At 44.2% G+C, this 119,081-nt stretch overlaps 1 protein-coding gene and 1 long non-coding RNA gene across 2 annotated transcripts; one reads left to right on the top strand and one right to left on the bottom strand.

Moving 5' to 3' along the window:
- Positions 1–74,976: 74,976 nt before the first annotated feature.
- LOC149749411 (uncharacterized) lies at positions 74,977–79,123 on the bottom strand. The gene is made up of 2 exons (XR_016393118.1): positions 78,339–79,123; positions 74,977–75,417 (listed from the first exon to the last, which is right to left on the bottom strand). It is a non-coding gene; the product is annotated as an uncharacterized LOC149749411 (long non-coding RNA).
- Positions 78,983–96,451, top strand: SIAH2 (siah E3 ubiquitin protein ligase 2). Its single transcript, XM_022582753.3, has 2 exons — positions 78,983–79,958; positions 94,883–96,451. Exons 1-2 carry the CDS (start codon positions 79,545–79,547, stop codon positions 95,438–95,440), a joined length of 972 nt encoding a protein of 323 aa, XP_022438461.1. The 5' UTR covers positions 78,983–79,544; the 3' UTR covers positions 95,441–96,451.
- Positions 96,452–119,081: the final 22,630 nt, after the last annotated feature.

Consider the following 119,081-nt stretch of genomic DNA (forward strand, 5'->3'; position numbering starts at 1 on the left):
AGTCTGATTCCTAGACAAAATAAAATTAGCTACAAAAATAAAATGTCTTCTCATGTCACTGTTCAAGGGGGAAAACAATTCTTTTTAGAATATGATCTTTCCCTGTCCTGTTGAATGCTTACACTTTTTCTGTAGAAATACACAGAGCAAGACACATATTCTGTCTAAAAGAAGCACATGGGGACCATCTAGACCTTTTTCCTACCCACCCCACTAGTCCACCGACTCATAGAATTAGGGCTTTGTAGTCATAAGCCAAAGGTTCGTTTGCAAAGAACAACTTGTCTGCACCCGCTGTCCAAATTAATTTGTTAAGTGCATTTTCTTTTGGCTCAAAGAATAATGTTTCAGCTTGAGAAGCATATAGAAAATGAAACTTCAAGGTGAATAATAAATCATGTCAAAAGAAAAAGGCAATATGGCTTGGATGGCTGACTACAGTATCCTTATCATTGATGCTTTCATTCGGGATTTTAAATATGTTGGACAAGTGAGTGGATCCCTACAGACCCTCAGCATACTTCTTAGTCTTAGCAATATTGTGCTTTTCCTGAGGTGCGAGCCTGTTTCTGTTTCACGGACACTGACTTATTTCTAACCAAATCTCCCTTTTGGTGTGGACTGCTGGAAAGCTTAGAGCCTAATGAGAACCACGGCAAGTGCATCGGTCAGAAACCTCCCAGCCACAAGTAAGAGATCTCACTAAAATTGTCTCACACAGCAAGGACATTCCTTTCTAACAAAATGGTCCAGATAGGGGCCCATGACTCTCTTAGATCAACCACGGTTCATCCTCCAGGACTGAGCACAGGATACGCGATATCAGAACATAATCAGGGCTCTGTAGAAGGAAGAAGGGCAGGACAACCTGTTGTGCAGACAACCAGCAGTGTTGCCTTGCAGTATATTAGTCCTTACGAAAGGCATTTTTTAATTGACCTCATTTCTGAATCTATTTTCTATCCTACCCTATTTTTCTTTTGAATTCTTAATTGATTTATAATGTATGTTACTTCGCTGTATTTTATGTGCTGTTATACTATCTTCAGTTATTCCTGGAACAAATGTATTAATAAGTAAAATAATAGAGGAAAGATTAAGAACATGTTTTATATACAGTTGTATAATAATTTTGACATAGAAAGGCATTAATCACTTTGTATGTCAATATCCAGTGAAAATGAGTGTTTATTTCATCTTAGGAACATGGCACCCAATAATGTTTGATTCTTTTTGTAACGTGGAAACATGTTATTGAAAAGTAGCTAGAAATTTCCTAGGACTGGCAGTTCACCTTTGAACTTTCTGTGTTTTGAGATAAATGACTTTAATTGTCCTGTCACCTTCTAAAACATAAAGCAGGAAAAAGCTATTTGCGTGAAGATAGAGATAATAATTTTTCTGAACAGTTACCTAAACTGAATGTGTTTTTAGTGAGACCATGCCCCTGAGGAGACGGCAAATACTTTTGGTATGTCCCTCAAAATCATTGTCTGTTCTTAGCGAAGACGCACGTATCATTTTTGTCAAGGGTATGCTCACCAATGTCACAAGACCGGGCGGGACCAGGCGGGCCTGAGTTTCCCTGGCCAGGTTTGGCATCTGCAGGTTATGTTCAACCTTCCATCACACCTGGACCTGATTTTATTTACAAGTTCGTAAAACAAACTATGGATATACACTGTGGACTGTTGTAATTGCCTCGTCAGGGCCTCAGAGACACAGCAGTTCACTCATTCATTCAGGGAGCTTTTTATTTATTTATTTATTTTTTGCAGTACGCGGGCCTCTCACTGTCGCGGCCTCTCCTGTTGCGGAGCACAGGCTCCGGACGCGCAGGCTCAGCGGCCATGGCTCACGGGCCCAGCCGCTCCGCGGCATGTGGGATCTTCCCGGACCGGGTCACAAACCCGCGTCCCCTGCATCGGCAGGCGGACTCCCAACCACTGCGCCACCAGGGAAGCCCACAGGGAGCTTTTTAAACATCACCTATGTGCAGGCACTTGGCTGCGTGCTGGAGATACAGTGAGCAAACTCAGCCGTGGGCCCTCTTCCCTCTGGAGCTCTTTTGAAGCAAAGGCTTTCATCAAGAAACCACTTTAGTGAATATAAACTTGGAAACTGAGATAAGTGTTCAGAGGGAAGGTATTTCTGATGTGTAATAGCTTATAATAAAGGCTGGAAGTTCAGGAAAAGGCACCTCTGAGGAACAGAGGGCTAAGCTGAGGTAGGAAGGCTGAGTGGAGATAAGCATGGGAGGGGCAGAGCGACGAGCAGGTGCCAATCCCTGCAGTGGACACGCTTGAGGAACAGAGAAGCAGCGGGTCTGCCATGCAGAGCACGGTGTGGAGCGTGGCTGAGAAGCAGCTGGAGGGGCAGGGAAGGACCCACCACAAGGCACTGTAGACTAGGAGGCATGGGTTTGGAAGGTTTGCAGTGGCCTGAGAAGATGTGCATTTTGAGAAAATGCCTCAGTGTGGAGAATGGATTAGAGAGCCCACAGTGGACACGGAGACTAGTTAGAAGGCTACAGCAGGGGCCTAGACAAGAAATGACCAGAGCAGAGTGGTGGCAATAAAGGTAGGCCAAAGTGAGCCACTCAGGAGAAACTACGTGGTGGGTAAAGCAGATAAGGCCAAGAGATCGATTGCTGGAGCGGGAGGGGGGGATGATGAGGGTGAAGCAAGTATCAGGAATAGCTTCTAAGCTTCTGGTTTGAAAGTTGGATGGAAGTTTGTGTCTTCATTGAATTTAAAAACACTAAAAGAACAGCCGTTTTGGAGGGGAGGAAATCCCAAGTTCAGTCTTGGATGTGAAACATTCACATGCAGGGGCAGAACAGTGGGTTAGAAATAACGATCTGGACCTCAGAGGAGAGGTTTGAACAACATAAATACATTTGGGAGGTACCATGAGGTGGTGAGGAACATGGTGGTCGGGAATAAATTTGCCTGAGGAGAATATGATGTAAGAAGAGAACTGGGCCTGAATCTGAGCCCCGAGGAGTTCCATTGTTAGTGGTCAGGCAAGTTCTGGTGAGCCTGGAAAAGAGACAGAGAAGGAGCAGACAGAGATATAGGAGGTGGCCCTCAGATGACATCTGAATAAAAGGTATTTTCAGTTAGTGACTCTTTATGTCAAAACTCAACCAGAGAGAATGGACTTCGAATAAATACAGCCTGTCAGTTTCAGGATAGCCGGAAATTAATTCTGTTGAATGTATTCATATCCCCTCTTTTTCCAAGAAGGACCTGGGGTGGCTGATAACTGGTAAACTTTCTGGAGAACTTGGTGTTGTCTTTTGGTTTTTTTTCCTCCAGTTATTAAACCCAATTTTTAAAACTTCTCACTGCTGTCCACAAGGTGGTGCTATGAGAGTGACTTTTTCAATCTCATCAAAAATAATTAAATGTGGTCAATTCAATCACACACACAAAAATAAGCAAATAATTATAAAATTGATGCGACGGATATTTAATTTTTGTGATACTTAGAACTGGTGTCACTAAGCATGGCGGGTAGTACTGCTCTCCTTGGAGTCTTTCTCTCTCTTCAGCTCCAATGGCGGTGAGGGGGGAGGGGTGTGGAGGGGGTGCAGCAAGAACTATAAATGTTAGCTCTAAAATACTTCCATCTGCATTGCCGCCTTCCTGGTGCAGACACCACTGGACTATTAAAATAGCTGCCCGGGGTTTCCATGGTGGCGCAGTGGTTGAGAGTCCGCCTGCCGATGCAGGGGACACGGGTTTGTGACCCGGTCCGGGAAGATCCCACATGCCGCGGAGCGGCTGGGCCCGTGAGCCATGGCCGCTGAGCCTGCGCGCCCGGAGCCCGTGCTCCGCAACAGGAGAGGCCACAACAGTGAGAGGCCCGCGTACCGGAAGAAAAAAAAAAATAGCTGCCCAGGTACTCCTCTCCCTTTCTCTCTTGTCCTCTTCTGTTTTCAACACAACAGTTATCTTTTAAAACTTTGAATCTGATCATATTATGTAGTAGAGTCATGTTTATGGACTTTGGACAAAATGCCGACATCTTAACATGATCTCCAAGAGCCTGTGGGATTTAACTTCTGATTCATCTCGTGCCCCTCTCTTGCTAATCACCATGCTCCACCCAAGCCAAACTCACCCCCACCTCAGGGGCTTGGCACACATCCCCCTCCCTCTGCCAACAAGGATGCTCAGCCCTATCTCACTCTTCAGATCTCTGCTTAAAAACCACTTCCTCAGATGGACCTTCTCCGACACTATCCCCCATCTAATAGCTCTCCCTGGTTTGTCTCTCTTAGCACCTTCTTCTCCTTTATACACTCACTGTGGTGGTTAATAATTACATACTTATTTGTATGCTTATGTGTTGAATGCCTAACTACCCACTAGCCCGGTGGTTCTCAAACTTTTTGGTCTCAGGACCCCTTTATGCTCTGAAAATTATCAATGATCCCGAAAACCTTTTGTTTATCAGGGTTATTCTGTTAATATTTATCCTGTTAGAAATTAAAGCTGAAAATTTGTTTAAATATTTATTCATTCATTTAAAATAACAATAATAAACCTATTACATGTTAGCCTATCTTATGAAAAACAACTATATTTTCCAAAGGAAGCAGTGGCATTACTTTACATTTCCGTAAGTCTCTTTCATGGCCAGCTTAACATGAGATGGCTATATATTCTCATATCTGCCTCTTATTTCAATCTGTTGTGATACACTTTTAGGCTGAAATACATGAAGAAAATCTGGCCTCACATAGATATTTAGCTGGAAAACAAAGGAGAAATGAAATAGCTTTGTGGCTATTCTTCTTTGATACTACACCAGAACTCTACAAGTAGTCATTTCTGAAAGGTTAGTTGCAATGCAGAAAGTGAAACCGTATCAACGAGCTTTTCAAACTCTGTTATATTAAAATTCATTGGTGTACCTTGCACTTTCAACGCATCTTTCCCATGCACTAGTCATTTGGAAAATATTGCTTTGTTGAATTATGTAGATCATTAAATGTTGTCGTATTTTATAATGCCATAGCAAAAACTTGTATGAGTTACTAATGAGCTATTGCTACATGAAACAACATGGATGGAGCTCATAAACATAATGTTGAAGGAAAGAAGCCAGACAGGAAATGCTACGTGCTACACAGCTCCATTTATATATAGTTCAAAAATAGACAGAACTGGGGCTTCCCTGGTGGCACAGTGGTTGAGAGTCTGCCTGCCAGTGCAGGGGACACGGGTTCGGGCCCTGGTCCGGGAAGATCCCACATGCTATGGAGCAACTAAGCTTCGTCACAACTACTGAGCCTGTGCTCTAGAGCCCGCGAATCAAACGTACTGCCGCCTGCACGCCTGGAGCCCGTGCTCCGCAGCAGGAGAGGCCACCACAATGAGAGGCCCATGCACAGCAGCCAAGAGTGGCCCCCGCTCGCCGCAGATGCAGAAGGCCTGTGCACAGCAACGAAGACCCAACACAGCCAAAAATGAAACAAATAAAAAATTAATTAATTAATTAAAAAAATAAATAGGCAGATCTGCGGTGATAAAGGTCAGGAGAGCGATGAGCTGTGGAAGTAGTGACTAGCGGGGGTACAAGAGCGTTGTGGGGTGCTAGTAATGTTACATTTCCAAGTCTGAGCACTGGCGACACAGCTGTGTTCACTTGCAAAAATTAATCAGAATTATACATTTAAATGTATGCTCTTTTCTATATGCATATTATAATTAATAAAAAGATTTTTCTGAACTAGGACGTTTGAGGATAGACATATAGATCAATGGAAGGGAATTATGAGTCCAGAAATAAGCCCTAAATTTCACAGTCAGTTGATTTTTGACCAAGAGGACAAAACAATTAAATGGGAGAAAGAATAGTCTTTTCAATAAATGGTGGTGGGGTAACTAGATATTCACATGCAACAGATGAAGTTGGACCCTTATCTCACACAATACACAAAATTTAACTCAAAGTGGGTCATAGATTTAAATGTAAAAGTTGAAACTATAGGAGTCTTAGAAGAAAACATAGGAATAAATCTGAGATTTTGTATTAGGCAAAGGTATCTTAGATACAATACCAAAAGCACAAGCAGTAGAAGAAAAGATTGATAAGCTGAACCTCTCAAAATTAGAGACACTTGTTCTTCAAAGAACACCATCAAGAAAAGACAACCACAGACTGGGAGAAAATATTTGAGAATCATGCATCTGATAAGAGACTTGTACCCAGAACATGTAAAGAACGTGTATAACTCAATAATAATTCAGTTTTAAATGTGCAAGTGATTTGAATAGAGATTTCTCCAAAGAAGATCTGCAAATGGCTAAATAAACACACAAAAAGATCTTCAACATCATTATCCATTAGGGAAATGCAAATTGACACCCTAAGAAATATTACTTCACACCCACTAGGATGGCTGTAATCAAAAAGACAAGTGTTGGTAAGGATGCTGATTGCTTCATTTGCTGGTGGAAATGTAGAATGGTACAGCCACTTTGGAAACCAGTTTGGTAGTTCCTCAAAATGTTAAGCATGAAGTTACCACATTAGCCAGCAATTCACTCCTAGATATGTACCCCAGAAAACAAAAGCCTATGTCCACACAAAAACTTTCATGCAAATGTTTATATCAGCATTATATTATAAATGACTATTTATAATAGTCAAAAAGTAGAAACAACCCAAAGGTCCATCAACTGATCAATAAACTACATATTGTATATCCATACCATGGAATATTATTCAGCCATAAAAAGGAATGGCCTACATAGATGACCACATCACAGTTGACTATAACATAGATGAACTTCAAAAAATTATGCGAAGCGAAAGAAGTTAGTCACAAAAGACCACATACTATATGATTCCATTTATATAAAATGACCAGAAAAGACAAATCTATAGAGGCAGAAAGTAGATTAGTGGTTGCCTCAGGCTGGGAGGAGAGGGTAGGCAGGGAGGATGGGTGGAGAGTGACTGCTAAAGGGTACAAGGTTTCTTTTCTGGATGATGAAAATGTTCTAAAATTACATCATAGAATTGAATACACACTCTGTACATACACTAAAGAACATGTAAACAGATGAACTTTATGGAATGTAAATTATATCTCAATAATGCTGTTTGTAAAAAATTGCTATTTATAAGGGGTACTAACACCATTTGTTTGAAAGGGGCCATAGTAAAATAATAAGGATCTGATAGATTTGCAAAGACAAGAAGTCTTTGCCTCTGACAAATGTGTCTTGAGAGGCATGACTGTTTATGGTGGAGGGAGAGCCATGGCCGCTAAGCCTGCGCGTCCAGAGCCTGTGCTCCGCAACAGGAGAGGCCACAACAGTGAGAGGCCCACGTACCGCAAAAACAAGAAAAAAAGAAGCTGGTACTTTGGCCTATTTCACACACTGAAATCAGACCCTCCCCTACTTAAGCCCCTTCACCTCTAATTAGCTTTTGTTTTGCATGAGATTGTAACCCCACGAGGAGGGGGGCAGCAATGCAAATGGCCCCTTCCTCTCCCAGAAGCCCCAGCTTCCCTGCACGCTTTCCCCTTTCTCCCCTGGGTGCCTGAATGGCTGACCACCATCCACGAGAGATGTGCTGCGGGGAACACACAGGTTACCCCTCGGCAGCAGCCCAAGAAGCCACAATGTGCAAGAATTAATCAGACTTGACCAGGCAGAAAGACAGGGCAGCCCTGACGGGCAGAACCAAAGTAGAAGGTGAGCAACCTGCTTGATTGCTACTTAAAAGTAAGACAGATTCACTAACTGAGCAATTTAAAGCCACCGGGGAGGAAAGAGCTGTGCAAATGAGCTGGCTAAGTGAGCTCAACTGTCACCATAGAAAGTAAAATAGCCCCTGGCTGATGGGCAGTTCACAGGACAGTCTCACAGCACAATCAGTACCAGGTCTCGGGGGAGGTGAGGGCAAGCGTGCCCACTATGAGTCCTTTCCGAACGTTGGGTCCAGCTCCGAGTAACATCAGATACACTCCAGAGCCTGAATTTCCAGGGTAATCAAAAGGCAGAAAGTTGTTCCATGCACAGAGCTGTAATCACTGCTTAAAGCCGTTTGTAGCTGCCCCAGCTATTAGCGTGTAAAATGAAAAACCAATTTGGAGTCTTTTCCATAGAATGAGATTTCCCAGTTCAAAAAAGGAACAGTACACCATAGAAAATACTTTGCTCCTTGGAATGATCTAGGTCACTTTGCCCTGCATACTCAGGTTGCAGCTGCTAGCGTAATGGAAAGGATGAAATCATCGTCCAAGAATTTAAGAGATCCAGCTATGTAAGGTATGACGGATCTCCTTGCTCTGCCCCTCAAAGTGCTACCCCTTCCCGGGAACAACCGAAGAAATGTGTGTGAACAGCTGCCATTCCAACATACAGGCCATACCCAGGCTAGGTTTTTTCCTACTTTCTTTCCATATACATATATACACACACACTTTTTCAGATTCTTTTCCATTATAGGTTATTATAAGACGTTGAATACAGTTCCTGTGCTATACCGTAGGTCCTTGTTGTTTATCTATTTTATACATAATAGTGTGTGTATGTTAATCCCAAATTCCTAATTTACCTCTCCCACCCCCTGCTAACGCTAACCATAAATTTGTTTTGCATTTCTGTATCAATAAGTCTTAAAGCCATCTAGTCCCTTCTATTCTTCTCAGTACCTCCTTCTCACCCATTGCCTTGTAAGTCATTTATTGATCTGAGAGATACTTTTTTTTTTTTTTTTTTTTTGCGGTACGCAGGCCTCTCACTGTTGTGGCCTCTCCCGTTGCGGAGCACAGGCTCCGGACGCGCAGGCTCAGCGGCCATGGCTCACGGGCCCAGCCGCTCCACGGCATGTGGGATCTTCCCGGACGGGGGCACGAACCCGTGTCCCCTGCATCGGCAGGCGGACTCTCAACCACTGCGCCACCAGGGAAGCCCTGAGAGATACATTTAATCAGTCATTTGATGTTGATTAAAAGGTATCATTTGGTGATCTAATCAAGACAGGTACCTTTACTGATGAAAAGAATAGGGAGTGAAGCAGGGCTGATGTTGATGAGTGTGAGAGAAAGAGAAAGGAAGGAAGGAAGGGAGGGAGGAAGGAAGGAAGGGAGGGAGGGAGGGAGGGTGGGAGGGAGGGAGGGAAGGTGGGAGAGAAGGAGGGAGGGAGGGAGGGAGGGAGGGAGGGAGGGAGGGGGGAGGGAGGGAGGGAAGGTGGGAGAGAAGGAGGGAGGGAGGGAAGGGGGAGAGAGGGAGGGAGGGAGGGAGGGAAGGAGGGAAGGTGGGAGAGAGGGAGGAAGAACCTCCAGAGGTCTCAAGACAGACTGGTATGGGACAAGCTGCCCAGAGAGCTAAACTGAGAAGAAAAAGAACAGTACAGCCCAGTAATTGTGCACATGTTTTATGGAAAAGACATAACAGATACCTGTTTAGTCAGAAAAGCTGACTTCTTGTAATTAGTCTGCCTTGATATTTTGCACCAGAAGAAAATAGCATTCCCTTCCTGAGCTCCAATTTTCTCATTTTTAAATAACTACAACCCACAATCTGTTTCCAGAATTATTAGGATGACAGCAGTTACATTAACTACTTTAGGCTCCTTCAGACAATAGTGAAACAATCATCAAGGAAAGAAAAAAAATGCTTCACGCTTTAGTGGGACTTTAATAGCGAAGAACTTCACTTACGTTTTTAAACACAATGTGTCCGTGTACTTTAAAGACATGGTATTGAAGGCTATAGATAATGTTTCCTAACACTGACTTAGGTCCACATTCTGCCAATTGCTATTACCAAATTTTAAAAGTGACCATTTCATTCATGCAAATGCCTTGACATAAATTGGATGTTTTTAGAGCAACAGTGAACATGCCGAGCTGCCTATGAAATGATAGTAGCATTGTGGTATCAGGCAAATAATGACCCAAAATTAAGTTTGTTATTAAGTTACAACAAGGGTCACCTTGTGTGTGCAATTTACAACTGTAGGAAACGGCTTTTCCCTTAAACTCCACAGAATGGAATTTAACGCAAGACGGCAGGAAGGCTGAGAGGTGTAAAGCGGCCACTGTCCACATGGATTGGGTCTTTCCGCCAACACTCTTGCACCTGAACATTCTGTCAGCCCATACATCTCACCTCCACCCGAGTCTCACACCATGGGAACCTCTCCCTTCCTTCCAGCATCCAGGAACAAGGAAGCACCCGCTGCAACCTTCCAATTAGGTCAAATCCCAAGAGCCCTCTGCTACAACAGAGGAGGTTCACACTTAATCAGAAGTCTCACACTCCCACCGGCTACCATCCATGCTTCTTTAATCTCTGCTTTAAATCCCTACTTGAAGATAGCTTCAGAATCTAGTATTGTATTGGAAATGCTGTTTACATAGCAAGAGAGAGAATCACAAAGAAAGCACGTGACCAATTTCCAGCCTAACTCACCTGTCACTATATTTTTAGCTCGTAATCAAAAGGATATGAAATAGATGGCATTTAAATTGTGTTAGGTTTGCAATATGCTTTCCCGTGTATCAGATGCTATTGTAAACTTCACAACGACCTTGAAGTTGGACTTAGTAACCTGTTTTCCAGGCGAGGAAGTAGATTCAGAGAAGGTAAGCACGCTGCCCAATGTGCCAGGACCAGTAGCTGCTGGTTTCCTCCAGGACTCCTTCCCCCACCCCTCCCTCTGCTCGCAAGGCTCACTGGGTAAGCGGGGGGGCACAGGGGAGGGGGGCCAGCCCATCTTTTCCCAGGGCCCTTGGACCAGGGTCCCTGGTACTGCTCTCAAATCATTGAGTCTGAGTCTCGAGGGTTGATAGAAAGGGAGACATCAAAGCTGAATGCTGTTCTGCCACCTCCCTGACCTCACACAGTGCCCTTCCAGAGTCCACAGCAGGTTAACCAACGTTTGGAATCTTTCTGAAAGGTGCCAACAAGACTCCTGTTTCCTCCAGCAAAAAGTGAATTCTGCCCCAGCATGCCATTGGTCCTTGTTGCCAGCACTGATTCATTCATTCATTCATTCATTGTCTGCCTCTCCTCGCTAGGATGTTAGCTCCATGAGGACAGGAATTTTGTCTGTTTTGTCCACTGATAAATCTCAGCACTGAAAAACAATGCCTGGCACACCATAAGCTCTGAATAAAAATATGTTGAATCAATACACAGATCTTATAAGGTTTTCCTATTTTAACTAAATCACATCTTACCACAATGTATGTTTAAGGCCATGGACAAAATCCCCAGAAAACAAGGGAAACGTGGTGGAGGGAGCTGCCCCAGAAGGGGGTGCTCTCTGCACTAGGGGCCCTACTAAGTTATGGGCAGGGGGAGGTGCTTCGACTGATGGGCACAGTTTTTTAAACCTGATAATTAAACAAAATAATCAACCTCCTCTAAGATATTTGATAAGTACAAAAAAACAACTGGATACCAGAAGCCTTATTTCAATGTTAAAAGAATATATTGTTTGGTATGATCTCAGTTTTTAGGTATATAATGTGGTATACTTTAGTTACTTATGCACTTACTTAGAAAACGCTTCTAAGCAGTTCTCTGTAGGCAAAGATGAAAGATGCACTCAGAGCAGATCTCTGTCCTGCCCAGTCACGTGACGCAGCGGTGTCCTGCAGCTGGCTGGACTCCCAGGGCAGAGTGTGCCAACGGTGTGCATCAACACCCAACTCCAAGTCCTGTGGCATCACCTGGATAGGTTGAAATTGGTAGGAATATTTCCGTCACAAAAATTGGCAAACGAAAACTCAGGGCTTTTTATCTTTTCAGAGATCTGCCGGTTAAACACTGACCAATATACCATTGTTTGAGGAGTCCTGTTAATTATACAAGTGTAGGTGGTGGCCACCCATGACCCTGGAGAGAAGGGTGTGATTGGTCTCTACCTTCCATGGAGCTTAGCAAAAGCTCCCCTCCCCCTAGTAGGGAGGACTGGAGAATTGTGGGGATGGGTAGATCTATGAGCATACAGTGCCCAGGCTCCTTCTGGATAAGAAGGTACTATAATGCCCCACCCCTGCTTACTGAAATTCAAGTTAGGGAAACTTGTTAGGAGAATCATGGTGTGATTCTAAGCAAGATCCAGTACTATCAGCAAAGGGCAATGACGCCATGACACAAAATTACCCTGAGGAAAAGGGGGTCGTTTTAATTTTTATTGAAATATAGTTGATTTACAATGCTGTATTCATTTCAGGTATACGGCAAAGTGATTCAGTCATATATATATATATATATATATATATATATACATATACATATATCAATATATATACTTTTTTAGATTCTTTTCTATTATAAATTACAAGATATTGAGTAAAATTCCCTGTGCTACACAGTAGGTCTTTGATATTTATCTATTTTACATATAGTAGTGTATATATTTTAATCCCAAACTCCTAATTTATCCCTCCCCCCTACCTTTCCCCTTTGGTAACCATGTTTGCTTTCTATGTCTGTGGGTCTGTTTCTGTTTTGTAAATAAGCTCATTTGTATCAATTTTGTAGATCCCACGTATAAGCGATATTATATGATACTTGGCTTTGTCTGACTTGCTTTACTTAGTATGATAATCTCTAGGTTCATTCATGTTGCTACAAATGGCATTATTTCATTCTTTTTTATGGCTGAGTATTCCATTGTGTATATATACCATAACTTCTTCATCCATTCCTTTGTCCATGGACACTTAGGGTGCTTCCATGTCTTGGCTCCTGTACATAGTGCTGCTATGAATACTGGGGGGAGTTTAGAGTTGGTCCAGACTCAACACAAAGGCCTTGGGATGGGCTGCTTCCCAGCTGTGCCATTCCTCAGCTGTTTCATGCTTTGGGACTCCATGACTCTGACCTTGAAGGTAACATGTGAAGTACCTCTGTAATGCTTCACAGAGTACCAAGGTCATCTGTCCAATAGCACAGAATCGGTCTTCAAGAGCAATTCTATGGTGCAATGAGTGGGAGAGGAATGATCACGTTTTCTGGGGGTACTCACACCTGGCATCTGGAAAGAGGACTAAGCTACTCTATCACAAGTAAGCTCCTGGAGTTTTTCAACAAATAAGCATGGGGAGTGGGGCATCCTATAGAACAGAATTCCAGGGAGAGATTCTGGGCTTCTTGTTAACAAGGTAGCATGGAGGCTCAAGCAATCACGTGATGAGCAGAGAACATTTTATATGTACATATACAAGAAAATATATTCAGATAGTAAGAATGATTATCAGGAGATGATGGAATTGTGGATGATTCTCTTTACACTTTATTTTTTACGATTCTATAAGAAAAGTAAATCATAAGCCCATGTGTTTTGCTGTTGTATCAAAAACATTCAAGTTCTTCCCAATGGCAGGAAGATGCCTCCGCACCCAGAGGTTCGCCCCTGTAGGGCTAATAAGGGAACCACCTGTATCGTACCCTCCAGTTCAGACCTTTCCAGGATCCACCCCACTCCAGGCACAGGGGAGAATGGCAGTGTGGGGGCCCTGCTGGGGCCGACTGGGGGGTTCGCGAAGGTGATGGGCTGTCACCAGCCTCACCAGGACAGGGAAGAGAAGCACAATCACAGTCAAGACCCAGAGGCTCCTGGATGCAGACGACACCATGAAGATCACCTACCACAGCTGCTCCCTGGCATTGTATTCAGTGAGAGGGACTGTGGCTGACCTTTGATCTTTTTTCTCAAATTTCTTTAATGTCATATTCTCACAATTAAACAAATAAAAGGCAAAAACAAGACTGGTCAACGGGTGAAACTTTATAAGATTTCCTCTGGGTTTTATGTAAAGTAGGAACTCTAAGGACCTACTGTGTGTTTGTGTGTGTGTGTGTATATACACATATATAGAGACATATGACTGAATCACTTTGCTGTACACCTGAAACTAACACAACATTGTATATCAACAATACTTCGATAAAAAATAAAAATTAAAGCGACTTTTTAAAAAGTAGGGACTCCACAGTTGAGATGAGACTCTAGTGCCTTGCTGAGTCTCTGTGGGAGATTTTTTTGTGGGTATGGGGTTGGGGAGAGGGACTTTCATCCTAACATTAGTTTGACTCTGGAGAAATCTGTCTCCACTCCTGAAGGCCGTGAGGGACGCTGATGCTGGCAGGCCCACCTCCCTGCCTTCCCCCCTCCCCGACCCCATGCCAATGACAGCTCCTCTGTGAGAGACAGAGGCCAGGGTAGGAACCACTCAACCGTAGTCTTTAATAACCCTGTCTCCCCATGCTAACATGGGATCAATGAGATCTAAATTGAAATGTGTGGTTGAATGACTTTCTGAAAATGTCCTGTGCCTCTGAGTCTTTGCAGAAGTTACGCTCTCTTTCAGGGCAAGTTGGGGTGGGTACTCATGTGGATGGCTATTGTGCACCTTACCCCTTTCACAGAGATAGCACAGAGGAGAATGGCTTCATGCTGCTGATGGAATGGGAAATGGGATTTGAAGAAACAGGGTGTTCTCCAGCAAGCAGAGTCTGAGAGGTGAAGGCTTCCGTGCTTCTCCTTTATTTAGGGGTGGAAATTCCACGAAGCACGAGCGAGGGACACGGGGAGGGAGACAGGGAAGGAGGAGTACCACGCGAGGGTGAGATGCATGGAGGGCACTAGAAGCTTGACCTCCTGCCACTCCTCTCAGAAAGCTTTTTTTTTTTTTTTTTTTGCCACGCCCTGCAGCATGTGGGATCTTAGTTCCCCGACCAGGGATCGAACCTGTGACCCCTGCATTGGAAGCGCAGAGTCTTAACCACTGGACCGCCCGGGAAATCCTGAGAAGCCATTTAAAATGTGCCTCAGGACTGTCCAGCTGGGTGAGAAAGGGGAAAAAATGTATCTAGCAGCTCTCCTCTCAGGTTGAAGTTTTATTCCAGGGGGTGTTTTCTGCCCTGCATTTCCGGTTGTGTATGTATGGGGGTTTCATAACTTCCCATGCATCGGCATCAACAGGGAGGCCCCAGAACAGAAGGCAGGAAGTCTGAGGGGCAAGCATGAAGCTGGGGGTGGGACAGGCATAGCTGGTCACCACTGCAGCCCGTGGACCTGGAGACATGGGTTGGTCATCAGCTGGCTTAACTCTTACACATGCGTCAAATATCAGATCGGATGCTTCTCTTCCAGGAAACCTTCCCCGACAGGCCACTCCTCCATGGTTCCACTAAATTGATTCATTAATCCTATGTTCACTGACAAATGATTCCAGCCAGAAAACTGTTAAAGGCTTTAGACTCTATAAAATAAATTACTATTTAGTAAACTAAAAATTCAAACACTCCACCTGCTGTTTGAGCTTAACATGCCCAAGATAGACTCTCCGGTGGTTTTTAAATTCTTGTTCACTGTGGCAGAAATTGATAGTTATCCCCAAATATTCATTACCCTCCTTCTACAGTAATACAGTTACACTAATTGTTTTTATCTGGGCAGATGGCCTCCCAGAATACATTTCCCAGGCTCCCTTGCAGCGAGATGCAGCCAAGTAACTCAGTTCCAGCCAATGGTATGTGAGCGGAAGTCAGGAGTGCAAATACCAAGTTGGGTCCTTAAAGGGAAAGAGTGAGGGCTTCGTCATTCCCTTCACCCTTCCCACTTGTTTGAATGTGGGTGGACACTGTGGAGATGGTCCATCTAGGCCCACATGGACGACAGCAGCACCTTCAGGACAGTGAATCAAAAAGATAGGAAAGTGGGACCCTTCACCCTAGAGCTGCTACCCCCGCCCTGGACCCTCATATCCAGACTGTTTGGTGAGAAAAAGGTACACGTCACGCATTCATTGCCTAAAAGAAAAAACTGTATTGACTGTCTTACTAGGACTTACTTAGGACTTCCTAAGTTCTGGGAACTCAGAGTAGGACTGTGGAGATCAAAGATGTCATTCTTACCTAAAAGAAGCTGTTGGCCTAGTGACAAGGGAGACTATAAAAAATATCACACACACACACACACAAGTGTGACAAGGGCTATGACAATTAAGTACAGGTGCTGGGAGAGTGCATGTGAGAGGGCTTCCTGAAGGAGGTGACGTCCATATGATTTCTAAACAAGGAAAGGAATCCATGAGGAAGAAAAACAAAAAGAACAGCATGAACAAAGACAGTGAGGCGGGAGAGCATGGTGCCTTCAGGTTAGAAGGCGGTGGAGCCCAGCAGTGACGGGAATGGGCTCAGTGGTCAAACTGCTCAGATTCAAATCCTGCTTTAGCACTTATTAACTACTGGACCTCAGGTGAGTCACTTAACCTCTGTGTGCCTGCCTTGTAGAGTTGCCATCAGGTAACCCATGTAAAAATCCTTAGCACAGTGTTTGACTTGTAGTACAGAACAGGCTCGGTAAATATTAGATTAAAAAAAAGAAAAAAGTAGGTCGGACTGGCACCCAGAGAGCAGAGTGAAGAGTTATCAGAGAAGGGGCTAAAGGGATAGCCCGTGACCAGATCATCAAAGAGTGTGGGTATCATCCGGAAGCCTAAGGGATTTTAAGCAGGAAGTTCACGTGGTCAGAAAGATTTCTGCCTTCCAAGAGCTCAGTTTGATGGCAGAGGGGCACAGAGGTCACCAGGGGTCAGTCCTCCTTTCTAAATGAATCTTGGCTTTGCACAAAGAAAAGCATTTACTCCACACATCGCACCCCCTAGGCAAATATTTTTTGTGAACTGTAGACTGAGAAAATGGGTGGACCAAATACAGATGACCACCCTGGTAATGACAATTCAGCACGCCTTCTGGCAGAGCCTCACTGCCTTGTCCCTGTCTCAGAGGAAGACTTTTATTGCTTTTTACCACTATTATTTGATAACAAACTAAATTTCCACTTCCTGTCTTGCTAAGAAAAATTTCCATGGTCAGATGACCAAGCATATCATTTTCCACCTGAATGGGGTTGTCATTACAGGGGGCTCCCTTGCAATCAGCGATAAATTCACTGAAGCTTTTCTCAAGGTGGAACCTGACTTACTTTCTTAGTCTGATTCTTCCATGCAAGCATATCCAAAAAATACTCCGAAGTTGGCCCGGCTGTTTACATCCCTCAGACGACCCAAGTGTATTCGCGCTCTGAACAGCGCTCTGGGAGCAGTGCGCTCTGGTGGCAGTTTTCTCTGAAATTTCTCCACCTGGTATTGGATGGCCCATCTCCTGTCATGTAATGAATTTCCTCCCTGCAGAAACGGTGAGTGCCAACAAAATAGTGATTCTTTTCCTTAAGTAAAGAATGCCAAATAAGGTCTGCACAGCTTCCTATAAAATATCTGCATATCTGCACTAAGGGGGAATAAATAGTATATGCAAATCCTTGCTGGAAGCTGGGAAGAGAGCTTTCTTTCCCAAATAAAATCAAATCACTCTGAAGCAAGATTTAATGGGATTTTTCCATGAGTATGAGTGTAAGCAAATTCACCGAAATCCTGAAAGCTTCCCAGGAAAGACAATAAAAAGCACTGGAGGGCTTCCCTGATGGCACAGTGGTTAAGAGTCCGCCTGCCGATGCAGGGGACACGGGTTCGTGCCCCGGTCCGGGAAGATCCCACATGCCGCGGAGCAGCTGGGCCCGTGAGCCATGGCCGCTGAGCCTGTGCGTCCGGAGCCTGTGTTCCGCAACAGGAGAGGCGGCAATAGTGAGAGGCCCGCGTACCACAAAAAAAAAAAAAAAAAAAAGCACTGGAAATACCACCTCCATTTTCTGGAAGGGTAACCAGTTAAGTCTGCAGAGCCTCAGCTACAAAGGCATAGGTGACCCCTTGGTCTTTGGATTATCCCTTTTATAAATAATGGTGATCAGACACTGAAGCAGGAGAAAATTTCATGAAACACACCAAGAGACACACTGGGAATTCTCTGCCTCTGTAAAGGGTACATTCACCCATCATAGGCTCACTTCTGATCTCCCAGTCCCCTCCTACCTGGAAGTCTCACTTTTCAGATGGGACTTCACTGTGCAGTCTCTGAATTACTGGAGACTGGGTCTTCTCTCCTCATTAGCAGGGGCAATCTCCTGTTGTGTCATATGCATGGTTAATGTCCCATTATGCCTTCTCCATTACTTAGCCCTAATTACTCCAAATTAGTGTTTTCCCATGGCACACCAAGGAGGGAGGAGCAAAACCTCTCCTCATTCTTTGAATGTCTCATCTATTCCTCACCCTCAAAACATTCCAGAGACAGGTGGCAGAGCTCCCCAGGAGCTAACTGCCTCTGACAAAACAGAGTGTTGGTAGAATGACCTTTCAGAGGTGGGGAAAAATGAAAATGAGACAAATTCCATTGATCCCAACATCCCTTTGTCATGCGCATACCAAACTTTTCAATGATTTCTATATTTGAAAAGCAGAAATTGTTCATTCACAGATCAGGGGAAGCTCCAAGACTATTGTTTTAGTTCTTCAATGTCAGCTACTAGAACAGGAAAATGCCCAGAATATTCATGTGTAGATTCATCCCATCTCCAAGTTATCTCTGAGGAATTCATGATTTATTATATGCTGCCACTGTATTGAAATTAATTATGTACATGTATTGTTTCTTCTACTAGATTGGAAAGTCTGGGAGGGCAGAGATAACATCTATTGCCTCTTTACTTTGGGGAACAGGCTGGAAAATATAATCATGCCTATATGAGTTCACACACACACACACACACACACTGTATACCCTACAGCCCAGCACAGTGCCTTTCCTAGTACACTCTTTAATAATTTTTTAACAAATTGTTTAAAGACTTAATGACAAAAACAAGATGTAAAACTGTTAATACAGGTCATTCTTAATATTGTCAAATAGAGCTACATAGACATCTATGCATGAAAAGTAGATAATTAGAAAATGTTAATACTTATTCTGAACGGTAGAATTTTTTGTCTTCATTCAAAAACTTTCCAAGATTTTTTTATGATGAACAGGTATAATTTTTATAATCAGGAAAATGCTATTCTAAAAATATTTCTGTAGCAAGCACTGTATATCTAAATTGTTAAAAGGACCCGTGTATAATTTTCAAGATGCTGAAAGCAACTGATTTTGCAGTGAGGGAGTAAGAGTTTAAAGGAGAAAAGGGAGGATACGATGAAGATTACTTTACAGTCTGCATTTCCCTGAGACCCCAAGATCTGCTGCCCTCTGAACATGACTGAGTAGATGATATAAGACCCCCCCCACTTCTACAATCAACACAAAGCCACCGAAACGCCAAAATGAAGATGATTTGGGGTTCCTACCCTTGAGGCCTAAAGCCCTGATACTGGGAAGACGATGGAACCGGGAGAATGTTAGGGATGGGCACCCAGCACCTGGGTCTCCACTAGCACAGATGCCACCTCTGCACAAGTTACAGAAAACTCACCAGAAGATGAGGTACCTGAAGGCCCTTCCTTGCCAGGCTGCAAGCTTGGCGAGCCTGGGGCTGGACTTCCTCCCTACTCTTGCACTCTGGCTCCTTTGTACAGGGCACGAGCTGCCACCCTGCACTGAGACCTGGCCAGAGAAGCAGGACATCAGGGGATGCTGAGGACCCACGCCAAGCTGTAGATGAGCAGTCTTCACACGAGAGCCTGCACCTCTGCAGATAAACAAAGACCTTCCCAGAGAAACTAGAGCAGGGATTATTTTAAGGTACCGGATTTCTAGACCCTATGCTTCCTTAGGTACTCTGTTCAAACTGATCCACCTAGGAGAGGGGGCTGCATCACAATAGTCCCCTCCCACACTAGCCCTCACCTATTCCAAATCTTATGGTTGCATTGCCACAGGGTATAAAAACCTCTCCCTTTGTTAATTAATCAATCAGGAACCCATAACTCCTCCTGCCTTTCTCTGTCTTATACACCTCTAAGGTTAAAGGCGGAGCTCAAACTTTAAGCGGGCCAGCTGGTGTTGGGGTGCACGAAATGCAGAACGGTGAAAGCCAATGGATTAGGGATTCTGTCAAATAGAACTATAATTGTGAAATGCAACTGAGTAGTTTGGCTTGTGTTGGGATGTTGTGAATTAAAATACAGAGTCAAGGGCTTCCCTGGTGGCGCAGTGGTTGAGAGTCCGCCTGCCGATGCAGGGGACACGGGTTCGTGCCCCGGTCCGGGAAGATCCCACATGCCGCAGAGCGGCTGGGCCCGTGAGCCATGGCCGCTGAGCCTGCGCGTCTGGAGCCTGTGTTCCGCAACGGGAGAGGCCACAACAGTGAGACGCCCGCATACCGCAAAAAGAAAAAAAAGAAAAAAAAAAAAACTAAAATTGGAACTACCATATGACCCAGTAATCCCACTACTGGGCATATACCCTGAGAAAACCATAATTCAAAAAGAGACATGTACCACAGTGTTCATGGCAGCACTGTTTACAATAGCCAGGACATGGAAACAACCTAAATGTCCACTGACAGATGAATGGATAAAGATGATGTGGCACATATATATAATGGAATATTACTCAGCCATAAAGAGGAATGAAACTGAGTTATTTGTAGTGAGGTGGATGGACCTAGAGTCTGTCATACAGAGTGAAGTAAGTCAGAAAGAGAAAAACAAATACCATATGCTAATGCATATAGATGGAATCTAAAAATTATGTTAATGTTGAACCTAGTGGCAGGGCAGGAATAAAGACAGACATAGAAAACGACTTGAGGACACAGAACCAATAGGATAGATGTAGATACAGATATATAGACAGCTATACATATAGATCAAAGGAGATTTATTATAGGAATTGCCCATGCAGTTATGGAGGCTGAGAAATCAGTCCCACAACTGCCATCAGGCAACTGGAGAGCCAGGAAATCCGGTGGTATAATCTAGCCTGAGTCCAAAGGCCTGAGAATCAAGGGCTAATTGTGTAAATCCTAATCTAAGTCCAAAAACCTGAGAACCAGAAGTACCAACTTACCAGGGCAGGAGAACATGAATGTCTCAGCTCAGGCAAAGAGAGAGTGAATTCGCCCTTCTGCCACCTTTGTGTTTTATTCAGGCCCTCAGTGGATTGGATGATGCCCACGCGCACGGGGGAGGGCAGGCTGCTTTACTCAGTTCACCTGTTCGAATGCTGGTCTCTTCCAGAAGCCACAGGCTTCCCACTCCCCACCCCCGGGGAAATAATATTTTCCCAGCTATCTGGGCATCCCTTAGGTGAGCTAAATTGACACATAAACTTAATTATCACAGTAAGGGCTTGCCTTCCTGACTGATGATGGACAGGGGGTCAAGAAGAGAAGATGGTTGTAGAGTCGGGTAGAGCAAGAACAAGCTGGAACCCACAAAGGCAGACCAAAACCTATGTCAGCTCTTGTTGCCTCTGACCTTAATGGTGTCCTGCAAAAGCCAGGGCCTTTCTTCACGTAGCTGAACACACATCCCCGCCCAGGAGTCAGAAAAGCTAAAGTAGACCCAGCTGCCGCCTCTTGCCAATGAGCTGAACCACAGCTCAATCAAAATCCCACTAATCCCTTCCCCAAGAGGAGACGCCAAGTCCCTTTTTTTGTTCTTAGGTGCTGTCCATTCTTCTAGCTGACTCACATGCCCCTTTTGCTATCCTGTAACTTACATACTGAGATATAAAGTTAAATACTATTGACACATTTTAAAATGTGATAAAAGGATAATAAGGGAAGAAAAACAAAACTATATGGCTGATATATATCAAAATAAGAAAGAGGGCTTCCCTGGTGGCGCAGTGGTTGAGAGTCCGCCTGCCGATGCAGGGGACACGGGTTCAGTGCCCCGGTCCGTAAAGATCCCACATGCCGCAGAGCGGCTGGGCCCGTGAGCCATGGCCGCTGAGCCTGCGCATCCGGAGCCTGTGCTCCGCAACGGGAGGGGCCGCAACAGTGAGAGGCCTGCGTACCGAAAAAAAAAAAGAAAAGAAAGAAAGAAATACCCTGTTAGATTTTTTCAACTGAGCATGAGTTTTTAGTTCTTACCTTTACTGTTGCCCCCAGCAAACACCTCAGCTAATTGTGGTTCCTTGCCCAGGTGGGGTGGATAAATCAATTCTACCAGGTCCACGTGATCTAAACAACAACGTCACTGCTTTCATAATCTACTTTACAAGTTAATTCTCAGGGGTTGTTATAATAGCCCTTAAAATATACAGAGTTCAAAGAATTAAATGTCATTGCTGGAGCAAGAGTCCTTCCATGCCCAACTTCCTATATACATGAATAAATGTCCTCATTTCTCATATCAATAAAAATAAAAATGGGAAAGTATTTGGGAAAATGGGAAAGGTTTCGGTCTGCCTTTATGGGTTCCAGCTTGTTCTTGCTCTCCCCGACTCTTGTCTCCTTCTAGAAATAAACAGTATTCATCCAGATACATGAATTAGTTAAAAAAATAATTTTATGAAGTTTATTTCTAACACAAGCTTACTTTTTCTTTGGCACATGTTTATCAAAATGTATCATACATTCGGGGCTTCCCTGGTGGCGCAGTGGTTGAGAGTCCGCCTGCCGATGCAAGGGACACGGGTTCGTGCCCCGGTCCGGGAAGATCCCACATGCCGCGGAGCGGCTGGGCCCGTGAGCCATGGCCGCTGAGCCTGTGTGTCCGGAGCCCTGTGCTCCGCAACGAGAGAGGCCACAACAGTGAGAGGCCCGCGTACCGGAAAAAAAAAAAAAAAAAAGTATCATACGTTTATGTTATTCTGATCAACTCTACACAAAAAAATAACTATGACAACCCAAGCTAAATGTTTTTAACATTTGGAGCCTTGAGGTAACAGGAAATAATTACAAACCTTTTTATACATACACATACTTGTTGCAGAAAATACAATAGCATGATCAATAAAAGACTTTCAAGCATACAAGTATATTATGTTAGAATAAAATTCTGTAGGAAGTGAAATGGAAATGCAAGTTCAAGGAGAAAAAGTAAAGAAATAAAATGTTCTACTTTAAATATCACAGAAGAGCTTTTACAAGAAAGAAAAGCTTGTTCATGTGTTTTTAAAATAGGAATAGCTGGCACCCAATCATTGTATTTAGATTCCATTGGATATATTTAAAGGATTGATACATCAGTTTTAATTTAAAATGTTAATAATTACTACATGCCAGAAATTAAATCCTTTGCTATTATAAAAATCTGTAATGAAAAATTTTAGATGTCAACTTCGAAGTGTTCAATGGGTACATAATTTCTTTAAAAAGTTTGCTTGGGGGCTTCCCTGGTGGTGCAGTGGTTGAGAATCTGCCTGCTAATGCAGGGGACACGGGTTCGAGCCCTGGTCTGGGAGGATCCCACATGCCGCGGAGCAGCTAGGCCCGTGAGCCACAACTACTGAGCCTGCGCGTCTGGAGCCCGTGCTCCACAACAAGAGAGGCCGCGATAGTGAGAGGCTCGCGCACCGCGATGAAGAGTGGCCCCCACTCGCCGCAACTAGAGAAAGCCCTCGCACAGAAACGAAGACCCAACACAGCCAAAATAAATTAATTAATTAATAAACTCCTACCCCCAACATCTTTAAAAAAAAAAAAAGTTTTCTTGGGTGTATCTAAGCAAAAAATAACAATATCAGCTAGCACTTTCTGAGCCGCTACTATTTACCAGGCACTATAGTAAGCTTTCTCATAATTTAACAGTCTGGTGACAACCATGTGAGGTAGGTTTTATTACCCTCATTTTGAGGAAGAGGAAGCCAGGGTGTGAGAGGTCTCATGTCATCTGTAGTTTGCTTTCAAATATTTCAACATAAACAGTGTGCTCTAAATATATGTATTAGTTAATTTGGGCTACACCCTTGTGACAGTCATGCCCTAATCAGGAATATACACTCCAGGGGTGGTGTGCTGGCCTTTAATCAAAAGGCCCCACTCCAGAGGGAGCTGCTATAAGCTCCTCAGGTATTTTTATCTCTCACCAGCACTTGAAGTTTTTTCCATTAGCCTAATGGATATTAAACATGACTTTCCATTGGTAAGGTTAACAGCTTGTTCAACATATATAGATGAATAACATAATTTAAAGAACCCACTGGCATCAGTGGTACATAAGAAACTTAACCCTTATCAATGACCCCCCAAGGCTGATCAACCCTTGTAAAAGGTCTGGTGTGCACCTGCTGATTCCAGAGGATTGTTGACTCCAAAAAAACAGCCCACAGAATCCTGCCACTAAAATATAGCTGCATTATGGTTTTCTCAGGGTATATGCCCAGTAGTGGGATTGCTGGGTCATACGGTAATTCTACTTTTAGTTTTTTAAGGAACTTCCGTATTGTTCTCCATAGTGGCTGTATTAATTTACATTCCCATCAACAGTGCAAGAGGGTTCCCTTTTCTCCACACTTTCTCCAGCCTTTATTGTTTGGAGATTTTTTTTGATGATGTCCATTCTGACCGGTATGACAGATGAATGGATAAAGAAGATGTGGCACATATATACAATGGAATATTACTCAGCCATAAAAAGAAATTGAGTTATTTGTAGTGATGTGGATGGACCTAGAGTCTGTCATACAAAGTGAAGTAAGTCAGAAAGAGAAAAGCAAATACTGTATGCTAACACATATATATGGAATCCAAAAACAAAAGATGGTTCTGAAGAACCCAGGGGCAGGACAGGAATAAAGATGCAGGCGTAGAGAATGGACTTGAGGACATGGGGAGGGGGAAGTGTAAGCTGGGACGAAGTTTGAGTGGCATGGACATATATACACTACCAAATGTAAAATAGATAGATAGTAGGAAGCAGCCGCATAGCACAGGGAGATCAGCCCGGTGTTTTGTGACCACCTAGAGGGGTGGGATAGGGAGGGTGGGAGGGAGACGCAAGAGGGAGGAGATATGGGGATATATGGATGCGTATAGCTGATTCAATTTGTTATAAAGCAGAAACTAACACACCATTGTAAAGCAATTATACTCCAATAAACATGTTTATATATATGTATATTATATATATATTATATATATAGCTGCATTTCCCTCAGAGGTGACTTTTATGCAAGAAGAACTATGGGGAATCAATAGCTGGGACTCCATCAAGCTTACTAACAGGGACTATGCATGTTTCGTACCTACTTGCTAGTAAATGTCTGTGTGTAGCAGAAGTCAGCCTGAGACCTCTTTTCCTTGAAACTCAAGGGTGGGTTTGCAGCAGTTCACATAACGTGACCCCACCACCCCAGATACTGAAGAGTGCCCAAAATCCACCAAGAAAAGGTTGTGCTTTGCCTATCTGGACTAGGTATGTTGGATTAAAAGGTTCAGAAACCTGCTCAAGGTCACACATCTGGAAATGATAAACTAGGATTAGAACGTGGGATTGTCTGCCCTGCTACCCGCCTTGTTCCACTGCCTCCCATGGAACGGTTGCAGGAATGGAATATTGCAGAATGGTGGTATTGCAGGTGGGTGATAGGTAATCTTCAAATGCCTCCTTCCAGGCAAGTTTGAGGCTCAGTTGTGGGTCACTCCAGAAAAACAACCATTTAAGAAGTTTACCTGAGGACTTCTAAATTGAAAATCCTTTCCTCTAACTCATCTAGAAGTGGGCCTCCACGCTATTCAACTACACAGATAACCACACATAACTATGGCAAGTGTGGCCCCAGAGGGAAAACGCTCATTTTTGGGGTGTTGCAAGTGGCACTTAAGCAAAGATAGCTGCTGTGACTTAGTCTTTTTAAGATTCTTCCTTCTCTCCTTGGAGTCCCAGCCCTGATATGAAGAAATATAACTGGTTTATTGAAGAGCCTACCCTTGCTAGTAACACAAACATGAAATAACTGTTGTTTTTCTTCACTGAACCCCAACTGTCAAATGTTGACTCTTCTTTCCCTACTGGCTAGCATGACATCTCGGGCAGATCTAGCTTTCTGGTTATCAAAAGTTATTAAGGGCTTCCCTGGTGGCGCAGTGGTTGAGAGTCCGCCTGCCGATGCAGGGGACACGGGTTCGTGTCCCGGTCCGGGAAGTTCCCACATGCCACGGAGCGGCTGGGCCCGTGAGCCATGGCCGCTGAGCCTGCGTGTCCGGAGCCTGTGCTCCACAACGGGAGAGGCCACAACAGTGAGAGGCCTGTGTACCGCAAAAAAAAAAAAAAAAAGTTATTAAAAAGCCCATGCAGTTTATACCTCCCCATCTTATGTTTGATGCAACATTTTCTCTTCCAAATAACCAACCAGACTGTGACTGCAGGGCCTGATGTGGGGAGAGGTGGTGGTCTGCTTTCTCTCCTGCTCCCACATCGAGTTGGGAGATCTGGCTCCAAGCCCACTTCATCCAATCTTAATCCCTCACTTCCTGCACCTAGCAGTCCTACCCAGAGCTACTTTCTCCCAGGATCCCCGTCGCCAAGTGAAGGCCACTCTCTGGATGCCCTGGGTACTCTCACATCCTTATCTAACTGGCCAGTGACATCTGCCCCATGGCCATGCCCCCTCAATTCCACAACCCTCTCCAATTCGCTTTTGCCCTACTCAGGTAAGCGGAGGGCAGTTCAACAAGCCCAGTGCCAAAGGTGATTCCGATCAAGGAACTATGACTGTGATTGGCTGAATAATGGCCTCCCAAGATGTCCATGTTCTAACCCATGGAACCAGTGAATATGTTATCTTATATGGTAGGTAATTCTCTCTGACTTTGCAGATGTAGTTCAATGAAGGATCTTGAGATAGTGAGATTAGCCTGGATTATCCAGGTAGCTCCAAGATAATCACATGGGTCTTAATGGGAGGGAAGAAGGTCAAAGTTAGCAGAAGGCCATGTGATGATAGAACCAGAGCGAGAGAACGAGCATGTCAGCACCTTGACTTTAGCTCACGGAGACTGATTTGACTTCCAAAGCTGTAAAATCATAAACTTGCATTGTTTTAAGCTACTAAATTTGTAGTAATGTTATAATGGTAATAGAAAACTAAAACAGTGGCCACCCACCCTTCCTGCAGGTTACTTTACAAGTAACCCCTGGGGACCCCTTCGCTTGAGTTTAAGTTTGCATAGAAATAACCACAACACCCTCCCATAAATTGACGGCTCACAACTCCAACACTTCACTTTCTCCCCTGGCTCCGCACCTCTCACCCTCACTCCTACCCCCTGCCAGCTGTCTTTGGCTTATACATAGGAGCACGGGGGCGATGGCTGAGGTGGGCCGCTGATTGGCCCCAATTTTTAGAGGCTCCTTGAAACCTTTCTCTGTAGAATCCTCTGTTTTCGCCTTTGTCTCTGGCCATCAATTCCCAGGCCAAGGAAAAGTCTCACTCAGTATCTTGTTCCCTTGGGGGTCTGGTCCTGAAGCAGTAGAGGCCACAGCACTTTTCTCTGAGGAATCGGATGTTCTGCAGGGTTAGATCCCAATTCCCTCACTCTGCATCTGGTGCCCTTTTCAGGAATTCAGGACTCTTCATTATGAGAAAGAATTAAAATGCCTGTTAACAGTGCACCATGTTAACTCATTCCTTGTAATCAGGTTCTAAGGGTGAACAATAAGGCCTGGTTTCCTTTTGTGCTTCCGGTACTTTGCTTCACCTCACGTCCAGCCCACTGCAATTAAATCTATCAGTTAGAACAAAGGTCACCCAAAGCTATGCAATGTGTGTGCCTGGTGAAATTCATTCTACCGCTAAAGTGGTTTCCTAGGGCTTCCCCCTCACCCTCTGCCCTTTACTGACCAGCGTATCACTTAGGATGTATTTGACCTCGAATAATAAAAAAAAAACAAACTGTCAAACAGTAGCATCCATCAATAGGGAACTAGTGGGACTTCCCTGGTGGTCCAGTGATTAAGACTTCGCCTTCCAATACAGGTGGTGTGGGTTTGATCCCTGGTTGGGAAGCTAAGATCCCACATGCCGTGCAGCCAAAAACCAAAACATAAAACAGAAGCAATACTGTGACAAATTCAATGAAGATTTTAAAAATGGTCCACATCAAAAAAAAAAAAAGAAAAAATAGGAAACTGGTTAAATAAATTGAGGTACATCCACTGCTGTGATCTAAATGTGTCCCCCCTCAAATTCATATGTTGAAATCCTAATGCCCAGTTGCTTGCCAAACTATGCAAGGGACACTGTTTGAGAAGGTAAGACTGGAGCCTTTGCCGCGGGATTTGATTGTGCCTTTCGGTTGGAAGCACTTAGCACAGGCTGCCTCAGCTGGCACGATTCACAGGCTTCTCTCCGCAGGAGGGATCGTGCACATTAAATCCTCACGCTGCAGGTCAACAAAAATAAAAGCCTTTCCTGCAGGTAATGTGTTTGCCAACCCCGGTTCCTGGACACCAGAAGCCTCAGCTCATGGCTACAGCAGTGGGGGAGAAACCCCTGGGAGTTTTATTGAGGGAAGCCTGCAGTGCAGCTCGCCCAGGGTAGGGCTGATCTCAACATTCTCAAAACTTCTGTGTACAGAAATGGAAGGAAATAAAGGAGACTATATTATAATCTTGGAAGAGAGAAGGCCTTCAAAAAAAAAAAAAAAACCACAAACTTCTGTATGCACAGAAATTGTACTACCCCAGGTCCTATCCTAAGAGTCTAAGGGAGTCCCCAGAAGTGTGGCTGTGAAAATAGTGCCAGCATCCAGCCAGTAGGAACTGAAAGTAGAAAGAGTTTGCTACGCTGACACCTTGTTTTCAGATCTGCTTCTTTAGAACTAACCCTCAAAGCAATCGTCTAGATTTCATGTGGGGCCATTTTTTCCAAAGAAAACTTGATATGGTTGTATTTCTCTTCTTCGAAACTTGGGTGGCAAAGTTGGGTTCTACGGGCAGGATCTTTAGAGACTTATGCATATGTTCTGTACTAAGTAATAACTTACATGTGTTTAATACTATGTTGTACTGCTATTTATTGAACACTTACTGAGTTCTTTGCACTCAGTCTTATTTAATCTTCATAACAACCATAAAAGTACTTCAGTCCCCAAAGCAAAGAGGAAAAAGATGAGGTTTGAAGGGTGTAAGTCATTGCCCAAGACCACTCAGCCATGGTAAGTATTTCATCAAATCTAAGATGTCACTACTGGGGCTTCCCTGGTGGCGAAATGGTTAAGAATCCCCCTGCCAATGCAGGGGACACGGATCCGAGCCCTGGTCTGGGAAGATCCCACATGCCGCAGAGCAACAAAGCCCATGCGCCACAACTACTGAGCCTGTGCTCTAGAGCCCACGAGCCACAACTACCGAAGTCTGCACGCCTAGAGCCCATGCTCTGCAATGAAGAGTAGCCCCCACTCGCCACAACTAAAAGAAAGCCCGCACGCAGCAACGAGGACCCAACACAGCCAAAAATAAATAAATAAATAAACACATTTATTTAAAAAAAAAAGATGTCACTATTTTAAATACCATTAAGGAAGAAAAAAATGTTGCCAATTAAACTATGATGCACCATCCGTTGCAAGGCTTTTCCCAAGTCAGAGATGTTAAATGTGATAAGACATGGGTCTAGATCCTGCATGCAACAGTGAGTAGAGGACCATTCTGCAGCGCTCCTGCTTACAGGGCATTTTCACAGTTGTTATTGAACTTCTTCCTCAGAACAATCCTGAAAAAAGCAGGAATAATAATCCCCATTTTCAGATGAGGAAATAGGTTCAGAGTAGGTAAGCAATTTGCCCAAAGTCACACAGATTGCTGTTATAACACAGAATTCCTGGCTCCTATCTTAGTATTTCCTCTGCTATATCTCGCAGCCTCCACTCACCTCAAGAAATGCCTGAGCTATTGGTTATTTATCAGTGGAATTGTCTGAACAAGGATGGAGGAAGATGAGGAGAAGATTCTTATTATTAGAACCCTGGCCACATTATCTTGCTGACAACTTTGGCTGTGAGTGAAATGCTGCCATTTATCCAATTTAATTCGTGCAACACTTACTGAGTGTATGTTATGAGCCAGCAGACACTGTGCCAGGCAGGAGATCGGGGCCACTTTAATTCATGAATTTTACTATGAAAACTTTCAGGCAAATAGAAAAATTGAAAGAATAAGACAGTGAACCCTGATATACTATCCATCTACATTGCACAAGTATTAACCTTTTGCCATTTGTTCTCTCCATATATATTTTTTGTAAACTAAGTGAGCATAAATTGCAGACATCATGATACTTCAGCTTAAATATTTCAACATGTATCTTTTAAGAACAAAGATGTTTTTGTACCTACCCATAATACCGTCATACTTGTGACCATCAGTTTTATGTGTCAATTTGGCTATGCTACAGTCTCCAGTTACTCAGTCAAACACTAATATGGGTGCTACTGTGAAGACAGTTTGCGGTTATGATTAAAATCCATAGTCAGGGGAGTTCCCTGGTGGCCTAGCGGTTAGGATTCCAGGTTTTCATTGCCGAGGCCCGGGCTCAATCCCTGGTCAGGAAAGTGAGATCCCACAAGCCTTGTGGCACAGCCAACAACAGCAATAACAACAACAACAACAACAACAAAGATTTAGTAAAATCCAAAGTCAGTATTTACAATAGCCAAGATATGAAAACAGCCTAAATGCCTATGGACAGATAAATGGATAAGGAAGATGTGGTGGATATATATACAATGGAATACTATACAGCCGTAAAAAAGAATGAAATAATGCCATTTGCAGCAACATGGATGGACCTAGAGATTATCACACTAAGTGACGTAAATCAGACAGAGAAAGAAAAGCATCATATGGTATCACGTATATGTGGAATCTAAAATATGACACAAATGAACTTATCTATCAAACAGAAGCAGACTCACAGACATAGAGAACAGACTTGTGGTTGTCAAAGGGGAGAGGGGTCAGGGAAGGGTGTCTTGGGTGTTTGGGGTTAGCAGATGAAAACTATTATATATAGAATGGATAAAAACAAGGTCCTACTGTATAGTACAGGGAACTATAATCAATATCCTGTAATAAACCATAATGGAAAAGAATATATATATATATATATGTATAACTGAATCACTTTGCTGTACAGCAGAAACTAACATAACATTGTAAATCAACTATTCTTCAATAAAATAAATTTTAAAAAATAATATAATAAAAAAATCCACAGTCTATTGATTTTTCTTTTATTTTGCATCCTGCTTTGTTTATTTAACTTTTATCATAAACATTTGTCCAAATTGCTACATGATCTTCATAGCTATATATATATATATATATATATTTTTTTTTTTTTTTTTTTTTTTGCGGTACGCGGACCTCTCACTGCTGTGGCCTCTCCCACTGCGGAGCACAGGCTCCGGACGCACAGGCTCAGCGGCCATGGCTCACGAGCCCAGCCGCTCTGTGGCATGTGGGATCTTCCTGGACCGGGGCACGAACCCGTGTCCCCTGCATCTACAGGCGAACCCTCAACCACTGCGCCACCACGGAAGCCCCATAGCTATCTTTTTTTTTTAACATCTTTATTAGAGTATAATTGCTTTACAATGGTGTGTTAGTTTCTGCTTTATAACACAGTGAATCAGTTATACATACACATATGTCCCCATATTTCTTCCCTCTTGCATCTCCCTCCCTCCCACCCTCACTATCCCACCCCTCTAGGTGGTCACAAAGCACCGAGCTGATCTCCGTGTGCTATGTGGCTGCTTGCCACTAGCTATCTATTTTACGCTTTATAGTGTATATATGTCCATGCAACTCTCTCACTTTGTCCCAGCTTACCCTTCCCTGTCCCCGTATCCTCAAGTCCATTCTCTAGTACATTTGTATCTTTATTCCCGTCTTGCCCTTAGGTTCTTCTGATGATTTTTTTTTCTTTTTTTAGATTCCATATACGTGTGTTAGCATATTTTTTTTTCTCTTTCTGACTTACTTCACTCTGTATGACAGTCTCTAGGTCCATCCACCTCACTACAAATAACTCAGTTTCGTTCCTTTTGATGGCTGAGTAATACTCCATTGTATATATGTGCCACATCTTCTTTATCCATTCATCTGTTGATGGACACTTAGGTGGCTTCCATGTCCTGGCTATTGTAAACAGAGATGCAATGCACATTTTGGTACATGACTCTTTTTGAATTATGGTTTTCTCAGGTTATATGCCCAGTAGTGGGATTGCTGGGTCGTATGGTAGTTCTATTTTTAGTTTTTTAAGGAATCTCCATACTGTTCTCCATAGTGGCTGTATCAACTTACATTCCCACCAACAGTGCAAGAGGGTTCCCTTTTCTCCACACCCTCTCCAGCATTTATTGTTTCTAGATTTTTTGATGATGGCCATTCTGACTGGTGTGAGATGATATCTCATTGTAGTTTTGATTTGCATTTCTCTAATGATTAATGATGTTGAGCATTCTTTCATGTGTTTGTTGGCAACTGTATATCTTCTTTGGAGAAATGTCTATTTAGGTCTTCTGCCCATTTTTGGTTTGGGTTATTTTTTTGATATTGAGCTGCATGAATTGCTTGTATGTTTTGGAGATTAATCCTTTGTCAGTTGCTTCATTTGCAAATATTTTCTCCCATGCTGAGGGTTGTCTTTTCATCTTGTTTATGGTTTCCTTTGCTGTGCAAAAGCTTTGAAGTTTCATTAGGTCCCATTTGTTTATTTTTGTTTTTAATTCCGTTTCTCTAGGAGGTGGGTCAAAAAGGATCTTGCTGTGATTTATGTCATAGAGTGTTCTGCCTACGTTTTCCTCTAAGAGTTTTATGGTGTCTGGACTTACATTTAGGTCTTTAATCCATTTGGAGTTTATTTTTGTGTATGATGTTAGGGAGTGTTGTCATTTCATTCTTTTACATGTAGCTGTCCAGTTTTCCCAGCACCATTTATTGAAGAGGCTGTCTTTTCTCCACTGTATATTCTTGCCTCCTTTATCAAAGATAAGGTGACCATATGTGCATAGGTTTATCTCTGGGTTTTCTATCCTGTTCCATTGATCTATATTTCTGTTTTTGTGCCAGTACCATACTGTCTTGATTACTGTAGCTTTGTAGTATAGTCTGAAGTCAGGGAGTCTGATTCCTCCAGCTCCGCTTTTCGTTCTCAAGATTGCTTTGGCTATTCAGGGTCTTTTGTGTTTCCATACAAATTGTGAAATTTTTTGTTCTAGTTCTGTGAAAAATGCCAGTGGTAGTTTGATAGGGATTGCATTGAATCTGTAGATTGCTTTGGGTAGTAGAGTCATTTTCACAATGTTGATTCCTCCAATCCAAGAACATGGTATATCTCTCCATCTATTTCTTTCAACTTTAATTTCTTTCATCTCTCCATCTATTTGTTTCAACTTTAATTTCTTTCATCAGTGTCTTATAATTTTCTGCATACAGATCTTTTGTCTCCTTAGGTAGGTTTAGTCCTAGATATTTTATTCTTTTTGTTGCAATGGTAAATGGGAGTGTTTTTTTAATTTCACTTTCAGATTTTTCATCATTAGTGTATAGGAATGCAAGAGATTTCTGTGCATTAATTTTGTATCCTGCTACTTTACCAAGTTCATTGATTAACTCTAGGAGCTTTCTGGTAGCGTCGTTAGTATTCTCTATATATAGTATCATGTCATCTGCAAACAGTGACAGCTTTACTTCTTCTCTTCCAATTTGGATTCCTTTTATTTCCTTTTCTTCTCTGATTGCTGTGGCTAAAACTTCCAAAACTATGTTGAATAATAGTGGTGAGAGTGGGTAACCTTGTCTTGTTCCTGATCTTAGTGGAAACGGTTTCAGTTTTTCACCATTGAGGACAATGTTGGCTGTGGGTTTGTCATATACAGCCTTTATTATGTTGAGGAAGGTTCCTTCTAAGCCTACTTTCTGGAGGGTTTTTATCATAAATCGGCGTTGAATTTTGTCGAAAGATTTCTCTGCATCTATTAGGATGATTATATGGTTTTTCTCCTTCAATTTGTTAATACTTTTTTGATATTGAGCTGCATGAGTTGCCTGTATGTTTTGATTCATTTGCGTATATTGAAGAATCCTTGCATTCCTGGGATAAACCCCAATTGATCATAGTGTATGATCCTTTTAATGTGCTGTCAGATTCTGTTTGCTAGTATTTTGCTGAGGATTTTTGCATCTATGTTCATCAGTGATATTGGCCTGTAGTCTTCTTTCTTTGTGACATCTTTGTCTGGTTTTGGTATCAGAGTGATGGTGGCCTCGTAAAATGAGTTTGGGAGTGTTCCTCCCTCTGCTATATTTTGGAAGAGTTTGAGAAGGATAGGTATTAGCTCTTCTCTAAATGTTTGATAGAATTTGCCTGGTCCTGGGTTTTTGTTGGAAGATTTTTTTATCAGTTTCAATTTCAGTGCTTGTGACTGGTCTGTTCATATTTTATACTTCTTCCTGGTTCAGTCTTGGAAGGTTGTGCATTTCTAAGAAATTGTCCCTTTCTTCCAGGTGGTCCATTTTATTGGCATATAGTTGCTTGTAGTAATCTCTCATGATCCTTTGTATTTCTGCAGTGTCAGTTGTTACTTCTCCTTTTTCATTTTTAATTCTATTGATTTGAGTCTTCTTCCTTTTTTTCTTGATAAATCTGGCTAATGTTTTATCAATTTTGTTTAGCTTCTCAAAGAACCAGCTTTTAGTTTTATTGATCTTTGCTATTGTCTCCTTCATTTCTTTTACATTTATTTCTGATCTGATCTTTATGATTTCTTTCCTTCTGCTAACTTTTGGGGGGGGGGTTTGTTCTTCTTTCTCTAATTGCTTTAGGTGTAAGTTTAGGTTGTTTATTTGAGATGTTTCTTGTTTCTTAAGGTAGGTTTGTATAGCTATAAACTTCCCTCTTAGAACTGTTTTTGCTGCATCCCATAAGTTTTGGGTCATTGTGTTTTCATTGTCATTTGTTTCTAGGTATTTTTTGATTTCCTCTTTGATTTCTTCAGTGATCTCTTGGTTATTAAGTAGTGTGTTGTTTAGCTTCCATGTGTTCGTATTTCTTACAGATTTTTTCCTGTAATTGATATCTTGTCTCATGGTGTTGTGGTCAGAAAAGATACTTGATACAATTTCAATTTTCTTAAATTTACCAAGGCTTGATTTGTGACTCAAGATATGATCTCTCCTGGAGAATGTTCCATGAGCACTTGAGAAGAATGTGTATTCTGTTGTTTTTGGATGGAATGTCCTATAAATATCAATTAAGTCCATCTTGTTTAATGTATCATTTAAAGCTTGTGTTTCCTTGTTTATTTTCATTTTGGATGATCTGTCCATTGGTGAAAGTGGGGTGTTAAAGTCCCCTACTATGATTGTGTTACTGTCGATTTCCCCTTTTATGGCTGTTAGTATTTGCCTTATGTATTGAGGTGCTCCTATGTTGGGTGCATAAATATTTACAACTGTTATATCTTCTTCTTGGATTGATCCCTTGATCATTATGTAGTGTCCTTCTTTGTCTCTTGTAATAGTCTTTGTTTTAAAGTCTATTTTGTCTGATATGAGAATTGCTACTCCAGCTTTCTTTTGATGTCCATTTTCATGGAGTATCTTTTTCCATCCCCTCACTTTCTGTCTGTATGTGTCCCTAGGTCTCAAGTGTGTTTCCTGTAGACAGCATATATATGGGTCTTGTCTTTGTATCCATTCAGCCAGTCTAAGTCTTTTGGTGGGAGCATTTAATCCATTTACATTTAAGGTAATGTTCAATATGTATGTTCCTATTACCATTTTCTTAATTGTTTTGGGTTTGCTATTGTAGATCTTTTCTTTCTCTTGTGTTTCCTGCCTAGAGAAGTTCCTTTAGCATTTGTTGTACAGCTGGTTTGTTGGTGCTGAATTCTCGTAGCTTTTGCTTGTCTGTAAAGCTTTTAATTTCTCCGTCAAATCTGAATGAGAAGATCCTTGTTGGGTAGAGTAATCTTGGTTGTAGGTTTTTCTCCTTCATCACTTTAAATATGTCCTGCCACTCCCTTCTGGCTTGCAGAGTTTCTGCTGAAAGATCAGCTGTTAACCTTATGGGGATTCCCTTGTGTGTTATTTGTTGTTTTTCCCTTGCTGCTTTTAATATGCTTTCTTTGTATTTAATTTTTGATAGTTTGATTAATATGTGTCTTGGCGTATTTCTCCTTGGATTTATCCTGTATGGGACTCTCTGTGCTTCCTGGACTTGATTATTTCCTTTCCCATATTAGGGAAGTTTTCAACTATAATCTCTTCAAATATTTTCTCAATCTCTTTCTTTTTCTCTTCTTCTTCTGGGACCCCTATAATTCGAATGTTGGTGTGTTTAATGTTGTGCCAGAGGTCTCTGAGACTGCCCTCAATTCTTTTCATTCTTTTTTCTTTATTCTGCTCTGCAGTAGTTATTTCCACTATTTTATCTTCCAGGTCAATTATCCATTCTTCTGCCTCAGTTATTCTGCTCTTGATCCCTTCTAGAGTATTTTTAATTTCATTTACTGTGTTGTTCATCACTGTTTGTTTGCTCCTTAGTTCTTCTAGGTCCTTGTTAAACCTTTCTTGTATTTTCTCCATTCTATTTCCAAGATTTTGGATCATCTTTACTATCATTACTCTGAATTCTTTTTCAGGTAGACTGCCTATTTCCTCTTCATTTGTTAGGCCTTGCTCCTTCATCTGCTGTGTGTTTGTCTTCTCATTTTGCTTAACTTACTGTGTTTGGGGTCTCCTTTTTGCAGGCTGCAGGTTCGTAGTTTCCGTTGTTTTTGGTGTCTGTCCCCTGCAGGTTCGTAGTTTCCGTTGTTTTTGGTGTCTGGCTAAGGTTGGTTCAGTGGGTTGTGGAGGCTTCCTGGTGGAGGGGACTAGTGCCTGTGTTTTGGTGCATGAGGCTGGATCTTGTCTTTCTGGTGGGCAGGTCCACGTCTAGTGGTGGGTTTTGGGGTGTCTGTGGCCTTATTGTGATTTTAGGCAGCCTCTCTGCTAATGGGTGGGGTTGTGTTCCTGTCTTGCTAGTTGTTTGGCATGGGGTGTCCTGCACTGTAGCTTGCTGGTCGTTGAGTGGAGCTGGGTGTTGGTGTTGAGATGGAGATCTCTGGGAGATTTTCGCCGTTTGATATTACGTGGAGCTGGGAGGTCTCTTGTGGACCAGTGTCCTGAAATTGGCTCTCCCACCTCAGAGGCACAGCAGTGATTTCTGGCTGCAGCACCAAGAGCCTGTCTTCCACACGGCTCAGAATAAAAGGGAGAAATAAAAGAAAGAAAGAAGAAGATAAAATAAAATAAAGTTATTAAAATAAAAAATAAATATTAAGAAAAAAGTTTTTAAGTAAAAAAAAACCAGACAGACAGAACTCTAGGACAAATGGTAAAAGCAAAGCTATACAGACAAAATCACACTAAGAAGCATACACACTCACAAAAAAAGGAAAAGGGGGAAAAATCATAAATCTTGCTCCCAAAGTCCACCTCCTCAATTTGGGATGATTCGTTGTCTATTCAGGTATTCCACAGATGCAGGGTACATCGAGTTTATTGTGGAGATTTAATCCGCTGCTTCTGAGGCTGCTGGGAGAGATTTCCCTTTCTCTTCTTTGTTCTCACAGCTCCCGGGGCTCGGCTTTGGATTTGGCCCCGCCTCTGCGTGTAGGTCGCCAGAGGGCGTCTGTTCTTCGCTCAGACAGGACGGGGTTAAAGGAGCCGCTGATTCGGGGGCTCTGGCTCACTCAGGCCGCGGGGTGGGAGGGGCACGGAGTGCGGGGCGAGCCTGCGGCGGCAGAGGCCAGCAGGACGTTGCACCAGCCTGAGGCGCGCCGTGCGTTCTCCCAGGGAAGTTGTCCCTGGATCCCGGGACCCTGGCAGTGGCGGGCTGCACAGGCTCCCCGGAAGGGGGGTGTGGATAGTGACCTGTGCTCGCACACAGGCTTCTTGGTGGCGGCAGCAGCAGCCTTAACGTCTCATGCCCGTCTCTGGGGTCCGCGCCGATAGCCGCAGCTCGCACCCGTCTCTGGAGCTCCTTTAAGCGGAGCTCTTAATCCCCTCTCGTCGCGCACCAGGAAACAAAGAGGCAAGGAAAAGTCTCTTGCCTCTTTGGCAGCTCCAGACTTTTCCCCAGACTCCCTCCCGGCTAGCTGTGGCGCACTAACCCCCTGCAGGCTGTGTTCACGCCGCCAACCCCAGTCCTCTCCCTGCGCTCCGACCGAAGCCCGAGCCTCAGCTCCCAGCCCCGCCTGCCCCGGCAGGTGAGCAGACAGGCCTCTCGGCTGGTGAGTGCTGGTAGCACTGATCCTCTGTGCGGGAATCTCTCCGCTTTGCCCTCCGCAGCCCTGTGGCTGCGCTCTCCTCCGCTGCTCCGAAGCTTCCCCACTCCGCCACCCGCAGCCTCCACCCGCGAAGGGGCTTCCTAGTGTGTGGAAACCTTTCCTCCTTCACGGCTCCCTCCCACTGGTGCAGGTCCCGTCCCTATTCTTTTGTCTCTTTATTTTTTTTCTTTTGCCCTACCCAGGTACGTGGGGAGTTTCTTGCCTTTTGGGAGGTCTGAGGTCTTCTGCCAGCGTTCAGTAGGTTTTCTGTAGGAGCTGTTCCACGTGTAGGTGTATTTCTGATGTATCTGGGGGGAGGAAGGTGATCTCCACATCTTACTCTTCCGCCATCTTGAAGCTCCTCACATAGTCTATTTATTTTAAGGAAGGGAGATCATCCTTCCTTAAGGATGGGCTCGATTCAATCAGTTGAAAGGCCTTACACACAGAGCTAAGGCTTCCTGGAAGAAGATATTCCACCTGTAGACATCAGTCTTACCTGTGTCCAAGAGTGACAGCCTGCCCTATAATTTCAGACCTGTGGGCTTAGTCTGTTTAGGCTGTTGTAACAAAAATACCATAGACTGGCTGGCTTAAACAACAGACATTTATTTCTCGCAGTTCTGGAGACTGGGAAGTCCAAGATCAAGGTACCAGTAGACTTGATGTCTGGTGAAGCTCGCTTCCTGGTTCATAGATGGCCATCTTCTTGCTGTGTCTTCGCATGTCCAAAGGGGCAAGAGGGGTCTCTGGGGTCTCTTTTATAAGGGCTCTAATCCCATTCATGAGTGCTTTACTATCATGACCTAATCACCTCCCAAAGGCCCCACCTCCAAAATCCATCATCACCTTGGGGGTTTCAACATATGAATTTTGGAGAGACACCCATATTCGGTTGAGAGCACTTGCTTAGCTAGCCTCCACCATCACAGAAGCCAATTCTGTGTAATAAATGCCTTAATATGTATCTCCAACCCTTCCGTCTCTCTAATTAACCCTAAGTGACACATAAACTAGGAAAATTAACATTATGCCCATAGTCTCATTCTTTATTAACGATTCTTAACCTGAGGTCACAGGATGTGTTTCAATAATCAGGGAAGAGCCTGAAACTGCAGGCAGCATTCAGAATGTTCATACATTTTGTGAACTTTCCTGGGGAGAGTCTAGCTTTCATCAAATCCTCAAAAAGTGCATTATACTCAAAATGACCAAAGTCGCTGCATTACACACATCTTTCTAGCTCCATTAAATCTCATAGCAGTGACAACAGAAGGAATGGAGGCCCACTGGCTTTAAATAAGACTCAAGTGAATCCCTATTTTGAGAGAAATCTGATTGTGATGGGCGACAGCCAGCAACCCAGTGGTGGTTCCAGAGTTTCATTCTCTTTAGTTGACGGTGGCTCAAGGTATTTACAGTACGTTTCAAACCTCTTAAAGACAAGGACGAAGGGAGTGCCTGCAAGTTTCATTGGTAGTGGCTCCAAGCACAGAACAATTGAAATTTCGCCATCCTAGTAGAGGCAAGTATGGAGACAAAGAAGCACGTAAGGTTTTGCATATCGTTTTGATCACATCCTTTTTTAAATAAATATTTGGCTTAAAAAGCTGAATAATAAGCTAGTCCTTTGGCCAACATTCCTTCTTGCCAAGATTAAAAAGTAGAAGATAACAAAAAAGAAAAAAATGTTATCAATGGTGGGAAAGAGGGGAGCAGATGTTGACTCACCAAGTTGGAAGGAGGTGCCGAGGAATGTCAGTCAAGATTACAGAGAGCAGAAAACCCTTTTTAAAGGCTTTTCAGCCAAAGTAGCGCATTCTCACGGAAGGACTTTTTCCCCCTATTTTTAGTTTTGTTAAGTCTCTATAAGAGACCAGCCTCTCACACACAGGCATGTCTCTTATTTACACAGTCTAACATGCAAGCAGCCCATCCCCTTCTTGTCATGCTTTGGGTAGTCACTGCCCATGACAAGGCAGAAAAGTCAGGGCAGGATCACCCCATGGAAATGTGCCCCTCTCTGAGCAGGGAGGGGGTAAGCGTCTCTCCCTCTGTTGGCTCCTTTACCCACAGGCTAAACCAGGTGCAGGCCCTGGGCCAATGCATGTTTGAGGAAACAGCCTACAGCTCCTTGTGCTCTGCCCCGTGGAATCTGGCCTTGGTCACAGGGCCATAAAGCTAATGTCTGATATTGCTGGAATGTGCCCTGGGCCCAGGTGTAACCTCCCCACTGCTTCTTTGCCCCAGGGAGCTGGCCAGTTCCATGGCGCCAACTTCTTCCTTTTGTTTCCTTACTTATGACTTGAATTCCCACCTGGGACTGCAACTCTCTCTCACATACCAAAGTTAATCTCACATAAACGGAATGCAGGGTGCTTGATCTGAGAAGGAAATTCTATTCCAGACTGATATGCATTTATACCAATCTTCATTATTGGGGTTAGGGAGGAATTAGTGAGTTACCTGAATTCTTAGATCAAAGTTCAAAAGGGCTCAGTGGAGAAAATGTTAAGACTGCCAATGGGAATTCCAAGATTCTTCAGGGTCAAGATGCCTTAGTGCCACTGCTTCCTGCTTGCCAATGAGTAAGCCAAGAGTTGAAACTTAACAATTAAAAAATAGAAGTAAAGAGAAATTTAAAAGATAGTTAAAATCATAAAAATGGAGAAAAAAAACTATATTTAATGGAGGGGGAAAACAAAAATAAAAGCAGGGCTTCCCTGGTGACACAGTGGTTAAGAATCCACCTGCCACGCAGTGGTTAAGAATCCACCTGCCAAGGCAGGGGACACGGGTTCGAGCCCTGGTCTGGAAAGATCCCACATGCCGCGGAGCAACTAAGCCCGTGTGCCACAACTACTGAAGCCCACATGCCTAGAGCCCATGCTCCGCAACAAGAGAAGCCACCGCAGTGAGAAGCCCACGCACCACAATGAAGAGTAACCCCCTCTCGCCGCAACTAGAGAAAGACCACGTGCAGCAACAAAGATGCAACTCAGCCAAAAATAAATAAATAAACAAATTTATTTTAAAAAAAAAGAATCCACCTGCCAGTGCAGGGGACACGGGTTCGAGCCCTGGTCCAGGAAGATCTCACATGCCGCAGAGCAACTAAGCCCGTGTGCCACAATTACAGAGCCTGCGCTTCAGAGCCTGCGGTCCAGAGCCCGCGAGCCACAATTCCTGAAGCCCGGGCACTTACAGCCCGTGCTCCGCAACCAGAGAAGCCACGCACCACAACGAAGAGTAGCCCCCGCTCACAGCAACTAGAGAAAGCCCACGCACAGCAACAAAGACCCAACACAGCCAAAAATAAAATAAAATAATAATAAGATTTTTTTAAATAAATAAAAGCAATAAGACAAAATGAGATTAATACATATAAGGTAGAAAAAATGTCAAAGTGAACTAAAAGAAAGTCACATGAAAAAAGAAAAGTGTAGGAGAGGAAAAATGAAACTTTTTTCCTCCATCTTCCTAGGTTTTATGGGTAAGGCCTGCAAGTAAGTCTGACAAAAGACTGACTAACGAGAAAAACAAGAAGTTTATGAACACATGCATGCTGCATACACATGTGAGTATTCAGTGATAAGTAACTCAAAACAGTGGTTAGAACTTGGGCTTACATAACACCTTAGCAAAAGAACAATGTATTTTTAGAGAAATGACAAGATAAAGGAATAAGACTTAGAGTTTCTAGGGCAGCAAATTACGGGAGGGTAAATGTATGGGGGAACTAATGGTAGGTAAGGACTAGTTAGTAAGGTTTGTTATGTAGATTCCTCTGGTGCCGTCTCTGGGCTGTTAACTGAGTAGAGTTGTCTCCAGTGATAGTAATTAACTTCTGCCCTTCATGGTAGAGAAAGGAGAGGGGAGCCCTTTACAAATTACATCCTGCTTTTGGCAAATAGGGGGAGGGCAGAGAGCTTTTCTTATACCTGCTTCTTCTCAATCGCCTTCAGCTCAAAATAACCCTATGCCAATGTGGCATATTTGGGGGTAGCCTAGTCTGGTACCCTTCAGAAGCAGTCATGACTATTGAGACACAGATAGAATAAGAGGGCTCAAATACGTAAAAGAGAACACCATAAAATAAACTGTAACCTGAATAAAATCGGGCCTCCGAGTTCTGACATTAGGGTTGAACAGTATGGACTTGCATCCAGAAGAAACCCAAGTTTGCCTGTGGATGGAATAAGAAGAAAGTGGAAGGCATTGCAGAAGGTCTTGCGAGGAGGCAAGATAAGGGGAGTTACAGTGCACAGGACAGCAGGACTAGTCTCTAAAAGCCTTCTTCGGACGCATTGCGTTGCCAAAGAACCCACCTCTGAGCAGTTGTCCGGAATCTCATTACCGCCCTCCACGTGGTCGCCACAACACCAAGCTGCTGTCCTGTTTCCTCCTTCCCTGAGGTCCACTGCCCGTGCACTGCCTTTGTCCAAAAGCCATGCAGCTTGATAACTGACCACCCTTCCCCTGGGATCTGCCACAATGTCTCCTGTTCTGCTCATTTTTCTGGAAAGGAGCAATACTCTTCCAATCTGGAATTCTAGTGAATTATATTCCCTTTATAAAATATAAATGATACTACAAAAATGTAAAGTATTTAAGAGGCTAGGAGTAGGGAAATTGTCCCTAGGGACTATTTTAAACTAAAATGACAGAGCAGCAGAGGTTCAAGGTTTAACCCTAACCGTCTAAGTCCCGGTACCTCGGCCTGGCTACCTACAGACTGTGCCAAAGGCAGGTTTAGAGAAATACGGAGATAGACAAGGGAGGGAGGCCTGAGAGTTGTAATCGGTTGCCATCGCAATAGGAACTGACAAGGTGAAGCAACTACTTAAAAAGAAAAAAAAGACGATGTCTAGTTATGCCTGGGTCCATCCTCTGCACCAGCTCCAATCGGCCAGACGTGGCTGCCCGGAGTGTGGTGTTGAACATGGTGAGGCCACATGTGACTCAGCAAGAAGGAGGGCCAGGATCAGCGAGTAATACCAGCAGGGAGTGCAGGGCTGGGGAGAGGTGCTGGGCACTCAGTGCACTGCTGGCCCTGGGCCTGGGAGCCAGTTCTCGGGAGGAAAGCTGTGTCTCACCGCATACAATCGGCTTCAGAAAGCCATAAACCGAAAGGCCTGCCGAGAGCCAGGCAGGTACCAGGAAAGAAAAGAGTAGGCAGGAGGGGCCTGTGTGTGGCTAGCAGAATATTTTTGGAGGCAAGTAATAGAGAAAGAAAGCCAACTCAGCCTGCTTGAGCAATGTGGAACTGTAGGAGACTATAGTTCATGAGTACATTTAGGTGAATAATATTTCACCTAACAAGACTTTGAGAGTCAGGGTAAGCCAAATGTGCTACGATGAAGATTCTAGCCTGACCTTTCGTCATCCCTCAGCTCCTCCCTCTTCTATGTGGATGCCCATCACCGCCACCTTATCCCCCCTGCTTTAGGAACCCAGGCTTAGCCCATCAGTAGCCGGCACTCCTGGGGCTGGTCCAGGGGTGGGCCTGTGATCCAATTGGTCTAATCAGACTACAGGGAATATCTTATTTCATGCTTGAGGCAGAGGCTTCTTTTTTTACCCATGGATGTGAACAAGAAAGTTTTTTGGCCAGTCACTGCTGATCACCATCTTGCTACCATGGGGGAATGTCATTTCCTCCACACAGAGGAGGAAAAAGTTGAGAGAAGAGTGGGAAACAGAGACAGAACCTGCAACTATAGCACATCTGGTTTACCGTGACTCTCAAGTCCAATGTGGGTCTCGCTGGGTTAAAATCAGAATGTTGGCAGGGCTGCGTTCCTTCTGGAGGCTCTAGAGGAGAATGGTTTTACTGATATTTACTTTTCCAGCTTCTGGAAGCCTCCTGCCTTCCTTGGCTTATAGCCGCCTCCTCCATCTTCAAAGCCAGCAATGTTGCATCTCTCTGACCATTTTCCATGGTCCCACCTTCTGACTATAGCCAGGAAAGGGCATCTGCTTTTAAAGACCCATGTCATTATATTAGGCCCACCTCCGTAATAAATAATCTCCCCATCTCAAAAGCCTTAACTGAATCATAGCTGCAAAGTCCCTTTTGCCATGCAAGAAAATATAGTCACAAATCCCAGGGGTTAGATAATTTCTTCGGGCCCAGATTCACACTTTGTGGCTGCATATTTCCAAACTGTACGTAGAGATCAAGAATGTTAGGGGGAAAAAAAAGGATTTCCCAGGAAAAAAAGAAAAAAAATGAGTGAATACAGCAATATGTTCTACTTGACGAGTAACAATCTCTCTCTGGATTAAATGATGAACTATTGAAAAGGGTCCACAGGCTAACTTTAACCAAAAGAAAGCTGAGCAAAACCCAAATTAAACTGCATAGGTTCCATGAAGTCTTTGGAGAGCTTACAGTATGAAAGGGAGGTCACAGGTGAGATTATATTTCTTATAACCCCCAAGGACACAATCACTTTTATGTCGAGCTGGAAATGAAATAAAATGCTGGCTTCTGAAAAATTGTCAGATCAAGGAGAACATCTTGACTGGACAATGAGAATATATATAACTCTTCAGTCACCCCCTCAATCCTTTGAACCCTGGGGATTGTCATTCAATAGCTAACCCAGTCATGGAAATTAACTTATCCAGTCAAAAGGAAAGTGTCTGCCTGAGGATGAACAGCAGAGGATCTAGCTGCAATTAAAAGTGCTAGCTCCTTCTCAGCTCAGCTGCTCCATAGAGAAGGAGGGGAGGGGCGAAAACATCAAATAAAAGGAGCAGTAAGGAGTTTTGCCACTTAATAGCAACGTGTACAAGGGATTGAACACAGGGAACCTAGGCTCAGCAGACCTGCATCATAGCCCCTGCTTGGCCATCAACCAGTCGTGAAGACTTTGGTCAATGGCCTTAACTCTTTAGGGGCCTTGTTTCCTCATCCGATTTTTTTTATTCTAAAATTATGTGTAGGCATCCTATTTTTTTTTTTTTTTTTTGCGGTACGCGGGCCTCTCACTGTCGTGGCCTCTCCCGTTGCGGAGCACAGGCTCCGGACGCGCAGGCTCAGCGGCCATGGCTCACGGGCCCAGCCGCTCCGCGGAATGTGGGATCTTCCCAGACCGGGGCACGAACCCGTGTCCCCTGCATCGGCAGGCGGACTCTCAACCACTGCGCCACCCGGGAAGCCGTCGGCATCCTATTTTTTAAATTCATTAAAGAAAAAAATCATAATACTCCCACTCCATACAAGTATACACACCCCTCCTCTTATCCCACTCCCCAAAGGTCGAAAGCCTAGTGGGTACCCTCCCATAACTTTCATCATGCTTGTGTACAAACATTTATTCCTAATAGAGAGTCTGAATTTTTTGTTCTTATAAAAAGTGAATTATACTATGTTTAAGACTCCACAATTTCCTTTTTTCTCATTTACCATAGATATCCTCCAGAACAATTCATACAAATCTAATTCATTCATTTACACTCACTTGAATTGAAATTATGAATACACCAAATTATATTTATGCCAAAATATATCCTATTGAGGGACATTCAGGAGGTGTCTCAATTATGCTTTGTTTTGCCACTAAAAGGTGTGCAACAAACATCCTTGATTAGTTATTACATTCCCCCACTTTCATATCTGAAGACTACATTCTCCAAAATGAGATGTGAGGCAGTAATATGTATTTCATATTTTAATAGATATTATTACACTATATTCCCAAAGATAGTAACAATTTACAATCTTAGCTACAAGATATGAGGAGGCCTGGTTTTCCCTCCCCACCAGCACTGTAAATTATTAGCCTTTTTTCATTTTGCCACTTGATGAGGAAAAAATGACATTTCACATTATTTAATTTGCATTTCTGAATGCTGGTAAGGTGAGTCACCTCACTCTTTAGTAAACTTTATTTAGTAGATCAGACTTTTATTCTGGACAGACAATATGCTCCTGGGGAAAATGGAGGAGTTGGACTAAATCTCTAGCAAAATAATGTGGAATAACCATTTTAGACAGAAACCAATCAGTGCCTGAAACTAGTCCAAGGTTTGGCCATTGTGCAAAAGACCTTGACCACATTTGAAGGAAGACTCTCAAAAAGCTTGCAGAGACGTCTAAATTGCAAACAACACGACCACAGAGGCAGGAGAGATGACTGCCAAGTTCAACATAAACTTGTTTTTGACTCCTAAGCACTGCCAGACCTGGAACAGAGGCAAAGCTGATCTTGACTGCCTGAAGTACTCGACTGAGAAGCGTTCTGAAGCCATCAGGGCTCAGGAGAAAAGGGAGACTGAGTAGCCACGTGTGCTACAGGTACCACTGGCACAAGGATCTAGAAGGACCATATCCCAGGTGGGGAATCCTGATCCTGCCCCGCAGTGGGAAGAGGGTGGGATTGGCCCCTGCGGCTCAGAGGTGGCCGGACCCCTTTGATCTGGGTGGGAGGAAGGACAGCACCCCCATCACCAGCTCCCTCATCCCTCCTCCTCACAGAGGCTGCAGGGCTCAGTGTGGTCCTACTCCTTCCCCACCAGCCCTCCCCTTCCTTGATCCTTTCTCATTTTATCCAGAAGTCACCTGAATAAATGCGTTGAGGGTAGTGGAGAGGACACTGAGATTTTCTGCACCCTAAGTCCACCAGGAATGGCCAGACAGTGCAGGTAAGGGGGAAATTAAACGATATTCGAAAATCTGCAAAGAAGAGAAATTGTAGGCAAGATGACAGACGTCCAATCTATGGTTCTCTTCAGAGAATTAGCTTTCAAACCAGAAAAACAACAACCACCTCTTATTGCTAAAGCTTAGAATACCTGTATTTCAGCTGCATCCAGGATGGTGTACATCCCTCTCTCTAGCCTCTCCTCCCCGGGCTCCCCACTCCTTTCTCCCTAGAACTGCGCCACCCTTATCAGGACACTGCCTGACCCCTAGTGGCCACACCGCCTTCAGCTGCACCAGCTGAGCTGCCTTTATCTGCTAGCTTGTCAAAATTCTAATTTGCTGACAGGTAAGCGGCATTTCCTTTGAAAAACTGATGTTTGTAAATCGCCACAGTAATGGGTCTCCGACTTTAAGACGGTCTTCAAAACAAGTAAATTTCAGAGAAAGTACCAGAGAGGCCTAAACACCAAAGAACACAAGCAATCCTTTGTCGTGTAACAGCGCTACTTGGCATTTCTCCTGAATCGATTTTCTCTGTGACCGTAAACTCAGGTTCCAGAGCCCTGAGGTCTGTCTTTTTAAAAAGGAGTAAAGAATTGCACTGAGTGGAAGGAAGTGTCCACGGGTCCACACAGCCATTGGAACCCACCCCGCTCAAGGCTTGGTGAAATAGGAAAGCCTGGAAACCAGAATATTTTCAGACCTGTGAAACGTTTGTGTCTTGGGGCTGAACTACCTAAATTAGTTCTGAACAGTAGGGAAAAGCAATGGGAGTTTGTGGGGCTGTGAAATATTTTAGTTTCTAGTCTTATTTCATGAAGCATTCAGCAAGGGGTGGAAAGCAACTGAAAACTGAAGCAAATGGTTTTGACTGAACCACAACGAGGTCTAGTCCAGAGCCTACCTCCAAACCTCACCCTGCTCTGGTCAGATCTGACTTAGGATCAGCCGGGCTGAGCCTCCAGAAGGACAGTCTCAGAAGCCACAGCTGAGGAAATCTAGGGTCGGCAGGGTTTCACAGTCCACACACATACAAGTGCGCGCGCGCACAGACAGACAGACAGACACACACACACACACACACAAAACTGGCCTCCAGTCCCAGATGGCTCTCAAAAGTAGAGTGACCCCATTTTAAAAAGGGCAAGAGATCTGAACAGACATTGGACCAAAGACAACATTTGGAGGTCAAATAAGTATACGAAAAGATGCTCAGTACCATTTATCATTAGGGAATTGCAACACAATAAATAAAGTAGTATTGGACTATAGCCCCAAGTATAAAATAAATATCCATGAGTCCACACTGATATAAATAAGTGGTGGAATAAATAAATTGGAAAGTACAGACAAATCTCCCATGATGGAGAATTCCAAATAATTTATGTAAATGCCCCCTGATTAAGGAGACAGAGCACAACAACATCCCACTTCTTAAGTGTGGGCTGTACATAGGGAATTCCTTCCAAAGAGCACAGTGTGAAAAGGGAGAGAAAGGACGTGTGACATTACAGTGGAGAAACCTGACCAACCTCCCTAGAACAGATGGCAAAGTCTGGCATCCTCAGTGATAGGTCGCGTTGATAGTACACACCCTTGATAGGATGTGATGAGAATGACACTTTAACCCCTGTGATCTTCCTCCCCCAAACCCATACGCCTGGTCTAATCACGAGAAGAACAAATCCTAGCTGAAGGACAGTCTACAGAATACCTGATCAGTACTACCCAAATCTGTCAAAGTCATCGAAAACAAGGGAAGTGTGAGAGAATGTCATGTCCGAGGGGAGCCTAGTGAGGTGTGACAGCTAATTGTAATGTGGTCCCCTGGACGGAACCCTGGAACAGAAAAAGGACATTAGATAGAAATGAAGGAAATTTGAATAAAACATGGACTTTAATGAATAATAATAATGCATTAATATTGGTCCATTAATTGAGACAAATCTTTCAAACTAATATATTGATAGTAGGGGAAACTGGGTTTAGGGTATATGGAAACTCTCTGTTCTATCTTTGCGATTTTTCTTTAAATTCAAAACTATTCTATAACTAAAATGTTTATTCAAAAAAAAAAGTAGATGAGCAACTCATCTTGGTTTGGCCAGGACTTTCCTGGTTTTGGTACTGAAAGTATGGCATCTTTGGAAACCCCTCAGTAAGGGCAAAACAAGAGGGTTGGTCACCCTATGATACTCCAGCCCACTCCACAATATAAATTCCTGGAAGGCACTAAGAAAGCATTAGCAAACTACCCTAGCTTTCCCTTCCTGAGGTTTTGGTTATTTGTTGCCTAAATTCTTTTAGCACTGAAATGCTTGTGACTTCTCATAACTGACCTAAAACCCAGCAAGGCACAAACAGTAAGGATTTTACTTCAGTGGAAATGTCCATGGTGAGAAAAGAAAACATTCTCAGACATAATCAAGTTCACACCTCAACGTTTCCCATGCTCAACGTCTGTGGCTTGACATATCATGAGTAATTCATAGAAACACAGTTATGGCAGCTCTGATGGCTTCTTACAGTATGAGACACAATTTCAGCGATGAATCACCTATACGGGCAAAACAAGTCGTCTCTGTTATCTGACATCCTATGAGAAACTGAAGTACAGTATGGTCAGAGCTGGCTTGGGGACAGTTCAGCTGGAAAACCGTCCAGGACACATCTATAGTGCTAAATATCATGAAGACGCTAAAATGCCACTGGAAATATAACAAGGTGGAAAAGATGGAATTTTCCAGAACTCCTTTTAGGGAGGTCACCGTCCATGGGGTGGAAGAAATACAAATACTACTCAGCTCTAAATCTTTCCTAGATACATAGAAACAAAGGAAAGTCACCCCACTGATGGTGGTGTGAGGGCATGTCTCATGAATGCTAGTTGGACTTACACACATGGATTTAGGAACTACCTTTCAAACCTAAACCACTGTAAATAAAGAAGCATCTGCCATGAGATAAGCCACGAGGTTGGAAAGGTGTGGAGCTCCCCCACTCCCTCCCACCCTCAAAATCCACCCCTGATCCCCCATCCCCAGCCAGGCACCAAACTCCAGAGGTGAGCCAGTGAATTGCATCCTCAAGAAGCGTGGGTCCAGTTACCCTGAGGCCTTCAGTTGCACTGAGATGCCTGTGCAGGTTTGGGACTCTGCCCTTCCTGCACACAGAACTCAACCCTTCCTCCAAAAAAACCTGGAATAAATTTCAAACACGTGTAGGTTTGAAGAGGAAACAAATTATTAGCCTGCCAAGGCCTCCGCTAGTCGGATCCAGGGCAGGGAGGGCACCGTATTGAGGGCATAGGGCCCAGGCTTTAAGGATTCTAGGTTTAAATCCTGTCCGGGGCTCTTACAAATTATGGAACTTTGAGCAGAATCTTGACCTCTGGAACCCTGGATTTCTCATCCGTAAAATAAGGATAATTTTATGCATTCGATTATTTTCAATAGTGTTTGTGAAACACCTGCAATCGTCTGGCTCACCGTGGGGTCTGCATTCCCATTCCCTCCACAGCCTGCGTTACTCAGGGAGAGTGTCCCTACACTCCTCTGCTCTGTGACAGGGTGTCCTCCACCTGCATGCCCCTGCTCTCCGCAGATGGCCTCTCCTTCTCTCACAGAGAAAGGAAGTAGCCAGAGAGAGGCAGCTCCCTCGGCCCCAGGTATCCGCACCCGGTCTTCGCCTTCCTTCCTCCTGGACGAGGCCCATCTCTTGACCACTGCAGTGGAGTCCTCAACTCTGACCTGGGAGACTGGGCTCTACTGATTATTCCCTCCCACTTTCTAATAGACCCCTTTCTAATTGGCCCTTAGGCTTGCTCAAGTATCTCATGATTTTTGGTTTTTTTTTTTTTTTTAAAAAAAAGGATTCTTCATTGACTCCACTCCAGGTTCTGCTTGGGAATATCAGTCTTCCCACCAAGCCAAACTCCTTATAAGGCATGTCTAGCTCACCGTCTTCTACTCCTCAACCCCCAGAGTCTGCCGTCCTCCCATCACTCCCCTAGAGGGGTCTAGGTACCCCCCTCTCTTCTCTACCCACACACTGTGGGCTACCCCATCCTCTTGGAGCTTCAATTAGTTCAAATGCTGAGGACTTCAAAGCTCTGACTCTAGGCCCTCTCTGCAGACCTTTATATCCAGCTATGGGTATCTCCATTTAAAGAGGATTCACTGGAAGGGGAGATAAATTATGAACTTGCCTAAGGCATTGTATTAGTCTGTTCAGGGTGGCATAACAAAATACCACAGACTCGATGGCTTGAACAATGGAAATTTATTTCTCATAGTTCTGGAGGCTGGAAGTCCAAGATCAAGGTGTCGGTGGGTTTGGCTTCTTCTGAGGCCTCTCTCTTTGGCTGGCAGATGGTCACCTGCCACTGTGTCCTCACATGGTCTCTCCTGTGTACACACCCCAGGTGTCTCTCTGTGTGTCCAGATTTCCTCTTCTTGTAAGAACACCAGTCAGATTGGATCAGGCCACCCTACAGCCTCGTTTTAACTTAATTACTGCTTTAAAGGCCCTGTCTTCAAATACAGTAACACTCTCAGGTACTAGAGGGTTAGGGCTTCAACATATGAATTTGAGGAGAATGCAATTCAGCCCCACAGGAATGTACTTGGTATGTCAACTTAAGTTGCATGAGTGAGTCCAAAAGTCACTTCAGAATCAACATGTCCACCACTGTCTCCATCTTTACCCCTCAGACCTCATGCTCTGAGCTACGGGCTCTTCCCAGGACATGGTACCCATTTGGCTCACCACCTCCCCTGGTCAACCCATCACAAGCACACCTCTGCAATCTGCTCACTTCTTTCAATCCCCTTAGCAAAAAACCTGGTCCAAGCCACCACCCTCTCTCATCTGGGCTATCACAAGGATCTCCTAATTGGTCTCTCACCCACTGGTCTGGCTCATCCACAACCCATTCTCCAAGTGGCAGTAAGAATGAACCTTCTCAAATGCGATTCTGATCACGTTAAAACCTTACTTAAACAGATCCCCACTGCCCTCAGAATGAAGTCCGCATTCTTCAGTATGGTCCACAAGGACCTATCTGATCTCAGTCCCTGCTTACTTCCCTCACTCTGAATTTCTTTCAGTTCTTCAAATGCACTACTCTTTTTTGCATGTATTCTTTACTCCTTCTGGGACACCCTCCATGTTTTCTGTAGCAAGCTCTTACTTGTTCATCAGTTTTTAGATTAAACATCACTTCCTCCAGAAAGTCCTCCCTGATCTCCCCCACCAAGGGGGTTGGGTACCTCCCTTTGCACTGCACTGCATGGTTACTTAGCTGTCTCCTCTACTAGACATCATAAGAATAGGAAATATGTCTGTGTTGCTCTTCTCCCAATGCCTAGCACCGTGTCTAAAATACAATAGATACTCAATAAATGTTGAGTGAAAAATATTAGTGAATGCAAGCATAGAATATGGCAAGAGTAAAGGACACAGTGAGAGAAGACCTGGGTCCTTGTCTCAGCTCTGCCATTAACCAGCTACATCACAGTGTCTGTAGGCCAAATTTGATTGGGCTAGAAGCTCATCTCTCAATGTCTCTCTTCATGCTAAACCACTATAATTCTTCATCTCTGATCCCAGGTAGAATAGACTGTGTTGCGTATCCAAGAAAGAGACCTTCTGCCTGCTATTGATTCAGACAGAATGCCAATAGCTTGATGGAAGTATAAGAGGCCCAGGAAAGGCCAGCAGAAGACAGAAGTAATAAAAAAGACTGTTCCCTGACACTGAAAGTCTTCTGAATCAAGATGATTATATAAATCATTCTTGACAACAACCCAAAGAGAAAACAGACACTGAATGCAATGACTTTTGCCCTCCCCTCCCCATCATGTTTCTCTCTCTTCCTCTGTCACCCTCCCTACACAAACTCAGAGATTCTCATTCTTAATAAGATGTGTGTGTATGGTGGGGGGCTGGAAGCTCTTCAATTAAGATGATTATGGATCAAGTTCCCAAACATCCTCTTAGCTTGAGGAGATTGTTGTCTATTTCCAACAAGGAAAACACAATTTGTTTTAAGTTATAAAGGCTCCTTCCTGGTTTGCAAGAACTAGGATGGGGGGAGGCTGGTGAAAAAATTTAATTAAGAAGCCACATCTGGAAGATTTTTAGTCAGTCATGGAAAATAGTGGGTGCATGTGCTACAGACCTGAAGACAACCTGGCAGCCTGCCTCTCTCTTGTTTTGTTTCTCCTCTTCTATTTGATTTAGAAGAAGCAATTCCTTCTCCTGTATGCTTGGTGCCAGCAATACCAAACAATAAATGTGACTAGGGCAGGAATACATGTTCATAACAGAAGAAAACTTCAGAGGTCTGCCAGTACATTTGCCTTATAGTGAAAACAGGTCTAGCTACAGAGTTGCAAAATTTATGTAGAAATAAAATGAACCCAACATGGAGGAATTCCACTCAACACGAGTGCTGTGATGCAATTTGCCAAAGTGCTGTGGAGACAAAGGTGAATAAAATAGAGCCTTGTCCTTGAGGAGGTCAGTCTATCACCAGGGTCCTCAACCTTGGTTGTCCACTGAAATCACTAAGGAGCTTTAAAAAACACTGATGCACTGTTGGTGGGAACGTAAAATGGTGCAACAATTGTGGAAAAGCATATGGTGGTTCCTCAAAAAATAAAAAATAGAATTACCATGATCCAGCAATTTCATTTCTGGATATATACCTAAAAGAATTGAAAGCAGGGTCACCCATGTTCATAGTAGCATTATTCACAAAGCCAAAAGGTGAAAGTAAACCAAGTGTCCATCAACAATGAATGGATAAACAAAATGTGGTGTAAAAATACAAGGGGATATTATTTGGTCTGAAAAAGGAAGGAAATTTTGACACATGGTATAACAAGGGTGAACTTTGAGGACATTATCCTAAGTCAAATAAGCTAGTCACAAAAAAGACAAACACTATAACTCTAATTATATAAGGTACATAAAGTAGCCAAATTCATAAAGAAAGAAAGTAGACCGATGGTTGCCAGGGGCTGGGGGCAGGAGGTAATAGGGAGTTATTGTTTAACTGGTACAGAATTTCGATTTTACAAGATGAAAAGTTCTGTGCATGGAACTTCCCTGGCAGTTCAGTGGTTAAGACTCCTAGCTTCCACTGCAGGGGGCACGGGTTCCATCCTTGGTTGGGGAACTAAGATCCAGGATGCCGCTAGGCGTGGCCGAGAGAAAAAATTGTCTAAAAAAAAAAAAAAGAAAGGGACAAAAAGAAAAGTTCTGTGGATGGGTAGTGGCGATGGTAGCACAGCAATGTCAATGTATTTTATGCCACTGAACGTTAGACTTAAAAATGGCTAAGAGGATGAAGTTTACATTACTGGTATTTTACCACAATTTTAAAATAATTAGTTAATTAATTGATTTAAAAAAACACACACACACACTGATGCCAGGGTCCCACCACCAGAGAGCCTGATTTAACTGGTCTGGAGTACAGCCTGGACATGGGGATTTTTAAAACCTCCCAGGAGATTCTAATGTGCAGCCTCATTTGAGAAGCACTGCTGTGGACCATAAAAACCACTGTTCTACAGAGAAAGAGCTAAACCTGGTGTTAGAATACCTGGGTTCTTCATCAATTGAAGCCACATGAGTGCTTGAAACTTTGCTGAACCTCAGTTTACCTCTTTATGTGTAAATTTACATGATAACCCACCCCATGGTGGTGTTGTGAGGATTCATTTCAGTTAGACTAGGTGAAGAGATTTTATACTTTAACAATCATAAGACATAACTAAATAAAAGAAAAATAAGCACAGAGATAATTTGCTTTTCTCCCTGACATCTAAATGCCTTTATTCAACCCCCAAAGTGAAATGGATCTCTCCTTCCCTCCTTCAAAAGTCCCAAAGAAACTTGTTAGCATCTTTATTGTAGTACCAACCCTGCATCCAAGTGACCTAGGTATATGTCTGCTACCCCACAGATCTTGGTTCCATAAAGGCAGGCCATGACTGATGCATGGCCACAGGCCTCACCGTGCCCAGCACATAGCAGGCATTCAATAAATATTTGCTAAATTGGGTTGAACTGCATTATTTAACATCATGTAAACCTGAGGCATTCAGTGCATTTCAAGCAGTATGTCCCTGTCACCAGCAGATTCATTACTCCAGGGACAAGCTTTACTTCCATAAATAATAAGATACATATGCACAGAGCAGGAGTGGTGGCCCGAAAAACAAAGAGATGTTGTGATACATACATGGGATCACAATCCAAACAAGGGTTCTACTATCCCTGACACCCAAGCCACCCAACCATAGTCTTCTACTTTGGTACAAATATTGGTGCTATTATTATAAACTTGAAGGGTCAGCCAATATGAGCCTAAGATGATAACACATTTTTATAAAATGTAAAGGTATTTTTCCTTGAGTCCTTAGGAGATATTAAAGCAGTGAGCTGGGTCAACGCTCCCAACACACAAGACGATCCACTGCTGAAATATAAGGAGAAAGAAACAAAAGTTACTGCCCCTACCTATTATTTAGTCATCCCTCTCTTAATCAGGGTATTGGTTCAAAAATATAAGTCGCGGGCTTCCCTGGTGGTGCAGTGGTTGAGAGTCCGCCTGCCGATGCAGGGGACACGGGTTCGTGCCCCGGTGCGGGAAGATCCCACATTCCGCGGAGCGGCTGGGCCCGTAAGACATGGCCGCTGAGTCTGCGCGTCCGGAGCCTGTGCTCCGCAATGGGAGGGGCCACAGCAGTGAAGGCCCGAGTACCGCAAATATATATACATATATATAAGTCGCTCAGAAAGGGCTAATTTGGACATATAATATACAAAGGTGTTATGTAATCTCATTTGGCCCTCCATAAACTCTAACTGGGAAAACTAATTTGGGAAGAGATGGGGGAAAAGAAAATTACTATTTTTTGCACATTTGTTATATGCTAGGCCCTTTATTTTCTCATTATATTCTCACAACAACTCTATCAGATAGTAATGTGTTCAGCTGCAAATAACAGAAACACTGATCTAAAGTGACTTAAGCAAATAGGATTTATTTTTCTCACATATAAAAGTTTGGAGATAGGAACTACTGTCACTGGCTCTAGGACTCTCTTGGCCTTTCCTTTATGTCTATTTCCTCTTGGCCACAAAATGGGAGCTCTAGCTCCAGACGTCACAGCCATGTTCAAGGTGAGAAGGGGGAGGGGCCATGCCCACTGCATTTGTTCCTCTTTCTCCTTTTTTAATCTAGAAAGCAAATGCACTCCCACTGACTTCTCCTCATGTCTGTCTTAGGCTGGGTTCTCTAAAATTCTTGTGCAAGTGACGTATTGAGGGAGTGTTTTCAGAGAAGCTCTTAAGGGAGTAAAGAGAGCAGGCAAAGACGTGGGTTCAGCTGAAATCTCACCTCAGCCTGATCCCACCACAGAGCCATCTCATATTGAGGCTAGGGGTTCTGGCTTTCAAATCCCCGTGTTAGTCAGCCATTAGCTGCAGGCTGCCAAGGGTGTACGGTATAATCTCCTAGTCATTTCCAAGCAAGGACGCTTCCTGTTGCTGAAGGCAATTCACAGCAGGGGGGAACGGGTACATTGTCCCAGTAAAGGAGAGCTGAACAGGCCACCAAAGCATCTTCTACAATCTTATGGTCTAAAACTAGGTCACATGGCTGCCTCTGAGTACAATGGATATTTGGAAAGTAAATATCTGGTTTTTCAGCCTCTACTGTGAGATATGAATGACTCAGTTGGCCAATCAACAACGTCTTCGAAAACACCTCCTGACATAGGACCCTCACTTGTTAAAGAGAGAAATCTTTTTTCCTATTCCTGATATTTCCTTCCATGTGACATGAATTCCTCTAAAACAGTTATCTCAAACTTTTTGGCCTCAGGACCCCTTTAAATTCTTAAAAATTATTGAGGATTTTAAAAAGCTTTTATTAATCTAGGTTATGTCTATGGTTATTTACCACATTAGAATTTAAAACTGATAAAATTTTAAATATTTATGGGAATTCCCTGGTGGTCCAGTGGTTAGGACTCGGTGCTTTCCCTGCCAGGGGCCCGGGTTCTCGGGAAACTAAGATCCTGCAAGGCATGTGGCACGGCCAAAAAGAAAAAGAAAAATTTTAAATCTTTATGTATTAATTCATTTTTAAACAATAATAAATCCATTATTATCATAAATAACATTATCAAAAATAATTATATTTTCCAGAAAAAAATTTTTAATTAAGACTATAATTGTTACATATTTTTACGACCTTAGTGTCTGGCTTAATGGAAGACAGCTGAATTCTCACAGCAGCTTCTACACTGAGTTTGTTTTGCAATATGTTTTATTTGAAGTACATCAAGAAAATCCAGCCTCACAAGGATTTAGAATTGGAAAAGGGAAGAGTAGTTTAATATGTTCAGATAATTATGGATATTCTGCTTTGATACTACACCAAAACTCAGTAAGTGGTAGTTTCTCAAATGTTAATTGCAACGCGGACTATAAAACTAAATCAATGAACTTTACAAACCCTGATAAACTAAAATTCTCTGACCTACCTTGCAGTTTGAATGGATTTTTGTAACACTATGCATTGAATATTTTTAAAGTTTCGTTTCACTGAGTCAAACTGATCTTCCAGATGCTGCCTCACTTCATTATACGGTATCCAAAACCACATTAATATCGTCACCAATAACAAAAGTCTTTATTTTTTTTAATTTTATTTATTTTTTTATACAGCAGGTTCTTATTAGTCATCCATTTTATACACATCAGTGTATACATGTCAATCCCAAACTCCCAATTCATCACACCACCACCCCAGCCCTCTGCCACTTTCCCCGCTTGGTGTCCATACATTTGTTCTCTACATCTGTGCCTCAACTTCTGCCCTGCTAACCGGTTCATCTGTACCATTTTTCTAGGTTCCACATATATGCGTTAACATACGATATTTTTTTTCCTCTTTCTGACTGACTTTACTCTGTATGACAGTCTCTAGACCCATCCACGTCTCAACAAATGACCCAATTTCATTCCTTTTTAGGGCTGAGTAATATTCCATTGTATATATGTACCCCATCTTCTTTATCCATTTGTCTGTCGATGGGCATTTAGGTTGCTTCCATGACCTGGCTATTGTAAATAGTGCTGCAGTGAACATTGGGGTGCATGTGCCTTTTTGAATTATGGTTTTCTCTGGGTATATACCCAGTAGTGGGATTGCTGGGTCATATGGTAATTCTATTTTTAGTTTTTTATGGAACCTCCATACTGTTCTCCATAGTGGCTGTATCAATTTACATTCCCACCAACAGGACAAGAGTGTTCCCTTTTCTCCACACCCTCTCCAGCATTTGTTGTTTGTAGATTTTCTGATGATGCCCATTCTAACTGGTGTGATGTGATACCTCATTGTAGTTTTGATTAGCATTTCTCTAATAATTAGTGATGTTGAGCAGCTTTTCATGTGCTTCTTGGCCATCTGTATGTCTTCATTGGAGAAATGTCTATTTAGGTCTTCTGCCCATTTTTGGATTGGGTTGTTCATTTTTTTAATATTGAGCTGCATGAGCTGCTTGTAAATTTTGGAGATTAATCCTTCGTCCGTTGATTCGTTTGCAAATATTTTCTCTGATTCTGAGGGTTGTCTTTTTGTCTTGTTTGTAGTTTCCTTTGCTTTGCAAAGGCTTTTAAGTTTCATTAGGTCCCATTTGTTTATTTTTGTTTTTTTTTCCATTACCCTAGGAGGTGGATCAAAAAAGATCTTGCTGTGATTTATGTCAAACAGTGTTCTTCCTATGTTTTCCTCTAAGAGTTTTATAGTGTCCAGTCTTATATTTAGGTCTCTAATCCATTTTGAGTTTATTTTTGTGTATGGTGTTAGGGAGTGTTCTAATTTCATTCTTTTACATGTAGCTGTCCAGTTTTCCCAGCACCACTTATTGAAGAGACTGTCTTTTCTCCATTGTATATCCTTGCCTCCTCTGTCATAGATTAGTTGACCATAGGTGTGTGGGTTTATCTCTGGGCTTTCTATCCTGTTCCATTGATCTATATTTCTGTTTTTGTGCCAGTACCATATTGTCTTGATTACTGTACCTTTGTAGTATACTCTGAAGTCAGGGAGTCTGATTCCTACAGCTCCGTTTTTTTCCCCCAGGACTGCTTTGGCTATTCAGGGTCTTTTGTGTCTCCATACAAATTTTAAGATTTTATTTTCTAGTTCTGTAAAAAATGCCATGGGTAATTTGATAGGAATTGCATTGAATCTGTAGATTGCTTTGGGTAGTATAGTCATTTTCACAATATTGATTCTTCCAATCCAAGAACATGGTACATCTCTCCATCTGTTGGTATCATCTTTAATTTCTTTCATCAGTGTCTTATAGTTTTCTGCATACAGGTCTTTTGTCTCCTTAGGTAGGTTTATTCCTAGGTATTTTATTCTTTTTGTTGCAATGATAAATGGGAGTGTTTCCTTAATTTCTCTTTCAGATTTTTCATCGTTAGTGTATAGGAATGCAAGAGATTTCTGTGCATTAATTTTGTATCCTGCAACTTTACCAAATTCATTGATTAGCTGTAGTAGTTTTCCGGTGGCATCTTTAGGATTCTCTATGTATAGTATCATGTCATCTGAAAACAGTGACAGTTTTACTTCTTTTCCAATTCGTATTCCTTTTATTTCTTTTTCTTCTCTGATTGCCGTGGCTAGGACTTCCAAAACTATGCTGAATAACAGTGGCGAGAGTGGACAACCTTGTCTTGTTCCTGATCTTAGTGGAAATGCTTTCAGTTTTTCACCACTGAGAATGATGTTTGCTGTGGGTTTGTCGTATATGGCCTTTATTATGTTGAGGTAGTTTCCCTCTATGCCCACTTTCTGGAGAGTTTTTATCATAAATGGGTGTTGAATTTTGTCAAAAGCTTTTTCTGCACCTATTGAGATGATTGTATGGTTTTTATTCTTCAGTTTGTTAATATGGTGTATCACATTGATTAATTTGCATATATTGAAGAATTCTTGCATCCCTGGGATGAATTCCACTTGACCATGGTGTATGATCCTTTTAATGTGTTGCTGGATTCTGTTTGCTAGTATTTTGTTGAGGATTTTTGTATCTATGTTCATCAGTGATATGGGTCTGTAATTTTCTTTTTTTGTAGTATCTTTGTCTGGTTTTGGTATCAGGGTGATGGTGGCCTCATAGAATGAGTTTGGGAGTGTTCCTTCCTCTGCAATATTTTGGAAGAGTTTGAGAAGGATGGGTGTTAGCTCTTCTCTAAATGTTTGTTAGAATTCACCTTGAAGCCATCTGGTCCTGGACTTTTGTTTGTTGGAAGATTTTTAATCACAGTTTCAATTTCATTACTTGGGATTGGTCTGTTCATATTTTCTGTTTCTTCCTGGTCCAGTCTCGGAAGGTTATACCTTTCTAACAATTTGTCCACTTCTTCCAGGTTGTTCATTTTATTGGCATAGAGTTGCTTGTAGTAGTCTCTTAGGATGCTTTGTATTTCTACAGTGTCTGTTGTAACTTCTCCTTTTTCATTTCTAATTTTATTGATTTGAGTCCTCTCCGTCTTTTTCTTGATGAGTCTGGCTAATCGTTTATCAATTTTGTTTATCGTCTCAAAGAACCAGCTTTTAGTTTTATTGATCTTTGCTACTGTTTTCTTTGTTTCTATTTCATTTATTTCTGCTCTGATCTTTATGATTTCTTTCCTTCTGCTAACTTTCGGTTTTGTTTATTCCTCTTTCTCTAGTTCCTTAAGGTGTAAGGTTAGATTGTTTATTTGAGATTTTTCTTGTTTCTTGAGGTAGGCTTGTATAGCTATAAACTTCCCTCTTAGAACTGTTTTTGCTGCATCTCGTAGGTAGAAAAGTCTTTAAGTATTAGAAAGCTGTAAAGCCTATGGTGGCAGATACAAGTTTCCTAAAATTCTAATTTTTGCTTGTAAACACAGTTTTATCATTAGCAACAAATGCTGTCAGTTACCTTGAAGTGACTGTCACTTCATAAGAGAAAATGTTTGCCAAATGCCCAAGTCTGAATAATCATAGTTTGTCAGTAATGAGTGGCAAGTAAAATGATGTTCTGGAGGGAAAATCTAGTTCAGCTCACAACTCAAACAATAACACAAATGCTTTTCCTCTAGACAACCATTGTGTTCCTGGATGCGGCAAAAGTACACTCAACCATCAGTGTGGTTGATGAACTATGTTGATGAACTATGTTCATCAAAGTCATTCTTAAATGAAACCCTTTGGGTTTTTTTCTTCTTTTTTCCTGGGTGTGTGGCAGGAAAGAACATAATGACTACTAGGACATAAAGAACATAATGACTACTAGTTTGGTGTCTCTGCCCTGATTCATGCTAAGGCACAAGCAGCTTCACCCACCTTTGTGTTTGCACCATCAGTGCAAATGCCAACACAGTGAAAAAGGCAAATAACATCTTAGCGCTGTGATGAAAATACATCTGATCTTGCTGAACCCTGAGAGGGTCTTGGGGACCCCTAGTGTTCTGAGGACTGTACTTTAAGAACCTCTGCACTAGAAAGCAATGCCAGATTCACCTTGGCTTCCTGTCTGCCAACTGGCTTCCAGAGAGAAAGAGGAGGCTGAACTCTGCATCCCCAGACCCTTCTCAATCTCAACAATCAGAACTCATTTTTCCTCCCCTCCAGGGCAGTGAATTAGAGTTCCTGCCATTACTGAAAATCCTCTCAGTTAATTACCATTTACAAAATCTTGCTCAAAGCTTTTAATCACTCAGTTTACCTCTTAAGGTAACAAGCTGCTTACAGCAGAGTCCCTGAACCAAGAGGGGGCATCTGACCCAATCTTAGACAGTTCGATGCTCTTTCCTGGGAATTTGACACAGGTCTGCTTGAATCCCATCCCCTAAACAGTAGGTATCTGTCTTAGTCTTTTAACCAATAGGTCTGGGGAAGTAGTCCCTCCTGGAACAAAGGGAAGATGGCTTCTTGGCATTGTGCCCTCATCTTTTGGAATCAGCATCAGAACTTGATTTTGACTATGCAACCCCATGGCAGGCAGTCACTGTGAGACTGCCAATCAAAGTGCACTTCCTCCCAGGCATGAGTGAGAGACCCATTAGAAAACCAAACATTCTTCCCTTGAATCCAAACCTTGAGCTGAGTGACTCTGAGGCTGAAGATGAATGATCATTCACCCTAAAAGCTGTCCCAAAGAGTCTGGTAGCTCTTGCTCCCTGTTTCCTAGCTCTATCAAAGGTCACAGTCCACGCATCTTTATTCCTGTTCTCTAAGCTAACCCATAGCCTCCCCAAAAAAAACGCTTTTGCTAAATCAGCCAAAGTCTGTTTCTGTTGCTTGCACCAAATGACTCTAACTGATTCAGCCCCAAAGACAAATTGCAAACTCTGCCCTAGGAAGCACAAACTACTTACAACTCCCCAAACCACAATTTTCCAGGCTTGGTAATGTTAATATCCACCAGGCGCCCATTATATTTCATTGAGGCCCAGGAGCTGGGACTTGTGCATATTTTCACGACCACTGCATTCATTTCCATACCACCTAATGTCAAGCCACACTGGGAAGTCTTTCCACAGCCATTTCCTGGGGAAGCCATGATATTTCCCAAACCCCTGAAACAGAACCTTTTAATTATTATTTGATAGAGGAAACACTATTTGCTGAATTTTTTGTACCATGCTTTTAGCACAGAATATGCTAGGGAAATGAGCATTTATGCTTTGGTGCCATGGCTGAAACTGAAGCCATATAAAACCACGAGGTTGAACGTACTATTATCCTGATCGCACTGTCCAGTCTCTGGACAGGTGATGATGTCTCTATTGATTCTCCACAGTCAGTGTTATCAAGCTTCTTATCACTGAACAGTTTGATGCAGAAGGGACTGGAAATATGGCAGTCAGAGTCACTATGTGACATTCAGGGTCAGGTGAATATCCTATATGCTGGGCTCACAAACTGAGATGGCTAAGGGATCAGGCATGTACCAAAACTGAAAATAGCAGGTGGGGACAAGGGCCAACTGAAGAACTCATGCCTCGTTGCAAGGGAGGAGGCTGACATTCCACTCCAGACAGTTGGAGTCTTCCCTACAAAGAGATTTGTGAACTTTGTAACCACAGGCAAGTCTAGTTTCTTCACTGCATCTCACTTTTCACATCATGAAGTGGGGATGGAAATAGGGTCGCTTTGAAGTTCCAATGAGATAGGAATATTGAAACGTACTTGTAAAACTTTGAAAAGGATGGGTTAGTATAATCTGTCTAGTATTGTGTTTAATGGCAAAGTTTACATGCTCTCAATGTCATTATTTAGTAATGCAGAGATGAAAGTTGCCATGGGATTCTGCTCTTTAAACAGAAGACACTCTGACTTTGATGCAACAAAGAATTAAGAAAGTAAAAAGTATTAGCAGTTCCACACGCAGGCACAGAGACAGAGGGCAAAGTCTTCAACATACTGACATCAGGATTAAAATAATGGCCCAATGGCAATGCCTGTCTTTTAGGTGTATCATAGTATCTGCTTGCAGTTTCGCTAAGTAATCTATTATTATTATTTCATTCAAATGCTATACTACTGGCTAGAGTTACAATGAATTGATGGGCTTCCCTGGTGGTGCAGCGGTTAAGAATCTGCCTGCCAATACAGGGGACACAGGTTTGAGCCTGGCCCGGGAAGATCTCATATGCCGCGGAGCAACTAAGCCCGTGCACCACAACTACTGAGCCTGTGCTCTAGAGCCTGCAAGCCACAACTACTGAGCCCACATGCCACAACTACTGAAGCCTGCGTGACTAGAGCCCATGCTCCGCAACAAGAGAAGCCACGACAATGAGAAGCTGTGAACCGCAACAAAGAGTAGCCCCCGCCTGCCACAACCAGAGAAAGCCCACACGCAGCAACGAAGACCCAACACAGCCAAAAATTAATTAATTAATTAATTTTAAAAAAAACAATGAATTGACAACCTGAATTGACATGATCACGCCAGATCATGGTGAGCAAAGAAGAGAAGACTGAAGTTCCTCTGGGCAAACTACTCTGTTTATGCTCAGTCTTGAGAGTAAGCAGAATGGTGGAGGGCATGCTGAAACCCAGGAGAAAAAAAATCACACACAAAGAATTTGTTCAAATATTTGTGTCTTAAAACTTCTCCTCACAAGAAAAAAAAAATCTATAACTACGTGTGGTAATAGATGTTAACTAGGGTTACTGCGGTGATCAGTTCACAAAACATACAAATACCAAATCGTTAGGTTGTATACCTAAAACTAATACGATGCTATATATTAATTATATATTAATTTTTTTAAAAAGGATTTGTGGGCTGGATTGGACCTATGAGCACCCAGTTTATATCCATTGACCTAAAGGGTGTCTGAAACGAACAAACACAATTATCTCTTTAATTGAATTAATGCCAGGTGTATTTGCATTCCTTGTCAAATACCTTCTCTCATTCAACGTTCACAATAACCCTACTAAAGAGGTAAAGAATTCCTCATCTGTACTTATCAGAAAAATAAGATTCGTATATCTTAAATACCTACCCCATGTTACATAGCCAACAAGTGATTTTGCTGAACTTTTTTCCCGAGTGTGTCTAAAACCCTTATTTTTACCAGGAAAAACCAATGGCTTAAATGTCCACATTGCACAGGTGGATGTTTTGTTCAGCCTAGGAAGCTTTAAAAATGTTGAATTCATTACAAACACTCAACAATCAAGAAGTGTCACATAAAAATCTGGATTTCCGGCTTTAGGGAAAGACAAAATATTGCGCCTTTGGCAACTCTGGACATGCTGGAACATCTGGCAACCTTGGATGGACAGCTGCCATTGGCACTGCCCACAGGGGCTGGTTGGTAGCCTTACCCCTTTGATGGGGCCAGGTCTGCCCCTTTGTATCCCACTGACTCATATCACCTGGGTACATCTGCTGACTTTAGTTGCCTGGCCTTTTGTGGACACTGCAGTTTGTCCCATCCCCCCCTTCTGTTCAGCATGTGTTTTCATCCCAGACAAAGGGAAGCAGCTACATCCTCCATTACCCTCCCTGGGCAGGAAGTCTGGGAATTGCGATGAAGCCCACTCCATCCAATGAAGTACAGCTAATTTGCCTGTGGGCTTCATTTGAATTACCTGCCTATGGCAATGTTTAGGATTTGAATGCTTTAATCAAGGTATTTTCATATGAAATCAGTATGCTCTTCCCTTTTCTTACTGACCAGAAAGGAATGTGCATCTTTGTTTAGACTTTAGTTGTGTAAATAGCCATTTTACTCCAAGTGGCACTAGAGAAGGTACAGAGCTTAACTGGTGGGACACATGACTGTTTTGAGTTGAAGCGGGCATGCAGATCTGCATGAAAACACTTGTCAACTTCAAGCAAGCAAAACCAGCACTCTGCTTCCTCACCAAGCACAAATTCTAAAAGCTAACAAAGTCACCTTAAATGATATCTAATATCCCAAGTCTGAGTTGTAGAGTACCAAGAATCATTTTGACCTACACAGGTCAATGGGCTTATTATAGGTTAAAAAAAAAAGAAAAGAAAAGAAAAGGAAAGAAAGAAAAGAAAGGAAGAAAAAATACACACATACGTGTATACACACACACACACGCACACACTGTCAAATGAAACAATTCACTAGTAACTGGTTTTGCCTTACTTCCCCAAAAAGTCTTCCTTGACTAACTCAATCTCACCTTTATACAATTTCCCCGAGCAGTCGTGTATTCAGTCTACATTATATTATTTTATATTTATTGAATTATTAGTTCTTGGAACTGAATTGTCTAATTTAAGTGCCAAAGGGAACTTAAAGGATCATTTAATCCAGGCCTTTCATTTTATAGATGAAGAGAACTGAAACCCAGCAAATTTAAATCATTCGCTCAAGGTCACAAATATTGCTGATCAAGGGCACACCTGACCAAGTTCCATGGTCTTTATACTCCAAGGTGCACTCATTTATTATGCACCCTCCCAAGCGCCTTCTGAAAATGGTGTGGCCAGGTTATGATGTCTGTAATTTACCTTAAACACTTCAGCTCAGACTGTGTTTGCTAGTCTCCATGTACACTCTAAGGACAGTTGGTTGCCCTAATCAAGAATTCACAGCTGCCATTTAATCAAAATGCCACACACCAAAGAGGAGTATCACAAGGCTTCAGGTACCTTCAATCAACACCAGAGACGTTGCTGATTTTAATAAATGTTATTAATAGTCTTTCACTGGTGAAATTAGTGACTCGTTTAGTAACATAATGGATACTATAAATGAACTGACATTGGTAAAATCGTTGCTGCTCAAGAGAAAATGTTTTAGAGACACTCCTCACCTTTTCACAAGCAAGGTCAACCCCTCACCTTTGCCCATAAGGATGGCGCTCAGAGCTAGAATAAGAAATGGTCCTACGTCCAGCCCTGATTTCAGAGGATTCTGGTTGGCTGCTACCACTATAAGCTTAACTGAATCCTGCCTCTAGCTGGGGCATCTGTCTCAGATGAATCCTTCAAACAAGATGTGGCTAGAGGCCCAAGAAAGAAGAGAACTGAGACTTCCTGAGATTATAGAACACGTTGTGTGAACTGTTTCTCCTTATTGATACATGTTTTTAAAATAAATGTCCATATGTGCACAGAATCAGGCTAAAGGCTCACTTTGAATATAAACAAGTTATAGTGAGATTGTCAAGAAGCATCCACTGTTACTGAACTCTAAGACTGGTGGCTACCGATACCCACCAGAAAGACTTTGATAGTTGTGAATGACTATTATGAGTTGAACTGTTTCCTATGTTGAAGTCCTAACCCTCAGTATCTCAGAATGTGACCTTATTTGGAGACAGGATCTTCACAAAGGTAATCAAGTTAAAATGAAGTCATTAGGATGGGCTCTCATCCAGTATAACTGGTGTCCTTATAAAAAGGGGAGATTTGGAGGTAGATGCACACAACAGAAAGAACCCACGTGGAATGAAGGCAAAGATCAGGGTAATGTGTCTAAAAGTAAACAACACACAGATGGCCATCAAGCCTCCAGAAGCTAGGGGCGAGGAATGGAACAGATCTGTCTCATAGCCCTCAGAAGGAGCCAACCCTGCCAGTACCTTGGTCTTGGACTTCTACCCTCCAGAACTGCAAGACAATGAGACTGTTATTTAAGCCACCCAGAGTCTGGTCATTTTTTACAGTGGTGCCAACAAACTAACACAATGAGCAGATAGGCTTAGGTCTATCTGTAAAAAGGTTTCAAAAATTGGTTGGACTGATAAAAAGTCCAGTGTCACAAGGGTTACCAATAGCTACTAACTGTGTAATTCCCAAAACATCTAATTGCGTTAAGTTGTACCCCTGCTTAAAAATCTAGTGAACAACCTTAGTAATGATAGAAATGATAATGGAAGGATGAGGTTGACACTACCTAGACCCACTGTTGATGCTCTCTAGCCAAAGTCTATTGGAAACACACCTGCATTCAAAGAAAGTTGTGTTTACTGCCTCATTGTAACAAGGGAGAACACACACCAAAGGGAGCCATGGAGGTCTTAAGAAAAGGGTGTCAGAAAGGACAGATAGGATTTGGACTTGATAATGATTTGGGAGGTAGTTCAAGGAAACAGGGCTTTGCTCTTAATTGGATGCTGTCAGGAACAGGGTGATTCTATTATTGGGTATTTTAAATAATTCTCATATAAAAGGCAAAGGAACAAAGTGAAGCTAAAACTGTAACTGGTAAGGAAGCAGCAGCCACTCATATTAGCCCATAGGGAAGGGAGTTTTGTGGTTTGGACAATGCTCTTCTTGTTATATGGGCTCACACAGGATTAAGGAGTCCTCGTATTTTTCTCTCGTTCCGTTACTGTCACAGAGTGATCCTGCATATGCTTGTGTTCTGTAAAATTGTTGATGCTCAACAAAACACCCAAGTTTTAGCCATGAATGCCAGGCCCACTCCTGTCAGGACCTGTTTCTCTCTTTCTCACCACTGATCAATCTTAACATCATTAAAAGTAGGATAGCTGGATAATATGTATCTCCAGGTGTGATGCAAGAAGAAGTATGCCACATCACCTCAGAAGTACTCTTGTCAAATTAAGCCTCTAGACCAGCACTGCCCAATGGAAAGAAAATACAAGCAACATATGTGATTTAAAATTTTCTAGTAGCCATATTTTAAAAAAACAACAATAAAGATGGGAAATTAATTTTTATTTATTTATTTTTTTGCGGTACGTGGGCCTCTCACTGTTGTGGCCTCTCCCGTTGCGGAGCACAGGCTCTGGACGCGCAGGCTCAGCGGCCATGGCTCACGGGCCCAGCCGCTCCGCGGCATGTGGGATCTTCCCGGACAGGGGCACGAACCCGCGTCCCCTGCATCGGCAGGCGGACTCTCAACCACTGCACCACCAGGGAAGCCCGGGAAATTAATTTTTAAGTGTATTTTATTTAGCTGATATATCCTAAATATTATCATTTTAATATGTAATCAATATAAAAATATTAATAAATTGTTCTACATTCTCTTTTTTCATAGTCTTTGAAATCTGCTGTGTATTTTACACTTACAGCACGTTTCAATTCATATTAACCATAATGAATACGCCTAATCGCCACACATGGCTAGTGGTTGCCATATGGACAGTGCAGCTCTAGACCCAGCTCCCAGTTTAGTGGAAATATGAGAAATAGAGGAATACCTCTCTCCATCGAAGGAAGAATACAATTAACCTAATCTAATTTGTGAAATTCTACGTGAAGGATTCAGTTCCTGCAACAAAAAAATGGTAAGGGAAAATAAACGGGAGGAGAGATGTTTATAGATTAAAGGATTCTCAAGGGACATATTATCTGTGTAAATGCAATCTGCGGACCCTGTTTGAATTTTGATTTCAAAAATCAAACCGTATAAAGATATTTTTGAAGTCATTTGGGGAAACTGAATACCAGAGATTGTCTTTTGGATGGTATTTAAAAAATATTGTTAAGGGACTTCCCTGGTGGCTCAGTGGTTAAGACTCTGCCTGCCAATGCAGGGGACATGGGTTCGATCCCTGGTCCAAGAAGATCCCATAGGCCGCGGAGCAACTAAGCCCATGCGACACAACTACTGAGCCTGCGCTCTAGAGCCCGTGCACCACAACTACTGAGCCCATGTGCTGCAACTACTGAAGCCCGTGCACCTAGAGCCCGCGCTCCGCAACAAGAGAAGCCACCACAAGAAGAAGCCCGCTCATGGCAATGAAGAGTAGCCCCCGCTCGCCACAACTAGAGAAAGCCCGCGTGCAGCAACGAAGACCCAACGCAGCCAAAAATAAATAAATAAATTTATTTAAAAATATATATATTGTTAATTTTGTTGGCTGTGATAATGCTACTGTAGTTATATTAAAGAAAAGTGTTCTTATCTGTTAAAGCTATAGGCTGAACTATCTGTGTGTAAAATAGTATCATATCTGGAATTTGCTTTAAAATATTCCAGCAACATTTTTAAAAGTAGGAAGGAGGTAAATGAAACAAAAGTGGCAGAAGGTTGATATGATGTGTGATAGGTACCTGGGAGTTTATTATACTGTTTTCTCTACTGTTATGTGTGTTTTAATATCTCCATAGTAAAAGTGCTAAAAAGTAAGTGTGATAAGAGGAAAAATCATCTATCTTTACGTTGCGGTGAAGTTTCACTGGTGCATACCTAGGTCAAAACGTATCAAATTGTACACTTTAAATATGTGTGCCTTATTGTATGTCAGTTAAACTTCAATAAAGTTGTTTAGTAAAACAATCTATCATAGGACTACACATACCTGGGAGCCCAGTATAAATGAAATCTCAACTGAAGTGGGAGACAATTTGTTAGAACTTTTTGTTGCAAGTGACAAAATCTCAATTTTTTTCTGCCTTAAAAACAAAAATAAGGAGAGGTTTATTGTCAGGTCTAGTATTTAATTTTACCCTACTTACAAGCTAATAAGTTAGACTGTTACTACTCCAGAGATGCTGGCAGAAGACACAAGACTCCTGGATCAGAGACAAAGGACTTGACTACTCATGGCACAACAAGCAGTATGTGTGTGAGCATATTTACTTTGGTTCCCTTGACCCCTGAGTCCTTGAGGGTGACATGATATGGCTCAGGTGGGTGCTCTGTGCACAGGAGGTTTGCATCACAGCTGAGGAATACTACGCTTGGGGAATCCATCACTTTTCTAGCAAGCAATAAGAAAGCCTCCTGTTTGTCCCGGAGGCAGACATCACCTCATCCTTCAAGGTTATTTGCTGCAAACATAACTGTGAAGAACGGCCCTTGGGTTCTTGGCACACTCAACCATATATATATATATATATATATATACACATATATACATATACATATATATATATAGGAGTGTGAGGGATCCATGGAGAACTGTCTCTCTAAACAATTTTTAGATAATGTGACTGATAAATTCTAGTAGTAACTCTATAGCTTCAGGCATAGCTGGATCAAGGAGTACACATGATACATTTATGTCTCTCTCTGTTGCTCGGGTCTTTTCTCTGCTGTGTTGGCATTACTCCCAGACAGATTCTTTATGCGATACAATCACCTCCCATTGGTTGGGCTTGGGTCACTCCCTTTTCCCTGATCTATGGCCAGGGGATAGACTGCTTTAGCTGGCCAGGATCAGAGAAACTTTGTGCAGTTAGGTTATGTAGTACATAAAGCACCACATATAGGTGGCACCATTCACACCAGATATCATAGATCTGTAGTATACGAATTACAATAATTTCCAAAAGATGGAAGTATAGGTGCTACATGGGTAGCCCTGGCCAGAATCATCATCAATTCATCACCAAGACGAGAGATGGGGTCAATCCTATCCAAACCACAGAGTGGTTCCCCAACGTGACACCAAGGAGCATTTATCAGCAGTGGGAATGGATGCTGGACATACAAAAATAACAGATTCCCACTACAGGCTGGTACAATTATCCCTATTTTCTAGATGAGGATAGTGAGATTCTATAGTAAGGAATCTGCCCAAATCACATAAACTACAAGATGAGACAGACTCAGGTGCAGAGGTGTCTGATTCCAGAACACACCCAGTTTCCATTTAACCACCCCAATTCACTGTCCTTAATGGGGTAAGTCTGAGCTTATTTATTCGGTGTTCAAAGCCTTCCAGTGAATGTTCCCACTTTACCCACCTGATCTCAACCTTCACCGTTCAAAACTGAATCTGCCCTAGGAAGGAGTCTTTACTACCCTCACTCATTCTTGTTAGGAACCCATGACCCTTCTATTCTTCTCATTTGAAATAACCATTCTTTCCAAAACTCAAAGACTTGTACTTCCTTGACGTCAGCACTTCCACCATAATCTCCAAGTTCTTTCATAAAATCAGATATTCCACATTTGTTTGAAGTAACCCCAACTCACTACTCAATTTCCCCAATGGAGCTTAAGTGCTGAGAAGCTAGAGGTCATGTCCTTCCTTACAGACAATAGACAACTTAACAGACAACTTTAGGAGTATCTGGCCAGCCCCAAACTCCCCTTCCCAGAATTCTTTCCACCCGGACAAGGGTGGACAACTAGTGGCCAAGTTCGCATTGAGCAAGGCTGCCAACCTGGCCTTAGCGATTGGACAGGGAATGGTCAGCTGCCTGACGTGGAGCCAATCAGATTCTCTCCTGAGACCTGGGCTTGAAACTGAGATCTCGCAGTGACTCATCTTCCAGGGGACCATAAACTCCAAATGTGCAGGCTGGCTACATTTGACCCTGTGCTCTGGGAAGCGGTGAGATCCATTTTGCAGAAAGAGGAAGAAAAACAAACACTAGACTATAGGGAAGAATTGGAGAGCACAAGTTGCCTCTTCCAGGAGGCTTTCGAGTTTCTGATTCCAATGTCAAGGCCTGCTAGCACTGTCTACCTTTGTTTTCCACATGAGACCCCTGGATTAGTCTGAAGTAAGTTCCATGCAATCGAAAGAGCCCAGGCAGACTTAACCCAAGACAGGGCACACCCCAAGCACTTACTTTTATACTTGGTGAATACAATGATAAGGTAAATGATTTACATGTTATTACATGGTGTCCAGCCATTCATTTACCAGTTATTTCCATCTGTGCTTTAGAGGTGGCAAAGAGGTGCTGGAGGAGGGAAGCCAGTGACAGAGCAGCAGGATGCAGAGTCCCCAGTTGACTTCTGCAGGGCTGCAGGGATGGCACAGAGCGCAGATTGTGGGATGCTGAGGAGAGAATTAGGCTGAGCTGGTAGGAGGGAGAAGCGAGCACAACTCGGCGAGTCCCAGGCAGGCAAACAGAGGCATAATGGGGCCGCGCACCAAGTCCAAGAAAACAGAAGGGGAAGGACGGTGTGGGGTGGGGGGGAGTCAGGGGAACTGGGGAGAAAGATACATGCACAGGCTTTTCTGCCTTTTCTGAATTTCTGTAGCACAGACGGCTGGAGAAACTAATTTTAAAAATCACCTGCTTTCCATTACGGAATCAGATTCTCCTTTTCATTACCATCTCTTTTCTCAAACTCAATGACAGCCTGTTATTGGATTTTTAATCTGATGAAATTGATGTTGAAGGAGAGGAATGTATTATTTGAGGCCTCAAGGTTATGTCAATTTTGCTGGTTCTCAATGATTCATGTTCTGTGTTGGGCGCTACATGGAAGAGCCTCTCTGGGGAATCCGAGATCAAGCCTAGGGATGCAGGGAGAACAGGGGCAGTACTGGGGACCCTTTCTGCTCTGCCTCTCTTCACTTCAAAGGGCTAAATGTTGTTTGTCTCATGAAGGGAGAGACCTAGGAGTAAACACTCCTGGGAGAGCTGCCTGGTATGCAACTCTACCCCATTAGCTAGTTCAGAAAAAGGAGGAAAGCAGGGGTCTGATTAGGGTGTACATAAAGGAGAGCGGACAGGAGACTCCCAGGGACAGTAAAAGTTTTAAGAGCTCCACACCTTCATGTATACTGTTCCTTCTCTATGGGCTGCATTCTTTTTGTTTTGTTTTGTTTTGTGGTACACGGGCCTCTCACTGCTGTGGCCTCTCCCGTTGCGGAGCACAGGCTCTGGACGCGCAGGCTCAGCGGCCATGGCTCACGGGCCCAGCCGCTCCGCGGCATGTGGGATCTTCCCGGACTGGGGAACGAACCCGCATCCCCTGCATCGGCAGGCGGACTCTCACCCACTGCGCCACCAGGGAAGCCCCTGTGGGCTGCATTCTTAACCGCCTTCTTTGCTTGTCACACTCTTACTTCGAGACCCAAACGATGTCCTTTCTTCTTAATATCGTCTTCATACTTGTCCAGGAAGCACCAGTTTCACCCTCCTCTCTTTTCCCAACTCTATTATGGCATTTACCACACTGTACTAGAGTTTCCAAAGAATTTCTGGAAGGACAGCCGAGTAGTTAAGGGCACAGATACTGGAGTTGAAACCACCTGCCAAGTCCAGGTTCTGCCACATACCAGCTGTACGACTAAGACAAAATATTAAACCTCCAAGGTCCTTACTGTCTTCATCTATGAAATAGGATCATAGCAAATGCCTCATAGGGTTCTTATGAGGATTAAACATTATGTGCTTAAAAGGGTGTCAGATGTACAGCGGCACTGTGTAAGAGTGAGCTCTCACTAATATCATTCCCCTCTGGGCTACTAACTCCCCAAGAAGTCAAGCCTGGGTTTGATTTTATCCTTGGCCTCCAAACGTGACACTATTGACTTAAATAAATCTTTGCACTTGGTCAGCTGACCGACGGCCACAACTACTTGGCACACAGCTCCACCCTCACCTCTGCCCAGGACTGAATTTCTGCTTGTCCCAGGAAGCCTCCCTTGGAGCACCAGGCCCCCCAGCCTGTCTATTTCTTCCTCTCCCGGATCTCCAAGTTCTATGCACACACTGCCTTTGAGTTCCTCTTATTAAAACACCAAAATTTCAGCAAGTCATCTCCCAGACCCAAGGCCCTGACCAAAGCTCCTGGTCCTTCCCATGGTAGCACAGGCACCACCTCTTCTGGCTGGCTGACTGATCTTCTATGTGTCACTCATTTTGGCACCAACCCTACAGCTAAATAAATTCTACACTAAAATAACCTTAGAAGACAAAGACAACACTTTTTTTTTTTAATTACACATGAAACACATGAATAAATCCTCACTGCAAAAACAGGGGGGGAAGAATAGAGAAAGATAAAAAAGACGAAAGAAAAAAAGAAACTACAGAAATATAGAAAATACAAAGCAAAGCTCCTCTACATCCATTCACACTCTTTCCCCAGAACCCATCACTGTCGTCAGTTCACTGTCTCCTTCCAAAGCTTTCTATGCCCTTTTGCACATGTAAAGAAACAGCAGCTTTGTTTTGCTTGGTTCTATTTACATAAATGGGATCATCTGGGGGCTTCTTGGCTGCAGCTTGCTTTTTTCATATAGAAGTCTCCCTTAGAGATCTTTTCCGAATTTCAGAGGATTCTGTAAGATGTCTTTACATAGGCTGTTCTCCTGTTGATGGGTACTGAAGTTGTTCCAAACTAAATGACTTCATTTTAGCATATCTTCCATCACATGAAGTTATCATTTTAAAAATATAAACTTAAATCAAAATAAAAATGACTTCTAGATTTTTTTAGTATTCCAGTTTTTAAATTTCTGTAGCTGTATATAAAAATAATCATAAAAACCTTATTCCTCAGTTTGTTTCTATATACCTAAGTAGCATTATGATAAAAACAATGTAAGACAGACAAAGTAGAGGATCTATACTTCGCATTTCTTTTGACGCACAAGCTTTTGACGTTGGACAAGTATATTAGTTACATATTGCTGCTGTATAACAAATTGCCCCAAACTCAGTGACTTAAAACAACAGGCATTCATTGTCTCACAGTTTCTGTGCATTAGCTCAGCTGGATCCTCTGGTTCAGGCGCTCACAAGTGCAATCAAACTGTCAGCCAGGCCTGGAGTCTTTGCTGGCTGTTGCCCAGAGACATCAGTTCCTTGTGGTGTGAGGCTTTTCATAGGGCTGCTCGTATGTGGCAGCTGGCTTCACCCACAGAGAGGGCTCGGAGGGAGAAAGACAGAGAGAGACCGCTAAACAGAAGCCTTAGTCTTTTGTAACCTAATCTCAGAAGTGCCATTCTATCACTTTGGCCATATCTATTCATTTAAAGGGTGGGTGGGGGGAATAAATTAAGAGATTGAGATTAACAGATACACATTACTATATATAAAATAGATAAACAACAAGGTCCTATTGTATAGCACAGGGAACTATAGTCGACACCTTGTAATAACCAATAATGGAAAAGAACCTGAAAAGGAATATATATATATGTATATATATATATATATATACATATGTATGTACAACTGAATCACTTTGCTGCACACCTGAAACTAACACAACATTGTAAATCAACTATATTTCAATTATAAATAAATAAAGTGAGTCAGCACCTCTGGCTGTCAGCTGAAGGGAGGGGATGACGCAGAGGGCAGACACCAGGAAGAGGGATCATTGGAGCCATCTTAATTAAAGGCTATTTACTGCGGGTAACTTGGCTTCTCTGTACTTCAGTTTTGTCATCTGTAAACATCTACCTGATAGGAGACATTATGAGAATTAAGAGAATTAAAACATGTAAAGTGCTGAGAACGGTGGCCGGCACACGATGAACACTAGAGAAATATTAGCTAAGTATGGATACAAAAATAATGCAAATGCATACGTGCCTACTTTGTACAATGTGCAGTACTAAGTCCGCAGTGGTTGTTCAAGAAACACTTGCCTTAAAAGACCCCTAATTACTCAAAAGAAGTTTGAGCACGTGGAAATTACCCCAGAAACAAAAGTACTTTCTAAAGGTGAAAGTACCTACCGTAATTACCAGGGGGGCCTCATAGTCACCTCCAAATTTCCCACAAGCTCTCCCCTTATCGGAATTTCCACCCAGCAAGCTCCAATGCACTCCTGAGTCACCTCTACCTCTAAACAGAAAAAGCCACACTTCACTCTGAAAATGCACACCAGTTGCCTGACTGCAGAAGCTGCCTCATTTGCAAAACCACACAATTTGTAAGTTACAGAAAGAAGATCCGAGAGCTTGTCTGCCTAGCTGGAGCATTTCTCACCGGCTGCTCAGCGGTTTAGGTAAGATTAGGGGTCCCCTGTGAGTTTTTACAAACAAGACCCACCCTGATATTGTTACTTATTATACCCCTAGTCTTTATTTATTTTTTTAAAATATTTATTTATTTATTGGCTGCGTCAGGTCTTAGTTGCAGCACACGGGATTTTTCGTTGCAGCACGCAGGCTTAGTTGCCCTGCAGTATGTGGGATCTTCGTTCCCCGACCAGGAATCAAACCAGCGCCCCCAGCATTGCAAGACGGATTCTCAACCACTGGACCACCAGGGAAGTCCCTACCCCTAATCTTTAAAGGGTAGTACAGAGGGGGAGATGGGTTAAGGAGCAGTGTCCTACTTCACACATGTCCCTTTTGTGCAATCCAGGACTCAGTGGGTGGGGGAAGGAAGCCAACCTGCCCTCCAGCAGATGTGGTAAATGGGTCATGAATTAGGCGACAACAAAAGGCTGGACCTTTCCCCCTGCCCTCCCCAGGCCACAAGTCACCCAGCAGTAGCAGCAACTCCCAAGGGCAAATAAACACAACTCAGCACATGGGCCCTCCTGATAGAGGGCTCTAGCTCACAGCGCCCAGTGTGCAAAGCCACTTCTTTCTGATTCAAAAGCCCCAAGGAAGCAGGAAGACGGAAGAAGGACTAGAAAGGCCAGCCTGTCAGCCTGGAGAGGTCACTGATGTGGGTGAGCAGTCAGCCTGTGCATGCTCACCCCACTCACCCTTAGCAACTGCCCAGAGATTTTTTTCTTTTTTTTAATTACCCAGGTCAACGTAATCAGAAGTGCAATGATGTGAAGGAGGAAGCAAGAAGAAATGTCTCCATATCACAGGAGGCGTCTGCCAGGGTACGAGTGGATGGATTCGTTGTATTTTTGGAAAAGTAAACCAAATTCTCCCTGCAGAGAATTGCTTTTCTGTCCTTTGTTTCAACACCTCTAAAACCAAACTGCTTTTAGAACAACCAGGGCCTAGCTGGCTGGAATACTGAAATCTCATATCAACATGACAAGGGTAAGGACCCACTTCTCCAGAGAGTGCCAGTAGGATCTGAGAATGGTGGCCACCTGCACTGAGAGGCCAGAGCTGGAGAGAAAGAAAAAAAAATTCTGGTAATAAATTCCACTCGCTTGGGTTTTAAATGAAAAGTGGAAAATATTCTATCTTCTCCAAGAAAAGTGAAACTGGGTGATTTATTTTTTCTGTTGTTGTCACTATTGTGTTCTTTATGCTATAAAAAGGTAAAAATGAAACAAACAGAATATGATTAAATTTTTTCCTCTCATGGCCAGCTAAGGAAAGAATTTATGTAAAGTGTACCCACAAAATTCAGTGCTTTATTACAGCTGTGTAACTGTTTTGTGTTGAGTGCGCCAACCTTGACTCCTTAACCAGACTGTAAGTAGTTGTCGGGTATAACTGAAAGGGATGTAGGCTAGTAGTTAAGAAGGAGGGCTCTGAAGCTTTTCCAATATGATCACCTGTGTGATCTCGAGCAAATTAATCTCCCTGTGTCTCGACTGTAAAATGGAGATGATGACAGTAATATCCATCATGTAAGATTATTGCAAAGTCCTTAGAACTATCTATGCCTGGCACATAGCGGACACTCAATAGACATCGGTTATTTTCTTGTATTCCCCAAAGTACCCTTCCAAAAACTCAGATTCAGCCATGTTACTGTGCCTTTCAAAACCTACAGTGGCTACCCCTTGACATTGACATAAAGGTCCTATCAGGCCAATTGAGGCTCCCATGCTCCATCTCCACACTCCCAAGTCCCAATGCATTCCCTCACTGTGCTTTAGCTGCTGCTACAGTATCTTCACCCCCGCCTATTCATCTGAAAACCTCTTCCATGAGTGTTTGGCTACTGGCATTGCTCCCTTACTATAACGGAGACTAAACTGGAACCATTCTCAGAGCCCAAACAGTGGCTGGTACATAATAAATGCTCCGGAAACATTGACTGAATGACTGAATGACATCACATCTATTATTTTTCAAGATTTAGATCAAATTCCACCAATTCCATGCATGTAGTCTTTCTAGATGCCCTGTATAAGATTAAGCTTTCTTTCTTCCGGCCTCTAACAGTATATTTCTTGGACAGATTTTATTCACTGATACTCATTAATATTATTAAACATTCACTAAGAGTATTTTTTTTTAAATAACAGCTAATGTTAAGCAGTGCTTATGATGGGCCAGGTTCTTGGCATATATCAAACTCACTTAATCCTCACTATCCCACCTATAAAATAGGGGCTCTTTTTATTCCACTTTCTCAAATGAGGAAATTGAGGCACAGAAAAATTAAAGAACTTGTCCAAAGTCACACATATGGTAAGCGGAGGCCACCGTTATTCACCCAGTCCTTACCACCGTCTCTCCTACACCTTGCACCAAAGTCTTGGACTTTCAAGGGATCTCAAAGATGAGGATGCGTTGTATTGGAGGATCACCCACTGTCCTCCGGGGGCTTCAGGACCCAAGCCACATTTCTGACATTCTTAGATTCTGGAGATCTCGAACTCTCCTTTTAGCCAACTCTGTCCACGAACTCCCTCCCCGGCCTGTTAGCAAGTCAAAGGCGCTCGATTCAACGAAGGCTTCGGCAGGTCCGATGAGAAAGGAGTAGTCTACCTCCTCTCCATCTTGGGGAGCAGGACAAAGGAGTGACCCAAACACACCCCTAACAGCCCAGCACTAGGTCCCGCGCCCGCTGCAGACCCAACCCCAGCCCCTTGCCCTGCTCTCGCCCAAAGCTCCGGGTCCTGACCCCGCGCTCCAGACTAAGAGCTGGCCTTGCCGAGCCGCACGCCTCCCCCGCGCGCTGCTGACTCAACCCAGGGAAGTGAAACCTCTCGGTTTTTTCCGACCTGTTGTAGTCGGGCGCCCGCGTCCTGCCCCGCCCACCATCCAAGGCCCCGCCCCGCCTAAAGTTGTCCTGGATTGCGCCCGCGGGAAGCGTCGGCGTGACTCCCCGGGGTGCGGCCAGAGGGCTTGGGCAACGCCTTTCCAAAGAGCGGCCCCCGCCTCCGCAGCCCGGAAAAATCAAGACCCCGCGCAGCGGCTACAGCGGCGACCGGACATGCTCACTGGCGCGGGTCGGGCCCTCAGCCCCGGCAGGAAGCGCCCGCGCTAGGCGGTTCCCCGTGCTGCCAGCTGGAGTCGGGCGGAGCCGGCGCTCCAGCGCAGGGTGGCTCTGCCAGTCCCCGCGCGCCTGGGCGGCCGCACACGTATCCAAGCGTCACGTCCGCGCGCGCCCCCGGGGCTTGCGTCAGCTGCCGCTCCAGGAGCGAGTGGGCCGTGGTTCTGCGCACCGCTAGGCTTCGGGGCTGCGACGCCTCCGGGAGGAGGAGTCTGGGGGCGCGGAGGGGTGTTCGGAGCGCCGGGGACCGCGGAGATCGTCAGCGCGGTTCGGCCCCCCCGCCTGCCCGGCGCCGACCGCCTCCGCTGCTCGGTCCCGGGCTGGGCGCGGTGGCGTTGCCCAGGAGCCCGCCGCCCGCGGGGCGCGCACCGCCTTGACCCCGGCGGCCCCGCGGCAGGCAGGCGCCCGCAGTTCCATGGTTGGTTCGGAACGCGATGAGCCGCCCGTCCTCCACCGGCCCCAGCGCTAACAAACCCTGCAGCAAGCAGCCGCCGCCGCAGCCCCAGCACGCTCAGTCCCCGACTGCGCCCCCGGCCGCCGCCACCATCTCGGCTGCGGGCCCCGGCTCGTCCGCGGTGCCCGCCGCGGCGGCGGTGATCTCGGGCCCCGGCGGCGGCGGGGCTGGCCCGGTGTCCCCGCAGCACCACGAGCTGACCTCGCTCTTCGAGTGCCCGGTCTGCTTTGACTATGTCCTGCCCCCCATCCTGCAGTGCCAGGCCGGGCACTTGGTGTGTAACCAATGCCGCCAGAAGTTGAGCTGCTGCCCGACGTGCAGGGGCGCCCTGACGCCCAGCATCAGGAACCTGGCTATGGAGAAGGTGGCCTCGGCAGTCCTGTTTCCCTGCAAGGTAAGCCCAGATGCCAGCCGCGCACCTCCACCCGGCGACCTCCCGGAACTCCTGTGTCCTCCAGCCCACTCTCAGGCGCTGAGAGGCAGGTGGCATCTCTCTTATTAAAAAAAAAAAAAAATGTTTACACCTTGTCTACGCTCCCCCATGCCCACCTGTCCACTTTGAGAGTAGCTCTGGGCTGACAGCTGCCCGATCACTGACCCCAGCCTAATTGGCACGCGATCATTGTTAGAACACTTCACGCTCTCCCCACCCGGAGCCTGCGTACTCTGCAGACGTGTACTGAGGCTGGGTAGAGCTGGGCCGCCCAAGTAAAACTTGGACCGGGAAGCTGACTATCTTTGGGGGATTGGGGGGGGGAAGGGCGAACCAAACGCACCCTTTACCAGCGCTGGGCTTGGAAGAATTGCTACTGTATTCCTCCTGCACCCCGCGCCTGCTTTCAGCGCACCCCTGACACGTGGGAGCCCTCGGGAGGGTAGCTAAAAAAAGGGTGCCTACAGCCTGTTTTCCTCCAGCAACAAGAGAACCCTGTAAGCCACGCCTTTCCTTCTCCCAGGCTTCCAAGAACTGGGGAGTTGTGTTTTTTCACTAAGTGGGGTGAAAGCAAGAGTTGATGGGAATTTAACAGGAAGGGCACGCAGGAGCTGTTGTTACAGTTCTTTAAAGCCCATCACTTTATTTTTTATTTAGTTAAAAAGTTATCGATGATCTTGCAAAAAAAAAGCACATCACTGAGACAAGAAGTCAAGTGGAAGAGCAAGTTGTCGCACCTCCTTTCCCACCAATGTTAGGTTTAGTATGCATCTGCATAGGGTTTTTTCTAACCATATATACATATGCTCTTCCGCAGCTGAATATAGAATCGTAGATGTCAGTGTCAGAAAGGTTTATATATGCACACATAAGTTTTCCTCCAAAAATGGCTTCTGCAACTTGCTGTCTTAAATTCGTTTCATCACACGTATTTTTTCTATGTCTGCAACCTAGCTCTACCTCCTTGTATTTTAAATGACTGCCTAATATTGCATTGTGTGGTCATATTGTAGCATCTGTTTACCTACATCTGTCATTTAAAAATCTTCAGGAGCAGTTTCAGAGACATACCTCTCTATGTTACCTTATTATAACCTAGAATTTTACCATAAAGTTCACTCTCTGAACTTAGAAATAATGTCATTAATACTTCTGTGTTTTTTTGTAAAAGTAACTACTGTCTCTTGGGCCATTTAGGCTGTCTTGCATTTCTCCTTGCTGCTGCTTACTTTTATAGGGCAAGAGCTTATTTTTAAATTAAAAATAGTCCACCAGAGAATTGAAGCTTGGGACTCAAGTCAGTAAAATGAGTGATTTAATTTGGTCTGTGCCCTACCACAAATCAAGTTTAAAATAGCATATTCAAATAAGGGTTTGAAGCCGTGTCTGGGCTATGGGTTTTCAGTCAACCTTAATAAATGACTCCGCTTTCAACTACTCCTCATGTAATGCTTACTAATTCACCCAGCCCAGTAGTAGATTGTTATAAAATTTAGACAAAATAGTTCCAAAATTTTCTTAGGGTCATGAAGAAGGTGGCAGCCTAGTGATCAAGAGAAGGTTTGGCGATAGGTGACGTAAGAGTGGATATTTGAGGTTTGAGATATTTTGTGGGGCCTGGATGAGGAGGTGGTAGATGCCCCACAGGGTTTCTGGGGAGCCATCTTCTCAGCCTTTCACTTTCCCCCAAACCTTCAGTGGCTGATAAAAGAAATTATTTTAGATGAATTGCAGGTCACAAATGAGCATTGGATATCAGTCAGCTATCCCTAATTTATTTTTAAAAAGCAGTATCATAAAAGCATTATGTTGCTCCCTAGAGAAAGGGAAAGGGACAGTTACAACATGCTGTCTGAAGTATGAAGTTTCACTTTCAGGATCCAAGATTCTGGTTCCTGTTGAAGCATGTGTTCTTTCCTAGTGTGAAGTCTCTCTTGAAGGAGAGTTCTCTTGGGAATCAAGGGTATCCAGCGTTTCTGTACATGTCAGTGATTTTTAAAGTTCCCATTCTGTAAGACTGCACTTGGACAAAGCCATCGCTTTGCAAGCTGAAATTAGACAGGGTCAACCATCACCCTGCAGACCAGGAACCGAGCTTAGAAAGTGGCCTGGGGGCTCACTTTTGTGCGAATGCATATGTGTGAGATTTGTAGAGCTGGAGTGTGCATGCCTCAACTCTGGGTGATCAGTAATCCAGACTGTCGACAGGGCAGCTCAGCCAGCTAGTTTGGATCAACCAAACTTGGCTGGATACAGAGGCTCAGCAAGCAACTGCGATAATGTTTGTTGGGGAGGCCGAGAGCAATAGGGAATGGTGAGGCCTGTGGCAAACTTCAGCAAACTAGGTCTGCCTAGCAAGCCCTATGCCTCACACTTGCCCCTGCAAATCATAGGGACTGTCTTGTTACTTGTCCCTACCTGCTCTGAGTTTCTCTCATGGGCTGGCTCATGGGAGAAAACGGATGTTGGGTAAAATACCAGAAGCCAGGTCTCAGGAGTTGCCTAGCACTGCCATTGTTTGCCTGCGAGACCACCTCTGGGGGCCTCGATGTCCTCATCTGTAATGAGGAGATTGGACTGTTCAACTTCTGAGGACCTGTAGCTTCCAGAATTCCATGAAAAGAAGGGAGGCTCTGTGGAATGCTTGTTGGATGCCCTTTGCATGCCAGCTCCTTTGCATGGGTCATCTTTTATGAGTTTGCTTTTCTTTTTCGCAGGTGAGGAAACAAGCGCCTATAGAGAGGTTAAGTGTTAAGTGACTTGTCGAGATCACACAGTGGACCAGCCCATAAATCTGCATTCGGAAGGCACACATCCTTTGTACTACTCACTATGTAGGGATTTGGAATCTGAGCTTATACTCCAAGGCTCCAAAGCATAACTTGAGGTTGACACCAGTAACAAAATCATCCGACTAGATGAGTTCACCAGATGGACACATCCCAATGAGACAACATAGATGCTGACTCTAAAATTCATTGGCAGGAATGTTGTAGGGCTTGTTGGGTGAGAAGATCCGGCGGGGTGGCAGGGAGAGGAGGGAGGGAACCGCCGACAAACCTAATATTTGGGGGGATTTCAACCCAGCTCTGAACTGCTTGTGCTTCAGTTGCCCCCAAAATGGATGCGTTGCCAAATAGCTTCCTTATGTAGGTGTGGGGTCACATAATTAAAGGCTAGAGTCCTGCCAGCACCTTTGATAGAGGGCACCATATGCGCTATTAGCTCAGGTCTCCTTTTAAAAAAAGGATCTCTATCAGAGTATGGCTGTCTGCCACCTGTGGTATTTTTAGTCCATTCTATGGCCTGTGCCACGCCTGAGAAGTTTAGGCATCCTATCCCCTTATCTCAAACCCACCGCCACCTCCGGGGAGCGTGGGTGTAGGGGGAGAAGTGAAGGTTGACACATCGGTGCCCCCCACTCAACAGTGTATTTTAATATCAGCCAAGTATTTCTCTTCGCAGCCGTGGGAAATGCTCAACCATCTCAGCCCACTTACACTGTGAGACGTTTTCTTTCCACTTTTTCTTTGGCTGCTCTAAAAGTTTCTAGCAGCATTATCACCAAATAATTACGGAACTGGAAAGCCTCTGTCAGATTAAGTCTTCCCTGCAGTTGGATTGTGACAGTGTTGTTAGTGTCGCTCAAAAAAAAAAAGTCAAATTAGATAATCCAGCTGAAAGTTAAAAGCTCCTCAGTGTGGACTCATCTAGTCAGGTAGGGACAAATTGTAAATACCAGCAGGGACAGGTAATGCGAGGGACAGAGGCATCTGACACGTGACCTCAGGTTCGGGTGACGTCAGGGGCAGTGGGGGTGGTTGGGAGTTGGACCACACATGCCACCTTCAAAGAGGGCAACTTTTGCCTGAGTCTGGCTGGTTGGCAGGGATGGGAATGTGGATGCAGCCATGCCAGACCTTTGGATTTTTTCAAGAAAAGCCAGAAATCTGGATTTTTTGAATGTTACATATCTCAATTTGGGCTTCCCTGGTGGCGCAGTGGTTAAGAATCTGCCTGCCAATGCAGGCGACACGGGTTCGAGCCCTGGTCTGGGAAGATCCCACATGCCGCGGAGCAACTAAGCCCGTGCGCCACAACTACAGAGCCTGCGTGCTAGAGCCCGCGAGCCACCAATACTGAGCCCGTGTGCCACAACTACTGAAGCCCGCGCGCCTAGAGCCCATGCTCCGCAGCAAGAGAAGCCACTGCGATGAGAAGCCCGCGCACCCCAATGAAGAGTAGCCCCCGCTCGCCGCAACTAGAGAAAGCCTGCGCGCAGCAACGAAGACCCAACGCAGCCATAAATAAATAAATTTTTTTTTTAAATCTCAATTTTTTTTTTTTTTTAACATTGGCCAAATTCAAATGTAAAGCCAGTACTTGCAGGCCCAACCAACCACGTCTGCAGACCAAATTCCAGCTGCCAGTGTGCAACCTCTGACCTGGTTCTCTTCTAGAAAGCATCCATTGAGCCTGGAAGTTCTCATTTAACTCTGAGCATGCATGAACTTTGAAACTCTGATAGGCCCCAACTGTTACAGCTTATTCCCTTTTCATCTTTGTTTTGCCCAGAGAGAATGCCAACCTTCTGGCCTTTGGGAGACCTGAACTGTTGTCCCATTGACTAGATGTTTGACTTTGTACAAGGCACCTGAGTGCCTTTAAGAGAAGGAGTTGAACTAAATGATTATACCAAGGATCTTTTTTTGCCCTAAAATTTGGGAATCTAGCGAGCTGTCCAAGGGAAAAGGGCACTACGCAGGAGACAGGACTGGGTTCTCATCCTGGCTTTCTGGACCTCAGTCCAGTCACTACTTCCTTGAACCTTTTTGTTCATCAGTTTAAAAGAACGGAGATAACCCCTAGCTGGTGGGCCCTCTCAGATCAGAAGTGCTGGAGAGGGCTTCTGCTTCACCAAATCAGATGGAAGATGGGTGATCAGTCACCTAAAATTCTGAGGGTATAAGCTGATTTGCCAAAACAATTTCAAAGATCTCTTCTGAGCCTCAGTAATTCCCCTAAGACAAAATTCTTCACTTTGGAAATCGTCCCTGCCGTCCCCACTCCTGGCTGAAGTTGACCAGGTTGCCTCCTAAAAGCCTGTGCTGGCAGGCACTGGGGTCCATGTGCATTTCTGGTGAGGCTCAAGATTTTCAAGAACAAAGTTGACAGCTTTTGAATATAAAATCAAGAACAGAAGCCCCAACTAGGAAAGAGTACCGAAGTTTAATGCTGATTCTACAAAGAGTTGGCCAAAGATTTTTCACAGGTCGCCACCGCCTGGAACTAGACTAAATCATTGTTACTTAAAGGTGATCTTTAGTACAAGCAGAGCCAAAAGGTACAGCAGGTCTGACGTATAAAGTCCCCAGCCTAGGGATGGATTAGAGTTGCTCTTTTTTTTTGAAGCCGCATATAAAGTGCTGTATACAAATGACTACAGTAAGACCTCAGTGTAAAATGTCTTAAGAGCCAGACTTGTACATCTGATGAAATTTGTGAACTGTGACATTTCTCATTCCCACCCGTAAGGTCCTCCTCACTCCTTGAAAGGGGCACATAGTCGGTACACATTTGCCAGAGTGAACACCAGCCTTCAGAGCCATTGTGTGTTGCTGGTGAGTCACACAGAAAGGCTTCCTGAGCAAATGTGGTTTTTGGGGGTTCTTTTTAAATTTTTTAAAAAATTATTTTATTTTACTTTTTTAAAAAAAAATAAATTTATTTTTGGCTGTGTTGGGTCTTCGTTTCTGTGCGAGGGCTTTCTCTAGTTGTGGCGAGCGGGGGCCACTCTTCATCGCGGTGCACCTCTCACTGTCGCAGCCTCTCTTGTTGCGGAGCACAGGCTCCAGACGCGCAGGCTCAGTAGTTGTGGCTCACGGGCCCAGTTGCTCCGCGGCATGTGGGATCCTCCCAGACCAGGGCTCGAACCCGTGTCCCCTGCACTGGCAGGCAGACTCTCAACCAGTGTGCCACCAGGGAAGTCCGCAAATGTGTTTTTATATTAAACCTGAGTGTACTTTCTGATGCTTGTGAGAGATACAGAAAATTCCCTAGCAGAATTTCATCAACTTTGCCCCACGTGTGCATCTTTCTCCATTCGTTTCTTAAAAATTGGGAAGCTGTCATTCTCATTTCCAGTTGGGTAAAGGCTTTATTGTAATGAATTTTACACTGTACAGTGTCTGTGAGTAAAAGGTTATCCCCTTCCCAGTTTTCAGCCACAGACAGTGTCGAGATGGATGGAAGGTAACCTGTGTTAAATGTGTGGACCTGGGCCCTGTTTTATAACTTTCAATCAGTAAAGGTAGTGTCTTTGGCTCACTCCTTCTTCCCCAGGCTACCTCTTACTCTGGTTGGTTTTTTTGGGGTTTTTTTTTTTTTTGCGGTACGCGGGCCTCTCACTGCTGTGGCCTCTCCCATTGCGGAGCACAGGCTCTGGACGCGCAGGCTCAGCGGCCATGGCTCACGGGACCAGCCGCTCCGCGGCATGTGGGATCTTCCCGGACCGGGGCACGAACCCGTGTGCCCTGCATCGGCAGGCGGACTCTCAACCACTGCGCCACCAGGGAAGCCCATGATCATTATTTTTAATGTAGGACATATGGGAGATTTCAATTTGATATTATTTTCCGTAATCCCCACCACCTAGAATAGCCACTGCACCATTTTTGCATAGGTCCTTGCAAACTTACCGCTACATCAAAATATACAAACAAACAACGAAAAACAAGTCAGATGGGAAATCCACATACTATTTCATAACCTGGCTTTTCATCTAACACATTGTGACTGCTTTTCCACACTGATAAATATTCCTTAAGATCCTGTTTAATGGCTGTATAGTATTGCAGTTCCATAACTCTGGAATGTTATGGAATGTAATGTTGATTATGAATGTATCAGTTATTTAATCAAACTCCAGTTTGTGGTCATTTAAATCATTCTGTTTTCTTACTGTGTTTAAAAAAGAAAAGAAAGAAAAGTACTGCTATAACTGAAGCCCTGTGCATAAGAAAATAATTATTTCCTAATGATAAATTCCTAGATGTTGAATGATAGGGCCAAAGGGTAGGTGCAGAAATCAGAAGCTATTGCTCATACAGCCAAATTGCCTTCTCACGTAGAATCATTTACAATCAAGTGCCCACTTCTCTCCAGCGTCACCAGCAATGGGTGTTATCCTTTTGCTTTTCTTAATGCTGCTGCCTGCTTTCTCTCCCTCATGTAACATCAGGCGAGAGTTGGCCCCTCCTGATGACCCACTGACTTTTCATCAGACCCACCCCTGCCTTGGAATCCCCTGCAGCCCCAAGCCCTCTCTTCCTACAAACCATCTGCCTAGCCAGCCATCGCCCCACCCCTCCCACCCCATCCTTCTGAAACTCTGAGTCTAACTCTGGAGATAGGTGTGCCAACAGAGCCCTTCTGAAGTAGTAGGAGCAGAGGAGTCTGGAGGCCTCCCTCAGTGGTGGTGTTGGAGCTGCATTAAAAAGGATGAGCAGGACTTCCCTGCTGGCGCAGTGGTTAAGAATCTGCCTGCCAATGCAGGGGACACGGGTTCGAGCCCTGGTCCGGGAAGATCCCACATGCTGGGGAGCAACTAAGCCTGTGCGCCACAACTACTGAGCCCATGTGCCACAACTACTGAAGCCCGTGCACCTAGAGCCAGTGCTGTGCAACAAGAGAAGCCACCGCAATGAGAAGCCTGAGTACCGCAACGAAGAGTAGCCCCCGCTCACCGCAACTAGAGAAAGCCCGCGCGCAGCAACGAAGACCCAACGCAGCCAAAAATAAATTAAAATGTTTTTAAAAATTAAAATAAAAAGGATGAGCAGCGGCATGCCCACAGAGAAGGAAGGGATGGAAGATCCTGATGGGGCTGTATGGAAGGCCAGTGCTTGTAGAAAATGTTGTTTACCTGGTCCGAGCCAGGTGCATTATCTCATGTTATCCTCCTAATCACTTTGTAAAGGAAGTAGGACACGGTTAGCATCCCCCCTAAGAGATTTGCCCAAAGTTTGTTAGTTTGGGGAGCAGAAACTCCAGAATGTGCCTTATAATTACACATAACCTCCTGCCCTTTCTGCTACCAACTCCACCAGCTGAGGAACAGGGATCCCAGCCTCACGTAGTGGCTTTTGGAGGGATGGCAGTAGTGGTACCAGAAGGGGCCTTTTATTTAACTGGGCATACAGAATGCCCAGTTAAATTTGAGTTTCAAATAATTTTTTGATATAAGTATAACCCAAATATTGTCTGTAACGTACTGAGCTGCGTGTATCTTTATTTGCTACATCTGGCAACCCTGCCACTTCAGCCTTCTTGTGAATTCAGTTGTATTCACTGAGAAAAACGTCCAGAGGGATCGTAGCGCCGTTTGAAGGGTGGGCAGGGCAGTGAACGTGATCATGCAGGTGGGAGCTTGGCGGGAAGGGTGTATTGAGAAAGTCTGGACAAGGCCCATAACGCCTCTCACCCCAGCTCCTACTTTACGGTGCTTTTGTTTGCTTGAACAGAGACTCTGAAGGGACCTTACGAAACTGGTTCTCCAAGCCATTGTGGGGTTGCCTGCTAGCTCGAGCTATGGTCAGATGAGAGGTATATTTGGTCAAAAGTCAACTTTTGTTTAACATTTCCAAGATTAAAAAGAACCCCCTGCCAGCCCAAGGAGTCTTTGTAAGGCCAAACGCACACACACCCCTCCCCAAGAGTAGGATGTTCTCAGATGACTGCAATAATAAGATGCCAGACTCTTCCATCAAGTCACCTTCAGTAAGAAAACTCTGCCCCATGAGGCTCGTGGACTTTTTCTTAGGCAAAAAGGAGGAATTTTTGAGCCTAAGATGTGAATTAGCATTGCCTTCTCCGGAAGAAAGTTTTATAAAGTTAAATGTCAGTATTTTCTTAGCCTCACCACTGTTTGACAGCTCAAGTACTGAGTGACACTGTCTTCTCTGTGAAACTGTTACTGCACTATGGGTAGATAATTATGTCTTTGCACTACCTCATAGCAGAGGTGAGGAATATACCGTTTGAGTTAAGTGAAAATCCGATGAAGTTCTTAGAGGAAGGATGCTAGACAGACAGATGCAGGGTGAGTATGATTATTATAATAAAGAAGAGATGTCACTTTCTCCTGTTGCCCACGTCTGAAATTCTCCACTGGTAATAACAGCTAAGGGCTGAGTAGTAGGTAGCTTTATGGACCCACTCAGAGGTGACTTGGTAGGTAGGTAGGCTCAATCCAAGGTTACACAGGACGCTGGGTACTTGAGTTCTAATCACACCCACTCCACCAGTGGTTGTAAACACATTTTAAGCAAGAGGGACATATAGCCATCAAAACGACAAAAGCATCATGTTTCCCCATCTATGTAAGGTTTCAGAAAAGCTATAAACACCCCCCGCCCCCGCCCCCGGCACAAATAGTTTATATAAATAAGGTGATAATGTGATATGCAGTAGATATTCTTATCTAATCTATAGTCCATATTCAAATTTCCGTGGTTGCCCCAGCAATGCCCTTTGTAGCAATTTTGGTTTCCCAGTCCAGGGTCAGACACTGCATTTGGCTGTGAGTGTGCATTCTGTGATGATGACAGCTTATTTAGATGGAAAGAAAGTGCACTTGGCTTTTGCTTACGCTTACTCCAAGACAAGGTCGTTTCTTGGATTTAATTCAAAAGCTTATAAGCATCAGCAGCACAATGTATGTTGCACTTTGTTTCCCTTGAGCCATTCTCGTTTGAGGCGCTGGCAGACACTTTGCGAATACATTTCACCGTTTCCTAGGAGGTAAGCAGGGGAGGCAAGGCGGTTACCTCACAGTCCCCAGGAGGGACCTGCTTCTGTGCGCGGTGCCTCCAGTGTCATAGACTGTTGATTGTGGGAGTCCAGCAAATCGTTCCTGAATCGCATGGACTCAGATTTGATTAAATAGGTGAGAAGACTTACAGGATCCATGACCTCAGCTAGCATGCAAGCTAAGAATTCTGTTTATATACCCATTCCATAAATATAATACACCTGCGTTTCTTAGGTAAATAACAGGTGTCTAGTGTTTGACTACGTTTCTGACACACCTCGTCGTGTGTATTTGGGTGTCAAGGTGTCTGTATGCCAAAAAGGGAAAAAAAACCTTGTCTAAATTCCAGCCTAAGTAAAACAACCTTCAAACCCCACGTCCAGAAAACAATTGGCACTATTTACTGCTTCTGCAAAGACATCAGAATGAGGCACCGGGTCACATGTTGCCCTTTTCATGGCAGAACGCGTTTGCACAAGACTCTTGAGCCATCGAAACGTGCAGAGTTTCTAAAAGAGAAGTCAGAAATGTTATTTCAACGTCGCTTTCTCACTCTGCTGGGCCATCTCCCCCATGCCACACACATTCTTCTTTAGCTTTGGGCTCCTGTGTGCGTCCGTGTCTCCCCTAACCTCCCGTTAAAGAGGTTCACTTAAAGCACATTCCACTCAGCCCCGGAAGAGACGAGCAGATACTTGCCGGTGGAGAAATCTCATTTATAACCATGGATGTGTCCCAGGCTGCAGACAGCCCTCTGCAAAGCAGCCCAGGTGCTTTATCTCAGGAACAAGAGTGTGCAGTGAAGAAGCGGGCGTCTCAAGGAAAGCGGGCATCCTTTGAACCCTCCCCTGGGGTGGGCAGGCCCCAGCCAGACTGAGAGAAGGGAAAGCCTCAGGACTTTCTTGCCAGAAGCCAGGGAAGGCTGGGAGGGCCTAATTACTGGTTACTTGTTTGTGAGGTACCGCCACCTCATTCCTTAGGGTGGGCTGCTTTCAGGGCTGTTTTTTCTCCTTGCCACCCAAGGAAGAAGTTCGTATTCGAACCTGCTTCCAGAAGCAGTGTATCTGTGGACGCTGGGTGTTGTGTGTGTGTTCCGTGGAGGGTACGGGGCATCAAGGCAGATGGAAATTGTCTTTTTCTCGAGAGTGGTTCTTAGACTGTCTGACTCCTAAGCTGTCGTGTGCCGAAAAAGAGCAGCAGAGGACCCGGAAACACAGGGCTCTGACCCTGGTGTGGCCACCAGTGACGACGTGGCCAGGATGAGTCAGTCAGCCTGTGAAACGGGTGGAACCAGCGCCCCAGGCTCCCTCCACGCTGCACAAGCCATCAAGGTCTAGTCGTGCGTCAGAGCTGGCGTTCCTGAGCTGCCCTGGGTAGCGCCCGCCGGCTGGGCCGGTGACCAGCCCGACCCGCTTCCTGGTGTGGCCCCTCCTCGCGGCTGCGAGTGTGGCTGCCCCGCCGGGCTCTGTCACTCATTGAAGATCAGTGGCTCTCAACTGGGGTGATTTTGCCGCCCAGGAGACATTTGGCCAGGCCTGGTGACATTTCTGGTTGTCAGAACGTGGTGGGTGGGGAGATGCTCTGGCATCTAGTGGGCAGAGGCCAGGGATGCTGCTAAACATCCTCCAGTGCACAGCCCCCCAAACCCAGACTTATCTGCTCTTTGTCAATAGTGCTGCTGTAGAGAAACCCGGAAAATAAACTAAACTGTCAGTGATGTCCCTGACGGAGCCTGGGCCCTCCTCCTCATTTAGGTTTTATCCCCACTGTTTGCTCCACTAACCCTCTGCTAGAACTGGATGGACCTGCACCATCCACAGTCCGCTTCATCCACAGTGAGGCTTCCCATCCGCCCTCTTCCTCAACCTCTCCCCACTTTGAAATCACCTATCACCGCCCCCCACCCCGTCTTCCTTTGCATAGTTACCCGTTTTTCTGATGTATTTGAGCTGTTTATTGTTGCATGATGTGGCCCCTCTGACAGTAAACACCACAGGGGGCAGGATCTGCGCCACAGAGGTTGGCAGCCCTTAGAAATCCTTGGAGCTTGTCGAGAAAACACAAGCCCAGGGACCGTGCAGTTTGGGTTTGCTCCTCAGTGGCACCTAGACCATTTTATAGACAGTCTCGGGGAATTCACAGACCCTGAGGCCTGCCCTCTGATCCCTGGAGGAGTGCCCCTAATGTAGGTGACGAGAACGTCATTCCAGAACAATGGCGAGACTGTCACAAGTATGAAGTGTGGCACGAGAGCACAGGTGTATGTGTGCGTGTGAGTGCACACACGTTGAAAGTTTAGATCTTTCCTTTTGAGAGATCACCTCTAATCTAGTCGTCCTAACAGTGGTGCCAGTGGTCATGAAGACCCTCACCCACGATGGAAAAGAGAAGGAATAGATCGGCATTAATGTTCAGCTTGTTTATGAAAAGCAGAGTAAGCACATTAACACTTTAAAATTATATTTATTTAAGTTAATAGAGGCTGTAGCAAGATCTTTTCTCAAAAGGTCACTGTCCACACAGATGCTAAGTAACGCCTGGTCTATTCGTGTAATCTGGGGAGGTCCCCTGTTCTCTGTATTTGGGTCGAAGGAAGAGTGTGTGACTTGTAAGGCAAACCAATAATTCAGAATATAAATATTCCTACTTGAGTTACGCAAGGAAAAGTTCTAAAATGATTGCTAGGTGATAAATATTTGTTGTACGTTTGACTTCGTGAACCTGGAGTGGTTTGGGGCTTTGGGCTGGGGAAGAGGGGCAGGTGGTACTTTTCTGTACACTCTGTGCCAGAGTTCATCTCATTCCTGGAATTATTCCTAGGCAGCTGTGGTAAACAGCCAATGCTGAAAGGTCTTCAGAACCAAATATTGAGGGCTTGTTTCAGCCAGGGAATCTGCCAGGCTCTGGGCCAATTCTTGCTATTTTTATTGTGTGGATGTGTGTTTTTAAACACCCGGCAGAAGCGCCTCACCCATCACTCACAGAAAACCATCAGAAGGCTCTGTATTCCGAGCCTCACCCTAGATTTAAAACACAGTTAATAGAGGTGTGTCTTTTAGGGCCTTACACTATTAGGAACACAAACTATAAATATATATGGATAAATAAATTTGTTTCTCCTGATTAAGTTTCTTATACCTGTGCTTTTAAAATTAGTCTGTGGTTTTTGGTTTTGTTTTGTTTTTTGCGGTACACGGGCCTCTCACTGTTGTGGCCTCTCCTGTTGTGGAGCACAGGCTCTGGACGCACAGGCTCAGCGGCCATGGCTCACGGGCCCAGCCGCTCCGCGGCATGTGGGATCTTCCCGGACCAGGGCACGAACCCGCGTCCCCTGCGTCGGCAGGCGGACTCTCAACCACTGCGCCACCAGGGAAGCCCTAGTCTGTGGTTTTAAAAGATGAATACACAATTCCTACGGGCAAAGTAAGTAACTGGTCAACTACTTCTGCCAATTTCTACTGAAGACCGTTATAATTCACTTTAGGTACAGAGGAGGAAGGAGCTGCATCTCTCTCTTTAAGCCACCCTCTTCTTCCGTATTAGGGGAGACTCATCTCCCTAAGGGTGGTAGCTGCCTTCTCTGCTCTGTATCCACTCAGTGACTACAGCTTAGGGTCTTGTAAGGAGAAGATGCTCAGTGTCTGCTTATTGCTAGTGATGAATTCAGCTGTAAAGATGAGAATGTGACCTATTTAAAGTTTATAAGGGGTTTATTCCCTAAAGCAGGGTAGGGAGAAGCAAAAACAGCTGTGGGGTTTGGTTTTGTGTTTTTAGCATTGGACATAGCATCTTAGAAAAATGACATGGGGGACTAACCTGGCCGTCCAGTGGCTAGGACTTGGCTCTTTCACTGCTGTGGTCCTGGGTTCAGTCCCTGGTTGGGGAACTAAGATCCTGCAAGCTGCCTGGCACGGCCAAAAAAAAAAAAAGAAGAAAAATGACGTGGCCCTTCACTCATTTGGTGTCTTCATGTCTCAACAGGGGGCAGGGGAATCCAAGTGGGGGAACCCAGATGGCATACCTGCCACCCTGGGCTCGAGGGGGATGAAGCTAACTTCTGGTTTCCCCTGAAAAGTCCATTCAGGTTTCCTCATCCTTGACAAAACAACAGCACAGTACTCTGGGCAGGTGTCTACTTGTGAGCTGATTCTCCATCTGGTATCTGGGAATTAACATGGTCATTCTTATGAAGGTTGGGTATAGAAATCTAATTCCTTTTGGCGTGGTCTTGTCTCGTGATGGATGTGATTTATCCATCAGGAATGTCATCCTGAATGCAGGGAGAAAAAGGTTTTGTTCCCACCCTATTAAGGCAGCGTTGGAGGGAGAGGCTGTCAGAAAACTCATCTAGGACGAGCGGCCACTTCAGGACCCACTTTAGTTCCCCTTCTTACCGGGCCTGTCACGAGGACCTGACCCACCGGGTCATGAAGAGATGTGCAGTGCACGTGGACTTGAGGAAGGGGTCTGGGGAAAGTCCAGCGGGCTCTCTTCTGCCCTGGGCTGGTCACTCCAGCAGCAAGAGCAGGGAACCACAGGGCAGCCTTCCCACAGGCTGCCTGCTGGTCACAATTTGAGCCAGGAAGAAGTGGACAGGGACAATGGAGGGGAATTATACTCTCTGCAAAATTGTCTGTAGGGGAAAACTAGTCTGGAGATAACATATATTCCTTATCCTACCCCTAAGCAATTCTAAATTCTTTTAAAAAATTCTTGAAATTCACAGAAAATAAGGAAAAGGCCAGATTTTCTAGGGCTGGCTTCACAATTTCGTTTGAGACATTTACAGTAAGAGCACTGGAGTTCTCATGTTTTTAAGTGTTGGAACAGGGGCAGGAATGCAGTTCATGCCTGGTTCGGGATGTGCCCCCGATTTTATGCACAGCAGTACTGAGAATGAATAGGCACTGAGACTCTGAAGTCTTCGAGGTTTAACTCCTCTCGAGCAAAAGTAGTTGAAATAAGAATGCCGTTTAAGTCTTGGAAACCTGAGCGGGTGAAGGCTCTTAGAGGTTTGCCCCCATAGGGGTTGAGGAGGCCCGATGTCTCACTCTGACTCTTTCTGTCCCCGCAGTACGCCACCACGGGCTGTTCCCTGACCCTACACCACACGGAGAAGCCGGAGCACGAAGACATCTGTGAATACCGTCCCTACTCTTGCCCTTGTCCCGGTGCTTCCTGCAAGTGGCAGGGGTCCCTGGAAGCCGTGATGTCCCATCTCATGCACGCCCACAAGAGCATCACCACCCTTCAGGGAGAAGACATCGTCTTCCTGGCCACAGACATTAACCTGCCGGGGGCTGTGGACTGGGTGATGATGCAGTCGTGTTTCGGCCATCACTTCATGCTGGTGCTGGAGAAACAAGAGAAGTACGAGGGCCACCAGCAGTTCTTCGCCATCGTTCTGCTCATCGGCACCCGCAAGCAAGCTGAGAACTTCGCCTACAGACTGGAATTGAACGGGAACCGGAGGAGACTGACCTGGGAGGCCACGCCCCGGTCCATCCACGACGGCGTGTCCTCGGCCATCATGAACAGCGACTGCCTGGTGTTCGACACAGCCATAGCACATCTTTTCGCAGATAATGGGAACCTTGGAATCAATGTGACTATTTCTACGTGTTGTCCGTGATGTACTGAAATGATTTGGATATAGTGCTCTATGGTTAATAAAGGTTTTTATAGATGTTTTATTCACTGTGTCTTCACAAGTCAAGACCCACAGTTACCCCGTGTTCTGTGTGAACGGCAGCTTCCCATCTGGCATTGGCTCAACAAAGTTCATTAAACTGGGACGGAGGAGGTTGGCCTGTTAGTCATTTGGAGGCCGCTCTGTGACCTAAAATCAACTTTATTATTCAATTTTATTTACTTCCTGAACAGCACCTGACAGGTTGTTCGGGCTCCTCTAAACCCGTATGTTAGGAATCGGAGGCTCTTTCCTGCCTGCCTCCCTGCATTGGTCCCTGCAAGTTGACGAAAGCACAGTGACTGTCAGCAGATTCCTTAAGTTTACTCTTATCTTGTGTTTAAGGGGGTGTGAATTGTTTCAATGCAATTTAAACAGTGTTTCTCAAACCAGATGGCTAACCAACGTGCATAGAATCACCTGGAGTGCTCACCTGAAACATGCAGTCTGGGGAGCCTGCGAATTTAACAATCTCATCAGGGGGTTCTTTCCAACAGTAAAGTTTGAGAATTAATGGGTTAAATTGTGGGAAAGGGTCCAGATTTTAAAGGTGCTTTAAGATTGCCCTCTGCTGATACTGTTTGTCTTTCTACTATTTCATCCACACACCCCCCACCCCAAAATTAAAACTAGAAGTACAGACCCCCATGGACACAGTCCTGAGATCTGGTCACTGTCTCGTGTTTGGGGTGGATTGCCTAGGAAAGCAAGTCAGATGGCTTTTGATGGCTCTCACGTAGTTTTTGCTCGTCACTAGTACAGAAGACCTGTTTACATGTGGCTTCCTTCAGTGGCCCTCCTCGACTTAGACGGTGGGAAAGACTAGATGAGTAGAGTTGGAAACGCTTTATAACCAGTGTCATCTGCTTGCTGTTTAAAGGAATGTGTTGGGTTTGTTTGTTTGTTTTTGCCACGTTCACTTTAGTTTTTTAATAAATATTTTTCAAAAATGAATATCCTGCTTCATCTTCTGAGTGGAATAATGCATATTTATTGGGTACCTACTAGGTGCAGGTGCCGTGAAGCTTCACCCCTGCCCTGGGCTTGGAGCTCTCACTGTTTCCACGTGAAGAAACCGTCATTCGTCCAAGATCATGGCACGGATTGGTGGCACCACTGGGGTCCAAACGCACTTCTCTGAACCACAGAGTGTCATTGGTGCGGCAGGTCTCCTCCTTGGAGCGGTTCTTTCTGTCTGACAGTGCCAGAGCCTGTGGAAGGAGAGTATTTCTCCTGCTTTACAGGATCAGAAGGAAGAGGCTTGGCTAGAGCTGACGTCCAGAGTACTGGGTTCGAAGCCAGGGTGACCCAGTCCCTACGTCCCAACCCTAAACCCTCAGAGGAATTCACAATATTAGCCCTGAATGCCTGGTGAGGATTGACTGCTTACCTTGGTGGCCCGATGGCATTAGAGAAGCACCAGGTGGGAATGATGGCTTTAGAGTTGTTTTGTTTTTTAGATGAGACTGAGTTTTTAGCCAGGAAAAGAGTTTTGGCAGTTAAGGAATTGCTAAAGCAACTTGTCTCCAAGGCTATTCTTCATATAAAGGTGAAAACCAGTGCCATGAATAAAAGAACGTGCTTATCACATGTTTAGTAAATGAATGAAAACCACAATCCTTGTCACCAAGAAAGTCACATTTCAAGCCAGTACATAGAGGGATGCCTGGAGGTGAAACTAGAATCCAGGAGCAGGTGGACTTTGACCCTCGGGGGGCAGAGCTGGTCCAGAGATGGCAGTCTAGTGCACGTATGACACCCAGGCAATGTGTTTTGTACATAAACTAGCCTAGCTTGTCATCATCCTGTGGTGTCCATAGCTCACTCTTCTTGTTATATGTGATGGAGGAAATCAGGACCAATTGGTCAATGAGGTACCAAAGGGTAAAACTATAATCAAAGACTGTAATGGAGCAGACAGTGGAATCAAACTATTCCAAAAGCATAAAATGTTAGATTATCAGCCTCAAGAGGTAAAGGGATGGGGCCAGCAGTCATACAGCGTATTAGTGGCAGCGCAGATTGTAGAATTCAGACTTCCTGACTCCCCATTCAAACACGTTTCTAGAACTTAACAAATGAAAATACAGTTGTAGGCAACAAAACGGAACTTTCACTTTCCATAGTTTTCTAGCTCTCTTTAATCTGTCACTGGAAATCTGTAAACTTAACTTTTACTCTCTGACTTTTTTTTTTTAACGTAAGCATTTTCTGCCATAAAACAAACAAAAATCCCCAGGTTATTCCCTGTATTAAGTGGAAGTGAAAACAGCAAAAAAGATTATGTAAATTAAAATCTCTTTTTTTGTAGTTCCAATTGCAAAATGCAATTTAAAACACAGTGATAGGCATTTGTCAAAACTCATCACATGGTACACTTATGTACCATATTAAAAAAAAATGTCTTTCTCTTTTCCGTCTTAGTTCTATATTCTAATTTGATAGAAATCTGGCTGATTAAGCAAGATGGTAGATTCAGCCGGTATCTTACATGCCTAAGCCATTCTAAAGAAAAAAAAGATTCTCAAAATACCTTGAAGGAAATGTTAATAGTTATTAATTCTGGGTTGCAGGAACCCGGTGTATGTTATATTAGTATTTACATTATTCTCTATTTTTTTTAATTGTTTTAAGCTAACCAACCTTGAGATCAGGGGTTCCCAGCTTTTCTGCAAGGCGGAACTGGCCTTGGTTTCCCTAGATCCTTAGGATTTAGAGGATTAAGAGGATGGAGTCCTTACAGCAAACCGTCCAGTGCAAATTATGGGAAACTTCAGAGAAGAGGCCATGGAGGCATCAACCATGGTGGAATGCACGTGAGTAGAATCTGAAACTCCACTCTCAGATTCAAACAAATGGCTGAGTATCTCTGTCTTAGCAGCAGAATCCTGCAACTCCCATACAAAACCATCCCCAAGAAGGTCTCCTTGTCCCTAACTTCAGGCTCTTGGGGCTGGCCAGATAGCCAGCTGTGTGACCTTAGGTCCATGAGTTGACCTCTCTGGTCCCGAATGTCCTAACCTGCACCATTTGAAGTTCTATTTTCTAAATGTTTTTACTCTAATACTAATTTCGTGAGACAACTGAGCTATTTAAATTTAAGGTGTGTAAGTTATTCCAGCGGGCTCTGAACAAGGTGGTTCAGGGATAATTGTGACCCAGCGTGTGTCATTCAGAGTTAGTAGGTGAGTCACACTCCAGCTGCCTCTCAATTCCCACGGTTTAGAGCCGGGGTTGGTGCCTGGGCATTGAAATCAATTTTGCTTTGTAGTTCTGGCTTGAGGGGACTGCGGCCTTAACCCTTCCTGACTCATGCGTCCTGTGCTTGAAGTATGATTATAAGTTCACTGACCTGTGCTGGCCCAGAAGAAAGGGAGTCAAGAGTTCTTAAAGAATAGGAAATCTCGTACTCAGTATTAATTTGTCTTGGAGTCCCCAAATGACAGGGCAAGAAAGAACATTAGACCCTGTTGATATGAACACCTGCTACCACTACCACTATTTTAGAGAATGAATGGATGGATGAATGGATGGATGGATGGATGGATGGATGGATGGATGGATGGATGGATGGAGACATACAGAGGGGAAACCACTAGCCTAAAAACCACACAACTAGTTAGAATTTCCTGTGGTGATGACATGGTGTCTTCTGTATTGACTAAAAGGGGGAAAATTATAAAACTATTCAAACTACAAGCTGACATTTTATGATAATTAAGACAAATGAAGGGAATGCGCCCCCAGTCTTTATTCCACCAAATTCTCTCCACTCCATTGCCACCACCATCTGGGCTTGGACTACTGTCAGAGCTCCTAACTGCCTGTCCTCCCTCTTGCCCTGCTTCAACCCAGTCTACACATAGGAAATCACAAGGCTTTTTTTAAGTGAAAACTGACGGCGCTACCAGCTCTTCAGTATTTTCTTTCAGGAAGCCTTGTTCTTTCCTTTCATAGCACTTTCCACAATGGCAACTGTACATTTTATTTGTTCAACAGCTGCCCGCACCCCCTCGACAAACTCCAGGGTGAAAGAGATTGTGAGGTTTTTGTTTGTCCTTGTATCCCTGGCACCTGGGCAACCAATTAATACTGATTGAATAAATTACTACTAACGATTAGTCTGGGCGCAGCATTGAACCAATACGTTAAGAGCTAACGTTCTCTGTTTTTATACCAAAAATCACCAGGGAATTTCCACAGGTAGGCAGGGAACAGTAATCTAACAGTCCAGAGAAGGAAGGAAACAAAAGGTTTCTCTGCTCTGTCATTCTCTAGGCAAGGACGCTGGCCCGAAGGTCCTGTGCCTTGAGATGTCATGTCATCGTGTCACCTGACATTCAGATCAAAGGCAGACTCTGCTTTGTGCAGAGGACACAGATCAAGGTTCCTCTGACTTGCAGGGAGCTCTATCACAAGATTAGATCAACTTGGAAAGTCCACCAAGATAACAGCATTGCCATTTGATGGGCACCTATTGGTACAAAGTGCTTTGTCTATATTAACCCATTTGATCCTCCCCATATCCCAATGCAATAAGGGTTTATTATCCTGAATTTGGAGTTGAGGAAATTAAGACTCAGAGGGATTAAGTAACTTGCCTGAACTCACACAGCTGGTAAACAAGAGAACTGGGATATAAACCCATGCATAGTCTCCACGCCCCTTCATTATGTCCCATCGTCCATCAGTGTTGGTGTTCGGCTTTCACACATTTTGACCACCAAGAGAAATACTGCTCATTTGTAACAGGTAAGGATGACAGGATATAGAGGTGCAGGAAGCTTGGTGGATACAGAACACCTGTGCTTTAGAACTGCTTTCTCCACTGTCACAGCATATTAGAAGGGGACAGAAACCTAGGATCATTAATACCCTCACTATTCAAAGAGTGGTCCATGTACCAGCAGCGTCAGTATCACCTGGGAGCTGCTTAGAAATGTAGCATATCAGCCCACACCAAGGCCTGCTGGATCAGAATCTGCATTTTTTGTTTGTTTGGTTGGTTGGTTTTTTTGCAGTACGCGGGCCTCTCACTGCTGTGGCCTCTCCCGTTGCGGAGCACAGGCTCCGGACGCGCAGGCTCAGCGGCCACGGCTCACAGGCCCAGCCGCTCTGTGGCATGTGGGATCTTCTCGGACCCGTGTCCCCTGCATCGAGCAGGCGGACTCTCAACCACTGCGCCACCAGGGAAGCCCCAGAATCTGCATTTTAACGCAAACCCAAGTGGACTGGATGCAGTTCAAGTTTGAGAATCACTGGTGTAGACCAGGAGTTCTCAACCTACTTGCCCTTTAGAATCACCCGGGGAATTTAAAGCATACCAGGACCTGAGTTGGAATCCCTGGCAGTAGGGCAGGGATTCTGAGCTCTTTTTCACGCTTCCCAGAAGAGTCCAATAGGCAGCCAGAGTTGGGAAACACCAGTCTAGCTCCACTCCACTGCCTTCTTTTCTTTTCTTTTCCCCTTGTTTTTACATTACAATTAAAACAAGTGAAGTGACCTACCAAGCGTGATGAAAAGAGCGTGGACTTGAGAGCTTAAACAGAGCAAGGTTTGGATCCTGATTCTGCCACTTATTACCAGTGAGGCTTCAGGCAAAACACTAGCCTCCCTGGATCTCAGTTTCCACATTTATAAAATGCAAATAATAATGCCCACCTCAGAGGGTCCCTGTGAGAAATACAGGCACAGCGCAAAGGATGGAACGTTTGCGCTTGTGCGTAGTAAGACCCTGATGACAGGCAGCTACTCTGACCACCCGAGTCAGATCAACCCAGGCAGCAGCAGACAGCTGTCTGAGGAGTTAAGAGCTGAAACATTGCAATTCCTTCCCCCGGCATATTCTCCAAGTGTGGAGCCAAACTTTCATTAAGCAAGCGATGATGAAAAGATGCAGAAGAAGTGGTTGAAAGTGAGGTCCACAGGAAAGGAAGTCAAAGGCGGTCTCCTTTTCCACATGCCTCCACTGTCCCCATCCCCCACCCCAGACCCTGCATCTAGTCCCACTCTGTCCCTTCCTGCCCCAGCTTGCTACCCTGACTGGAGAACCAGCTTGTACCAGTGGTCAAAGATATATAATCACTGAGGGTTTTTTTAAGATATACAAACAAAAAAACATTTTTCATACTGCATGTTGATCTATATTTACTGGAACGGTTGAATTAACACAGGAAGAAATAGCCCCTTTGACTGAAACTCTACAAGAAAACACAAAATGTGGCTTTGCATCTTCACCTGAGAAAGTCCAGGGCTCAAAGGGTGTGAGAAAGAAAAGAGGTGTTCTCAATCTTCTTTTAGCAGTTTTTTTTTTTTTTAACGTTTTTTGGTGTGGTACAATTAGTTAACATAAAATTACCATTCCAACCATTTTGAAGTGCACAATTCAGTGGTATTAAGTACACTCGCATAGTTATGAATCCTTTAACAGTTTTATACTTCCTTCCTTTTCTTCCTGCACACACCTACACACATGCATACACAGTATCTGCATAATTTTGTGGCTCTGAAACCTTTCACATGTAAAATTAGAAATGATCTGCAAAGGGATTTCAGGGCAACACGTATTTTCTTCTCCTTGGGAGGAAATTGATTTAGTGAGTGACAACCATGTGTCAGGTGCTTTCACATACTTTATTCATAACAACCCCATAAGGGAGGGAGGGGGTCTTACACCTGTTCTTTACAGATGAGGAAATGAGGAAACTGAGGCTCAAGGAGGTAAACTAGTGTGTGCACAGCCAGAGAGAGAGAAAGGACTACAGCCAGCCTTCACACCCATGTCTGTGGAATTCCAAAGGCTATGCTCTTTTTCTCTTTTTCTTAAGAAAACCGTTTTCTTCTTAGAGAAGTAATATACAAGTTATTATTTTAAGAAAAAAGAAAAATGTAAAGAAAAAGTAAAAATCACTAACAAACTCCTCTCCCAGAAATAGTCACTGATGTATATTGAGGTCTTCTTGTCCGATTCTTTCCATATTCCAGGTCATTTACTTCCATGATGTCCCATTTAAAGTGGGACAGGAGAGCGGGGTGGCACAGGGACATGACAGAGAACTTTCATGTGTTTTGTCTCTAGAGGTGTATGTGTTGCTTGGATCTTTTACAACAAAATGGATTCACATATTAGTTACATAGTAAAAGAACAGAAAATAATTGGAAGTAAAATCCAGAGAAAGAAAAAGAATGTGTTGATGAAAAAGGGAGGATTGTCAACCCTAGAAATATTTAAAAAGGAGAGTCCAAGAGGCAACAATTGGCTCATAATAAGAACGATAAGGCTCAGGCCGGCAGGAATGTTTCTAATATGAAGACAGATACATCAGGCTTTCAGAGCAGGACGCCATTAACCCTCCCTGTCACCTGGCCGGCTCCTTGTAGCTTGGGGTCTAATTCTGTGCCTGCCAGACCACTTTCTGAATAGAATTTAACTTCCCATGTAGTTTGCTTACGGGGTAAGAACGTTCTGGGTAGACTACTGTCAATATTCCAACTATCTGACAGGCTTTCTGCTAATTAAATTAATTGGTTTTCAAATATTTCTTCATTCTCTGAGAGCTCTGTTGGTCAATCAGCATCACTAAATTATGTCAAGTCAGGAAACTGCCTGGATTCCAAGTTCCAAAATTTAGAAATTTGAGATTTCTGAATCCGTAAGTCTGGATGCTGGATCATGGGAAAGGACAATGTAATGCCATTTCACAGAGGACTTTCTAGGGTGAGAAGCAAGAGAGCTACAGCAGCCACCCCTGCTCTTACACGCCCAGTACGTACCAGAGAGTGCCATGATGGCACCATTGTTAACATGCCTCGTGCCACGTGTTGGGATAGGGCCAACCTTGCGACATTTAACAGCAGTGCGGGGCTTCCCTGGTGGCGCAGTGGTTGAGAGTCCGCCTGCCGATGCAGGGGACATGGGTTTGTGCCCCGGTCTGGGAAGATCCCACATGCCGCGGAGCGGCTGGGCCCGTGAGCCATGGCCGCTGAGCCTGCGCATCCGGAGCCTGTGCTCTGCAACGGGAGAGGCCACAACAGTGAGAGGCCCGTGTACCGCAAAAAAACCAAAACAAACAAAAAACACAGCACTGCGATGTGGCAGTGGGATGGGGAGATCCTTGGGAGAGAGCCAGCCACAGACACTAGGGGGAATCGCCATCCAGCAAGCAAAAGGTTGTATCTGGCTCAGGCAGTAGCAGAAGACGCTACCAGTCTCAGCAAACAGTCAGCCACAGTGAATGCGGGTAGGAGTGAGGCGTGGTGAGGGCTGAGAAGAGCAGCGGTAGAAAGATCCCTGCCTCTCACTTTTCAGAGTAAGTGAGAGGCAGGGATCCAGGCAGGTACTGACTTCAGGTGAGCCCATCTGCAGGCATCAACTCCTGGTACCTAGTCACTAGGCTAGGTTTCTTTCACTCATTCATTCAACAAATGTTTACCACATTCTTCCGTGGAACTCACGCACCTATACACCTAGCTGTGTGTGCCAAGGATACAAGGACTGACTGCTCTTTACTTGGCCCATTTCTTAGGGTTGTGTCATCAGCAAGAAACCTTGAGAGATGAGGTCATGTTTCCCTTGGGACAAAGAACAGGCTTGCATACTGCTGACTATCAAAGTCATGAATTTCCCAAGCTCCGTGTCCTTCACCTAGAGCACAGCTCACTGTGCATGTCCTCTCCATCTGGCCCAGGTCAGGTCTCCCCCTTGAGAACAGAGGGCAAGGAAAACCTGGTGCAAACATGCTGCTTGCTGTCCTGGGAGGAATAAAGTCCTTTGCTTCCGACCTTGGTGTCTCAGGTCTCCCACCAGCACCCATGGAAGAGTAAAAGGCTAACTTGCTAGCTTGTAAGCGGGCTAGAATCAAATTCCAGACCTGACAGCACCTAGGGTGTGCTGGGCCCCATGCTGGGTCTTGAGGTCAAAGCAGTGCGCAAAACCAGCCTGGCGCCTGTTGTCATGGAACGTACGTGAAACAGGGGGCAGGGGGGTGGGAGGGGGGAGACGAACAACAGATGAGAAACCAAACAAGAAAATGTGAGAAGCATTCGGCAGAGAACAGGAATGGGGTAATGTGCTAAACATGACCAAATGGCTGCTTTAGATCAAATGGCCAAGGAATGCAAATGAATGCAAAACCACCTGGAGGGAAGCATCACAGCAAGAAGAGAACAGCAGGTGCAGACGGCCTGAGGTAGAACCAGCCAGCGAGGCCGAGCAAGGTGGATGCGGGGAGGGGGTTTTAGGGGAAGTCAGTGGGGAGCTAGATTCTTGCCCCATGAGGCCAAAGCTAGGGGTTGGATTTCTTTCCAGGTGCAAGAGGAAGCCACTGGAGAATTTTAAGAAGGATTTAGATTTTTAAAACTAGCTCTAGCTACGTAGCAAAGAAACATGAGTGTAGTGGGCGGGAACGGAAGCATTTAGGAAGCTACTGCATTAGTCCAGGGGCAACGTGATTTTGGCTTGGACAAGGATGGGAGAGCTAAAGAGAAGTGGGCACATGGGGGGCCATGTTTTAAAGGTAGAGTTGACAGGAGTTGCTAAAGGACCGGATGCAGAGACGAGGTGGGAAGGCGATTATAGGAATGAGAAAACAGGAAGAGCCAAGGTGGTCACTTCTAGGTTTTTACCCTGAGTAGCTAGGGAAGTTCCATTTATTGAGATGAAAGAGATGGAGGAAAGAGCCAGTTCAGGGGAGAAATCCAGAAAGAGCGCATGGCTGAAGGCCGCAAGCAGACAGTTTATCCGAATCTGGAGTTGTGAGGGAGGCCAGGCTGGAGGTACCATTTGGGGCCATCCCCATCTCTAGGGTATCTGAGCTGCAGGGCAGGGTGAGAAGACCTGGGGGATAATATGGAGGGAAAAGAGAGACAGACTCGGGCCCCTATCCCAGGACTGCCAACCTCATAAGAGGTGACGCGAGGAACCAGAGCGCGGAAATGAGACTTCTAGGAGTGGCTGTCAAAGTGAGGGGAAATCCTAGAGAATGCGGTGTCACAAACCCCCCAGGAGAATACTGGGTTCAGGTCGAACAGAGGGGTCGGCAGTGGAACGCTGCTGAGAAGACTGTGCGACTGCCTCTCCCTGAGAGCCAAGCCCTACGTCCTGCACTAGTTACTGGCGACTCGGGTCCTGGGACAGTGATATCAAGGAAGGAGCACAATGCAGCTCAGAAGGCAGAGTTTCCATTACACCAGACAAGGGCATGGCTTCTGCTGACAACAGGAAGAGCTGTCCCGTCCACAGTGTGGCAGCTGGCTGTCCCTCCACCTAGCTAACCCACCCTCTCACCTGTCCCCTGAGGGCATGGAGGGAGGGCGAGCCACTAGATATGCACTTTTCTTTCCCTTACCTTTCTCATCTTTCCAGCTATGCTAATGCCTCTCACCCTTCGAGGCCTAACTTATTTCTCCTCATTCAATACACATCCATAAATTGCTCTGTGCTCAGTCCTGTGCTTTTACATCCTTGATAGAATTTAATCCTCACAAAACACTTTTAGGTGAGTATTATCATTCTCATTAACAAATAAAGAGATGCTCAGAGAGGCTAAGTAACTTGCTCAAAGTCACAAGCTTGCAAGTGGTGAAAATGAGATTCAAACCCAGGACTCTAGCCCTTCCCACAGCCTGCAGATGAGGCTAAGATACGGACTCTGCAGTCTAGCAGAAATCTGAAAGCAAAAGACGAAGAGGCAAATTACAATAACACAAAATACGCAACTACACCTGTGAGCCACGGCCGCTGAGCCTGCGCGTCCGGAGCCTGTGCTCCGCAACGGGAGAGGCCACAACAGTGAGAGGTCCGCGTACCGCAAAAAAAAAAAAAAAAAAACGCAACTACAACTACATAAACTATATCATTACAATGCAAATTAAGGTAAGGACATACGAATTGCTATGGAGTTCAAAGGGGGATCAGAAAATGCTTCTTGGGGAGGAGGTAGTGTGTGCAATGGGCCTTGAGAATTGGACAGGACTTTGCAGGGCTGAGGCTATCGGGAGGATGTGAAAGGAGAAAGGGGTAGTCTCTCCCTGACCAGGCCCAATCAACTCAGTGCCTGGATCCAGCCTTGCCCACCTCACCATCCCCTTTGCACGGTTTTCCATCTCTTACATTTCATTTCTCCCTACATCCCCAGCACCTAACCCAAGGCCACACACGTAGAAGGTGCCCAGTGAATATTTGTTGAATTCAACAGTATCCTGTCTGGTCTCCTAATTCTAGTCTCTCCTTTCTCCAGTACATCCCCATACTTGCTAAGTTTCATGGCCAACCCACAGTTAAACCTACTCCTTCTAGAGAATTTCCTGGCCCATAGTTCCTGGAAATCTCCATTCGAATCCCCAATAACTCACAAACACACAAACTAACAAAAGGGGCCACAGCTGACATGACCCAATCCAAGGCAGGCCATTCACTGGCTGAGCTCAATCAGCTAGATTCTCTTGATAGAATGGAAGGCAGTCAGTGGTGGGCCCTGGAACCACATGGTCCTGGGATCCCAGTCAGGGCTTCACCAGGTTGAGGGAACAGGCACCAGCAAGGAAAGCACAAATGTGGGAGCAAGAGGCCCTGAGATGTGGAGGGAGGCAGGTTATTTTCAAAACCTTTTATTATGTAATTTTCAAAAGAAGGAAGGGTGAATAATGACCCATCACCAACTTCAACAATTATCAACTCTTGGTCAATATTGCTTCATCTATACCCTCACCTACATCCACATGTGTATTTTTCAAATCAAATCCCAGGCATTATGTCATTTCATCTCTCTATGTATATTTCAGTATAGAATAGCTAAAGATTAGGACTTTAAAGTATATGACAATGGCTTTAAACTATATGACAATACTGATATCACACCTATAAAAAGTAGTAATAAGTCCTTAATATAATCAAATGCCCAATAAATGTTTATATTTCTCTGATTGATGTATACTCTGAATTGGGATCCTTTGTTTGAATTGGGATCCATGTAAGATCCTTACATTGCTACTGATGAAAGGTTACATCTCTTTTAATCTATAGATTCTCCTTCCATCTCTTTTCTTTCCATGAAATTATTTATTCAAGAACCCAGGTGTCCATAAACAAAAGACAACCCTCAGAATGGGAGAAAATATTTGCAAATGAAACAACTGACAAAGGATTAATCTCCAAAATATACAAGCAGCTCATGCAGCTCAATAACAAAGAAACAAACAACCCAATCCAAAAATGGGCAGAAGACCTAAATACACATTTCTCCAAAGAAGATATACAGATGGCCAACAAACACATGAAAGGATGCTCAACATCACTAATCATTAGAGAAATGCAAATCAAAACTACAATGAGGTATCTCCTCATACCGGTAAGAACGGCCATCATCAAAAAATCTACAAACAATAAATGCTGGAGAGGGTGTGGAGAAAAGGGAACCCTCTTGCACTGCTGGTGGGAATGTGCATTGATACAGCCACTGTGGAGAACAGTATGGAGGTTCCTTAGAAAACTAAAAATAGAACTACCATACGACCCAGCAATCCCACTACTGGGCATATACCCTGAGAAAACCATAATTCAAAAAGAGTCATGTACCAAAATGTTCACTGCAGCTCTATTTACAATAGCCAGGACATGGAAGCAACCTAAGTGTCCATCGACAGATGAATGGATAAAGAAGATGTGGCACATATATACAATGGAATATTACTCAGCCATGAAAAGAAACGAAATTGAGTTATTTGTAGTGAGGTGGGTGGACCTAGAGTCTGTCATACAGAGTGAAGTAAGTCAGAAAGAGAAAAACAAATACCGTATGCTTACACATATATATGGAATCTAAAAAAAAAAAAAAGGTTCTGATGAACCCAGGGGCAGGATAGGAGTAAAGATGCAGATGTAGAGAATGGACTTGAGGACACGGGGAGGGGGAAGGGTAAGATGGGATAAAGTAAGAGAGTAGCATTGACATATACACACACACATTTGTGTGTTTTACACAAATGTAAAATAGATAGCTAGTGGGAAGCAGCCGCATAGCATAGGGAGATCAGCTTGGTGCTTTGTGACCACCTAGAGGGGTGGGATAGGGAGGTGGGGAGGGAGACACAAGAGGGAGGGGATATGGGGATATATGTATGCATATAGCTGATTCACCTTGTTATACAGCAGAAGCTAACACAACATTGTAAAGCAATTATACTCCAATAAAGATGTTAAATAAAAAATAAAAGAACCCAGGTTTCCTACAACAGAGTTTCCTATAGTTTCATTACATCCCCAGAATATCATTTAACATATTCCTCTGCCCCCTGTATTTCCTTTCAATGACTAGTTAGGACAAGAGGCTTGATGAGATTCACATTTGATTTCTTTTCTATTTTTTAACAAGCCTGCTTCATAGGTGGTGGAAGTATTGTGTACTTCCATAACAGGAAGGACAAAATAACCTGTCTTCCTCCTTCTCTCTCCCTCTCCCTCTCTCCCTCCCCATTTCTCTCTCTCTATTTAGGTGATGTTATCAGTCATTGATGGCCCGTATTCATTTATTAGGGAATTACAGAATGATAATCCAAATCTATTATTCCTTCTTTATTGACTGGAAAACTTCTATAGTAAGAAACTTCCCTCTTTTCAACTATTTGGTTACCCTAAGGTACACTTTACAAGGGAAAGGAAAGATAAATGCTTGATTATTTTCCTTCATCAATTTACAAAATAATGAGGTGATTTCTTAGCATCCTCCAAAAGTAAACAGTGAAGAAATAGTTTTTTAAAACATCATTATGAATCATGGATTTAAACATTTTTTAATGTATTTCAGTCCATTGTAGTTATTATCCTTATTGATAATCATATCATTCTATCTTGGCCTAGTGAATGCTTATGCAGCTTGGTTTCTGGGTCCTTTTGATATGACCATAGATGGTAGTCTTTGATGTTCCAGGAGTTTCCTGTCCTCAACCTAGAATCAACTATGTCTCCAAGGAAACTTGGTTTCTTTTAGTGGAAAATAATAATTCAAGATTACAGTCTAATGTTTACTGCAGTATTATTTACAATAGCCAAAACATAGAAATAACCTAAATGTCCATCAATGGAAGAATGGATAAAGAAGATGTGGTATATATATACAATGGAATATTATTCAGCCATGAAGAAGAGTAAAATTTTGCCATTTGTGAAAACGTGGATAGACCTAGAGGGCATTATGCTAAGTAAAATAAGTCAGACAGAGAAAGACAAATACTATATGATCTCACTTATGATGTGGAATCTAAAAAAGAAAACAAAAATACAAAAACTAAGCTCAAAGATACAGAGAACAGATTTGTGGTTCCCAGATGCAGGGGTTGGGGATGGGCAAAATGTGTGAAGGGGGTCAAAAGTCACAAAATAAATAAGTCATGGGAAGTAATCTACAGCACAGTGACTATAGTTAATAATACTGTATTACATATTTGAAAGTTACTAAGAGAGTAAATCTTAAAACTTCTCATCAAAAGAAAAACAATTTTTATAACTATGGTGACGAATGTCAAATAGAATTATTGCAGTGATCATTTTGCAATATCAAAACATTACTTTATATACCTAAAACTAATATAATGTTATATGTAATTATACCTCAATTTCCCAAAAAAAAGCTAAAACATTTTGAAAAAATCACAGTCTAGGCATTAGGAGCATTCCCTTTATTCTTGAACCAGTTTGAAAGGATTTCCTGCCTTATACCTAAATAGACTTTAACTAGACTTCTCAATGCTTCCACCAAAGTAAATCGCAAAGAAGCAAATCTAATCACAAAAATCTTATTTAAAATCTCCCCTTGTTTTAGACAGGGGTGCCAAAACAATTCAATGGGGGAAAATAGCTTTTTCAACGAATGGTGCTGGGACCGTTGGATATGTATGTGCAAAATAATTAAGTTGGATCCCTACCTCACACCATGCATTAAAGTTAACTTAAGACGGATCAAAGACCTAAATGTAAGAGTGAAAATTATAAAATTCTTAGAAGAAAACCTAGGTGTAAATCCTTATAACCTTGGGTTAGGTGACTGTTTCTTAGCCATGACAGCAAAAGCACAAGCCACAAAAGAAAACTGAGGTAAACTGGACACCATCAAAATTTAAAACATTTGTGGGACTTCCCTGGTGGTCCAGTGGTGAACAGTCCGCCTTCCAATGCAGGGGACACGGGTTTGACCCCTAGTCAGGGAACTAAGATCCCACATGCCACAGGGCAACTAAGCCCACGCGCCACAACTAGAGAGAGAAAACCTCATGCCACAACTAGAGAGAAGCCCACGCACCTCAACAAAGAGCCCACATGAGGCAACAACAACAACGAAAGATCCTGCATGCCACAACAAAGACCCGACACAGCCAAAATAATAATTAAAAAAAATTTTTTTAAAGTTAAAACATTTGTGCTTCAAAGAACACCATCAAGAAGAGAGTGAAAGACAGCCCACAAGTTTTTGTAAATCATATATCTAATAAGCGTCTAGTATTCAAAATATATAAAGAATTCTTACAACTCAAAAAGACAACCCAAATTTAAAAATTGACAGTCATTTCTCCAAAGAAGATAGACAAATAGCCTATAAGCACGTGAAAAGATGCTCAGCATCATTACCCATCAAAGAAATGTAAACCAGCACTATTTATAACAGCCAAGACACAGACGCAACCTAAGTGTCCATCATATATATATACACATATATATGTATATATATATAATGGAATATTACTCAGGCGTAAAAAAAGAATGAAATATTGCCATATGCATCAACATGGATGGACCTAGAGAATATCAACCTAAGTGAAGTAAGTCAGACAGAAAAAGACAAATATTATATATCATTTATATGTAGAGTCTAAAAAATAATACAAATGAATTTATTTACAAAACAGAAACAGACTCACAGACATAGGAAACAAACTTACGGTTACCAAAGGGGGAATGGGGGAAGGGTTAAATTAGGAGTATAGGATTAAAGATATACACCACTATATATAAAATAGATAAACAGCAAGGATTTACTGTATAGCACAGGGAACTATTTTCAATATCTTGTAACAAACTATAATAGAAAAGAATCTGGAAATATATATGTGTATATATATATATATATATATATAAAACTGAATCACTTTGCTGTACATCTGAAACTAACACAAAATTGTAAATCAACTATACTTCAATTTAAAAAAAGAAAGGAATGCAAACCAAATTCACAAATCATTTCACACCTCCTAAGATGGCTATAATAAAAATGACAGATACTAACAAGTATTGATGAGGATGTGAAGAAGTTGGAAATCTCATACCCTGATGATGGGCAGTTCTCCAAAATAAACATAGAGTATCATATGACCCAGCAATTCTATTCCTAGGTATATATCCAAGAGAAATGAAAACATATATCCACACAAAAACTTGTACATGAATGTTCATAGTAGCATTAGCCGTTAGAGTGAAAAAAATGGAACAAACCTAAACATAGATCAACTGATGAATGAATAAATAAAATTTGGTATATCCACATAGTGGGCTATTATTCATCAATGTAAAGAAATAAAGTACTAACACAAGCCATAACATAGATGAACCTTGAAAACACTATGCTAAGTGAAAGAAGCCAGATATAAAAGGTCACATATTATACAATTCCATAGATATATAGAGAGAGAGAATAGGCAAATCTACAGACACAGAAATAAATTAACATTTGATTAGGGCTGGGGGGATTCAGAGGCAATGGACAGTGACCGCTAATGGGCATGAGGTTCTTTCTGGAGTGATATAAATATTCTAAAATTGATATTAGTGATGATCTCAAAACTCTGAATACATCAAAAACCATTGAACTGTATACATCAAGTGGGTGAACTGTATGGAATATGAATTATATCTCAATAAAGCTGGTATATATATAGTTTTAAAATCTCTTCCTGATAATCTGATGCCTCCAGAACTTGAGGCAACATTCATTCATTCATTTATCTCTTTATTCAATACATATTTATTGGGCTTCTACTATTCAATCATTTATTTACTCAACAAATATGTACTGACCACATACCCTGTGCTAGGCACTGTTCTATACACAGAGGATCCCACAAAACATATTAAAAGAGTTGCTTACTTTCTTGTGGGTGGGCCATAAACAAAATAGGAGGATCTTATACAGTGTAATACATTGAAAGTAATTGATGCTAGGGAGAAAAATAAAGCCAGGAAGAGGGATGGTCAGCAGGGGAATAGAGAGGAGGGGTCGCAGTTATAAGCAAGGTGGGCAGGGAGAACCTCACTGAGAAGGTGACATTTGAGCAAAGATCTGAAGGAGGGAAGGGAGTGGACCACGCAGATAGCTGGAGGAAGAACATTCTAGGCAGGGAAAATAGCAAGTGCCGAGGCCCTGAGGTGGACATGCCTGGTGCATCTGAGGAATATCTAGGGAGCAGCGTCAGTGAGAAGGAAAGTAGAGGATTCGAAGTTAGAGAAGTAAGGGGAGAGACAAACTCCGTTATTCTGTTGAGGTAGGGCATAGTGGAGTGTGTACATCTGAAAACAGCAGAAATTATTCTGGCCCCTGGCTCCAAGCTTCATGCACGTACAGTATGCCCAGTTTCAAGATAAGGCTGCGATCACTGGTGTACTGGAGCTGACACACACCAGTGGTGACAGAATTTTTGAGGAATCTGGAGATTCAGTTGATAAACACAGCTCTTATTAAAAATTAAGTTATAGAAATTTATAATTAAATAAATTATATTAAAAACAAAAGTATTAAATACTGGCAACTTCCAAATTATTTTGCTACATCTAACTACTATCTAGGCTGTTACGGTTATTTATGTCTTTTGTATCTGTACAGTGGAAATACTATAAAAGGTGAGCTCTGCCCTTCTATTCCCAAATCTGCATCACGCTCAGTGGTGTCACATTGGTAATTTGAAACGGGCCATGGTAGGAGAAGTTACACCACAGAAATCGGCAAATGCTACAAATTGGGGCTTGATTTATTGTCTTATTATCTAGACATAAGAAAGTGAAGAAAAAGGTGTTAATAGTGCAGCTTTCACTTAAAAGTTTGTCACATTTGGGAATCCATTACATTGCAAATAGAACAAAAAAAGTGAGGAAATATTTTCCCAGGATTCAAAAACTCTTACCCACTTCAGCAAAGAAGTCACTCATATCATTGATGACCATGAATGGACTAAGTGAAATTCTGACAAATGTCTTTGTTGCTTCACTTTAACCTTGACGATATCAACCAACATCCATGTCTTAACACACTCATTTGTCAATTTCAACCACAGGTTGGCCACAGATGGAAGAGTTCAGCAAAAAGCAATGAAAGCATTCTGAAGGAATCAAATGGCTATACAGAATTTACAATAGAGAGTTCTGTGGGTTTTTTTCATTTGTAAATTGTGTGCTATACAGGCCTTTGACATCAGTAAGATTTATACTATGTGTGCATAATACATTCATTTTTGGAAAGTCGGTTATTAAACATTTACTGGCTACTAACACACAATCCAATTTCTTTTTTTTGGCTGCGTCGGGTCTTTGTTGCTGCGCATGGGCTTTCTCTAGTTGTGGCGAGCGGGGGCTACTCTTCGCTGCGGTGCACGGGCTTCTCAACACGGTGGCTTCTCTTGTTGCGGAGCACGGGCTCTAGGTACGTGGGCTTCAGTAGTTGTGGCTCGCGGGCTCTAGAGCGCAGGCCCAGTAATTGTGGCTACGGGCTTAGTTGTTCTGCGGCATGTGGGATCTTCCTGGACCAGGAATCGAACCCATGTCCCCTGCACTGGCAGGTGGAGTCTTAACCACTGCATCACCAGGGAAGTCCCACACTATCCAATTTCGAATCAGTTTTTACAGATCTTAGGGACCAGACAGAGGGGAGAGAGGCTGCTCAGCCAACCCTCAGAAAGGGATGGAGTTAATTCAAAATCATTCTGCTCTAGAATTCAGAGTCAGCCAGGCTGGAAACCAGGAATTCCTTTGTGTTTATATGGATGGTCACCTTATTTTTATTTATTTCTTTATTTATAAATTTATTTGTTTTATTTATTTATTTTTGGCTGCGTTGGGTCTTCATTGCTGCACGCGGGCTTTCTCTCATTGTGGCGAGCGGGGGCTACTCTTCGTTGCAGTGCGCGGGCTTCTCATCGCGGTGGCTTCTCTTACTGCGGAGCATGGGCTCTAGGCACGCGGGCTTCAGCAGTTGTGGCGTGCGGGCTCTAGAGCGCAGGCTCAGTAGCTGTGGCACACTGGCCCAGTTGCTCCGCGGCATGTGGGATCTTCCCGGACCAGGGCTCGAAGTCGTGTCCCCTGCATTGGCAGGTGGATTCTCAACCACTGCGCCACTGGGGATGCCCGGTCACCTTATTTAAGGTAGGTGAGTCTAGCTCTCCGTTCACGGTAGTGATCCAGCTTCCTTTTCAAACAAAATTGCTTACCGTACCAAAAAAAGGTCATTTTCAAAAAAATATTAAGTAAATGATAATACAGGTAACACACAGAAAGGGCAAAAATTCGGCCTGAATGACAGAGAACCCAGCCTCTGGAGGTGTACACCTGGGCTCAAATACAGACATCCCTAGTGACCGATGGCTTTGCCCTCGTCTGGCCAACGGGGGCAACACCTACTCCACAGGGATGTTGTGACAGTCAGTCAGCTCAGGGAAGCCCAGGGGCTGGCACAACCCGGCTGAGTAAAGGTGGGCTCCAGGGAGGAGCCTGGTCCGGGCCTGGCCTCCTCCCTGATCCAAAGCAGGCACCGCCTTCAACTCACCCCCGCCCTCCTCCACCCCCTCCCCCGCCCCCCCTCAGTATGTGTCAAATGTAAACATTCACACACACGCAGCATTCTTCCTTCTGTAATCACCTCCCCATAGCAGCCAGCACCTGCTCTCCATGACTCAGCATTCCGAGCCTAAAGTTGCTTTTTTGCTCCTGTCCCTGGAGTTTCAGCTGCTTCCTGTAGCAGGCCAGCTGCCCTGAGAGCGGTGGAAGAAAAACCCACCAGCACAGTTCATATATGAGTTTTGCTCTTTTATCTTTTTTTAAACTTCCGGGGTGGGGGGCGGTCTCAAAGGTTTTTGAGTTGGTAAAATAAACTTCAATAGATAAATACAGTGTGGCATTGGTTGTGAGAGTCTTCATCCCTAAGTACAGCTTCAGGGTGCATCAAACAGCTCGCGATGTAAATAAAAAGGCCTGATGCTTCTCCCGGGCGCAGGATAGAAAGCAGGAGCGGCCTCTGTCCTCCCTGCACCAACGGTTGCCCAGCGAGTGAAGGAGACCAGCTGTCATAGCGCAGCACACTGTGTGCTCTGTGGCTCTCCTTGCAAGGAATGAAGATTTGTCAAGTCTTCAAGTGACAGGCATTCATTGTCACAACAGTCACAGCCACCCTAGCCGGCACTGGTGCTGGACAGACGCCAAGGGCTGCCCTTCCACTCCCCACCCTTCCGCAACTGCCCTGGGCCCTGGCAGGCCGCCCTCTGGGTTTTGCATCCTCCTAAATGCCTTGCCCTTTGTCCCCCAGTTGGATTGGCCTCTGCGGGGCAGGGGCAGGAGATCAGAGCGGGTGAGGAGAGGGGCTCGGGGGTATGTATCCCCTCCACTCCTGCCCTGCAGGGCGGGCTGGCCCAGCGGCACTCCTGGCCAGAGCCCACAGTTGCTGTCCTGCCACCCTCGCCTGAGGCTACCAGCTGGCTCGTGACTGCCCCTTCCCCTCGCCCCATCAGGCCCAGGAATGGAACCGGCTTCCTGCAGGTACCATTCTGTCAGCGTCCCCGCCTCTGAACCACACCTGTGTAAATGATCCCTTACACCCACCTCAGTTACCCAGCTGAGTGTCCCCCCCAGACCCGGGCTGCCACCCGGTTACAGAGCGCTTCACACGTGCCCGCCTCTTCTCTGCATATTATAGGCATTCACTCACCCAGTCCTCACAACAGCCCTCTGAGGTAGACACCAGTATTAGCCCTGTTTACAGAGGCGGAAACTGAGGCACAGAGAGGGCAATGACTTGCCCAGCTTCACACAGTAGTAAGCAATGGGGCAACATTCAGACCCAGGCAGGGCAGCGCCTGACGCCACTCTGTGTTAGGATGTGTAAGGGACCAGGGAAGTGGGTGTGTCTAGTTTTGCTCCAGGGAGCACAGGTCCAGCCCTACAAAGTTTCTGGAGTCTGGGGTGTAGTTCCAAAACAAAAAGACCCTCCAGGCCCCTCCGGGGATCCCTCACTACCTCACAGCTCCTGATATGGCCACATCATCGGGACTCAGGCACGATCTCTCCACTCGTCCTGCCACCAGCAGCCCTGCTTCTCTCTGCTCACCTTTTCTCGTCCTCATTGCTTCTGTCTGTTGCCTTCCCTGTGTGTCCTTTAAAGTCCCCAAAAACGGGTCTGATTGATGGGGAAGCCACCAGTGAGCCCTGAGTCACCAGCCCGTCCCTGAGTCAGGAGCTGCATGTTTACCACAGCGGGACGGGCTCAGGGGAAAGACCTCCACAGCCCCAGGGCAGGATTGTTTCATGGCAAAGAAAACAGAGCCACACACAAGCAGGAGATCTTGTTGTGGGTGAAGGACGGTCCCTCCCCAGCCTCCCAGCTATTCCAGAGCCTCTCCCCGGGGCAGGACACAGGGGCAGGATGGCCTGGGTGAGGGGATACTCAGCTTCCCAGGGAGCCCCGCAGAGGCTCAGGCTCAGGCTCAGGCTCAGGACCATGCCAAGGCCACCCCTGCAGGCGCCCCACCCCTGGTCAGCAGCCACAGCCAGGGTGGGACCTCCTAGAACAGAAGGACAGAACCAGGCCGGGGACAGGTAAGGAGCCACGCAGGGCCCTCTCTGCCCTCGTGGGGCATGGCAGATCCCTCGGTGCACACTCCTTGGGTGCCCCCCACTCCAGTCTCGCTCAGCTTCCAGTTCCCCAAACACACCGTGTTCACCACCTGCCATCTCCGCCCAAACCATTCCCTCCGCCCAGAAAGTCTTCCTCCACTGTGTCCCAGCAAACTCATTCCCACTCATCCTTTAAAAGGCACTCTGGAGAAAACCTCCCCAGATACCCCAAACTATATCAGATGTCCTATTGCCTCAAGAGCAAGGCCTGGGTCTGATTCCTTTTTCTATTTGGGGCCCTTCCCCAGATGAGGAACATTCTAGACGTTCCCTGCGTGAGTATTAAAGAAATGAAGAGACAAGACCAAAGAACATGATCAGAAAAAAGGACGAGGACTGTTGTCCGCCCCCCTCTCCCAGCAAGCAGAGCACGAGAAGAGGCTTCAGTGCCATGCGTTTGGGGAAATGATCCCAGGGAACAGGGGTGAGGTGCGGGGAGAGAGGAACAAGCAAGGAGGGAAGGCCAGCACGCGGGTGGAGGGTGGGCTAGCAGCTGCTCACCACTGTGGGCATCTGGGGCACAGTGCCACGGGCACTTCTGAGGAGCTGTGTGAAGGGACCTCGGAACCGCCCAGCTGAGAGATGGGGCAGGCGGGGGGTGGTCCTCACCCTCCAGTTCCCATCCCCCAGTCATCGGAGGCTGCCCCACAGCAGGGTCAGTCCCTCGCACATCCAGAAGGCAACCAGGTGACCAGCGTGTCCACACTGCAGAGTCAGGGAGATGTCAGGCAGAAAATGAAAGAGTCTCTGTGCAGCTCAGGTGAGAGCTGTCAGGCCACAAGCTGGCTGCCACAGCAGCAGCGAGAGAAAGGAGCTGGGCCAAAAGATGTGGAGCATCCACACAGGTCTGTACAAGGAGTAGGGGATGTTAAGGCTGGAGAAATAGGGTGAAGGTTACGTTGTAGACGGCCTTGAACATCAGCCCAAGCATTACAGCTTTATTTGGTAGGCTACCAAGAGCCACTGAGGATTTCTTTGCGATACGGCAATAACATGGCCGCACCAATGGGTGGCTTGAGGTAGTTTCAGCCCCCTTCCTCCATAAAATAACAGCTCTTCACCAAGACCTCACCAAATAAACATATAATCATAGTAAAAACCAGTGCAGGTCCTCTACCCTACTGCCATCAATCAAGAGCCACACCTAATCCCCTCCATATAGAAACACTAAGCCCCAGTTGGGTGCTGCCGTCTCTCTCTACCCGTCCATGAAGAAATCCCTATAAATACATTTTGAAACGTTCAGTTCTTTATTTAGGCATATCTTTCAGATCTAAAGAAAGAGAAGCTTGGGAACCTTTAAGGAAGAAACCAGTTAAGAGAGCCTTCCTTGTTGCAACCCAGAAGGGGTCTTCAGATGATGGGGAACCAGCCAATTCCATCCAAATTTCAAAAAAAAAAAAAAAAGCAACTTACAAAAATGATAGGTGAAAAAAAACCCTTCAAATTGGAAAAGCATCAAGAGAGTTGCACCTGGAGAGTGCATGAGGTGCGATGACATGGCTTTTTAAATAATTCTATCAGGATACATACGCTGAAAGCTGCCCTCTGGGGCCCCCTAACACATGCTCTGATGTGTTCCCTGCTCCACTGTAGGAAGCATTTCTTTATCTTACCTCCTGACTCTGGTGGCACATTTATGTGAATATCCTCCAGGGTTGCTTTCTT

This window comes from Delphinapterus leucas, chromosome 4 (genome assembly GCF_059928025.1).
Source record: "Delphinapterus leucas isolate spDelLeu-1000000601 "Yukka" chromosome 4, BTC_Dleu_Yukka2, whole genome shotgun sequence".
In the NCBI taxonomy this organism is placed as follows: domain Eukaryota; kingdom Metazoa; phylum Chordata; class Mammalia; order Artiodactyla; family Monodontidae; genus Delphinapterus; species Delphinapterus leucas.

What these genes read in the sequence shown, in the direction of transcription:
- SIAH2 (XM_022582753.3), top strand. Translation starts at nt 79,545, where the DNA reads ATGAGCCGCCCGTCCTCCACCGGCCCCAGCGCTAACAAACCCTGCAGC. An exon ending in CAGTCCTGTTTCCCTGCAAG is followed by an intron (nt 79,959 to 94,882) that starts GTAAGCCCAGAT and finishes CTGTCCCCGCAG; the next exon opens with TACGCCACCACGGGCTGTTC.